The sequence below is a fragment of the Alosa pseudoharengus genome, unplaced genomic scaffold (assembly GCF_046254945.1).
Source record: "Alosa pseudoharengus isolate Yale_2024_CS ecotype anadromous, Long Island Sound unplaced genomic scaffold, YU_APseudo_1.1 YU_APseudo_1.1_scf_10, whole genome shotgun sequence".
Classification (NCBI taxonomy): domain Eukaryota; kingdom Metazoa; phylum Chordata; class Actinopteri; order Clupeiformes; family Clupeidae; genus Alosa; species Alosa pseudoharengus.
In genome coordinates, this window is record NW_027468565.1 from 15,828,985 (window position 1) to 15,971,318 (window position 142,334).

At 42.9% G+C, this 142,334-nt stretch overlaps 7 protein-coding genes across 9 annotated transcripts in view; 5 read left to right on the forward strand and 2 right to left on the reverse strand.

Annotated features, from left to right (window-relative positions):
* The first annotated feature begins 45,839 nt into the window (after window positions 1-45,839).
* On the forward strand, window positions 45,840-66,791 carry cry2 (cryptochrome circadian regulator 2). Its single transcript, XM_076265455.1, has 12 exons — window positions 45,840-46,140; window positions 47,046-47,154; window positions 49,088-49,230; window positions 52,238-52,422; window positions 53,010-53,098; window positions 53,264-53,404; window positions 54,908-55,219; window positions 58,740-58,891; window positions 59,192-59,394; window positions 60,980-61,066; window positions 64,225-64,472; window positions 64,808-66,791. The coding sequence occupies exons 1-11, from the start codon at window positions 45,983-45,985 to the stop codon at window positions 64,464-64,466; spliced, it is 1,821 nt and encodes a 606-aa protein (XP_076121570.1). The 5' UTR covers window positions 45,840-45,982; the 3' UTR covers window positions 64,467-64,472; window positions 64,808-66,791.
* A 129-nt stretch (window positions 66,792-66,920) lies between these two features.
* mapk8ip1a (mitogen-activated protein kinase 8 interacting protein 1a) lies at window positions 66,921-81,850 on the forward strand. Of its 2 annotated transcripts, XM_076265441.1 has the most exons (13): window positions 66,921-69,100; window positions 69,212-69,314; window positions 70,135-70,246; window positions 71,914-72,297; window positions 74,754-74,823; window positions 75,262-76,557; window positions 77,251-77,326; window positions 78,966-79,138; window positions 79,358-79,461; window positions 79,574-79,690; window positions 80,171-80,241; window positions 80,426-80,524; window positions 80,692-81,850. In XM_076265441.1, exons 2-13 carry the CDS (start codon window positions 69,244-69,246, stop codon window positions 80,762-80,764), a joined length of 2,646 nt encoding a protein of 881 aa, XP_076121556.1. In that variant the 5' UTR covers window positions 66,921-69,100; window positions 69,212-69,243; the 3' UTR covers window positions 80,765-81,850. The 2 variants fall into 2 exon arrangements, with proteins under 2 accessions (XP_076121556.1, XP_076121547.1); XM_076265432.1 differs by lacking the exons at window positions 66,921-69,100; window positions 69,212-69,314 and having other exon boundaries at window positions 69,913-70,246.
* Window positions 81,851-82,232: 382 nt separating this feature from the next.
* On the reverse strand, window positions 82,233-86,965 carry cstpp1 (centriolar satellite-associated tubulin polyglutamylase complex regulator 1). Its single transcript, XM_076265467.1, has 9 exons — window positions 86,775-86,965; window positions 86,377-86,479; window positions 85,750-85,880; window positions 84,845-84,929; window positions 84,617-84,702; window positions 83,870-84,065; window positions 83,560-83,669; window positions 83,052-83,115; window positions 82,233-82,739 (listed from the first exon to the last, which is right to left on the reverse strand). Exons 1-9 carry the CDS (start codon window positions 86,962-86,964, stop codon window positions 82,574-82,576), a joined length of 1,131 nt encoding a protein of 376 aa, XP_076121582.1. The 5' UTR covers window position 86,965; the 3' UTR covers window positions 82,233-82,573.
* A 1,206-nt stretch (window positions 86,966-88,171) lies between these two features.
* Window positions 88,172-119,275, forward strand: ckap5 (cytoskeleton associated protein 5). The gene is made up of 44 exons (XM_076265479.1): window positions 88,172-88,278; window positions 89,897-89,988; window positions 90,473-90,666; window positions 91,194-91,400; window positions 91,547-91,718; window positions 92,023-92,155; window positions 92,365-92,465; window positions 92,561-92,674; window positions 92,772-92,876; window positions 92,962-93,051; window positions 93,214-93,378; window positions 93,475-93,603; window positions 93,832-93,987; window positions 94,146-94,244; window positions 94,359-94,469; window positions 95,141-95,233; window positions 95,448-95,633; window positions 96,158-96,252; window positions 96,346-96,403; window positions 96,897-97,022; window positions 98,353-98,495; window positions 98,593-98,767; window positions 98,992-99,105; window positions 99,232-99,360; window positions 99,805-99,999; window positions 100,191-100,314; window positions 100,892-101,007; window positions 101,508-101,633; window positions 101,866-102,015; window positions 102,230-102,433; window positions 102,737-102,872; window positions 103,052-103,245; window positions 103,572-103,747; window positions 104,542-104,715; window positions 105,382-105,502; window positions 105,748-105,927; window positions 106,349-106,536; window positions 106,781-106,856; window positions 106,943-107,131; window positions 107,309-107,446; window positions 107,545-107,628; window positions 107,839-108,001; window positions 108,281-108,432; window positions 118,165-119,275. The coding sequence occupies exons 2-44, from the start codon at window positions 89,932-89,934 to the stop codon at window positions 118,414-118,416; spliced, it is 6,090 nt and encodes a 2,029-aa protein (XP_076121594.1). The 5' UTR covers window positions 88,172-88,278; window positions 89,897-89,931; the 3' UTR covers window positions 118,417-119,275.
* A 2,860-nt stretch (window positions 119,276-122,135) lies between these two features.
* On the forward strand, window positions 122,136-129,455 carry exoc3l1 (exocyst complex component 3-like 1). The gene is made up of 13 exons (XM_076300695.1): window positions 122,136-122,305; window positions 123,002-123,177; window positions 123,525-123,744; window positions 124,025-124,452; window positions 124,883-125,172; window positions 125,730-125,847; window positions 126,520-126,645; window positions 126,763-126,863; window positions 126,990-127,103; window positions 127,296-127,566; window positions 127,745-127,900; window positions 128,240-128,373; window positions 128,552-129,455. The coding sequence occupies exons 1-13, from the start codon at window positions 122,266-122,268 to the stop codon at window positions 128,736-128,738; spliced, it is 2,361 nt and encodes a 786-aa protein (XP_076156810.1). The 5' UTR covers window positions 122,136-122,265; the 3' UTR covers window positions 128,739-129,455.
* Window positions 129,456-134,802: 5,347 nt separating this feature from the next.
* On the forward strand, window positions 134,803-140,103 carry prmt7 (protein arginine methyltransferase 7). The gene is made up of 17 exons (XM_076265490.1): window positions 134,803-135,019; window positions 135,287-135,323; window positions 135,452-135,601; window positions 135,748-135,856; window positions 135,973-136,085; window positions 136,352-136,584; window positions 136,806-136,986; window positions 137,077-137,201; window positions 137,618-137,753; window positions 137,994-138,077; window positions 138,189-138,236; window positions 138,357-138,446; window positions 138,574-138,735; window positions 138,898-138,972; window positions 139,081-139,241; window positions 139,439-139,535; window positions 139,657-140,103. The coding sequence occupies exons 1-17, from the start codon at window positions 134,925-134,927 to the stop codon at window positions 139,813-139,815; spliced, it is 2,055 nt and encodes a 684-aa protein (XP_076121605.1). The 5' UTR covers window positions 134,803-134,924; the 3' UTR covers window positions 139,816-140,103.
* A 55-nt stretch (window positions 140,104-140,158) lies between these two features.
* Window positions 140,159-142,334, reverse strand: part of ciapin1 (cytokine induced apoptosis inhibitor 1) — a 3,337-nt gene continuing 1,161 nt past the window's right edge. For both annotated transcript variants that reach the window (XM_076265513.1, XM_076265522.1), the window contains exons 3-9: window positions 142,236-142,334; window positions 141,764-141,843; window positions 141,503-141,671; window positions 141,333-141,409; window positions 141,125-141,243; window positions 140,926-141,007; window positions 140,159-140,814 (exon numbers count right to left, since the gene is read on the reverse strand). The exon at window positions 142,236-142,334 is cut by the window's right edge and continues 45 nt beyond it. In XM_076265513.1, coding sequence (XP_076121628.1) covers window positions 140,704-140,814; window positions 140,926-141,007; window positions 141,125-141,243; window positions 141,333-141,409; window positions 141,503-141,671; window positions 141,764-141,843; window positions 142,236-142,334 — 737 coding nt within the window. In that variant the 3' untranslated portion in view covers window positions 140,159-140,703. The remainder of the gene's footprint in view (window positions 140,815-140,925; window positions 141,008-141,124; window positions 141,244-141,332; window positions 141,410-141,502; window positions 141,672-141,763; window positions 141,844-142,235) is intronic.

The window sequence follows — 142,334 nt, forward strand, 5'->3', positions numbered from 1 at the left end:
ACAAAACAACAAACAAACAACATAAAAATGAAACTTCAACCCATATGTTTTCTAATGAAATTAAAATATATCAGCAGTTAAGGCAAGCAAACAGACCATCAGAAATTAAACCAATGAGAACAAGGAAAAAAATAAAATTAAAATAAAATAGCAACACAGCCAGAAAAGGCTCAAATGAGGATCATATAAAATTATCCTCCTGTTATCTTAGCACCTATAATGGATTTGGGAAATCTGTAACCATATCATCTGAGCAACAAGTATTCCTAGTCAGGACAAACTGAAAAGGAAATCAAATGAAATAAACCGTAGCATAAAGAAATAAAAGGTGCAATAGAATAACAAAAATAAAATTCAAAGTCAAAGAGAATCAAATCAAAGAAAGTATAGAAATGATATTAGTTACTACCAGCATCTGTACAGCCTAGGTGCTTTAAAGCAACAAAAACTTAGAGTCAAGCAGTGTCCTGTGAATGCAGTGTCACAAGTCAACAAAAGTATGCTAATGTTTTCAGGGCTATTTACCTCCAAACAGCTTTTAAAGAGATTTTGCATTAGAAGTGAGGGTCAGTAAAACAAAACATTAAGCATTTAAAAATGACAATTTAAGGAATAAAACCATTAAACTTAGAAAAGAAAGTATTTCAAGTCAATACCATCTATCTCCCCCTTTTTATAGTTTCTTAACTATAACCAAATAAAAGTAATTTCAAACATAAAGAAACTCAAGTTGTGGGTATGAATCCATTCAATTGAACATTTGCCCACATCAAACAAGGCGTAAACATGTAGCAAACATTTCCCATTGGCATACAAGCAAAAAATAAAAATCTGTCTTAACATGTTAAACCCCAAAAGACAAAATAAAGAAAGACAAATAGTTGAAATCAACAATGGTTTATATCTCCCCAGTGAAGTTCCTTTGTGTCCATGGGGGAGAAGCTGGGGGGTTGGTTATAGAATACAGTGGTGCTAAAACAAAGGCAGTGAGATAAGATAGCAAAAGGTGTGAAAACTTTTGACCCAAGAAAACAGACAAAAGAAAGAACATAATTTCAACAGTTCAAGACTTAAAATAAAGTAGGCCTAAAACATCATAAACAGCAATCCATTTCAGCTGGGAAATAAAAGTTACAGGAAAAGAAAAGGTACTTGATACTAAGTCCTTGATCCTGCTAAGATTATAAACTTGCAACAATTCCTCACCCATACATTTCAAAACAGAAGGACTTGAAACAAAAATGGAAACAGACACATACAAAGAAATAAAAAAATTTCACACACACAGGGCCGGCCCACACGCGCATTCATTCATACTGGACACACACAGCTCCATGGAGCTGGGGACAACTTAAACGGGCTGCAGGAAGAATTTCCTGCTTAAAAAAAACGGAACAAAAGAAGTTTAGTCAAGCCTTTTCAGTTAGCTCATATTAGCTCACAAAGACATCGAGGCGCCTCTAGCGGCAGCTAGTTAGCTCAGGCGTACTTAAAAGAGGCCTAACCATGCTCTCTTGAGGTTATGCTATGTTTGCACACTTGAAAAAGGTTATTACGACATGAATCCTGGTTTGATCATCCATCATAAGTCTCCATAATTTAAAAAGTTATTATTATCAATCCAATTTCAAATTAGTTGTATTTTATCAATTTGAAGAACACAGTATCGTATCCACTCCAATGTTTTTACTTTAAACGGTGGAAAGCGTCATTCGATGCCCCAACTATTACATTACGCTTTCAGTTCAACATCTTCGTACGGCTACTTCAAACTGTGATCTTAGTTACACAATCTAAAGATGGTTTCATACATCTGTTATGACCAGCAACACTCTTATGCAATTTCATTTTCAGGTGAGAGTCTAGGCAAGCAGTCCCCCAATGTAGCCGTAAAAATGGGGACTGGCCAAGAACCCCGGCTACCCCTGAAAAGCTTAGCAGCTAATCCGATAAGCTCCAGATTGTGTCCATAGGACCGAATATGTTTCTGTCTAAAACATACATGGCTATTTCCAGAACTATTGTTCTAACGCCAGTCTCATAGAGACGAAAGTATTCTCAGTGATACTTACGGGCCATTTACAGGAACAAAACAAGCTTGTTACTAACGCCCAACAGAGCTCCCTGCTGGAGCCCGATAGTCTGACAAGAACTATATAGGACTCAACTCCCCAATCTCACCACCAGAAAATATCAATTGCCTTACCTTAAGAGTGTGCCGTCAAAACACGATGTTGAAGATCTCTTTCAGCAAAACGTTGAATCCAATTTAAATCCAAAGTTTTTATCTCACGGTTGGAACCTCCATAACTGATAGTATATTTTTTACTACCATATTTCTCTTGAGACTCAATCAGGACGATGCAAGTCAGTATCCAGGCTTTATTCTTTTCAATGAGGGGCCTAGTGCCCCTCAAGGGAGAAAAGTACATGTTTGTGTCACCCCATCATGGGTTTCACCAGATTCTCAATATTCTCTTCAATAACTTCTCTGACTAACAGAGACCATATTTAAAGTTACACACAAAGAAGGAGTGACCTCTAGGTCCAACCCAGTTTGAATATGCAATAGAAAGGGAGGATGAGGATTAGGCCTTCATCAGGTCTGGTCAGCTTCTATTATCTTTTAATTAAAACTACCCCCTTTCCTGGGAAGTCCTTCAGAGGCTTGGACACATGCTGTTCTACAAACATTCACACCTTGGTGATGGGCAAAAGGCATAAACAATGGATACACTGCATACAGACCAAAGACACACACACAGGGTACACATGGGTACACAATCACAAATGACCATAAGAACTATACAGTCTTCAAGTCATAAAGACTTGAATCATTAAACCATTCACATAAAATATGAATACAAAATATTCCCTTCAGTTTTAATAGGCTAAATGTTTGGGATAAAAAAGCTTTTTTGCAGTGCTTCCATACTTCCTTGAAAAAAGTATTTTGAGTATTTTCTAAATACAAAAATACAGTATTTTATTTTGATACATTAAAAATGAGGGTAGGCCTATTAGGTATTTTATTTTGAAATACATTCTGATGTATTTTTGTCCATCCCTGTCTGTTCCCAGCATTGTGATGGTTAGCTTGTCACCTGTGACGATATATGCTAGGCCTAAGTGACTGACCTATCTGGGTGCGTTTGGAGATGCCTCATGAACGTTGTTGAATAGGCTTAATTATGACCGCCGCTAGCGAAGCTAGCGAAGCGGTCATATAGGGATTGTCAAAGTTTTTTTTTTTTTTTTTTTTCCCGTCATCTACTTCCTGAAATTTTGGTCAACGATACCCGGGGCACCGAAACACCAGGGCACATGAAATTTGGTGGGTATGTAGCCCCACTAGACTTTTACGGAAAAATTTCGTTTGGTCCCCGGGGGCCACTCCCCCTCCGCGCTGGGCCCCCCGAAACCCAAAAAATGCAGTTTTTCCTCAATAACTACCTGAACCGTGGCACCGAGGATGAAGAAATTTTTATGGTATGTTGGTCTCAAGGGCCCACATCAACTTAGCCCATAATCACTCATTTGTGATTTGCACCCCCCCCCCCGGTAAAAAATGAAAATGCAATATCATTCTGCTTTAATCGCCCCTCTCTTCAGTAAAGACGTTCAGAACTGCACCAAATTTTATGTGTATGATTAACCTGACATTCTCTGGGGGTATGCCAAGTTTCGTAGAATTTCATCCATGGGGGGGTCTAAAAAATTAAGTTATGTGTACATTTAGTGACTCTACACTCATTGGCCTGTAGATGGTGGTGCACACATATACACATGCACACACACACACACAGGCACCCACATACTATCGGTATTAGAACGGCCGATACATAATTACAAATTCAGTAGGATTAAAAGAAAGCCAAAATAAATATTCATCATCATCATCATGGCTGCATTTCCAGTATTGGCGATAAGTAGTCGTTTGTCCACTAGATGGCGCATCGTTGCAGTGAGACGTAATTTTGTTGGAAGTTAATCTTAAATGGGTTGGAAAGACACTATGCTTCCTACAAGGACAAGACTGTAGGCTACAGTAGTTTACCGCAGAGAACGTCTAAGGGTAGGATGATTTCTGCATGACATGTAATTCCCATTTCCTCTTGAAGCCGAAATAAATCTGAGAATGTTTATCGGACATGCTTGTTTTTTACTGCAGGTAGGCTACGTTAATCCTATCAATAGCAGAACGTAGGTAAAATAATGTTACCGTTAGCATGGTTGAGTGATGGAGGCCAATTTGATTATTGATGTATTTGTAGAAAACCATAAATGCGTTTATAAGCTACCAAGCAAATCGATAACAGCACTAATTGTATCTTTCGACTGTCATCTCATTTGCTTATGACCATAACCTAGGCTACTAACAGGAGCTAAGTGAGTTAGCCACAACACGTTCGCTACGTGATGGTTTTTTAATGGAAAATATATAGGCTACCTGAAAGATAACCTGTCTATGATCCCGTGATGATCTACAATCTCCATTTAAACCAGATGTTTTAGAGCGCACATTGAGATGTATTCAGGGCAGGGCCCACTTCCCCGAAAGCATCTTAAGCCTAAGAGCGTCGTAAAGTCCCTCTTACGAACGTCTTAAGATTTGCCGACTGTTTCCCGAAACCATCGTAGCTTAAGAGCGTCGTGAAAACACTCGTAGATCTACGAGTGCTCCAGAGTACTCGTTACCGGCTAAGAGCGTCTTAACAGTACTTCTCACTGAGGTCACCAACAGGACATACAGAGGAATTACAACTTAGAATACATAATCCAACTTACGTTCCCATTCTTTATTGTGTTTACCTGTGATGAATCAGATTTTAGCGTGCAAAATAGCCTACATTTAATGGTCATAATAATGTGATGAAAAGCGGACAAAAATGCAATCAAGTTATGAAACGAGACGTTACCAGAATAGTTTGACATTATCTTTGCTAAGTGAATATTTTATTAGGCCTATGAGGTAAAAAGCAGAGAAAGCAACATGTGGTTTAGTCTGTAGCCTACTGCATCAAAAACTAAGCCTACACATTTCCTCTCTTTCTTACTCGACTTCTTTCTTATCTTCAAACGTGTTCTTAAGTGACACCGCGAAAAATTATTGCATGGTGCAACAATCTAATCTTAAAATAATTACAATTATTTATGTCTCTGTGTGGTATATAACCTACTTGGGATGCTTACATGCAGATGTCAAATGTTTCTATTTTCGTATTGATGTGAATGAATGTGTAGATCCGAAGTTTAAATGGTAGGCCTATAGCTGTGACGTGCAGTCACCTGACATCACCGTCAAATCAGAGGATATTTCAGAACTATTAACGTGGACAGCTCCCCTTAAGAGCATCTTAAGAGCAGTGCACGCGCGTTCACGCTACGAGCATGTTCGGGAAACAGTCGGAAAAACCAAACGAATGATCGTAAGATGAATCGTAGAAAACCCTCTTAAGAGCGTGTCTCCGTCGTTATCGGGGAAGTGGGCCCAGGGCTGTACCTACACATATTTGTTGCACGTGCTACAAAAATCATTCTTTGCGATGAATGATTTAGTACCAACGTTACAAGGGTCAGATACAGTTTTGCCTATGGCTATTCCGTGAGACTGAGGCGCTTTTTGTTTGTTCGAAGTGCGTGTTTAGGGTGTGAGAGGGGAGTCGATGTGCTTTGATTCCAGCTTGGTAGTTGTAGTCTATGCGATTAAAAAACACGTGTGTGTGAAGTATCCAAACAATGATAACGCTTTCATTATGGCTGCTTTAGCCACAGACCTTGAGCTACTGTACAGTGGGTTGGGTTCCGTTTAGAAGTGTCCACTTCATTCGCCCTTTCCGTGATTCACAGCTACGTGAAATGTATTACTGATATGCAAAACTATTAACTTTTTCGTCAAGAGGTGGCAGCTTGATACTGTAAGGTGTAAGCCATTGGTTCCAACGGAGATTTTATTTGGGTCGCCAGCATAGCCTAGCGACAATTTGTGTTGTGTAATAGGCCTAGCATAGGGCCTACCTTATATAGCTTATAGTTTGTTAACAGTCACGGTTTTGTCATAACTCCCTCTATGCATTTTTGCATTTAGAATAGCTCTAAAACCGGGGGGCGAACACGTCGCAGGGGGGGCGCCAGTGCGTGGATATCTCAATCGCAAAATTAAACAATATTTCTATCGGGCGCCTACCATGGACTAGGCTGGGTGAAAATCAAAAGATTGCGTCAAAAGATTGAGCTTAACCATTGACCTCATGGTTGCAAAATGCAAGGGAACATGAATCAGCATATTATTTGCACAAACAAGAACGGAGAGTAGCTCTTCAACTTTGCCCGTTAAAATGTGTATGAACAGTCTCGCAACGCATTTCATGAAGGCCCTTTGGACATGTCAGTTATTTGCACCACTGGGAAAAACGGCATTTTGTTTTAGACTACTGGTATTTCATTTGTGCATTGACAATAAAGCTGAATATCATTTGAACTAGATGACTAAACTTATGCATATGTAGAAGAAGAAACATTCACAAAAATCCATGACATGACCTCTCTTCTTGATAGCTGTTGAAAACTGCATGGAACTCACAGGGATTGTTTTGTTTAATAATAAATAAATAAATACATTATGCTGCTACCTTCTGCTTTTCCCAAATACAATGTAGCCTACAAGTGTACCTTTCATCAGTCCAGTTGCAATGGATGGACTGTGATGAACTGCCCTACTTGTGATTGTTTAGAGATTTTAAAGGTTTTATAACAATGTTACAGATTTTTTGGCCCAGAAACAAATCTATTCACCTTTGCAGCGCCAGTAGGCTACTTTGTGTGCAGAATGTGTGCAAACACACATTTCAAACAAGCATACACAAAAGTTTCAAGAGTGGGGAATAGAGTAGAAGATGGAGACAAATTCATTAATATGATTTATTTTCGCGGAATGGATGTGCAGGACTGAGCGGCGGTCATATTTTGTACCGCTACGCGGTACATCTAGTTTATCCTGGTGCCACACACCTTGCATGTCGCTGTTCGCTTATTTCCTCTGTGCATGAAGTTATTGTAACCGAAAATAATAATAATAGGCACAACTCCGGGAGGATTTCTTGTCGCCATGGTCAATGCATTTTTTTATACAGTATATCTGTGAGTGTGCGCACATGCGTTACGTTGCACATTATGGCAAAGGGGCCATGCCGCTCGTTATACGTTTTCCAAAGTATTCTGTATATAGCAATAAAATAAAATAGTAATACATGAATACATTTAGATTTTAAAAAAGCAATAATTGCATGAAATACAGCTTGTTCAGGAGTCTCGAAGCTCGAGTCAGAGTCAAGTCTGAAGTCTTTTGAGTGGAGTCGTAAGTCAAGTCTGAAGTCATTGTTTTTGCGACCTCACTGCTTTTCAGCCAATCAATGACGTTTCTTGTACTGTAGTGCATGGCTGTCGGAAGGATCAGCAGCACAAATAAGTTCGCTAAAATATTGGTGGGGACAATTTTGTCATCTTAAAATTTTGATTAGGACTAGTCCTAGCGTCCCACCCTAAATCTACGCCCACGAGAAAAATCCATTAACAGTTATCTGCCCATGTCAACTTTTCAGTGTCATAATGTTGCACAAAAGAATGTTAACTGTTAGCCTACCTTAAAACCTTGTTGATATCCTATCCACCACCACAGATCTTATAATCCAAGAGTCCACATAAATATAAAAGTCATGTTATGTTGTTTTGGCTGCCAACTAATTATTAACTAAAAAAAACATTACAATGATATATTGAAAGGAAAGGGCCCTTTCCATAAGTGTGTTAATCAAGCACCATGCAGTCTGCATTCATAATCTAGGTGCTTAATTTTATGCACCTGTGTAAAGGGACCTGATGAAACCTATGAATAATCTTGCTAAATTACAAAATTAATATAATTTAGAAACGCCTATGTCAAGATGATAATGCATTCCTTCTAAAATACCCTTGTATCATGATGACTGGCCATACTGTAAAATATATCATAATATTATGTATATTATAGTATAAGATATTCTATATATTTGTCACACAGATGAGATCAGGGAAGAGGAAGAAGGAGAATAGCAGTAAAATAAACAATAATGTCATATCAAACAATAGCCTAATGAAAATAAACAAATACTATAATATACAAACCATAAGAAACGCTTAATTAACTAAGTACATGCTAAACAGATATGAACAGATATTGCCTCTTGAAAGACCCAAAACTATAATTTTACACAGTGTAGTGCCAGTCAGATACCATGTAGACATAAATTATTTTATTGTAAGGCCCCCCATGAACGAAAGTCCACGAAACTTGGCATGCATTCGGAGGGTGTCATAATGATCCTACACTTTCAATTTCGTGCAGTTTTGACCATGTCAGCCAGAGATATTGTGATGAAAACACCTAATGTTTTGCTTTTTAATTTTTAACTAGGTGGCGCTATACATGAAATAAGTGGTAATGGGATAGGTTGACATGCCCCCTTAAGACCAACATACAAAAAAAAGGTGGACCTCCTAGGCCCTACGGTTCTCGAGATATTCACAGAAAACTGTCTCCGGCCACCTACAGGCCAGTTGGTGTATAGTAACATAAATTAATTTATTGTGTGGCCCCCCATATACGGAATTCCACGAAACTTGGCGTGCATTCAGAGGGTGTCATAATGATCCTTCACTTCCAATTTCGTGCAGTTTTGACTATGTTAGGTCACAGATACCTGCGATTACAACACCTCATTTTTACTTTTTTGTGTTTAACTCAGGGGAGGAGCCAGACATTGTAAACATTCGGGGCTTAGCCCATTTTTTTTTTTTTTAATATCCCCTTAAATAATGACTTCTAGTGAATTTTGTGTAAACTAATGGACACATCGAGACTTAAAAAATGTGAAACTAACATTCCTACACACAGGTGTAATGAATAATTGATAATTAGGCAACAATGGTTTATGTTTACCGCAATCAGTTAATGTGAGAACAGCTGTGTTCAACGACACTCCCAGCTTTTCAGTGACGGCTATTGCTGAACCGGCAACCCAGGTTACAAGTCCGAAGCGCTAACCAGTAGGCCACGGCTGCCCTGAAGCACTGGTGTGAAGTCGTACGCAAGTAAAGATGAGCAAGTTTACCTGTGCAACTTCACATAAGGACACCGACAAAGGCAACAATGTCCTATTGGCTCCATGCCTATCTTTAACAGAAAAAATGTCAGATATCTCAATGAACCACAATGACATCAATAGATGGTAAGGTGTTGAGTGTGTTTGAATTCCCTTCCTTGTAGCATACTTATCTGCATTCCACAGTGGGGAGAAGTTCACCTTGTTTAATTAAATAACAATTCTATTTCCTTATTAGCTGCATACTTGAGGTTGGAGATATTAAGGCATGTCAAGTTTCTCACATACTGGAACTTCAAGACACATAGCCTTATGATTTTCTTAGTATATATACTCTTTTGATTCCGAAAATGTAATCTCTGCATTTATCCCAATCCGTGAATTAGTGAAACATACTCAGCACACAGTGAACACACACTTATCCTGGCGCAGTGAGCTGCCAGCAACAACAGCAGCGCTCGGGGAGCAGTGAGGGGTTAGGTGCCTTGCTCAAGGGCACTTCAGCCGTGCCTACTGTCGGCGTTCGAACCGACAACCCTCCGTTACAAGTCCGAAGCGCTAACCAGTAGGTCGTATGGGATAAGCATCAGCTAAATGTAAATGTAAATTCTTGAATTATTTTTAATTCTGATCACACTACATTAACTTGCATACGGTATACTATTTAGTATGACAGGGGCCAAATTGTATTGTTTTTTACTATGTAGTTTTAATAGGCTAAATGTTTGGGATAAAAAAGCTTTTTTGCAGTGCTTCCATACTTCCTTGAAAAAAGTATTTTGAGTATTTTCTAAATACAAAAATACAGTATTTTATTTTGATACATTAAAAATGAGGGTAGGCCTATTAGGTATTTTATTTTGAAATACATTCTGATGTATTTTTGTCCATCCCTGTCTGTTCCCAGCATTGTGATGGTTAGCTTGTCACCTGTGACGATATATGCTAGGCCTAAGTGACTGACCTATCTGGGTGCGTTTGGAGATGCCTCATGAACGTTGTTGAATAGGCTTAATTTATCCTGGTGCCACACACCTTGCATGTCGCTGTTCGCTTATTTCCTCTGTGCATGAAGTTATTGTAACCGAAAATAATAATAATAGGCACAACTCCGGGAGGATTTCTTGTCGCCATGGTCAATGCATTTTTTTATACAGTATATCTGTGAGTGTGCGCACATGCGTTACGTTGCACATTATGGCAAAGGGGCCATGCCGCTCGTTATACGTTTTCCAAAGTATTCTGTATATAGCAATAAAATAAAATAGTAATACATGAATACATTTAGATTTAAAAAAAGCAATAATTGCATGAAATACAGCTTGTTCAGGAGTCTCGAAGCTCGAGTCAGAGTCAAGTCTGAAGTCTTTTGAGTGGAGTCGTAAGTCAAGTCTGAAGTCATTGTTTTTGCGACCTCACTGCTTTTCAGCCAATCAATGACGTTTCTTGTACTGTAGTGCATGGCTGTCGGAAGGATCAGCAGCAAAAATAAGTTCGCTAAAATATTGGTGGGGACAATTTTGTCATCTTAAAATTTTGATTAGGACTAGTCCTAGCGTCCCACCCTAAATCTACGCCCACGAGAAAAATCCATTAACAGTTATCTGCCCATGTCAACTTTTCAGTGTCATAATGTTGCACAAAAGAATGTTAACTGTTAGCCTACCTTAAAACCTTGTTGATATCCTATCCACCACCACAGATCTTATAATCCAAGAGTCCACATAAATATAAAAGTCATGTTATGTTGTTTTGGCTGCCAACTAATTATTAACTAAAAAAAACATTACAATGATATATTGAAAGGAAAGGGCCCTTTCCATAAGTGTGTTAATCAAGCACCATGCAGTCTGCATTCATAATCTAGGTGCTTAATTTTATGCACCTGTGTAAAGGGACCTGATGAAACCTATGAATAATCTTGTTAAATTACAAAATTAATATAATTTAGAAACGCCTATGTCAAGATGATAATGCAGGAGGAGAATAGCAGTAAAATAAACAATAATGTCATATCAAACAATAGCCTAATGAAAATAAACAAATACTATAATATACAAACCATAAGAAACGCTTAATTAACTAAGTACATGCTAAACAGATATGAACAGATATTGCCTCTTGAAAGACCCAAAACTATAATTTTACACAGTGTAGTGCCAGTCAGATACCTTGAATCTGTTGAATGTTAGTTTCACATTTTTTAAGTCTCAATGTGTCCATTAGTTTACACAAAATTCACTAGAAGTCATTATTTAAGGGGATATTAAAAAAAAAAAATGGGCTAAGCCCCGAATGTTTACAATGTCTGGCTCCTCCCCTGAGTTAAACACAAAAAAGTAAAAATGAGGTGTTGTAATCGCAGGTATCTGTGACCTAACATAGTCAAAACTGCACGAAATTGGAAGTGAAGGATCATTATGACGCCCTCTGAATGCACGCCAAGTTTCGTGGAATTCCGTTTATGGGGGGCCACACAATAAATTAATTTATGTTACTATACATCAACTGGCCTGTAGGTGGCCGGAGACAGTTTTCTGTGAATATCTCGAGAACCGTAGGGCCTAGGAGGTCCACCTTTTTTTTGTATGTTGGTCTTAAGGGGGCATGTCAACCTATCCCATTACCACTTATTTCATGTATAGCGCCACCTAGTTAAAAATTAAAAAGCAAAACATTAGGTGTTTTCATCACAATATCTCTGGCTGACATGGTCAAAACTGCACGAAATTGAAAGTGTAGGATCATTATGACACCCTCCGAATGCATGCCAAGTTTCGTGGACTTTCGTTCGTGGGGGGCCTTAAATTAAAATAATTTATGTCTACATTTAGTGACCGTACACCAACAAGGATTCCCGGGACACTGAAAGACCGGGGTACACGAAACTTGGTGGGCATGTAACCCCACATGGATAGCATGGAACCATCGCTTTTCGTTTTGATCTGTAGCCCCCCCGCTGGACTGGACCCCCCGAAAGGAGGGTAGGGCAGACACAGTTTTCTGTGAATATCTTGAGAACCGTAGGGCCTAGGATGACCAATTTTTTGCGTATGTTTGCCTCCAGGGGTCATGTAAACCCATTCCATATGCACACATGTGCATAAACAGATACACACGCACATACATACATTAACAATAATCCTACGTATGACACATACTCACACAGTAGACATATACGCATGCATGCACATGCACACACACATGCACATAAACAGGCAAACACACACATGCACGCACACACACCCACCCACACACACATAAACATAAACATGTACACGCACACATGCACACAATTCAAGAATTTCTCAGAATTATGAACAGGCAAGATGGGGGTGGGGTTGTATAAAATGTATATTACATGTGAAATCTATGAACTAATCATGTTTTGGTACTTGTTGTCTAGCAGATACCAGTGAGAATTGAGTGTGTATAATGCAATTCAGTGAGACAGTTAGAATCATTTATGCATTTCAGCGTGATTATTTTTGTGGAAAACGTGCTGGATTGGGCGGCGGTCATATTTTGTACCGCTCTGCGGTACATCTAGTTCCCATTTCTTCTTGACGCCGAAATAAATCTGAGAATGTTTATCGGACATGCTTGGTTTTTACTGCAGGTAGGCTACGTTAATCTTAAGTTATATCAATAGCCTAGGTAAAATAATGTTACCGTTAGCATTGGTTGAGTGATGGAGGCCAATTTGATTATTGATGTATTTGTAGAAAACCATAAATGCGGTTATAGGCTACCAAGAAAATTGATAACAGCACTAATTGCATCTTTCGACTGTCATTTCATTTGCTTATGACCATAACCTAGGCTACTAACAGGAGCTAAGTGAGTTAGCCACAACACGTTCGCTACGTGATGTTTTCTAATGGAAAATATTTGCTACCTGAAAGATAACCTGTCTATGATGCATCCTATACACCAGGCTGGGACATTTAGCTCAAAGTCTCAAAAAGCATCTGAGTCAACGTTCATTCCCAAACACCCATATAGGCTACTTCAATCCTCTATTTTCAAAGGTGATTCAAGTAGGGAAGAGCATGGCTCAAAGTAAAGTAACTAGGACTGAAACTACATAAATTCGTCAAAGTGAATAATTTCTGTCAACTCGCCGCAATGTAGATTTATTAACGCACCCGTGATACGAGTGTTCTACATCTCCATTTAAACCAAATGTTTTAGAGCGCACGTTGAGAGATGTATCCAGGGCAGGGCTGTAGGCCTACCTACACATATTTGTTGCACGTGCTACAAAAATCATTATTTGCGATGGATGATTTAGTACCAACGTTACACCGGTCCAATACAGTTTTGCCTATGGCTATACCGTGAGACTGAGACGTTTTTTTGTTTGTTCGAAATGCGTGTTTAGGGTGTGAGAGGGGAGTCGATGTGCTTTGATTCCAGCTTGGTAGTAGTAGTCTATGCGATTAAAAAACACGTGTGTGTGAAGTATCCAAACAATGATAACGCTTTCATTATTGCTGCTTTAGCCACAGACCTTGAGCTACTGTACAGTGGGTTGGGTTCCATTTAGAAGTGTCGCTTTCCTTGATTCACACAGCTGCGTGAAATGTATTACTACTGATCTGCAAAACTAATAACTTTTCGCCAAGAGGTGGCAGCTTAAGTCCGCTTGATACTGTAAGCCATTGATTCTCAAAGGAGAATTTATTTGGGTCGCCAGCATAGCCTAGTGACAATACAGTATGTTGTGTAATAGGCCTAGCATAGGGCCTACTTTATATAGCTTATAGTTTGTTAACAGTCACGGTTTTGTCATAACTCCCTCTATGCATTTTTGCATTTAGAATAGGTCTGAAACCGGGGGCGAACACGTTGCAGGGGAGGCGCCAGTGCGTGGATATCTCAATCGCAACAATATTTCTATCGGGCGCCTACCATGGACTAGGCTGGGTGAACTCTGCCGGCGATTCCTTTTCGATTTCTTAAAAGATTGAGCTTGGTCTGGCGAAAGCCAGACTAACCATGGACCTCATAGTTGCAAAATGCAAGGGAACATGAATCAGCATATTATTTGCACAAACAATAACGGACAGTAGCTCTTCAACTTGGCCCGTTAAAATGTGTATGAACAGTCTAGCAACGCATTTCATGAAGGCCCTTTTGGGCATGTCAGTTATTTGCACCACTGGGTAAAACGGCATTTTGTTTTAGACTACTGGTATTTTAGGCCGGGAGCCACGTATACCCCTCAGGATGTTTTTTGCTATGTTTTTTTCACTATGATTTCCTGTTAGCCTATACCCTGGGCCATAACGAGTTGATAGAGACAACTCCCAACTCGGCCCCGTTTGGTCTCAGGGCCCAAAAAACCATCATTTAAGGAAAATCTGCAGGCGAAATTATATAGCTGTAAATATTAAGGTACTGCAACTGCAAAAATGGTCCTAGAACCCTGTAAATTTACATGGATCACCCTGTCACATAGGGGAACCAACCTGAAAAATGTTTCAGGGCTTGGTGCTTTTCTTCTGTCAAATATCATCTTTAACATACCCAAAAAGCCCAAAAAATGCTTGTCCGCCTGACAAATTGCCTTCAAATTCAAATTTGAATTGTCGCTATGCGGTACATCTAGTTAATTCATAGGACATACAATCATTTTACTATTATTATTACTATTTGACATTCTAAATATTAATAGTAGTCTGAGAAAATACATTTTGGTGTTAAAGAAAACAGTAATATTAATGTTGAGTTTAACACTATAAGTAATTGCAACAATTTAATCTGATTATAATGCAGGAAAACTTTTTAAATTATCTGAATAAATTGTTTAATTTGTCTTTTAACAGATATAAAGAGAATAAACTCAAAGGGGAACTAGAAACATTCAGATTGAAGCCCACCATTGAGAAGAGAAAAACTCAGGAAACCCAAGAGCTATAAAATATTTGGTGGCATTCTGTTTTGCATAGTTGTGATTTCTGAAAGTGAACCTTTACATGATATACCTGTCTTAAACTGTCTTTTGTTGCTTGTGAAATACATATAATACACATTTTTGTATTAACAGATTAACAGACTACTAATACAATGTAATTATGACATTAAAGGAACCGTATGTAAGATTGTGGCCAAAACTGTTACTGCAATCACTTTCAAATTACTAGTTATTTGTTAATTACGAGTATTTGAAATGAACATGATTTCTTAATGTCTAGTGACATATCAGGGCTATTTTGTGATTAATTGAAATACATTTCTTACATACGGTTCCTTTAAAAGTTTGAAAATATGAAATATTTAAATTACAAAATATTTTAGGCTACTTCTAATTATGAACTCCAAAACATATTAATTCAATATTTATATATGTTATTTTTATTTATTTTATTTTTTATATATATATATATTCACGGTTGCTGAGTGACACCTACATTTATAACTAGATGTACTGCATAGCGGTACAAAATATGACCGCCGCTCAGTCCTGTACATCCGTTCCGCGAAAATAAAGCACACTTCAATTTGTCTCCATATTTTACTCCATCCCCCACTCTTGAAACTTTTGTGTATGCTTGTTTGGCATGCCTGAGTGTGTGTGTGCGGCTGCACAGAAAGTAGCCTACTGGTGCTGAAAAAGTGAATAGATTGTAGAATAGCCAAAGAAGATGTAGCATTGTTATAAAACCTTTAAAATCTCTAAACAATCACAAGTAGGGCAGTTCATCACAGTTCATCCATTGCAACTGGATTGATGAAAGGTCATTTACACCTGTAGGCTACATTGTATTTGGGAAAAGCAAAAGGTATCAGCATAATGTTATTTATTTATTTATTTGTTTATTTATTTATTTATTTACAAAAACATCTCAGCCGTTTTCAACAGCTATCAAAAACAAAGGTCATTTTTGGATGGATGGATTTTTTTGTGAATGTTCCTTCTTCTACATAAGATTTTAGTCATCTTTAGTTCATGTAATACTTTATTGTCAATGCACAAATTAAGTAACAGTAGTCTGAAACGTTATTGTTAATGCACAAATTAAGTAACAGTAGTCTGAAACGAAATGCTGTTTTACTAGTGGTGCAAATAACTGACATGTCCAAATGGGCCTTGATGAAATGCGTCGCTAGACTGTTCATACACATTTTAACGGGCCAAAGTTGAAGAGCTGTTGTCCGTTATTGTTCGTGCAAATATAGGCTGATTCATGTTCTCTTGCATTGTGTAACTGAGGTCCATGGCTAGTCTGGCTTTCACCAGACCAAGCTCAATCTTTTAAGAAATCAAAAAATAAATAGCGGGCAGATCAGGCTGGGTTCACCAAGCGAGCCTAGTCCATAGGCACCCGATATTGTTCACGCTCTGGCTATTCTAAATGCAAAAATGCATCAGGGAGTTATGACAAAACTGTAACTAACAAACTAGATCCTAATAGAAAGCTGTTAGCTTCCTTAAGCTACAGGTAGGCTTATAAGGTAGGCCTATTTACAACATAAATTGTCAATAAGCTATGCTGGCGACACAAATAAAATCTCCTTTGGAAACCAATGGCTTAAGCCTTACAGTATCAAGCAGACTTAAATTGCCATATCGTGGCGAAAAGTTGTAATAAAATTCACGCAGCTCCATGAGTCAAGGAAAGCGCGAATGAAGTAGCCACCTCTAAATGGGACCCACTAGCCTACACAGTAGCTTATGGTGTGTTGCTAAAGCAGCCATAATGAAATGAAGGTGTCATTGTTTGGATACTTCACACACACGTGCTTTTTAATTTCACAGACTACAACTACCAAGCTGGAATCAAAGCACATCGATTCCCCTCTCACACCCTGCACGCACTTCAAACAAAAGGCGTCTCAGTCTCACGCATGTAGGCAAAACTGTATCAGATCGGTGTAACGTTGGTAAATCTTCCATTGCACAGAATGATTTTTGTAGCACGTGCAACAAATGACAGTCGAAAGATACAATTACAGTGCTGTTATCAATTTTCCTTGGTATAACCGCATTTATAGTTTTCTACAAATGCAATCAATCAAATTGGCCTCCATCACTCAACCAACGCTAACGGTAACATTGCCTAGGTCCTTATTGATATTATAAGATTAACGTACCTGCAGTAAAAACCAAGCATGTCCGATAAACATCCTCAGATTTATTTCGGCTTCAAGAAGAAATGGGAATTACATTTCATGTGAACATCATCCTATCCTTATTAGACATTCTCTGCGGTAAACTATAGTCCTTGTAGGAAGCGGCCATTGTATTCCAACCCACGTTTAACTTCCAACAAAATTACGTCTCACTGCAACGATGCGCCATCTAGTGGACAAACGACTACTTATCGCCAATACTGGAAATGCAGCCATGATGATGATGATGATGAATATTTATTTTGGCTTTCTTTTAATCCTACTGAATTTGTAATTATGTATCAGCCGTTCTAATACCGATAGTATGTGGGTGCCTGTGTGTGTGTGCATGTGTATATGTGTGCACCGCCATCTACAGGCCAATGAGTGTACAGTCACTAAATGTACACATAATCTATTTTTTTAAAGACCCCCCCATGGATGAAATTCTACGAAACTTGGCATACCCCCAGAGAATGCCAGGTCAATCATACACATAAAATTTGGTGCAGTTCTGAACATCTTAACTGAAGATAGGGACGATTAAAGCAGAATAATATTGCATTTTCATTTTTTACCGGGGGGGTGCAAATCACAAATGAGTGATTATGGGCCAGATTGATGTGGGCCCTTGAGACCAACATACCATAAAAGATTCTTCATCCTCGGTGCCACGGTTCAGGTAGTTATTTAGGAAAAACTGCTTTTTTTGCGGTTCGGGGGGCCCAGCACGGGGGGGGAGTGGACCCCGGGGACGAAACGAAATTTTTCCGTAAAAGTCTAGTGGGGCTACATACCCACCAAATTTCATGTGCCCCGGTGGTTCGGTGTCCCGGGTATCGTTGACCAAAAATTCAGGAAGTAGATGACGGGGGAAAAAAAAAAAAAAAAACTTTGACAATCCCTATATGACCGCTTCGCTAGCGGCGGTCATAATGAGTAGCCGATAGCCAGTAGATTGTAGTGTTACAATGTAATCAAAGGAGTCGTATTTGTATGATGATATATTTCCATTTGTTCGAAATTAGCAGGCCTGTATGGGAAATTTTGTGGTTGAAAGATAGGTGGTTAGTAAAGGCAGAAATGAAATTTGTTTACTGTAGAGTGGATTGGTGTGACACTCCTTTGGTATTTATTGATTATCAATTTTTAAGATCATGCTTGCACATAAGTTGGATTGTATTGCAAATTTGCTCAAAATTACAGGAAGAGGTTTAGAAGAATAAGAAAGCAGATTTTACCATTTTTAAGAATACAGTGATAAAATGGACAAAAAATAATTTTCTAAGCTGACAACCTGGCTAGAACACGGGTTAAATATTAATTCTGGATAGGTTGTCAGCTTGTACCCAGAGCTGTCCGACAAAGTCACAATATCAGTTTTGGCCCCCTGACTATCAGTAACAGTCACTGCAGTGACCATGGTTATGTACATGAAGATATGAAGGAAGAGCCCCGCTGTCTGCAACTATTTTTGCCTGGCCACACATGAGCTACCAGTGTGGAAGTGTCACACGAGAGGAGCTGCTGGAGGAGGGATGAGCCCACTGACCCTGCTTAGCACTAAGAGGATGATGAATGGTGCTCCTGACCCAGGGGGTCTGGCTGGACCTGCACTGGGCAGAGGGGCACCACAGAGGGAGAGGGGGGGAGACAGAGGCGCTGCCATCCTTCCTGTCGGCAGATCGCAAATTGGGTTTGATAACACATCAGCCACGACCATGACTGAGTGTGTTGGCACCTCTCCATGCAGGCCTATACCTATTACCGACAGAGGCTAACCGCGGGCCACAGCCAAGGCGTGTTCGTAGTGGTGCTGTCCTTGAAAAGCAGGGACGAGCTTGCTCTCTCCCTCGAGAGGGCAAGTGTCAGTTCCCATCGCGGCTGAGTAGTTAAGGTTACCGTGGTGACTAAAGCCAGCTGCTGCCGTTGAAAAATCACAGAAAATTGGTAGAATTTTGCATTACTTTCAGCTTGCACAGCTTTCCTGTTTTCTCTCTCATGTAATATTTGATAACAGCTCTAAGCACACTTTTGCCTCTGCTTTTCATGTTGTTTCGAGTTGGCTTGTGCACCCTCATCAAATTCCACAGAATAGAATGAATGCGTAGTGTTGACTCATGGTCTTATCTGCCACGGATCACATATTTCTGTCAAACTGTGCCTCTCAAAGTGTGTTTCCATATTTGGATGCATGGCTTGCATGCAGATCCGTTTCCCTGAAGCCCTCAGTAGGAGTCGCTCCCTTCTAGCCATGCAATCTATTAGGCTAATTATAAACAAGCTATTTATTTGTAACATTAAAAAACTGGTGTTACTCTAGCCAAGACCGTGACTATGGAGTCAACATTAGGGAGACAAAATGTGCATGAGTGAGGGTGGGGGTGTCAAATTGTCAAAAAAGTGAAAAAATTAGTTCCCGCCATTATATGTACTCATTTATTAACACATGCTGTGACATCTGATGGGAACATTAACAGATCCCAAAATTACGCAAAAGTCTGTTCGCTGGTTACATAGCCTATAGAATTATTATTAGTAGTAGTATTCTAATTAACAATTGTTAAGTTTAGTTACACATCTGCAAGTGATTATTTCGGACAGCGGTGATAGTGTACTGGGGGTGGGGGTGGGGGGGGGGGTTGTCCCCATCAAAGTATATTATGACTCCGGCCTTGTCGCTAGCCATTTCAACAGGACTGTGTTATAGTTGTGTTATTCCATCCCTGGTTTGAACAGCTGGGCTCAAGATTTGGTGCAACTGCAGTGACAGCCAAGGCATTCTTGGGCAGTAATTATTCAGCAGAGAGAGAGTAATTATTTAGAACTGATACATAGTAACACACACAATACATGGAAGAAATAGGGGTGATTTCCAAAGTGAGAAATGGAGGCTAAATAGTGTATTTTCTGCAAAGGACTTGATGAAGCCAGAAACCTGGAGTTTGATTAGTGAGCCTTTGTTAGGATGCGCTATTAACACTGGTGTGATCAGTCTGCAGGAAATGGGTAGCAATTACTTGATTTTTCCCCTGAATAAAATCCCTCTCCTTTGTGCTTGTTTGTGCAGGGGGGTAATGGAAACACCTGCAATTGCCATATTGATGTAAGTTTGTGTTATACACATTCTTCCTATTTCCTGCCTGGAAAGGCACTAAAAAAACACAGAAGCCTGTTTCCTGTGTATTTTTTGGAATTTGGTGAAGTAATTGCATACACTTTCAAAGTCACAGCCCTATGTTGCAAGGCAGATTTTTTCCTGTCTTTGTTTGAATCCAAATGATTATTTGAAGAGAACGCAAGTTAATTCCTGTCATGGCTGTGCTAATTTGCATTACCCACTGAAGCCAATAAATCTGTATGTTAAACATTTGAGTAGCCATGGAAATGACATGATGATGGAGGCTTGGCTGAGAGGAATGATGGATCATTTACACATTTCTCCTCTAACCTGCTGATTATCCATGGCTTACTCTTCCCCAAAGGTTTCATTCATTTTCTTAATGGACATGTCTTAACTGAAATGTACCTTAATCTTGGCATTTGAAGTGTTTTTTTTTTTCAAAGATTGAGAGCAATTCTAAGCTCAGAGTGAATTATGGTCTCTTAGGAAGAGTAGACCATTTAACATAAAAACATGAATGGACTGCTGAGCCACAAATGAACTGAGTTCTCAGCGGTTTTCTCCTCAGGTGCATGTTTGTAAGTGGAATCCTGGGATTTCCTGAAACAGTTCTGTAAAGCAGACAGTTGCCTTATTAAGAAAGAGCATTTATTGCAGAGGGACTGTAGGAAAAGATCCGTCACAATCAGAGTGTGTGGAATGGTTAACCGCCAGGTTTCAACACCAGACAGCTGGAGGCACTGAGACACTTGGTTGTAAATGATGCATGGAAGTATGGATATTTATAAGAAACAATTTCACTGTGTATACCTATCACTGTGTTTTGTTGTATTTGCTTTTTGCTCCTTCTTTCCTTCTCTGCATGTTGGTCTTTTTTCCTATAAGGCCATCACAGTTTTAAATCTTTCCCAATACATTTATTTTCTTCCAGATAAGTTTTAAAGGAGATAGAACTCCGGTCGATTTCAACACGTAGCTCTGGTGTCACGGGGTGCTGTCAATAGCAAGAAAAATGAAAAAAATCGACGTTAGTTGCTGCTGTCCACACAAGTCGACTGTCGAACTCATACAATCCAATATTCCAAAACGTATTTTTTCAAATTTTCACAAATTGCCGCGGTTATGTCCATAGTAATGACTATGTAGCAACATAGATAGGCCGTAGCCTAAAGGGCCATTCATACCAAGAAGGATAACTATAACGATAACTATAACCATAACGATAAAAGCGTCCACACTGACCAACGATAAGTCTCTCCTTGTGTTAATGAATGCGATGGCTAAAATATGATGGGTTCTGATTGGCTAATAGCTTTTTATCGTTCTCAAAATCGCTCTGTGCGTGATCTTAACAATATCGTTCTTCATGTCATTATCATTATAGTTTATGTGTGAACGTTGTCATTCATATTAACGAGAACGATATTTGTTTATAGTCATCGTTATAGTTATCGTTCTTGGTGTGGACGGCCCTTAACACCACTCTGATGTTGCCGACAGTCTCCACGGTTGCATAGTTACCCATGAGCACACACAAGAACTCAAGTCTTGTTGGAGCTGTGCAGGCTCAGGCTACGTTTATACGGTGACGATGAAAAGAGAAGACGCAGAAGTGGCGTCTCATCTTCATTTTTTTATTCGCATTTAGACGAGCATTCTCAGGGGGAAATCTTTGTTTATATGAAGACGCAAGAGTATGTGATATTCGATTGGATATGCATTCCAGACCGCTGGGTGGTGGTGTGATAGAACCCCGGTACGTCACGCGCAGACATTCTAATTTGACAGTTTAGCCAGAGAGGTAATCAAGGATCTTTGGTTTAGCCGTTTAGACGGAGACGCAACCCGGGTCGTCTTCAAAACTCTACACTCAGGAGTCTTCAGATTTTTGCGTCCTCAAGCCCCGATGGCGGGGTCGCCGTGTAAACGAAAGGCACTTATGATAAAATATTTTGTCGTCTTCCTTCGCAATCGTTCTCGTATAAATGGCCCCTCAGTTGTGATGTCAGGCTACGGCCTATCTATGTTGCTAGATAGTCATTACTACATAACCACGGCAATTCGTGACCATGGTTTTTTGGTGGAAAAAATATGTTTTAGAATATTATACGATATTGCATTAGTTTGACAGTCGACTTGTGTGGACTTAACCGGAATACCGGAACTAAACAGAGGTATGTGCGCTGGCTGAATTAACACATCTTCATGCAGTTCTTTCACATCTACTGCAGTCATATTCACTGTGTTCACTTGGAAGGAATCAGTTCACATGGCTAGGCACTTTTAATGACATGTCGAACATGTTAAGAGGCCAAAAGCACGTTTATAGCCTGCCCCGTTTCAGCCGCCTGGGTGCGAACTCTAGCAGGAGCAACTCTAGCAGAACTTGGTGTAGGCCACACTGACCACAAACAACAGAGCTACGTGTTGAAATCGACCAGAGTTCTCCTTTAAAGGTTTGTGACTACAACAACAACACAAGAATAAGACAGTTTTGATATAGAGAACCCATGCTTGAAAGAAAGTGCAGTGATCCACAAATGGCTGATGATAGAGATAGTGAGAAACTGGTGATGGAGATGGCTTAGGTAAACTCGTAATCATTCCTTTTCTCTCATCTGAGTGGAATTATTGAGGAAATCCCTTAGATATACTCAGGTAAAACAATAAGAGGAGATAAATCCTCAGACAAAAATTGAATAAATGCCAAAGTCAGACAGCACACGGCACTTAGCAAATAAATATTTATGCTCAGGAGGCACAGAGCAGCTCAGGCTTAGCCAAGTCCCCTTCCTCCCTCGTAGACACTCAGCGTGTGTGCACATAAGCAGTGGTTGTGTAGCTATAAACTCTTCATATCCTTAAAGGAGCAGTCAGTGACATTTCTCGCTGACGTCTGTAAATCGTAGCGTAACAGCGTATCAGCCAACCCCCCTCCTGTTTATATATGCTGTACACAGACAGAATAACTAGGGAATAGGGATGTCTTTTTCTTTGGATGTTCCCTGATTTGTTTATACAGCTGCAAGCTGCTGAAACTTTAGTTGGGCATTACTTCTCTCTCAGCGCATCTGTTTTAGCTGATGACGTCCCATCATCATAAAGATAATTGAGGAAAAGTTTCCAAACAAACGACATACATAGCATTTCCTTGAAAGCAGCGTTGCACAGCCCTGCCCTTACTCATGAGCAGAGCCTGCACTTACACTTAGACATAGGCTTAACTTGTAATGGCCAGCTCAATAAACAGCGGCTATCTGATGAGAGGAGCGAGGAAGGAGCAGCCACCTGATAATACTGCCTCTAATCTGCTGACACCAAGCACACAGCTCCAAGTGGCTGAGCAAACACAGCGAGTGCCTGCACCCAGGGGCCCGTGGGTCACGGCTAGCGATCTAAACAGCGAGCGCTACAATGGCTCCGAACAAACATGTAATCGGCAACCTCACACCGAAAAAAACAAAACAGGAATGCCCCAGGGCCAAGAAGATCCAATCTACATGCAGCTCTGCACAGTGGTGAAATGAAGAGTCTGCTGACAAACACAGCCCAGGCACCGAAGGCCCTGGATAAACTCTGGCTAACTCAGGCATCAGGGCCTCCCCAGAGCCAGGCCATTGACAAGCCTTAGAGGGCGAAGAACCTGCCGCTGAGCACTCCGGGGTCACCTCACAGAAGGCAATGGTGGAGGGAATAACGAGAGGCAGTCCACCTGAGGAACATCCTGCATCAGTTGTTTCTCCTTAACCATCTTTGAGTGAACTTCGCATTGTTTAATTAAAGAGTTGTTATAATTATTCTTGTGATCATTAAACAAAGCTTTGCTCGTGATTTTTATTGGATTATAGAGTTGGCGCTGCTGCTTACAATCCCTAGCCTAGCATCGAAGGAATTGCTTTGCATCTGCGACTGTCACAACAGAAGCCAATCTAGTCTGTGCATGTGTAGCTTTGAGACTGATGCTTGTTCACATTTGTGATTAGCCTCAAAATCAATGTTTCATTCCATAAATTACTTACTTATGCAGAAGTAAACTCCGCGCAAAGCAATCCAGTCTGCATGCTAATGGGATTGTAATGATGTTATCAAGGCAAGGCTGGTTTGAAACTGCTCTTCCATGCAGTCCCATTTGACTTGCGTACATAAGCAAACAGGTCCTTGAATTAGCCTAGCAGCTCCCTACACATGCATAAATTGATCTCCCGGTCATGGTTGGCTATGCTTCCAATTACTGCTTTTTGGAAGATTTAATAAAGAGAGGACTGTGAGTGATATAAGTTCCACTAAGGTGAGGCCCAATAAGTTCCACTAAGGTGAGGCCCAATTCAATGTGTGTTTTCCGACAGTGTCACAACAACAGAATCAACTTTGCGCATGAACATGCTGCTGCTTTGACATTTCCAGAATGTTCCCTGTGACGTCCCCTGTGACCTTCTGCTTCATGCACTCATATGTGGCCTGTCCTGCGTCCTGTGGAGAGCTGGAGAGCACCACTACTTGAATGTACCACGACAAACACAGACACACAGACACAAACACACACACACACACACATCAAATAACACCATGTCACATCCCCCACCCTAACCCCCTTCTGCCAGCGAAACATGATGAGGTGTTAATGGGCTGATTACTGTCATGCCTCATTGTTTCTGTGCTTGATCTATGGCACCAAACATCAGAGGAAGCATTTATCACTGGTGGGTATTCTGAACCAGCTCGTCTCAGCTCCAGCATCGGGGCCACAGCACCAGGGGAGCTTGTCAGGTCAACTCTGCTGTCGCGTCGAGATGGCTGCCAGTCGCTCAGCGATGAATAATTGATCTCTTTTTAAATGTCTCATCCTCTGTGGATTTGTGCAAGTCTCTGTTGCCTGTGCTGATCAATAATATTTTTTTCCTGACAAGTAAGTAGCTATTGATTTATTTTGGAGGGTGGGGAGGGTAGGTGTCACATGCTCCGGGGCCTCTCATTCCCACCCTACTGTGGAGTGGAGCTGTCCCCATACTGCACTTTGTCCTCACAAACAGTACACACACAAACACACACACACATACACACTTTTGCCCACAAATACCAATTTACCTGCACCTCAGTCCCTTGGGGAAGAGGTCAGAAGTCAGATTGTGAGGGCGGCTCATGATGAGCACATGGCCTTCTGCACCACACCATTTTAAAGGCCTGATCAGCCTACAGGGAGCTCTTTGGCAGAGCCTTTCTGTAGACAGAGATGAGGTGTACATTAGAGAGGGAATCGCCTGAGTAATCGCATGAGTAGGTTCTCCATTCTCCAGCCTAGTCTGGCTCCCTCTCGTGTGGATTGAATGTGTGGACATCACCCGGCACGTGTCATGACTGAATAAGGATGGGAAACAGGGTGATAATGAGAAAGCAGCGGTTGATTGCTGGCTTCTCGTACAGTATGAGCAGTATCCTGTGTGTCCGTGTGCAGTGGCCAATCACATGACTGCATGCCATTCCCTCCTTTGCTTCTCGGTCCGCAAGCACGTCCCAACCTCCGCTGCCGCCGGTCGATTTATCATCCTCACCTGAAATCGCACCATTTATCATCCTTAGATCCGATCTCCAGTGGACAGGAAATGTTTATTTTCTCTCATTAGACAGCCGCAACTCCCTCCCTATCTCCACTCCACTGGTTCCCCCACCACTTTCTCTCTCTACCTCTCTCTCTCTTTCTCTCTCTCTCTTTCTCTCTCCCTACCTCCACCTCTTTATTTTATACCCGTAGACCGATCTGAGAGCAGCTCAGCTCTGCCACCAATACCGCCATGCTCTGTTGCGTGTCTGAGCCAGGCCCCCATTCACCCTGTAGAGAATTTGCATTTAAATGGCCAAAAAAGAGAGTTGTGAGGGGGAAAAATGCAATGCCACGCTCTATTATTGGATTAGCCCCCTCTCCTCTGATAACTGCTATTAGGGAATATAAAGGTTAAACTGCTATTATTGTTGAGTCATGCCAGGGATAGTATTAGAATGGATGTGATGCATCAGAAATTCATGATGGAGAGCTTGTGCTGGGACAGATAGGGATTAGAGTGCATCAGCTCGCCATACTTCTGAAGCACCACACTGATGTCTGGCTCCCTATACATGTAGAAAAGCGGGCCATCTATAATTGGAAAGCACATATATGCAGTTGCTGAGTTGCTGTGGCCCATTAGATGTGAGTAATCACCCTGACACAAAACTTTATTTCCTTCATGTAGACCAGTGGTCCACAGTAGCCAAATGTAAGACTTAATCGTAATGATGTCTGGTAAAGCACTACATTAATCTTAGAACAAACACTCTATGCATTCATTCATGTAGGCAGTATGGGCTGACGGGACTGAGTTACAATTTTTGACTGTTTTTCAGCAATAATCTCGTTTCTCGGTACATTTCACCTAAAGTGGTGCACAACACATGTAAAGTATGCATTTCATCCATTTTGCAACCTTATCAGTATGTGTATACTTTCTAACTCTAGTCATAGTTGAAAAACACCCCCTTCCCTCTCCCCCTTCTCTCTCTCCCTCTCCCTCTCTCTCTCTCCTACCTTAAGGGAACAAATAAAAGGTTGCTATTGCACCAATCTCAGTTTGGCTCTCTCTCCTCTCCCTCACTGCAATTCTCGGCTTGTGCGGCTACAGCAGGCGCATACCGCCAGCTTCTCCCCCGTCCCTGTTGATGTATCAATTCCACCATCTTCTTTATTGAACCTTGAGAAAACAGATTGGCAAGGCCATTTGTCTGACTGTTTTTTTTCCTGTCATCTCTCCTCTCTCTCTAGACCATTTTTTTTCAGAGGGAAAAAAGTGAGAGATTAAATTGTCAAAAGTGTTGGTACCTCAGCATGAAATGTGAAACAATTCATTTTACACCAGATGACTTCCACCGAGTAACCAGATGCACCTGACAATAACAAAACAAGAGCCAAAAAGATAAAAATAGATTTTATGTCCAGAGTAACAAAAGAAGAGAAATACGAGGGCAGTGGATTATAAAATTCAACTAATCTGAGTCATGAATTATTTGTGGTGGTACAGAAGATGTACCATCATAATATACAACAGTGACCTTTTTATCATAGTCACTTTCATTTGGGGCTACAGTAATAGGTGTACTGTATTTCTGGGAATTAGCACCAAAGTGAGAGACCCCATTTTGACTTCAGTTATTCTATGGGGAGATTTATGGGGAAAACATGCATACACCATGAAGTAATTGCTTTATCAGAAGCCTGCAATACCCGTCAACAGTATCCCATTGCATCTGACCTGGGATTGTTGCCTTGCTATCTATTGACAAGTTGATTTAAGGGGCAGATCTTTCATATGCCTCCTGGGCCCCCATCATAATTAAGGATCTGTCGTCCCAGATTGTGCTTGTTCTCTGGGCTAATTGTAATTTCAAAGAGACATGAGGAACAAGGCAAGAGCCCTCTTGAACCCTAATTACAATAGAGCATTTGACAATGCATGAAGTTGTGCACCACGCAGACGCTTGGTTCATTTACATGAATCAGCACAACAGCTACACTGTGGCCCTGATCTCTTGTTTAATCATCTTCGTGCGTTGGAAGAATCATCATTTGAAATTTGCATGCAACATGTTAGGGAGTTAGAAAACAAAAAGAGCGAGAAAGAAGAGTGGGAATGAATGTGTGTGAGAAAGAAAGGAGTGAGTCAGAGCAACAAAAATTATTGAATTTTACAGATATAGCTAACCATATTGTAGATCTGACTTTGAAACATAACCGCATATCCACATCCACATTACACATGATGCCAACATTTATGATAATATTTTACATTCTATATCACAGTGTGATTATGCATGTTGTTGATTTTTGTGCCCACCACATTTCCATCTTATCTAAACACCACAGTTAGAGCATGATGGCGCTTTAATAAACGACACAGTTAGAGCATGATGGCGCTTTAATAAACGACACAGTTAGAGCATGATGGCGCTTTAATAAACGACACAGTAGAGCATGATGGCGCTTTAATAAACACCACAGTTAGAGCATGATGGCGCTTTAATAAACGACACAGTTAGAGCATGATGGCGCTTTAATAAACGACACAGTTAGAGAATGATGGCGCTTTAATAAACGACACAGTTAGAGCATGATGGCGCTTTAATAAACGACACAGTAGAGCATGATGGCGCTTTAATAAACACCACAGTTAGAGCATGATGGCGCTTTAATAAACGACACAGTTAGAGCATGATGGCGCTTTAATAAACGACACTGTAGAGCATGATGGCGATCTAATAAACGCCATAGTTAGAGCATCAGTTAGAGCATGATGACGCTCTAAAAAATGCCACAGTTAGAGCATGATGACGCTCTAATAAATGCCACAGTTAGAGCATGTTGACGCTCTAATAAATGCCACAGTTAGAGCATGATGACGCTCTAATAAATGCCACAGTTAGAGCATGATGTCGCTCTAGTAAATGCCACAGTTAGAGCATGATGGCGATCTAATAAACGCTCCTGCGTACAGTTGAGTCAGAGAGGTGGCCGGTGGACATGGCCTAGTCACCAGCTGACCGATAGTAAAGCTTCCTCTACTGTATGCCCAGTCTGATTGCTCTTCTGTCTAGAGAATAAACTGAGGAAATTTAGGGCCATTGAGCACTTGCAGAATTGAGGGTTTGGGGGGGGGGGGGGGTGCCCAGCATTGTGCGATGCCCGCATGTTGGAAGTGGGCACCATGGATTAATCACCACCGCCATTATGAGATCCACGGCAGGCTGCAGCGCTGACGGTGAGCATTCATCATGTTCCCCGCCACTGTTTGTTCTGCCCGTGCATCAGCCGATGTTTCTCACATATAAACGCTCCAAGTGATACCATGTGGATCACTCTCTTTCCCTCTCTCTCTCTCTTTCTCTCTCTCTCTCTCTCTCTCTCACACACACACACACACATTGTCCATAAAAATACCAACTTACCTCCATCTCCATTTCCTCAGTTACAGTATGTTTGGTCTCAGCTGCAGGGGGTTTTCCCTGTCAGATCCGAGTCAGCCTTGCCAACGGTGCTCATGCATCTCTCTGAGTCAGAATGAGAGCAGAGAAGCAGTGATGACACAGAAACGCCTGTAAAAGCAGTTTGTGCTTCAGGTCCATGAGGAGACTGAGAACTGTGCAGATGCCAGCAGCAATAAAGAGCTTCTTTATTCTCCTGAAACTACACTAATACTCCATTAGCATGGGAAAGTGACTTTGGAGTGGAGCTTATACAGTATCTCACTGGAGCAACTGGTTTTGGAGCAAACACATTCAGCCATGCACACTGCTGTTGTGTGAGACGTTGGGATTTTTTTAGATGGCGGAGGAGGGAATGCTAAATTTACTAGGAAGAAATAAAAAAATAAATCAATAGAATAACAAAATAGGCCTGCTATTTTCAAAGACCAATCGGTCTTTGAAAAATAAACCAGGACTCCTTTCACATTGCACATGAGATTAGTGGGCCAACTTTTTTCACACTCTCTCTCTCTTTTCAGAAGGGGATTGGTAAGTACCATCATGAATCTTGCTCTCCTTCTCAAATGGGGGGACAACAGAGCACGGAGGATTAATGCTCCTCTCTGATGCCTCTCTTCCACTTCTCTCTTCCAGGACCAGGGCCCCGGCGCACCCCGGGCTAATCCAAATTAATATCCACTCTCCCCGGCAAATGAGTCCTTGGGACTGGCCTTCCGTGTGCCCGTGAGGAAAAAAAAGAGATGCAAAGAGACGAGAGGCACAGAGAGAGGGAGAGAGAAAGCGAGAGAAAAAAGGGGAGGCAGAGGGAGAGACAGAGAAAGAGGGAGACAGAGTTGCATGGCACAAACACTTCATTAGCTATTCCTCTCGGGTCTGATGGGGGTGGAGACGAGGCTTCTCTCCCACCCAGATTGCTTGCTGGATGGTTGTAATCAGCTTTGCACCAAATGATTTATTTGCATACTAGATGCCTTCCTCTAACCCTGTGTCCTAGCATTAATGCTGGAACTACTGGCTTACACTCAATTATGCTACAAAACTAATTTTCTTTCCCAGGTCTTTTTCTTGTTTCTCAGAGGCAAGGCAGGTCAAGGAAGATCCCAGGGGTCACTCTGAGCTCAGAGAAATTGACAGCGAGTGACTCAACGCACACACATTTAATGCCTTGTTTGTCTTGTCAGTGGCATCAATGTCAAACGCGTAGTCAATTCCCTATAAATCCATAACACTTACCACTACTCATCTCCACTGACAATGACTGCTCACTCAGGTGGTCCAGTTGTGAGTGACGACATGGACACATTTACCCTGAGTGTAACTCCACCACTAGCCTTGCCTTGAACAAAGGGAATATGAATAAGGGGGAAATGGCACCCCAGGTGTGCTGGCCATGTGCGCCACAACAAACGCTCAGCGATAACCCTTGTGTACATGAATTTGTCATAGAGACGCCGTGCTGCGTTATCAGTATTCATCCGGCGCCTCTACCCAACAGCTGTGGTAGCATGTTTCATAATTAACAGGGCCGGCTTGAGATGCGTGCGGCACGCTGCCTGAAAAGCTTCCAAGTCACTTCCCCTTTTATGAAACTCGAATCTAATTTCCATACAAATGATGTTTTACCAGGGATGGTGCCTGAGAATAATGAAGACTGCGCTCTGTAAATTATGTATACCTGCGACCTGCTCTTCTTCTTTCGGCTATATCTCGCTCCTCCATACTGACGTGCTCAAACAGCCTCCCTCTCAAAGCAAACCTGGGCTCTTGTCAAAATATTGATAACTCTCTATGAGGCCTGACATGCCACCCAGTGTGCGTGGTGCACATCTAGCGCCCTTCCCTCTGCAATTCACCTTCAAAGTGGAAATCTCATATTTCTCAGGTGTTTATCTTAGGCGGAATCTCCCCTCAAATATGCCAGCCTTCTCAGGGCGCCTCAACTGAAGGCTGGTTTCTGGCAATTTCCCCCTGACCTTCTAATCCCAGGAATCACCACAAACAGCAACATTCAGACTCTCAGCCTGTTTCGGGCATCTTTAAGATTGCATTTCAGTGAGATGTCTGAAGGTCAGACAGAAATAGGTTTAGCACATGTGTATGTATACTCTATCCTTCTCTATACTATACTACTATATCCCATCCTATCCTATCTTATACCCTATCCTATCCTATCATATCATATACCCTATCATGTACCCTATCCTATACCCTATCCTATACCCTATCATATTCCCTATCATATATTCTATCCTATGTCCTATATACTATACCCTATGCTATAACCTATCCTATCATATACCTTATCCCATATCCTATCCTATATCATATCCTATACCCTATCCTATCCTATAGCCAGGGGTAATAAACCATTAAATGGCACTTTCTGGAGAGTTTTGTGCAAAGAAATGGAGAAACCAAATCTTACATGATATGTGCAAAACTGCAACTGCAACTGCAAGAGCCTATACTTTGCATTGTTGTAGTATCAACAGGTATTAGGGCATTTATCATTTACATTACTGTTAATCAGTTATCACTTGATTACACATTGTATTACCTTGTTATGGTATCCTTGTACCCATACAATGTGCCAAACATAATGTGCCACATGTTGTGAAAAAGGTCAAGAAAAGTGAGATGCTTCATCAGTAAATCATACAGAAGAGACAACATATGAGTAGAGGCCCCAACTATCATTTGTGTGCATAGCATGTTTCAATTAAGAAAGTACACAAGCTATTTTTATTGTTGTAATATTTAATGATTTCATGAATAAAGCGTTTAATAAATAATAGCATTTTTTTCAAGGCAGTAAGTCTTCTTGAACTTTCATGCTTCCACATCCCACACAACTAAGGATCTCCCAGGAACATTCATCAAATAAATAAAGCCTAAGCCTACCTAGATAGACCACTTTGTTTTGTCATTATGCAAAGCTGATGATCATAATTCATGGCATTGTATTCGGGCCAGCAGTTTGCAGATGCACCTGGAAAAAAGTTTACGGAAAATGTCCCTGCAACCGGTCTGTGAAATTAGGCTAATTAAAATAAATGGCCCGCCAGCGAACAAATTAGTCTAAAATCATTTTAATATTTTAGCAATTCATTCGAGGGGATACATTCATTGGATGAGGATTCTGTCATTCTGGTTGCCTTTTTGTGGTAGCCTATCTGCTGTTGTGCACTTGCATTCGGAATGCATGCGCGAGCGGTGTACAATGGTCAACGAGATTAAGCAGCTAAACAAGAATACGGCGGTGTTCTGATTGTTCTCATCCCAGCTCCGCCGAGACAAAATAGACATGCCATTTCAAAAATCTTTCATTTATTCTCAGAAATATCATGTTTTCAAAAAATAGACCTGCCATTTCAAAAATCTTTCATTTATTCTCAGAAATATCATGTTTTCAAAAGCATCACTTTCATCAAATTTTATACAGCATAGGCCTATTTCCAGCAGGCAACTGACTGCAAGCAGGCACATCTAGACACAAACGAGCAGGCTTATGTGCCGGGACTGAGCCCCAGAGAGCCCCAGGCCCAATTTAACCACTGCCTATAGCCTATTCTATCGGATCCTATACCCTATCCTATATCCTATCCTATATCCTATCCTAAGCCCTATCCTATATCCTATCCTATACCCTATCCTATCCTAAGCCCTATCCTATACCTTATCCTATATCCTATCCTATACCCTATCCTATACCTTATCCTATATCCTATCCTATATCCTATCCTAAGCCCTATCCTATACCTTATCCTATATCCTATCCTATATCCTATCCTAAGCCCTATCCTATACCTTATCCTATATCCTATACTATCCTATCTTATTCTGTCCTCCTCTGCCTTGCCCCTGTGCCATGCTATAATGTAGTTTTTTTTCTCAATTCAAAAACAATATTTGAGCATTCACACTGATTTATGTCCCATCTGAGAAAGCAAATAGAGCAGTGTAATACGGGCGCTTAAGCCATTAGAAGGTTTGGCAATGTGACATGCAGATTCGTTATGGAAACCTCAATCAGACGCACATCCTCTATTAAAGACCAGCTGTGCTTGGAGCTGCAGTGGGGTCCTGTGTGCAAGACTTTATCTCTCTGCCGTTTTCACTAGGGCTTCCCTTTCTCTTTCTCTTTCATTTTGCCTCCTGATCCTCTGCTTCCTATCCCACCTCCCAGCCCCCAGTCTGTCAAGTGCAAGTTCTTTTGAATGGGACTGTGGTCCTTTTATCAAGGCCCATGAAATTAAATAACTGATGCAGAAAGTGAAATGAATATATTCAGGGTACCATTTCCAGATGTCCTTTCAGGCCCCAACATAATTACAACCTGAATGTTTCCTTATCAGTCCTCTCTCACACAATCTCACACAAATCAGCACTAGATTTGGAAGGTCATACACAATACTTCTCAAACCAGAGAACCAGTTTCTTTTGTTTTGGATTTTGTTAACTCAAAATGCACAAACCTTTTTTTTGTAAAATGTTGCACAAAATATGTTCGCTAATCAATGTGCCCTAGCTGGCACAGAAATACATTATGTATTATATGTTGCAAGGATAATCATAATATGTCATTCAACAGCAGAATAACTTTTAGTTACAGAAGAGTTCTGTTTATGCTACCCCCCAAGAAAATATTTCACTCAATTCATTCCACTCACTTATCTGTAACGATACCATCAGTGACAAAATTGGAAAGAACTTATCTTCAACTTCATTAGCCGGGCTATCTAAATTACAACTCTTATCAAGTTCATTTTCAATTTAATGACCATCCCATTTCTGTATCCCAACACAGAGGAGCGAGGGTTCATTAGATGTTGAAAGCGATGGGTTATTGAATGAAGTTGGACCTAATGTTCAGTTAAGGGTCTCTGGTATACTTCTGGATGGCAAACTGTGTGTGTTTGTTTTTAAAGAGGCTGTGTCTCTCCCCAGTGGATACTTGCATGCTGATTTTAAGTGCCAGTAATAGTGGAGGGGGAGTGCCTGACCTGAGGCGCAGTGTGAGTCCTTGCCTCCCGCGGAGCTGCACATCTAACACGTGCACTGCAGTGACATGGGCCAAACTTCAGCACCAAGGACAGCACCGCAGTGCAGTGCAGTAACCCTGGGAACACTGGGGAACTGGGCATTTTCATGAGCTCACAGTTTTGGCAGGCTGCCCATTTCCCACAAATAGGTCAAATGTCATTATAATTCAAGTTTACACTTGGTTTGTTTTAGACTATTGTGGGTAGGAGACTGGAATGTCGTTGCACTCTCACACATATGGAAACTGGAAACAAATATGCAATAAAACAGCATAGTTTGAAAAACCTCCATTCAGCAATAGCCATGTGTTCTGCTTTGTGTGTGGAAACCTTGGGCTTGATGTATGCTTTAGTATTGATAAAGGAGTTGTGATTTTGACAAAACCATGACAATTTTTAATAAAATGTTCCAAATCATTTGATGTTCATGCAATTTTGAATTAATTTTCTTTGGCCTTTTCACAGCTGAATGTTTTAAATTACAGTCATCTGTTCTTCTTCCTCGTCATTCACCGCTGCCTTCTCTATACAAATCCTGATCTTAAAATAGCCATCCACCCAAGAGAAGTTTAGCACCTTTTGTACAGTAGTCTCTGAATTTGCATTTGAATACTCAAGCGTTCCTAATGAAATCCTTTCATACACTGCCCAAAATGTTCTCATCATTGTGCTTTGCAACACCTGTGCTGCTGTTTAATTAGTTCTGATAGGTTCCTGTGAATGTGAAATAGTCTTTATGGGTATGAGTCTGAGGCTTCACTGCATTTTAACACCCTTTTCCTTCAGCCTCTCTTCACAGTCACACAACCTCTGTACCCCACACAGACACAAACAGACATATAAACACACACACACACACACACACACACACACACACACACACAGTAATCTCCCTACTGAGTTTGTACTTGCGACAATCGGCACAAAGTCAAATAATACGGGCCAGTGCTCCTCAGACAAATGCTCGACATTATCATTTGAATATGCATTGTATTCTAATCTCCTTTTTGGCTCAGGCGAAATTTGAATATAAACCAATTTTCATTTCTGCCTTTTCAGATTAGTCACTTAGCATTTTCATGAAAAGGCCATCTTTAATATTTTATATCAGAGGTTCATATCTTGTAAGTTTCTCTAATAATTTTAACATTAGGCCTGTAATACTTTCTCAGTAAAAGCCATTTAGCAGATATCCCAGCTGACTGAATAGACCATCACTCATTATTCGCAAACACCTGTTTGGAAAGCTGACAATGGCATATTTCAATATTTTAGCATCTTATGAAAAGATCAAAATTCTCCTCATCGCTTCCCCTCTCCATAAACAGGGTCCTCTCCATCCCATAATTTTCCTGCATAGGGTCGGAGCTGCATCTAGACAAAAACTGGACTGTATTTGCATGTAATGAATGAACACTTAATGATATATAATAATGTATTTAAATTTCTGTTACAACAGTAATTGTGCAATGGTGATTTGCATCACAACTCCGTAACATACTTCAGGATTGTTTGAAGTCATTCCTCGTTCTGTGTTAGGATCACAGCCCAGCATTTCTTCATAATGTTCCATTAGAAAATGAATATTGCACAGCACTGCTGAGATTAATGTTGCAGGCGTCTTTGGAGGCCTGCCTCTGCCTTTGCTGACCAAGGCAGTGGCTGTGACAGATACCATGACATCTGAAATGATTTTATCCGTGCATCGATCGCCGCTCTGTTGTTCCAGCAGGAAGCTACTCCAGAGCCTGGGATGTTGCGAACCGGCAAAACTAAATAAAGACGCTGTCTATTTGATATCTGATGTGTTGCCACACCCTGTAGAGCACAATTTGGAGACCCCGCGAGGCACCTGTTGTGCTTTGTCTTCAGCACAGAATGAATGTGTTCATGGTCTCACCACTGTGCAAACCAGATTTTGATCAATGTGAGACTAGAGACTGTTTGAAAGATAGGAAGAACATGTTTGAGTTTGGAGAGCCTTAAAGATAGCCTCATGACTGGCTTTCAAGTTCAAGTTTTTCAGGTACCTGGGCACAGAAATAGACACTTTCCTGTCCTTCACACAACACACAGACACAACATACAAAACAACAACGTCTCCACCTGCTCAGGAAACTCAGAACTTTTCAGGTCAGCAAGGATGTGCTAAACTTGGTTTACCGCTCCCTCATTGAATCAGTTCTCACTTTCAATATCTCATCCTGGTACAACCAACTCACCATTAAACACAAAACAAGACTGTCACGTACAGTGAATCATGCTGCCAAAATTACTGGCTCCCCCCAGCTCCCCCTATCTGAGCTGTACAGCCACTCTGTGATCAGGAAAGCCAACCTGATCACAGAGGACCCCTCTCACCCCCTCCATCACTCCTTCCAGCTACTACCATCAGGCAGGCGTTTTAATGTACCACTGGCCCATAAAAACATCTACAAGAAATCCTTCATCCCCTCTGCAATAGCCATACTGAACAGCAAAAAATGAACACTACAGTCAGTTGATACCTCAACACCCCATGTCCTGTTTGTATACTGTATGTCTGTGTGAATGTTTCTTTGTGACTGGAGCCTTGTCAAAGACAATTTTCTGTAACCTCTGTGTAACAGACAATAAAGTATTATCTTATCTTATCTTTCTTATATTTATGTTGATAATCAATTTCTAATTAGTGTTCAATCAGGTTTTATTCTTTACAATGATGCATTTTTAAGGCAGAGCGAAAGGTTTCACATGCAGAACCACCAACTTCACTAATTATACAGGGAATAGACTAAGTTGAACTATCCCCAAGGCTGTATCTTGGGCACCTAAATATCCCAATTTCCTACCAAAAGAGAGAAGCAAAGATGAAACGTATACCTTGTAAATCTATACACTATCGGTCAAAAGTTTGGGGTCATTTAGATATTTTCATTCTACTCCATTATAGACAGAATACCAGCTGAGATCAGTTGCATTGTTTTTTAATCAGGGCAGCAGTTTTCAGATTACATTATGTGCTTACATAATTGCGAAAGGGTCCTCGACTGAAATGGCTGATCTTTAATGCAATATCTACATTACCCATTATCAGCAACCATTCATCCAGTGTTCCAAAAGCACATTCTGTTTACTAATCTGATATCCTTTCAAAAGGCTAACTGAGAAAACATTGGAGAACCCTTTTGCAATTATGTAAGCACATAATGTAATCTGAAAACTGCTGCCCCGATTACAACTGATCTCAGCTGGTATTCTGTCTATAATGGAGTGGAATGGAAATGACCCCTAACTTTTAACGTCAATTCTGTGACTTACTGGAAGCCAGTGCAAAACTAAACTGATGTCAAACACAAGGTCTTTGGACACATTCCTATCAGTCAGTCTCTTTGAATTAATGTGAACTTAAATTATGCCAGTTAAGCCTCAAACGCTCTCTATCATTGACTGTGTGTGTAGTCTTGTTTGTTTACTGCGTATGAACAAACCTGAACAGGTCTGTGTCAACACCATCTTGTCCTGAGTGTTCATTTGGTTAAGTAGGCTACCTAATGCACATGAAATATGCATGGTTTGTTGCTGAGTGTGAGTTCTTCTCTCACCCTTGATGTCATTTTCACAATCTGCACAGTTACAACTTCAAGTGGCAAGTGGCAAATTTTTTGTTTCAGCCTCTACTGGTCCCAAAACAAGCCTGCACCCCTGATTTCATGTGAGGCTCATAACAGTCATCAAAAGTAGCTATAACTCTCCAGAGGTTCTCAAAGTCCTGCTCTTCAGGAGCAGAAACCAAAGTTAGAGTGCTTAATCTCATGTCTATCCAGCTATCCCAATGAGAGTGCACTGCCATGAATTTCAAGCAGCCCAATTGAACACAACGGCAAAGGTAGTACCACACGGTGAGATGTCTCAGATTGGAGAATGGATACAGTGTCAGCTTTCATTACACCGGGCCTAAGTAGAATTGAGAGCTAATGGAGTCGAAGGCGAAACGAAAAGCAAATCCTGAAAATCAGAAGTGGGTGCCGCATCATCTGTGAGACATGCAATTTGCCCTCATCAACCCCCCGCCCTCTTCCAGACCTGACCTGAAGTCTGTGTGTTTGTTTTCGAAAATAACTTCTAAGGAGGCCAACTGACGACTTAATGGTGAACTCCATTCTCAATTCCTCGTTCTGAAGCCTAATTGGGGACTCTTGACCCTGGATGAAGTACACAAAGACGACTCGAGTCCAGATCATTATGCCTCCATCAGACGTCCTGCTGGGCCTGGCTACTGGAGAAGCTTGATTTGAGGGACTGGCTGCGCCATCAGTATAATCCCTTTTGTGCTCGAAAATCTGCCTTTTCAGCTAGCAGTGGGGGAGCCAGAGCAGGAACATAGTGCAGTGGAGGAACCATGTGGTGCAGAATGCTAATAGGCGTAATTCACTCCCACTGACGCAGAGGTGATGGAAGAGGAGAGGAGTGAATCGAATTTCTGTATTTTTTACCTAAAGAAGTTCGAGCTAATGAAAACAGACCTGAAACACAAAATCACGACAAGGTTTGCACTCAAAGGTAGACACTAATCTGCAGCCCTCTGTGTTAGAGTCTGTAACTCTCAATAGGAGTTGATGTCCATATCACATCAGAACAATATTTTTAGCCAAACCATCTCTAAACATCCACATATTTCAAAGTAGATTGATTCTGGCACAGAATACTGTGAGAAGAGAGCTATTTCAGGGTCAAATATGGCCACCAGTACAATTATCAGTAATGCAATGTACTTTGCTCATTTTCATTGACAACGTAATGTTAACTTGTGTTAGAATCAACATGTCACAAATTGAAAAAGTGAAATAATAAATAGCCACACCTGTATGATCATCATAGTTTGTGTCACTGCTTCAGATTTCAGGTTAATAGACACTGCTTTAGTACTGCATGCTGAAATGAAACAAAACAACAGACAAATAAATGTAAAACTATCAGGAACATCAGGAACATCAGGCATTATACCTTTAAGTGTGTACAATAGAAGGATATGTAAAACAGCACCTTTCACATACTTTCACACATTTTTCAGTAAGTCAAAGTTTGGCAGGAAGTTTGAGCGCATACACAAATTTTATTGTGCACACCACTTATGTTTAAACCACTTAGAATTGAAAAGCTCACCATAAAAACAATGGCATTGTGATTGCTCTGGTGTACTGGCATTTGCCTTTGATTTCCCAACCTATTGAATTATGATTGCTACATAGCTGCTGTAAGCATACTAATCACACCATTTTGCAGACCACGAATACAAATTAGGCATGCCTAGCCCACCCAAATTGCATTTTCTATATTGAGGTGGACTTTGATGGAGGGTCGAGCCTGTGATGGTTTGTTGATGTTCGATGTTATTTGTATTCCCGGTGTCTTAGGGCACATTTTAGAGTAATGATGGCGATAAAAGGCCTGTTTATTTCTGCTGTTTTAAAGAGGCGTCTGTGTGCCCTCATAAATGCCAGCACACAGTCACTACCACCCTTTGTCTACATAATACGGCCACTGCCACACTTCAGTACACATATGTAGGGAGACAGGAAGCATGCTGTGACAATAAACCACCACAGGCAGACAGTAAGACAGGAAGACATGGAGACATAGACATGAAGCGACCCAAGTGAATAAGGCTGTCAATCTGTGAGGCAAACTTGGGCCAGCAGATGTAGTTGTTGCTCTGTCAGTTATTATGTATGTACATGACAACTGATCAGGCCATAAGCTACTTTATCCAGAAGGCTGACAGGCAGTCAGGTAAGCTGGCAGACATGTACACCGGCAGACAAGCAGCGCCTCAGCGGGTGGCCAGTGAAAGGCATCTGGAATGAAATCAGGCAGAAATCTTTAGCCACAGCTAATTGATACATAGCATAGCATGCACAGCGTGTAGCTATCTGATGTTCCCACGATGTGTATAAAACACACACACACACACACACTCACACACACACACACACACACACACCATATGGTCCAAACAAACAATACGAGAACATAAAGCCTGCTGCTGTACCACTGGCCTGGGAGTGACCCCAAGGCCTTCAAGCTCCATTTCCCCTGTCTGACCTCCAGCAGGACCAGCCCTGCACAAGTTCTCATCTGCTCATTAAAATGGTTAATGTCGCCGCGGCACTGCACCCGATAGCCACCGGCCGCAAAGGCCATTTTTATCCGCTGCCAAAAACCTCTCTGCCTGGCGTCAACCGATAGCGGCCGGGTATGCGCCGGACTGAAAGAAAGGGAGACGGGGGCTGTACCTCCATGCTGGTAATAAGGAGAAAAGTCAAGGGGGCCAGGGCACGACTGCTCAGATTCCCCCGAGGGTCTCTGACATGAGGGACCAGATTAAGGCAAACAAGTGGGGAGTTTGTGCTGAGAAATCCCATCTGCTCTCAGGCCAACTTTATTACATTGTGCCGTTACCTGATATAATTTGCTGCACAATACATATCAGTGTTCCGTCTGTCCAAGCCTATGCTTCGAAAGGAGAATAAATAGCCCTTGTTTTCCCTCCTATGTCATCCCTAAATGTCACAAGATATTGAAACTGATTGAATGGCTGTCTCTTTTTCTCCCCTTGCCTCTGAAATAAGTTCATGAAAAGGAGCAAATGCAACTCAACAACATAGTGTGCCAGATATATTGTGCTTGGATAATCTCAATACCGTAGCCAAAGCGAAACATGTTGGTAGTAGAATAGCTTTTCCTAGAACTCTATTAAGCTACTCTCTTTCAAATATACGCTTCATTCTGTGCTATATCAAAGCATTTTACAAAAATCGATCAATTTATTACAACAAACTTAAGAACAGCTATTTGCAAAATCATGTTGCTCAGATGAACTATCAAGCCATTTAAAGCCATTAGCGCTCCCCAAATGATGTACATAAGGACTTGTTATCACCATGCCATTATCAAATCCCACAGCCTAATGCTTGGCCATGGTTTGACAAAGGCTTTCTTGTGACATTCGGGCCCTGTTAAGACAGAATGATCAAGATAAAACATTACGGCATACAAAGACGAGCTCCATTAAGAGAATGAATAGATCACTGGCCGATTACTTGGCCATAAAAAGCCAGGCTGACCAGCCTGAGTGGGCTGGTGGACCATGCACCAGTGTGTTAGTCAGCTGACTTGTTTTGTCTTCAGTGTGCTTTGTACTGTAACATGCAGTCTTTCATTACCTCAAAGCTCAAGGGCTTGCACTGCTGTAAGCAAGGGACCTTCATTTTAGCAAATAGAGCATTTCCAGTATTCTGCACCATTGTTCTGATTCCATAATCTTTAGCCCGCTGTGCAGCAGATTTGATACTGCAGCGTGGCCTTGTTAATTAAAGAGCCACTGACAGGAACAGAACAATCTGTGCTACTCCCTTGCTAAAATCCACCTTATTGGCAGAGCTGTGACAATTGTCTTTGCAACTCATACATGACAAGGACAAATTTGTACCAAGTGCACACTAAATGATCAAGAAAAAGAATGAACATCTAAATATGACAGATTTTACACTTACTTGCTTCTCACATGCTGGGTGAAGTATTCAGTATTCTCAAACATTCTTTTATATTCATGTTTTCTGTGTTGTAGTCTAAACACCAATACACAACTTCTTATTCTATCTGATATTTTTGTGGTCATAGACTAGGCCTACCAGACAGCTATATACAGCCTCAGCGTGTGGTATAGCAGAATTACATTTTACATACTTTATATGTCACATGCATAACAAAAATGAAAGAACAGACTCATACTGAACAGCTGGATCTTAATGAAGTGTAAATATTCCACAAAAGTATATTAATAACTGCTGCAAGATGGAGAAGCAGATGTGCGGTCTCTGGCAAGTGATTTCACTCTCCTCCTCTCCACCCCTGCCTGCTGATGCCTGAGCCTAAATCTGAGTGCCTCTGCCATCGGTCAGTTAGAGGGAGAGCCTGCTGCTGGACAGGCTGAACCAGAGAAGGCCTTGAGATCTCATCCAAGCTGAACAGGACCACAGCTTCCCCAGGAGCGGATGTAGACCTATTACTCTGCCCCTGCTCCAGATGGTTCACCATCCCCACAAAAAAAGCTTCATTAATCAACAGACCATTATCTCAGAGTCACAGAACTGCCGCTTTTCTGAGCGCACTGCTGCAAGTCATCTCAGAGTCTGCACACCATCTGCGCCCCCCTCTTCGTGTGTTTGTGTGTGTGTGTGTGTGTGTGTGTGTGTGTGTGTGTGCGTGTGTGTGTGTGTGTGCATGCGTGTGTGTGTGCGTGTGTGTGTGTGTGTGTCATGTGCTTCAGTTCTTCATACTCTTAGCCCCTGGCTTTTCAAATGCATAAATCATGTTTGGATGAGAAACACTTTGAGCTCAGCCCTCAGTCTAACAAACACTTCAAACCTTGATGTGTCATGCAATCTATTGTACACTCAGCTAAACAAACCAATGATTGTTTCTCCTCTGCTCATGAGGTAGCTTTTGACCGTGATGTGCTCTATCCCTCTTAAACACCTATAGGCAAGGTCTATGCCATATGCCAAAAGGGCTTTCAGTGGGAAAAAGCAACAGACTGCAAGCTCAGGTGACCATAGATATTTGAGGTGATTTCCACGCTTCACTGATGTCCCTCAATGGTCTCCACAGAGCATTTCACTCAATAAAACAGCTCAGTGGCAATGTAATTGAGGTGCCCTGCTGGCATGATTACCAAAAAAGCCCTGAATATCAGCTGGCTGAGTCCAGCAACTGATTACTGCCAGATCGAAAGACGGATAGCTTAGCTTGAGTTCTGCAAGCTTAGATCTGCTCGTGGGAAAAAATTGTCTAAAGTTCGGCTTTAACTCCTGAGACGAACAAAAACTGTGTCAAACATCAATCATTTTAGATATGAGAAGTGTTATTAGAGTGTTGAGAAAAAGTACTGAGAAGTGAGAAAATGTTGTTTCCAGGCAGCATGGTGTTCAAAATGGTGTTAAATGAGACAGTGGCATCCTAACTGTGATTCTGACTTTAAAAGCAACAAGCATAAACTGATGTAGCCTACAAATGCAATGTACTGTACAGATCATGTCAGCATGCTCATGCTTTTAAGGTATATCGTACAACATGTTTGTCACAGAGTTCAGTGCTTCTTTTCCACAGAAGTGCACTTTCCAAGCACTCATGTGGGTGTGTATTGGGGCCCATTGGGAGATGCTGATGGCTTAGCTGTGAGGTAAACATCCAAAGAAAGTAAGAGCAGGGCTATGACATGGACTTCCACTGGTAGGCAGCTTTCATCAGCCAATCAGCCCATAGTCCCCAAGCGTGTTAAATGACCATACAATGGCCCTGAAAGACTTACAGCTGTTCCGCACAACGGTGATATGCTCTGCAATGTTTAATTATTCCAGCTGGACAATAAGCTGTACCATTCGAATTGTGTTAAATACATTTTACTGTATAGCCGAATTCTAAGTTTCAGCCATTCTGCTAGCATTTTTCAGAGCAGGGGTCTCAATAAGTGAGTAGAATGCATTGTGTACTCACTGCAATACTGTCGCTCAGTTATCAAGACCTTTTGTAACCAGATTCATCCGAAACCAAATTGTTTGCAAGTAACAAATTCAGAGAAGAAACATATTCTCATCCTTATCATTTATTATGTTATAAGTGATGTTGAACATACATAATTACTACCAGTATGGGCTGTATAATAATGCTGTGAACACTGTTGGTTATATACAATTCGTCATATTCACCTTACCACTAAATCTATGTCTGCTATAGCCTGGAGTTATAAAAGGAGGCTGCAGAAAACCACTGTCGTATCACATATATCCAGAATATTGGAGTTTAGAATTGCGGGTTTCTGCTTGTCAGCAAGTTCTCCTCAGTTTTGTCAATGATTGATTTTTAAGCTTATAACACCATGTGTTTTATCAAACCATTCATAACAACTGTCTGGAATTTTCCCAAGTTAAGTCAAGGCTTAATATTATTGATCCAAAGCCATATATCCAAAATTGCCTTGGTACTCTAGAAAGCTGTAAAGTATTGGACCCCTTGATGTTCCTTCACGCATGGTTATTGATCTGTGGAGAATGCCCAATATTACAGTCAAAACAATTGTTTATATCAACAATGTTCCCAAAATAGAAAGGTAGACTGTAGGCCTAAAAGGTGTTTGATGTTATTGAATCAAACTCTAAATTATATTACTGTATTACATATTGATTGTAGACATATTCATAAATAGACTACTGGATAGCTCAACGACATAAGCTTTATTAACTAGGATCATTCAGGGTAATTACTTCGTTTAGTGCCTCTCACTGAGGGGCTCAGGGTCTATGAAGGATCAGAATGCAGGCTTATAGCACCCTCTAGTGGTGGCAGCCTGCACCTGAGAGCTGAAAAAAAACAAGTAGGATAACCGCAGATCGTGCAGATTGTGCAAGCTGTAGCAGGGGTTTCTCAAAAAACATGGTTTGGCAGAGACCATTAAAAGTCAGCCTACGTTTGTCATCCGATCCTTCCTATATAATGAGACCACAGAACCAAACAAATGTGTAAATAATTACGACATAAACTACAGAAAGGAAAGTAGCCTAGCCTAATTTATGCAGGGGGGATGTAGGCTATATTTACAAGAGGCATAGGCCTAGTCTATTTTATGTCAAGCAGGCATTCATATAATTGATGCTTACACCTAAAAAAGAACTAAGACACATCACCCTAAATAAGTAGGCTTCCACTGAGGGAGTGGAACTAGGCTACTTTTTAAGTAGCATACCTTTTTTGACTGACAAATGACTCATGAAGACATGTGGACTTGAGACCTGTTCACTGACCCACTGTGTTTTAATTCCATGTGCTTAAATTGCAGGTGAAATTAACAAAATTATCAAGACATGTTTCTAAGTAGCCTAAGCTGTTTCTGGCATGATGCAGTTTTTGCAATGATATCATATAACATTAAACACATGCTATAATCCCTTTACAAACAAATTAGGCCCATTTCAGAAGTGTTTGTAGGAAATGCAGAAATGTAGGTTATGCATTGAAACCATGTGTGTTCAAGTAGCCTAAAGGTGACGGTCACTGAAAAATAAAACCCTCAAGCACACAATGCTTTATTATAGAGTTAGACATTGCCACCACAGATTCCGCCTGTCTAAAGTGTTTGTTGGGTTATATTTTACTGCTGCCTTCCAGTCTATGCTGCCTTCACAGTGAAATTTCACTTTTCTAGTTCTACCGTTTCTTTACAGCCATGGCTACCAAACAAACGTGACTAGGATAAGTCTACACGTGCGGAGGAACCAATCAATGCGAGGCATATCACGTCGCTCATTTTAATACTCTGTACACGTGTCATTCTCTTGACCAATGAAAGAGAAGAGCGGAGGAAAGCCATTACGTCTGGTGTCGACTCTCCGTGACTGGTCGCTCAAACTCCAAGAAGCTTTAGCGTGTCAACGATATCTAAAATGAATACAGTTTGAGTAAAAGCATCTTATAACATCAACTGGATTACTAGCATGGACTAAATCGAAGTCATGGTCGTCAATTCTGTACATTGGTTTCGAAAAGGACTGCGTCTTCACGATAATCCAGCTTTACAGGAAGCCCTAAATGGCGCTGACACTGTACGCTGTGTTTATATTTTGGACCCGTGGTTTGCTGGTTCGGCGAACGTGGGTGTTAACAGATGGAGGTTTGTGAGCTTCTTTTAACGATTTAGGCAGAGCTGACAATTGCAGTCCACGATAGATTAAATCTTAAATATATTTATTGCTTGGAATATAAGTGTAGCTTTGGCAGAAGCCAAATTTTGCATGGGTTGGCCTCCACAAGAAATAACTGGCGCATCCAACTGTTAGCTCCAAGCTAATGCAAATGAGGAGTTAACTATTACAGGATATGCATTTACTGAAATAATTTAAACGTACACGTTTCCTTTTTATTTTCTATTGTACAGTACCAGAGAGTATAGAAGTAACTTCTAACTTCTATACTCTTTGACAGTACAGCTAAACGTACGCTTTCGTTTGACTTGTAGGCCATTATTATCAGCCCCTTAGCTTCAAAGCTAGGCTAATTCTAATATTAGGGCTGCTCTGTTGTGAAACTTGTGAAAGCAGCAGCGAACTTATAAAGATACATCCATGTACCATGTGATCCATGTACAAGAAAATAGTAAGTAGATTGCTGGTCAATACGGCAATGTAATTAATGACTCCTTCAGATGGTGGATTTGTTAAGTAGCATGCTATCATGCGAACGCATTTTGCTCACGCCCACTTGGTTACTTGTGTTTTATGTAACACCTTCAATACACAGTATTTGTGCGTCATTAATTTCAACTTATGCATGCTCACACGATATCATACAGTTGAGTCACACGTTTGTGTCACATAGAATGAATGTGTCAAAAAGTTCTTCTTAATTGGAAATGTAATACACAACGCTATGATGACTGTAGTGACGGATTGTGAGTCTGGGCCACATGAGGTCATCCAAAGGGAATGACTACTAAGTCCATATATATACATTTATGTTTTGGGATCACAAGTCGCCACCATTAGCCGAATAACATGTTTGTCCTGTACATTTCCTCAGGTTTTTGCTGGAATCCCTGGAGGACTTGGACACCAGTCTCAGGAAACTAAATTCAAGGCTTTTTGTGGTGAGAGGCCAACCAACAGATGTGTTTCCACGGCTTTTCAAGGTCAGTATTGTATATAATGTATAGAAATGTAAGGTTTGCTTCTTATTATTATGCAAGGTTATTTGCATACATTGAATAACTTTTAGCTTGTTCACTTTATAGTAGTTTTGATGCTGCTGTAAATAGAATATTATGAAACATTATGTTACATAGTTATGAAATGTTATGAGTGGATAGAGGACTAAGGAAACTCACCTCAGTGGTAAACAACACGTCTCATAAATGGGAACTATATTGGATCATTTATTTTACGGCTGGACACTCAGCCAAAGAGATTGTCCTAAATGGCTGTTCCGTTTTATTCAGAGCCACTGGACACTCATGACCAGAGGTAAGCAGTGGGCGAAATGCTCTGTAACCAGAAGGGTTGATGTAGGGAACATCCTCTACACTGTAGGAAATGGTCTCAGGGACATTATGTTAATATTATTTGCGGTCCCACATGGCAGGAGACATTTAAATAGCTAGAAGCAACATGGCACATCCTGTCACCTTGAGCTTCCAAGCTATTAAACATTTTGTTTTCGTTTGTGTTGTTGTTCTGAGACTTCTTTTTTATTTGTGTTGCAGTGAGATGCACAGACATTTGTTTTTACATGAAAGCATTCACTTGTGAGATTCACTGCCTTTGTTGGTCTGGCCTGTCTCCATTGCCTGTAACTAGGAGAAGTTCTTGTGCTTCTAGAAAAATAATTGGAGTAGCCTTCAAACAGATCCTCATTTGAATTTCAGAGAAGCTGTGAAGGAGAGGACAGGCACTACATTCAAGGGCACTTTCATTTCATCACATAGTTAAGGTGCTTGACATTATTAAAATTTAAATCTAAGAAAGTTATATTATAAGGTCTTGAAAGGACCGAGATAATGATCACCAATTCCTCAGATTTCTGAATTGCTGTCAGGTCCTCACACAACTTTCTGGGCCACAGTTTTTAGCCCCCCGTCAGTAGAATGAGGTTGGACACAACACTGACCTGTTGAGACGTCTGACCAGCTGTATTTCTGGTGTCCACTGCTGGATACATTATTTTGTTGGTTGCATAGTCAGTAACTTTTGATGGTGTTGAGCCTCTTGAGACGGATGACTGACATTATCTATACCTGTCAAGCAACAATGTCTATCAATTTTACTTTAAAGTAACTAAATCAAAAAGCCAACATCAACAAAATCTAATAGGGAAAATGGTGGCTGGGTCATAGTCACTGCTCATCCAGAGCGTCTGGTATTGCACTATTTCACTTTTGTTCAATGAGACAGAAAGGTGACCCTTTTTCATCATAATTGTTTAGCATAATTTGAACACACAAGGCATCCTAGACTCTTATCCAGGGTTATCCAGTATGCTGAAAAGCGACAATAAGGGTAAAATACAAATTCTCACATAATGGCCGACTAATGGCACAGGATGCCTGTTGTGGTTACTTGAGTAATATCCAACTGTAAAATGAACAGCAAAGTAAAAATATTTACTAGATAGACTGTATATGCCAGCAGTACAATGCAAGACCTCACCACCTGCATACCCAAGGAGAAATGGCAGCAGTCTGGGTTGTGACTCAACAATTCCCTTTCTGTCTTGGATCACAGGGCTCAACGTTAACTTTTAAAAGTAGTTGCCAGATTGTCAACCAGGCATGAGGTTTTGGTTACCAAAGCCAACCAAATCTGATTGCCACTTGTAACAAGTTGGTAGCCAAAGGCAACCAGGCAACCATTAATGTGGAGCCCTGAATCATTTCTTCCTTGTATCATTACTATTACACATTTAAAGTGTGTTGGGTCTGAGCTGAATTGCTGGAAGTGGGATGGAGAAGAATAATTATTAAGTTGGAAATTAATGGTTTTACATTTCATCAGTTCCTCTTGATAAAGAAAAGACAACGGAAACAACTAATATGTGAAACCTCTCTGTCCCTCTCCTTCTCCTCTCAGGAATGGAACATCACCCGTCTGACCTTTGAGTATGACTCGGAGCCATATGGGAAGGAGCGGGATGGAGCCATCATCAAGATGGCGCAGGAGTTTGGGGTGGAGACGATGGTGCGGAACTCCCACACGCTCTTCAACTTGGATAAGTAAGTCTGTCAGGAGAGGAGCAGGCGTCCAGTCAGTTCTTCCAGCACTAAGCATGAGTTGAATACTATAGGATATATTCAGGTGGAACAACTGTGGACACACTTCTCCACACTTCATTTTGTCTGTTGTGTATTGCTAACTCTATAGTGGCTGGTTCTGAAGTGTTGTACTTGAGAAAGTCACCTGCATATAGTCCAGTATGCACACACCAGCTAAAACCCTACTACCGTAAGTGCAATACAAAGAAAATTGGAATTTGTAAGGTTTTGTCATGCGACTTGATGGAGGATTCTTCTAGTTGGAGGAATGTAAAGCATGAATGGAAAGGAAAGGGATTTAATCTTCGAAAGTCGTTGGCCTAATTGAAGCATTGTTCCCCAGACGTTGTTTCTCTCTGCACTTAAATGGGGCACCTCACCACTGCCTTAACATTACAAAATCATTTACATATACACAGCTCATCGATGTGGCATATAAAGAAAACTGTGGGAAACAAGGAAAAGGAAGTTGGCATTATGGTATTCATATTCCTATCTATATAAAGAAAATTTCCTGGTCATTTTCTAAAACTTGTTTTGCTAAGGGACATTGTAGAGATTGTCTTACACATTTTGCAGTGTTTTGCATAGACTTTTTGTGAATAGACCATGTATTAGGCTAAGGCTTGTTTAACATTTACACATTAATAGTGTACTACTCAAATAGTTGAATAGTCTTTTACATTAGTTCTGGAGGGTAGTGGAACATTTGTTGATGCATTAATGGGACCCACTGTATGGAAGTAGGCTAAGTAAAATAGAGATGTTTCAAATAAGTAAGGGATAATGTATAGAACGCCGGTCATTATTGGGAAAATAAGTCCCGACAGGGTGAACCGGACCCCGACGCGCAGCCTGAGCGTGTAGACTAGATTTGAAAACAGCCACTGATGGTGCAGATTTGATGTATTAAGGGAGGCTGTTCCAAAGCTTGGGTGCTCTAACTGCAAATGATCGGTCACCCCTAGTTGACAGTTTACTTTCTGGAACAACTAAAAGTCCCAGGCTGGAGGATCTGAGGGGCGAGCCGGACAGTAGGGGGTTAAGATGTGTTTTATGCATCGTGTAACCTGAGATCGCGAATGCTCTTTGGTTACAAAAATCAGTAGGCTTGTCACGCAACTGAAGCTTTAGGCTAATAAATAAATATTTGGCATGGACTGTTAAAAATAGAGATTGTCATTACCAGAAAAGTCATTAGCTTTTAATGGAAGAAAATGGAAGTTAAAACAGCATCTGCTGTGGTATTCAGTGTTTTGATTGTTCTGTGAGTGTGTTGTGCTCTAATGCCTGCGTACTTGTGCATGTGTATGTGTGTTTTCGTGTGGGAGACACAACTGAATGTTTTGCCGTGTTTCTCTGACGTGCCAATCACAATACTTAATTTCCATGAAAAATATGAAGTGTCAGCTGGCCAAGTAGCTTGCAGGCTGCTGCTGAATGTGACATATGGTTAAGATAGATAAGGCTTGGGGTTCCACGAGTCATTAAAAGGCTCAGGCGGGGAAATAAACAACATGACCTGCAGTGTGTAACGTCCAACAGCCATCAGCCGTTCAGCCTGTCAGGCCAGTTTTGTCACTCATATCACGACTTCAGCAGAATTTGAAGTGTTACACAGGCAAGAGGAGGAGTTCAAGAGGAAGTTCAATTAGCCTGTGATGATACACATGAGGAATAGGCCGAAGTGAAAATGGGAGTGTACCTTTTAAAACTGCTGATGGCAGTTCTATCCTTCAATTACACATTGCACACACTCTGTGTAATGCCCTTGCATGGAGGCTTAATCAGGACGCTGACGTGCAGCATGGCCTGTGGGCCTGTGTATGGCTATTGTGCTATTGGCACAGTTGAATGTGGTTCTGCTCTTTGACCTTTGCGGTGCCCCAGCTGCTGGCTGATCAATAATTGACTGTGGGGCTCTACGGGGCTGCTGGAGCTGCCTGGCCTGGTCGCCTGTTTCCAGTGCAGCTCTGGCTCCCCACAGACATGAGTCATTCACAGATGATTACACGCTGTTTGCATAAGTGTGTAAATTGCATCTGCGCGCTCTTGACCTCACATCATCAGGAGAAAAGCGTTCAACTTAAGTCCTGGGACCATGCGTGTGCTCTGTATCTTCATCGTACGCCCCCTGCCACCACCCCCTCTCTCTCTCTCTCGTGCACACTCCTTTTCCTTCTCTCCTTGTGCGTCAGAAGGTGTGCACGCCAGCACAACGTTACATAAAAGCAGGTGCTCACTAGCGGCCCACGCAGTCGCTGTTGTCGTCGCCACCTTCCCGAGAAGAGGCACCTGCGTGTGCATCAGAGAGACGCCTCTCTCGCTCTCAGGCAGTCCGGGCCACTTGCTGTGCACTGGCAGTTGCAGCCACCCAGTGGCCGAGCGCCACCACTGCAGGTCACACTGCCAGACATGTGACGGAGGAAAGGGAGGGGCTGTAAGTAGGCCGAGGAGTCCCAACTACTGACATGTGCTGGCAGGCATGCGCCGCCAGACTGCTGCTGACACATGGGAGCCTCCTGACTCCGGACCAGGGAGCCAATGGGAGGGAGCTGACGCTGGCTCAGTATAGATGCCCGTTGTATAATGTGAAGAAACCTATAAATAAAGATTGAGGGCTGTAACTTTATCGGGGCGGGAGAGCTTACCTGCATTAGCATGCAGTCATGTGGGTCTCCAAAGCATTGAATACGATTTTCACATTTTTAGCCTTGTTCTTTTTTTCCCCCAAAAAGTTTTTTCTCTAGTCTGTTTGAGTGTCGAGCAAGAAGGATTTAATTTGGCCTATTCAGCATCAGTGACCCAAACTATTTAGAATGGGCCAATAATATTAACTGTGCTGTCCTAGTTCAAACTGTACTTGGGCCTGATGCATTTTCAGTAGAGTTTTCATAACCTGCTTGAGTGCGGGGTGGTTTTCAGGCCATGTGGGTCTGTCTCACCTGGGCTGCTTCCTCCCCGACAGGATCATCGAGATGAACAACAACCGGCCGCCGCTTACCTTCAAGCGTTTCCAGGCCATCGTGAGCCGCCTGGAGCTGCCCAAGAAGCCACTGCCCACCATCACGCCCGAACAGATGGACAGCTGCCGCATCAAGATCGCAGACAACCACGACGAACACTACAGCGTGCCCTCTCTAGAGGAGCTAGGTGAGCACATTCAGCCACTCAACCATAACCATAACCAACCATAGCACATTCAGCCACTCAACCATAACCATAACCAACCATAGCACATTCAGACACTCAACCATAACCATAACCAACCATAGCACATTCAGCCACTCAACCATAACCATAACCAACCATAGCACATTCAGACACTCAACCATAACCATAACCAACCATAGCACATTCAGCCACTCCTAAAGGGGTTTAGTAGCCAAGCAACCCCAACCCTAACCAACCACAGCACTTTCAGCCACTCCTGAAGTGGGCAAGCTACCTCAACCTACTGCAGCTCATTCAGCCACGCCTAGTTGGTGCAGCAGCTGTGCCTTTATGTATAAAACTCGTATAGTATTTTATTAGTTATTGGGGAATTGTAGCGCCCACAATGTGTATTATTTTATATATTAAAAAAGCTGGCATACTGATTTCAAGGCTAACAGTAGGCTTATGAAGTGTATACCTTTACTGTTTTATGCAATATCAGAGAAAGAGTTATGAAGTTCATGCTTTACTGATGTTCTACAGATGTAGATTTCACTAAGGGTCTGTGTGTACTGTATTCTCAGGGTTCAAGAATGTAAGTCAGGCTGATGCAGTCTGGAAAGGTGGTGAGACTGAAGCCTTGGAACGACTTAACAAGCATTTAGACCGAAAGGTGAGTGGTCTGGACTGTTACAGATCCTTTGCTGAGCTGACTTAAGTTGTGTTCCTCATGTTGTTTGCTAATACAGTTTGCTAATTGTTTGTCTTTTCCTAAAAACAAATACTGTACCATATCATTAGTGAGTCATGTTTCCTTGTGTTTGATGTGATTCCTCAGGCATGGGTGGCCAACTTTGAGCGACCACGAATAAACATGATGTCGTTGCTGGCAAGCCCCACGGGGCTCAGTCCCTACCTGCGATTCGGCTGCCTGTCCTGTCGAGTGTTCTACTACAACCTACGGGAACTCTACTTGCAGGTAGGGTAACTTTTATGTGTTGACCGTCATTATGGCCTCAAACATCACAAACATAGGTTGTGTTGTACTAAACAATCATGCTACATTATCCCAGGCATGTTTATAACAGTAAAGTTGTAGTGTCAGAGGTGCTTCTTAGTGTAGCTTTTGCACTTCAGTGGACAACAGTCAAACCTCTGTAGAGAGGATAGCATTGCCCTGCAAAAACTTTAAACTAATTGACCAAAGGTCATGCCTTCAGTCATCCCAAGTTCAGTGATGTAATAGTTTCAATGGTATGAATGTTTCCTATTCTCTTGATCTCTTGCCATAGAAATTAGCCAATGTTCCAGTCCAAATACAGATTATGCACACACACACACACACACACACACAAAATGGCAGTCTGACTCTTCTGTTGACTTGTTCAGTCTTAGACCTATGACCAAAAATACTTTCGGGCGAGACACCCAATTTACTCACACATTTATGGCTAGAACATATATATGGATAGAAGGTCAATTAATTTAATCAATTATGGAATGATTTGTACAGTGTTATGAGTGAACTCACTAAATGTGACCTCATGTCAAATGTTCCTTTTGTATCTAATGTAATCTAAAGTCGCACAAAGAAATTGTGTCCAGTTTGTAAAGGTCTTCAGACTTGATTGTTTTTTCTGCATTAATGCAGAAATTGCATTATCCCCAAGGCCTACCTCATGCACTGTATTTTTGCACATATCTAACATTTTGTATAGAATACACATAGTTTACATCCAGTGTGAGTTCAGTTAGATCCATCACTAGCCATGCTATACTGTAAATGCAAAATGTCTTTCATCCTCCCTCTCGTCCTGTAGATTTGTGTGTGGTGATGGTGCTGTCACAGCAGAAGCAGCTCAATGGCTGCAGTTTAAATGCAGTGTTTAGACATATCTCAGTGTTTCCCACAGAATTGAATTCTATTTGTGGTGGTAGGTGACGGGGGTGTTCACAGTTTTTGAACAAATTTGCACGTCGTGGTTATGATGCCAACGGATTTAATCACGATTTAGCCAGTCGTCTTCTCTGCCAACAACAATCCTTGCAGGATTTTTAATGTTTTCTTTAAACGTGCATGCAGGTTTATTGAAGGACAGAGACACAAGGAGAGGCTGTGCAAAGGTGCATATAGCTCTGCAATGAAAGGATTCCATCCAGTTTAAGTAGTACAACATAGAAAATCATTGTGTGGTGGTCAGTGTTGATATTGTGGTGGGCCGCCACAAATAAGTCAATGTATGGGAAACACTGTATCTGTCTTAGTATGTTAGTACTTCACACCACACTGTGGATCTCTGTGAGTTCTGACCAGTCATGGCACCAGCCTTCTGTCGACGGCCATGTTCACCTAGTGGGATGTTGTGCCTGTGCGGTAGACGTGTTGTGCTGCCTGTGTGGTACAGTAGACTTGTTGTGTTGTAGACACCGTGCTCGTGTGCGTGGTGTGATGGTCGTGTTCTTCTCGCTTGTCTTCCCTCAGCTCCGTAAGCGCTGCAGTCCTCCGCTCTCTCTCTACGGCCAGCTGCTGTGGCGGGAGTTCTTCTACACGGCGGCCACCAACAACCCCAACTTTGACCGCATGGAGAGCAACCCCATCTGCGTGCAGATTCCATGGGATCACAACCCGGAGGCGCTGGCCAAGTGGGCCGAGGGCCGGACGGGCTTCCCCTGGATCGACGCCATCATGACCCAGCTGCGGCAGGAGGGCTGGATCCACCACCTGGCCCGGCACGCCGTGGCCTGCTTCCTGACCAGAGGAGACCTGTGGATCAGCTGGGAGTGTGGTATGAAGGTAAGGAATGGGATTTGAAAACCACTGCTGTAGTTTCAAGGAACTCTTAAGGTTGGACTAGGTGTGCTTTGGCAAACAGTTTGGCGACTGGTCTGGAGAATTGCTGAGAGTGAGTAGACTCTATGTGCCCGTCAGCATCTGCCACCATCCCGCCTTTTGTCACCATCTGGAGGTTGGACCTGACCGTTTTATATCACTTTATATCCTGAGTTATGGGTGTTTTACTTGGATGATGCGCTGTGTAAATGCCTTAAGTGATTTGGTATGCATTGGCTTGAGCACTTGTGTGCATTCCCTCAGCTCAGAAGTATTTGAGTGATGAAGTCTTTTCACAGCAGTCCATGGTTGCTTTTGTAGGCAAGCAGTACACTGGCTTGTATTGGATATATGAAATTATTTTAGAAGCTCTGGCTTAGAATGTCCTCTCAACACCATGTTGTTGTAGCTATGCAGTCTCAGTCTGAGGGATATTGCTTTCTGGGCACCTAGATTTCCGTTGCGCAAGTAGGGATGTGAATGGCCACAGAGGCGATGATATAATCATGATATTTGGGCCATGATCTCACAATATCATTGTGATTGTTTGCATCTTTCAAAACAGCAAAACAGGTAAAATGCATTATAAGGAAAAAAATCATTCAATTCACCTGACTTGAATCTTCTCATTTGACTCTGTGAACAAAATGTATGAACACATAGTCAACTCTTGCTCTTATAAACACATACAGTGAGTGCTCTACACAGTGAATGGACTGTTTTTGTGAGTTTCTCTCTTCCACTTTTAAGTGGTAGAATACATAGCAATGATACTCATGTACAAAGTTGATCATTCTGTGCTAACTCAGACAAGGCTTGTGCAGATTTTGTCTATATCATGAATGGGCACCAAAACCAATGTCTGTAGAATATAAACTTGTTTTACCCATTTGGTATCAATCATTATTTTCTACAAAAGTACAATAGTTTATTAATATGAAGTCCTCACAAATAATTGGCATGAATACAGGGGAAGGCAGGTTGTGTTTTTTAGTCATTTTCAAAGGACTAGGTCTACAATTTTATTTCAAATTTAGAATTTTGTCTGCAGGCAGCACAGACATCCACTTGCTGGCTTTATGTTTTGTAAATAAATGCGTGATCAAGTAATGCACTTGTCATATATTACTATGTTGGGTGATTGGGTGATTCCTTACTTAATTTACTTTAAAACTTTAAAAAATGTAACTTGTAAATATACTCATATTTTAGAAATTACGGTCAAATCAGTTTATTTATTATCATCTGTGATTATTTCAACTTTATAAAGTCTTTCAAATGAAATAAGTCATAGTTTGCACAGAATGCTTATTAGATCTGGGAAGTCTGACCATGTCAGGCCCTTAGGCCTAAGTTTGAACTGGCTTGCTTAGAGATTTTGCATTGAACACTTAATGATTCATGTCAGTTCACGTATTGATCACACTGTTTTTTACTTCTGGCTGTGTGTTCAATTAAGCATACCATACTATAGCTACACCCATAATACTATTCTGTTTTCGTTTGAATCCGAAACACGTTTGTTACGTTTTTGCCTCTCATCTACACTATTCCAGCATGAACAATTTGAAAAGGATGTCGGACCCATATTTATTAGAAAAGTCCGGCTTTGCGTTTTAACGTGAACAGAGAATGGTAGAACCTTTCCAAGAAAAAGAAAGCCTAAAAAGGTTGAACAGCTTAACATGCTACTGATTTTTGGGGTCAGCACTGTTGGCTGTAACTAAAAGATTGTTTCGATTTACTGATTCCATCACTTGCTTTTGCTGTGCCAGTGTCACGGTTGCTAGGTACTAGGTAATGCTGTTTCCCTGCCATTATGCCATTGTACTCACTAGGCCTAGCTGTGGAGCTGTCATTATGACCGCCGCGCAGCGAAGCGACGGTCATATAGGTTTAGTCAGAATTTTTTTTTTTTTTTTTTTTTTTTTTTTTTTTCGCATGCCCAAATTTCCATCAATGAGTCCCGGGACACTGAAAGACTGGGGTACACGAAACTTGGTGGGCATGTAACCCCACATTTTTGTTTTGATCTGTAGCCCCCCCCGCTGGACTGGACCCCCCGAAAGGAGGGTAGGGCAGACACAGTTTTCTGTGAATATCTCGAAAACCGTAGGGTTTAGGAAGACCATTTTTTTTTGTATGTTGATCTCAAGGGGCTATGTCAACCCATTCCATAACCAAAAAAAAAAGTAAAAATGAGGTGTTGTAATTGAAGGTATCTGTGACCTAACATAGTCAAAACTGCACGAAATTGGAAGTGTAGGATCATTATGACACCCTCTGTATGCGCGCCAAATTTTGTGGAATTCCGTTCATGGGGGGCCACACAATAAATTAATTTATGTTACTATACACCAACTGGCCTGTAGGTGGCCGGAGACAGTTTTCTGTGAATATCTCGAGAACCGTAGGGCCTAGGAGGTCCACCTTTTTTATGTATGTTGGTCTTAAGGGGGCATGTCAACCCATCCCATTACCACTTATTTCATGTATAGCGCCACCTAGTTAAAAATTAAAAAGCAAAAAAGTAGGTGTTTTCATCACAATATCTCTGGCTGACAAGGTCAAAACTGCACGAAATTAAAAGTGTAGGATCATTATGACACCCTCCGAATGCATGCCAAGTTTTGTGTACTTTCGTTCATGGGGGGCCTTACAATAAAATAATTTATGTGTACATTTAGTGACGTACACCAACAAGGATTCCCGGGACACTGAAAGACCGGGGTACACAAAACTTGGTGGGCATGTACCCCCACATGGATAGCATGGAACCGTCATTTTTCGTTTTGATCTGTAGCCCCCCCGCTGGACTGGACCCCCCGAAAGGAGGGTAGGGCAGACACAGTTCTCTGTGAATATCTTGAGAACTGTAGGGCCTAGGATGACCATTTTTTTCTGTATGTTTGCCTCCAGGGGTCATGTTAACCCATTTCATGTGCACAAACAGATACACACACACACACACACACATACATTCACAGTAATCATACGTATGACACATACTCACACAGTAGACATATGTACGCTTGCATGCACAGGCACACAGCAGGCACACACACAAGCACGCACACACACACACACACCCACACACATAACATAAACATAACACAAACAATCGAGAATTTCTCAGAATTATGAACAGGCAAGATGGAGGTGGGGTTGTATAAAATGTATTTTACATGTGAAATCTATGAACTAATCATGTTTTGGTACTTGTTGTCTAGCAGATACCAGTGAGAATTGAGTGTGGATAATGCAATTTAGTGAGACAGTTAGAATCATATAGGCCTTTCAGCGTGATTTCTTTTTGTGGAAAAAATGTGCTGGACTGGGCGGCGGTCATATTTTGTACCGCTCTGCGGTACATCTAGTTACCTTTGGTGTAATTATTGCCCCCACTTTTCCTCATAAGACCTTGCTGGTGTCTGTTTGAGGTAAAGAGTGGATCTGAATGCACGTGGTTCTGTCTGTTGTTTAGGTGTTTGAGGAGCTGCTGCTGGACTCTGACTGGAGTGTGAACGCGGGCAGCTGGATGTGGCTCTCCTGCAGCTCCTTCTTCCAGCAGTTCTTCCACTGCTACTGCCCCGTGGGCTTCGGCAGGAGAACAGACCCAAGTGGAGACTACATCAGGTACGCAAAGCACAGTCCGGTTTTTGCCAGTAAACCTGCTAACCGTTGTACTCGTAGTATTTGTACATGCCAGTGTGCTGGGGGGACCTTCACATGACCATTTGCCTGGAATATTGAATTTAGGATATAGTTAAAGCTAGCTACCTACTTAAAACAAATCTTTAAAATGTCTTTAAAACTTGTGTAATGTCACTTTATGGTCTTAGTCCAATCCACCAGTTCAAAGTGCCGTCTCCATACTATTCTGTGAAAGGTATATGTGATACTATAAAGCTTAAGAATTACATTTGCCCTGTGCAGGCGCTACATCCCAAAGTTGAAGGACTATCCCAATCGGTACATCTATGAGCCCTGGAATGCACCGGAGTCTGTGCAGAAAGCGGCCAATTGTGTGGTGGGGGTGGACTACCCCAAACCCATGATCAACCATGCTGAGAGCAGTCGCCTCAACATAGAGAGAATGAAGCAGGTCTACCAGCAGCTCTCCCACTACAGAGGCCTGAGTGAGTGTTTCCCTACACGCACACATGCACACCATGAGATTCATCTGATATACTTTAGTGTGTTTGGCAACGTTGTACAGAGGCTATAGATGCTTTCAGATATAACCTCCAGAGTATATGCGGAGCTTTGTCAAACGGAGGTCTGACCCTTTGGGTGATTCAGATATGATGCTAACATGCTGACATTATACGGTCGTATGTGTGAACGACACCGACGCACATGAACAGAATCTCTGTGTGGTTGAACAGGTTGAATGTGGTTGAACATGCATTGCACATGAACAGAATCTCCGCATGTTCTTCGCTTTATTCAGACAGGAGTTATTTACATAATGTCTGTCGGAAATACTAGGAGGGGAGCAGTAGAACAGCCGGCTAAGTTCGGACTTCCAAATGACCGTTTATGTTGTTCAGATAGACGCCCAACCGTTTAACATCCGCAGAACCTCCGGTCTTACACATAGGTCTGAATGCAGCTTATGTGTTTTCTCCAAGCTGCAACTTACAAATACATAACGGCTTTGCTCTGCTTTTTCACAACTGTTCTGAATAAATGGCCTGATGTGAGGCAAAAGGCTATGGCCATGCGTCAGAGGCTAGTTTTTGAAATGATTCTCCGTGTGGCTCTTAGTGAGAGACCCTTTCTGCTGTTCAGAGTGTTTCCATCTCTGCCATTTAGTCTTTGTGTTGTTCAGTTGGAGTTCTGTCAGCACGACCCTATTGAAGTAATTTACACGGCAGGATCCTTTTGATCACAGCAGTGCCATGAGCCGCAAGCATGAGGAACAAAACACACAAGCGTACACACACACCACACACACACACACACACACACACACACACACACACACACTGTTCTGCATGTCCAACGGAAAATTAATTACCGGTACCCATTTTTCATTTAAGCAATAAGCCCTGAGAGACCCTACGTTACACTATTAGACACAATGTGCGAAATCAGTATAACCTACGGACTCGAGTGGCTTATTGCTTTTCTAAAACGATTACTACATATATCTGGCAAGATTTCATCGCAGCAACGAGAATTTATTTTTGGACAATCATTCTTCCGCCAAAAAATATATTTCCTCTATCAGAATGGTTGCTAAGCAACGTCGAGACGCAACAACTTTTGTATCAATTTGTGGAGGTGCAGAAATATAGAACCAAATGCAGTCAATATGTAGGGCTATGCTCGATTTTACAATGGCATAGAATGCGATTCAGCCAATCATAATGAAGGACCGAAACTATCCGTTTTAGAATATATTGTTATAGTCTGTATTGCTGGATTAGTAACAGCTAAAAGACACTGGTTGACTTGAGCTCAAAATTATTTGGATGTAAATATGACTTATTATTATTATTATTATTATTATTATTAGGCAGTCTATGTGCTCATGTAATAATAACTGCAAATCATTCACCTGGTTGTTGCATTAAGAACAGTTGGTAGGCTTGTGGGCAATCTTGTGTCATTGTGGCTAAAAAATGAAGAGCTTTCTTGCGGTCTCATGAGGTCAGACTTACACATTGAGTAAGTTGAGCTTTTTTCTTTTTCTTTGCTTGCATCTCTCTCTCACAGGTCTTTTGGCGTCTGTTCCCACCATCCAAGAAGAGGTAGAGCCCTCGTTATCAGATGACTCTCAGGCCAGTGGCAGCAGCACCACTGGTAAGAACAGGAACACGTGAGGCCCAGTGTTCATCCGTAACACAGCAATTGCACCATTGTACAAAATTGTCATCAGTGTTTAGGGAATTCTGGGAAACTTAGACCAGCAGCCATTAGATTTGATGAACATATTTTTTATATTCTCTTTTAATGTATATTATTTACATCTCTTTGTTTGTATCAACAAGCTGTAATAGCTCTTGAAAGCTCTGTGTATATAAAAACTTCAATTCTGAAAAATGGCATTGTAAAAAAGTAGAGAAGGTCAAATGTTTGAAATCCATTGCTATGCATATGCCATCTGTGCATGCACTGTTTACGGTTACTTATTTTCAAGTGTATATGAATAAAAACACACTGAAAATAAAGATTTGGGATTTTAAGGGTAACCGTGTACCCACATATGTTTGCAATGGTTTTCTAAGGTAAATGATGGCCATGCATGAGTTCAGTCTGGAAACTCTAGCTAGGGCTGCTGATTATGAGAGATCCCATGTCTAGCTCTGCGTAGGTTAATGGGCATCCTTTCACTCATGGCTTTATGATGTTTTTTTTGTGTTCATCAACAGCAGTTATGCAGCAGTCACTGCATTTTCATCTAACAGCAGCAGCATCTTCAGTAGATGTAGTCCGTTTAGCTAAAACAGAACTTACTACCATGTCATGTACATAAAAAAAGCTCATAAGCGTGTTTAGAGAGTTTCCTGACTGAACTACAAGTCAAAGACAGTTTGTGAAGCCAAGGAAGTTAGGATAGACATTCAAGTGATAAGTGAACACTGTGCAAGGGCATCAGATGTATACTGTAACTTACATTCTGTGCATTCAACACCAAACTGAAATCATGTGATGTCATAAACCACTCCCTAACTCCCTTGCGCAAACAATAAAGTAATATTATTGGAAATGGTACAACCTGTCTATATGTCTTAATTGCATAGACATTTCAGGTCATGAGAAATGAGACTAGTCCAAATGGTTGTGTCCGTGGGCCCTGTATTGGATGATTTTCACACACAAGTTTGGCAGCTAGTCAGCAGCACAGTGTTGCACTAACATAGTTTGAGGCTGTATGTGAAATAAATTAGCCAGTAGCACACCATTCTTTAGCCATGAGCACAGCCCTGCTTCCTTTATCCCTTCACCACAGAGGTGAACTAGTGTTTGCTGGGTGAAGATGGCTGGTGGAGGGTATACAGTAAGTCTGCTGATACAGTGACGTTAATAGCAGCTCCATGGTTGAACTCTAGCTCATGGAAATTAAACTGGTGCTTAGAAGTTCAGTAGCACCAGCCCGTATAGCACTTACTTTGCATTGTCGTTCTTCAACATCATGTGCGGGTGTGGTGCTCTTGTTACCTTTGTAAGCCATGTCGAAACGGTGCTGAATTAGCTGTGTTGTGTGTATGGTCTATGGATTCACCCTTCCTCTGAGAGGGCACCAGGGTGTTCAGCAGCCCAGTAGGTGGGACCTCAGATCACTGCCAATTCAATGCCTCTCCAGGGTAGGTCAAGTCAAGTCAAGTCAAGTCAAGTCAAGTCAAGCAGTTAGTATAGTATAGAATAGTATAGTAGTAGTAGTAGTATAGTATATATACTCTTGATCCGTGAGGGAAATTTGGTCTCTGCATTTATCCCAATCTGTGAATTAGTGAAACACACTCGGCACAAAGTGAGGTGAAGCACACACTAATCCCGGCGCAGTGAGCTGCCTGCAACAACAGTGGCGCTCGGGAAGCAGTGAGGGGTTAGGTGCCTTGCTCAAGGGCACTTCAGCCGGGCCTACTGGTCGGGGTTCGAACCGGCAACCCTCCGGTTACAAGTCCGAAGCACTAATCAGTAGCCCACGGCTGCCCCAGGTGCCATGGGATATTAATGAAACTAGGATACCTTGTTCAGGTAATCTATTTTATGTACCACTAGGTGCCATTTTGTTTGAAAACAATCAGTATGGAGTAGCAGTATGGGTACTCGTGGGCCATCCTACCCATGGGTGGAGTAGGTGCAAGTCAGAACTTCTAATTTGAAGGCCGCAGGGAACATTTTTTTTCCAAAGCATGAACTAGCAAGCCGTTTTAGGGCTGCCTGAATTTTTGTGAGTTCAGCCACGGAATATGCACATAGGATCTCCAAGGGCCATTTTCAGAGATAAAATAGGAACCATTTTTCTTAGCGGCTGGGCCGAGGACTGGGCCATTCCTATAAACATTCAATCCACCCCCGCAAGTTCCTGAGTTGAAAGGTGGCCAATGTCTTCCCGACTAGCAAACATGGCAGTTCATCAACCCTACCTTCAAATTGGTATGTAGAGGGCTACAGTGTAGTAGGAAAGTTACTACAGAAGCCAACTCAAGTAGCATGAGAAGTTACTACAGTAGTGCGGAAGTGCCTCTCCGCTGACAACCAAACAACAGTACAGATCGGGTGAAACTGGATGTCTGCGGTATCTCTTGTCACCTGTTTCTCCCAACACTTGCTTCTACATTCCGAGGGTGACTGAAGCAGTATATCCATCCCACCAGAGTGAGGGTTGTCACTTCTCCTGGAGGTGTCTGCTGCTTGGGTACTGTTGCTCTCCTCAGCCTCCACCACAAACCCGTGGAACACCTCTCTTTCCCAGGCTACCACATGGCTGGTCATGGGATGTGCGTGTCCAAAGGGAGACTGGACACTACCAGCATGTCCCCCTGTTTCCCACCGTGGGTAACCATGTGATTGAACCCCTCGTTTTGCCAGTGATCTTCCTTAATCACCTATCCCAGTAGTTTTCAACCTTTCAGGGGAGTTCTCTTTCTGCAGGCCATGGAAAATTGCAGCAACCTACTTTTGGCTGTTGGGTAATTGTCCCGCAGAAGGCCAGTGCTATCTTAGTGGACACAACAATCATCTACCACATCCACCACTTTTTTGTAGAGAAGTGCTCAAGTATGCTGATAAGTCAAGATGGTGGCAGTCATCTCGGTGTTAAACAGTTTTTTATAACACTACTACAAACTTTATTCTCTTTGTTAGGACCCAACAAAGTTGTGTTGAATTTTCTTACCTCTTTATTGCCTCTTGTCCAAACAAATTGCCTGATTAGAAGTAGCTAGCACATATTTTGCATTATATGTCTAATAAGATGCAATGTAGCCGTTTTGTGTTCGTGTGGTTCCCAGGTGCAATGTTAAAATGCCAGAGAACCACCACCACCACAATGGTCACAACAGAAGCTACGCCAGCAGTGGTCACCTCATCAGCAGGAACTACTGCCGTCGCCGCACCTGCAACAGTCATGCGTCCAGCTGTGTCGGCGCAGCCCCAGAGGAAGAGAGGCTGGCCCACGGAGCTGCAGAGTACCCAGGGCTGCTCGCAGTCCAAAGTCCAGCACATCAGCAAGCCCTCCACCAGTCAGGAGTAACCTCCGGTACTGACCTTCAATACTCTGTAATGACTACCACAAATTTACTTTACTTTGCTAAATAATGCATCTAATTATATGATATATGTCTACAGACATCATGATACACCTTATTAACTGTGCTTACTGGACCATTATGATTAATTCTATTATTCTGCCGTCCCGCTTTCTATTAAGCCAAGTTCAATCCTCGGCTGTGTACTTTGGAACCATTCCATTAGAATATCACCACTGGAATATCTACCATGACCTCGTTTACTTAGCTACTTAGTAATCAGTTATATTACTAAGTAATCAGTTGTATGACTTAAAAATGATTTTCCCCCTTGGTCTCTGTTTAGACACATATCAGATGGCGTCCCTGAGAAGAAGCAGGAGGTGTACTGATAGCAGGGGTGGCCTGCGATGAAGGAGGCCTTTATGGGGGCGAAGAGCGGATCCTGTCGTCTTGTGGAGGTGTCCCCTGATTTCTGACACACTGCACATCCCTCAGATGAGACTCGAAGGAGAGATGCCATGCCATGCCTTGCCTTGCCTTGCCTTGCCACTCCACGCAGCTTGTGTTGCATTGCAGAAAAAGATTAGCAGCAAAAGCAGCGCCTGAAGAGATCATATCAGCTGTACCATTGCCAATTGGACTGTATGGGAACAGCTGGCGAGTGAGAGCTGGTGCCTTTCTGGCTCCTCTTCTCTCGGCTGTTACCCTGATCTGCTCCTGTCCTGTAGATTCACCCTGATTATGTGTCTGATGTGTGAATTTGAACTGGAGGGGATTCCACTTATAGCCGTATCAGAACCCCTTTGTGGCTATCGCTGTCTGACTGCAGATTACACTGCCGTTATCATGCTGTACACAACTTCAGCCAGTTAACATGAGGCAATGGGCTTCAGGTCAAGCAGCAGTCGTCAGAGCAGGTTCTTGGAGATGGAGTGATTGTTGAATCAGATTCTGGCAAAACTAAAAGCGGACAATCTGGCAATAGTTTCGTTGTAACCAAAGATTTTTACATTGGACATCTACAACTATAAGTGGAGGTATATGACTAGTCCGAACGTAACGGAACTGAACGGAAATAAATCCCTCCAGGATTTTGCGATGTTGCGTTTTCGCAAATTCAAGGATTTTCCTCAATTTCCTGCGAGTTTCAATTTTCTCTTATTGCCAAAAAGTATTTGAAACACTGCAGTGCAATATTTTTGATTGAATGTATTTTATTTAAAGGGGCCATGTGTAGAATTATGTAGGACTTGAGTTGTCTTGAATGCATCATTAAGTTTGCAATGGTGCTCTTCCATTGACTTGCATTGTATTGCACTGAGGTACAAAGTGGTATTACAACAGTGCGGTCTGAGCAGGGTCTGAAGCTGGCTGTTTAGCATGCTAGCTTTGGTGGATATCTGAGTAACGCAGAGCATAGCTGTTTTTGAAATTGCATTAGAACAGTTGTTTCTTCACATTCTGTTGCTCTAGGTCTTGTTTGAATGTTTTAAAACTACACGTTGCCCATTTAACTCAAAATCCACACAACTGTTGATTTCGTTCATTTTGGCCACGGTGATCTCCACAAATCCTTGCAAAATCCTGAAGGAACTGAAATGTTTTTTTTTTTTTCTTTTTTAAGACGACAGAGGTCCATGTTGAAGAAGAATTTTGATCCTTTTTAATTAGATTTGCAAAAAGACAATTGCATTTAGCTCCTAACTAACGGGGTAATCTAGATGTTTAGTACACATTTGCAGACAATCCTTCAAAAACATGATATCAATGAAATTGCAGTTGTGTTTTGTAGCAAAGTAGTGTTGCACTCTGTCCATGAAGTATGCACTATACAAATAAAATACTTACTTACTTACTTACTTACTTACTTAACCAACATAACCCAACTGCAGTTCAACCGATATTACCTTGAAAGGAAAAATTAAATAATATATATTTATGACAACTCATTGAAGAAATGAGTTTTGCAATCAACCTCTTTATTTATTCTTGACATGTATAGGCTAAATACCATCATTCTTATTGTGAATAATAGTAACATTTTTGTTAGTACATTCAGCAGTCTGCTGGGCTGTAATTGGACCTGATAAGTTGCAATGTTGGAAAGAGGTTGGTTAGCTGAACCCGAATGCAAAATGCACTAATGCCACAGCAATAAGCAGCAGCCAACCCTAGCCATCCACTTTGGCAATGTGTTCGAAGCCAGTCTAAAAGTAAGATATTTCTGCCAAAATGTTTTAAAGAAGCAAATCTAAAATTTTGCCAGGAGTTTGATCAAATAGTGATAAAATAATTTGACCAGCACCTTGTCCAATAGTCACTCCCTCTCAGAAAATTCCAGAACACCTCTGATGTCTTGGAACTCTCCATCAGCCGCTCACCAAAACATGTCATGCCCATTCTAGATTAAATCAATAAAAGCGTACATAGCTAGAGACATACAATCGGATAACTTTAGCTGTACAAATCAAACATGTCAGTTCAAGTGCAGCACTTTCAAGGTTGAATATGTAGTTTCTTTGCTCTGTCTGTAAGTCTGACGTGTCTGAGGTCTTAGTCAGATTAGGGGTGCATGCATTTGCTCCGAAGCTCTATCAAAGAATTCCTCACTCTTTGGCCTCCAAACCCAGCACTGCCCTAGTGGTAGGTTTGGTGTGCACCTGACTCGGAATGAATATCTAGCACACATGCATATGCCTGTCTGTGTCCTTTTTGCATTCTCTAGCCCTCTTGTACATGAGCCCCCTTCAAACTGGGCCTCATCACTCGCACAGCACCTTCCCATAAGAAGCATCGCAGCAGTTTGACAAAGTACATGCAAATGGTATCATTCTCATTGCCATACCACCCCCTCCCTAAATACACCTTGTCCTTGACCATCAATAGCTTTGAAATGGTCATCATTGTACATTCCATGCAGATGTGTACATTCAAAGTCTTTTGTTTCCTTTTAAGCTTTCTAGAATACTTTTTTTTTTTTTTTTGTATTGTACAAAAGAGTTTTATTTTCATTAAAGCGCTGATTGAATTGTGACCTACTTTGTCTATAGGCAGTAATTTATGAGAGCCTTCACACTACATGCATCAATCTGCATCTAAGACCATCTATGGGATATATTATATATTGCATCCAGTATTTTTTTTCTGTAGGATACAATATATCAAATAAATTCCTTAAAATTTGAAAATGTTGTAAAAGAGTTTATTTTTTCTTTCATTCTTTTTCCCCCCATGCCTTTAGGTACTGTGCTATACCACTAGATGGCAGCATTTAATCAGTTTCCTCATTTAGCAGAATGAAATGAGCAGCAAGCATTTTGTTGGTTTCTGTGTTTATTTTGTGAACGCCATTGATGAAGGTGTATTTCTGTTTTCCTTGTCTCTTCTGTGTGTATTTGTATAATTGATGCTTAACAATATAACCTCTTTAATTCATAGACAAATACCATATGTTGATAATATAAGGGAATGCAAACAGCATTAGGATATTCTTCAAGAATTCTCATAGTGTATTAATAGTCTACAATATTACTGTGTGTTATAGACTAGAATGTGTTGGAGGACGATACGCTGCACTTTAGCTTTTTACCTTGTACTTAAGACCTTATACTTGCCTCTAATTTCAACTGCCTGCATTTCATTGTTTCCTAATTCTGCCACACTTGACTGTTCCCATTCTAAAGCCGTTAATGAATTCAGGAAGGTGTGGTGTGCTTATCAGACCCCTAAAAGAACGGGGCGCACTGCAATGGTGCTCGGGATGCAGACCAGCTCTGTGTTTGTCTGCTACCCTGTCGCTCATGTCCAAAGCAGCTCTGTGGGGGACGGGTTCCTTCGGCTGCACGGGTGTGGAGAGCCCAGCAGGACCACTGACCTGATCAGCCCTGTGCATCTCAGCCGTGTCCTCAGATGCCCACCTCCCTGAGATTTATTTCCTCCTTTTCTCTTTAGCTCACACTCTCTTTGGATTACTTGCTGTTTAAGTGCATTCAGAAGACACTGAGCTGTGAATAAATTAAATAAATGTCCTCCATTTCCCCTTTTCTTTTTCTTTCTCTTTTGGTCTAAATGACACCTACAGAAAATCGTGTTCCCCCAGTCATCACTTGGCCTGAAGTGAAAGCTCAGTACTTGCAGCAGCAAATTAAAGGTTGAGAGGCCAGAAACAGAATCCTCCTGTTTCAGCAGAGGTACAATGCTGCTGTTTATTTCCAGCCGGATCAGTGCTCATTGATCAGGGCCACAGCTTCCCTCTGTCGGCTGCTCTGCTCCGCTCTCTGCTGGGTTGGGCTGGGCCCCTCTCCCATGGTGGCGGCAACTTGAGCTGCATCGATTGGGCATATCCATCATAGCAGTGGCAGGCTTTTAACGGGAGTGCCCTGTACAAAGCAGTCTCTCCCTCTCTCTCGCTCTCCCTCCCTCTCTGTCTTTCTCCCTCCCTCTCTCTCTCACCCCTCCTTCTGGTCCCTCCCTTCCGAGCTCGTTTGCCCCCCCGTCGGTGACTTTCCCAGGCACGAGGGAGCAGACAGGAGCGATGGAGAGAAGCCTGCTGCACACTCGCCTCTGAGCATCACCACCACCACCTCGTGCTGCTGGATGAACAGGCGTGCTCCGCTGGTCCACCCTGCGAGAGTGTGTATGTGTGTGTGTGTGCGCTTGTGTGAGAGAGTGTGCATGTGCCTGGGATGCTCCATGCTGAGGAGGGAGGGAAGTGCCCGCTAATTGCCCCTGGTCATTCGATCCCCAGCGCCCCGTGGTCTGCCGCCCGGCCCCAGCTAGATGGTGTTCAGCCTGGCCATGGAGTCCAACGAGGATGGCGAGAGCTGGGTGGAGGAGCAGTGGGAGAAATGGTACAGTAGACCTGTGCAGGCTCACCGCCGGCCTCACCTCAGCCCTGGCTTTACAACATCCATCTATTCACTACATAGAGCAGCTAGTGAAGCACTACATGGTGCTTATTTAGTATATATAGCACACTAGGTAGTGAATGAGTGGATGATTTGAATCACTACATGGTGCTTATTTAGTATATGTAGCACACTAGGTAGTGAATGAGTGGATGATTTGAATCACTACATGGTGGTTATTCAGTATATAGTACACAACGTAGTGAATGAGTGGATGTTTTGAACACAAGGTAATAGTGTTTGCTTTGATGCGGTGAATCTCATGTTTAGGTTAGCGAGATGGTAAACTTGCATGTCTTTAACTGATGTCTTGAGTTGTCAGGGGTTTGTGTTAGGGTTGCTCTGTGTGTGTGTTGTGTTGTTTTCCATCTTGCAGGCAGTAGGGTTTCCTCCTCCTGCTCATAACATGCTGCCTGTGAGCTTTGCATTTCTAACGAGGCAATTAGTCAGAGCAGTAAGAGCCTTCAAGGTCTCCATCACATCGACTATCATTTTTCTTCCTGTAAACAATACTGCAAAACACATGCAAAACTGCTGTATTAGACCAGTTTTCACATAGATTCACTATCTTTATAAACATGCTCTATTGCTTCATGTTTTCTTTAACGAAAATAATAAGTTAAGTCATTGAATATAATTGCAAAACAAGTGCATGGTGGTATATTCTTTGGTGTATTATGCCATGTGCCATTTGCTTCAGATCAAGTTGGAGTTCAGGGGCTGTTCAGAGGACCTGGTCCATCACTGTGTGTTCGTTCCTTAGGTTGACCCATGACATAAGTCTGGAGGAGTACGAGGATGACGACTTGTCCGAGGTCACAGAGATTGGTGATGAGCTTGCGCCCAGTCCTACCTACTGCACCGCGGATGTGAACGTATGTAAGAGGAGAACACTCCCGGGAGAGCCATGCAGAGCTCACACACTCGCACGCTTTAACTGACTGCATTTCAGTGGAATTGACGTGTTGGTATATCTTCACACAGTCAGTTAGTTTCTTGTCTACCCTAATAATGGTAAAGGTACAAAATGTGAGGTGCAGAAAAGACCCCCCCCTAATGTGGGTCAAATGGGGATGACTTTATCTCAGGTTAATCTTTTAATGGCTGACATCCAATCTAAACAACTAGCCATTGTCATGCACATCCACACACACTTCTCTATTACTCTCTCTCTCTCTACCATGTGCAATAATTGGTCCACTGGTAGCTGTCACATCTGTTCACAGTGATCCCAATTCACTCAAGGGGACGGGGAATCTCGTTAAAATACGTCATCGTTGATCACTCTATCGCTAGGACTCAAAGGACTGGAGCCACGCTGGGCTTATCCTAGAAGAAATCAGATCTGTTGCATGTGTGTTTGTATCTGTTTCTCTCTGCGTCAGCCTGGGATTTTTGTTTTAGCGTGTGTGTTTGTCACTCCAGGGTGTGTGCTTGTCGGCTCTCACACAGAGAAAGCCCCCCCTCCCCTCTTTGTCGGCACCCCCCCCCCCCCCCCCACCCACCCCCACCCCACCCCGCCTGTCGTCATGTTGTCACCTAGTAACGTGAGGGATGGAGTCCAGCAGCTCGGCTGGAGGCTGTCGGCAGGCACGAGCATGTGAAGGCTTCCAGAGCCCTCAGACTGACCAGAGCGTTTGGATCCTCATTACAGCGATGGATTAAGCCCGATTTCTTTACATACAATTTATTATGTACTGCATCTGCTGTAGATCCATTTTCATTATGTACTGCATCTTCTCTCCCAGACAGGTCTCCCTCTCTGTCCTCCATGTTTTATTCATATGTCTGAACACATCCAGAGGGGTGTGGGGGGCCAGGTTATTAGGCCAGCCGAGGTTATGGGAGGTGGGGCCGCCGTGTCCGAGCAGCGGAGAGGAGAGGAGAGCGCCCTGTTGATTTAGAGATGGCCAGACTGAGAGAGTAGGAGCAGACACAGCCGTGCTGTCAGTGGGCCAGAGCCATTATGAGATTACTGACAGACATGGGTGGCACACACACGCACGCACGCACAGTACACAGACCACAGCCAAGCAGGTCAGTGGACAGAGACTCAGGGACCAGCTTTGGGTGTAATAGAGACCTTATCGGTCTTGTTGTTTTCCATGTCGAGGGGTGCATTTCCTGTTTTAATCTGAGTGTTTTTGAATGTAGTTCCTCAAAAAAGGAAGATATGGTTTGATGTTCTTATTCTTGTCAGTGAGAGGATGGCCCCTGACAGTGGCACAGATGTGTCTGGTTTATTTGTGCGGTGGTGCCGTTTATTGTTCTCTGATTGAATTAGAGTCACCGGCAGCAGAGGGAGAAGGAAGACGACCAGGCTGATGATGTCATGCCGGGCTGTGATTGGCTCGCTCGCTCTTGCTCTCCCCCACTGCTTCGCTCTCTCCTCTCTGCAGCCACCTCCCTCCCTCCCTCCCTCCTTCACACTCTCTGCCTCTCCCTCTCTCTTCTTCTCTCTCCCTCTCTCTCTCTCTCTCTCTCCCTCTCCCTCTCCCTCCCTCCCTCCTGACTCGAAACGCTGCCTGCCTGATCTTCCCAGGGTCACATGTCTGTGGCAGCCAATGGGGCGGCCAGGCTGGCGGAGAGGAGGAGGGGGGCAGTGGAGCTGCAGTCGGAGATGCTCCACTTGGACCTGATCGATGCAGAGGAGGGTGGGATCCAGGAAGACGACGAGCGGCAGCAGCAGGAGGAAGAGGAGCCGAGGAGGAGGAGGAGGACGACGACGACGACAACGACGCCGAGGAGGAAGGAGCCCGTCCATGCGGCCCGGCAGCCCACACGACAGCGGGAGGGGCCAGGGGGAGCCGCGCCGCCCGACCTCCGACAACCTCTGCTGAGGGAGCCAGCCCCCATCGCCATGGACACGTACCGGCCCAAAAGGCCCACCACCCTCAACCTCTTCCCCCAGGTGCCTCGCACTCAGGTGAGGGTTTGTGGAGGGGAGAGGAGGGGACAGCAGGCCTGCTCCCTTCCCCTTCGGCTGTTTACCTTTGCCTCCATCTGTTGTGAGCAGCTCCGACAGGGAGGGGTGATGATGTGGATGGTGGGCAGAGAAGGTGTCTATGACAGCACCGAGCGGCAGCTCCACCAGCTTCACAGGCTAGGATTTCACCAGGCTCCATACATGATGTCTGTTTCCTGACCTCAATACATACTGAATATGGTTGAATGGGGAGAGTGTCGTGTCTAGCTCATGTGACTTGTACTGTGTCCTGCTGTTTCAGTTCTTTAAGGATGTCCTGTTTATGAATTCTCAGTGTTTCCCTATGCTACGAAAGGCTATGATGGTCTATTGTATTTTCATTACAGTATCCTGACAGGTTTAGAGTGATCAGTGGTGAATCTGCCAAGTACTGGGATCACCATTTTGTGGATTGTTCAGCATTGATTGTATTGTATTTAGAGGTATTAAATTAGGGCAACAAGCCAAGCTGTCCCTGCCCTGCCATAAAGGCCATCTGAGGCTTGTGTCTGCGGCCTGCTGCTGCCTTACCTGCATGATGACTATGAGGCCTTTTGTTATTGTGGAGCCCACAGGCAGTACTCTAAGTTAAGTGCACAGTGAGGAGAGTGCTGTCATTCCACGCAAGGACCAAGGGGATGATTCAAATAATTGCCCCGTACAAAGGCCTCTGTGCCCAGGAGAAAACAGCTCGATCCAGTGCACACTGTAGGGTCTGGAGAGGAGACTTTTTCTCTCTTATTATAATCTATAGTGTGGGTTTTTGCTGTCACGTGTCTTAACTTCTACTCAAGATAATGCAGCGCAAGTAAATGAGCTGCTAACTTCAAAGCAGCTATATCGAGGGCTTGATAGTCCCTCTGAATATATTATGGATATTAAAATGTAATCCTGACTATGACAGTGGGTGTAGATTTGAGGTGAGCTCTCTCACAAATTAATCTCGTTAAGAAGGAGATATCTCTAACATCTCTCAGAAGTATCCACACATTGATCAGTGAGGTTAGGGATCATTATAATGTAGGATTAAAGGACTTTCTATCAGCATTTGTGAACAATCAGTGGCGCTAAATCCATACTTTCCTCTAACAGCAGGATGTACTGTGGGTCTTCCATGATGTTCTCTGGATCTAAGGTTCCACCCATGTTCTCTCCCATGTTCTGCCTGCTCTGGCATGGTTCCTTAGCGTTCAGCACATCCAGGTCAGCAGACCTGTTGTGGCTCCAGGCATGGAAGCAGGGCATCTCCAGTAATCCCTAATCCTGGCTGTGTCAGCTCCACTCGTGCCGGGAGGGTAGGGACGTGGGCGGGCAACCGGGCAGGCTCTCGTGGGCCTCTGCCACAGCCTGTCAGCTCAAAGGGCATGATGGGCATTAGAAGGTCGCTAATTCTCCCTCCCGCTCAATCTGGAGGGCGTTACATCTGAGGCAAACAAATTTACGTCCACAAGAGTGTTGTGGAAAGGGGATGAATTGGGTGGTGCATTTCCATGTGAGCCTGCTGAAAGCCTGCCTGCAGTGGATTGGGTGCTTGTGTGAGCAGCTCTTAGTTTTTGTTTCCCCTCAGATGTCCCTAAACAAAGCCGTACGTTTTTAAAATATTGAGCTTTTTGAAGTGTGAGCCAGATAAAGTCTAGGCTGTGGCCAGATTCGCTCGGACACGTGTGGAATTACACCCTCAGTTTCCCCACCCTGTCACCATCCTCGTCTCCATGACGGCGGAGTCCTGATGAGATGGCAACAGCTGTTATTAGACCCATGAGTCGTGAAAACCCGGCAGAGAGAGGGACAGGCTCCCTCTCTCTTTCCCCCTCCCATTATCACGCTCTCTCTCTCTCTCTCTCTCTCTCTCTCTCTCTCTCTCTCTCTCTCTCTCTCCTAGACTCCCACTTAAGCTCTCCCTAGCTTTCTCTTTCGTTGTCTCTGACAGAAGCGTCTTCCTCTCTTCCTCTCTGTTTCTGTTTCTCTCTCTCCCTCTCTCTCCTACTCCCTCCCTCTCTCCGCTCTGACTTCCCAGAAGACTGTGACGTCAGCACTGCACCCTCTAGGCCTGAGTCACAGCTAGTGCAGACATTGATTGGAGCTGTTTGGCAGCAGATTGGCATCACTTTACTGCCTCCGCACGCCGTGTCTGCATTGTGCCACGCCATGTTACAGGGCAGAGAACCAGAAGGTCAAAGCCCTTTAGAAACACAGAGAAAATGTGAAAACATTTCAGTGCAGAAAATCACAATATGTGCTTGTTTACCCTACATGTACTGTATGTGTGTAAGTCAGAAAAAGGAATTTGTGTGACAGACAAAAACATTTATGTGCGTTTGGGCATAGTGTACTGGGCTCTGTATGTATGGCTATGCTTGAATGTATGTACTATATGTATGTAAAAAAAATTCCGTTGCTTCCCCTATGCATCACAGGACACAATAAACAACAACTCCTTTGGGGACAAGGACAGAAGGAAGGAGAAAGGCAAAGAGAAGGCAACAGGTGAGCTGAACATGATCACTCTAGAGCACGCAACCCTGCAGATCCCTGCTGTTTAGGTTCTAAAGCCTCTTATCAGGCAAATTGTACCGGGCTGCTCTTAATATTGCCACCTCATTTGGAGTGGTAGCTCTATTAGCAGGGGATTTTCACATTCATTCGCTGGGCTTTTTGTGTGAAATGCAGCATATGCAGCCTGGATATTGGCGCCATAATCCCTTCCCCTTGCAGCCTGTTGCCTAATAAATAATCTTGTTTGTGTGTGTGTGTTTGTGTGTGTGTGTGTGTGTGTGTGTGTGTGTGTGTGTGTGTGTGTGTGTGTGTGTGTGTGTGTGTGTGTGTGTGTGTGTGTGTGTGTGTGTGTGTGTGTGTGTGTGTGTGTGTGTGTGTGTGTGTGTGTGTGTGTGTGTGTGTGTGTGTGTGTGTGTGTGTGTGTAACAGGGGAACAGGGTAGCGATGGAGGCAAAGTGCAGAGGGTTGACCGGACTTGCTCCAAGCGCACCAGTTGCCCCACCTCCACGTCCTCTCTCAAGGCTGCCGGGGAATCCAAGCCTCAGAAGAAGCCCTCGACCACTCAGCACCAGAAACCCTCCGCAGCCAAGTCCAACGCAGCAAAGTCCGGCACAGGGAAGTCCGGCACAGGGAAGTCCGGCGCAGTGAAGTCCGGAGCAGGGAAGTCCAACACCACCACCACTACCACTGCCCAGCCAGCCATGAGGGAGACGACCGGGGAGCCCATCCAGGAGCAGGTGCATAGCTGTCGAGCCTCGGTGGCCAGTGCGGAGGGCAGTGTGGAGAAGGTCCACTACAACAAGGTCAACAGCAGCCGGGAGACGGTGCGCTACCCGACACAGAATGGGGAACGCATCTGCAGGGAACAGGAGCGTTACCCACGCTACTTTGGCGGTGTGGAAATGAACTTTGCTGATGGAGATGACCAGCCAGAGGAAGAGGAGGAGGAGGAGGAAGAGGAGGTGATCAGGCGGCAACGCAACGGCGATAGCAGCAGCAGCAGCGGGCGCCAGTCCCTATCACAGAGCAGCGACAGCAGCAACCGCATGTCCCTGAGCTCGGACAGTGAGGCCCCGCCACCGTGTCCACAGCACCACCACCCGCACCACAACAACCACGTCCAGACCAAGCCCTCCATCAGCGAGGAGGACGAGGATGATGACGGGGTCTACCCCCCCACGCCGCCCCGCCGGACAGTCAGCCTCAGTGAGGCCGTGGGCAGGGAGACGGCCTGGAGAACGATAGCGGAGGTGGACGAGGAGGAGGAGGACGACGTGGTAGTGGCTGCGGTGGCTGCTGGGGCCGGAGGGGCATCAGTGACCGCAGCTGCAGCCGTAGGAGCAGCAGCGACAGCAGCAGTGGAGGCGGAGGGGAAGCCTGCGGCCGCAGAGCCGGCGGTCAGCAGCTCGGACGCCAGCGGCCTGTCTTACGACTCCGTCAAGTACACGCTGGTGGTGGACGAGCACGCGCAGCTGGAGCTGGTCAGCCTCAAGCAGTGCTACAAGGTCTACCAGGACAGCGACAGCGACGACAACACCGTCTACGAGTCGGCGCTGGAGGAGGAGGAGGAGGAGGAGGGGGGCAGGGAGAGGCCGCAGAGGCGATTAAAGAGAGAGCAGTCCTCGGGCCTCTCAATGGCCACCACCACCGACTCCAGCTCGGACGCTCCGCGCTCCCGCAAGTTCCGCAACGTGTTTGTCAACAGGCGTGGCTCTCGCTTGTCAGGTCAGTGGCTCAGGCATCCAGCCATCCAGTACACCTACATCAGAGAAAACAAACATAAATAATAAAAAAAAAATGGGTTATTCTGTACATTTAGTTCATAACTCATTGTTACTTTTCATTCAAGTGGTACCATTAATGATTCAAATCAATTGGCTTAGTCCATAAGGTGGTCAGATCCCTTGCCAGATCCTGAAAATTGCAACCTTTGTTACATAATCAATGTTTCACTGGATGTAAATTCAAGGCTGTTTAATTGCAGTTACTTTGTAAATGGACTCCTAATACTGGTAATGTGGACACATAATACTGGTAATGTAACTTTGGTACAGTGTTTTGGTTTTCTGAGACTATCACTGAATGGTAATTTTCAGTGCTGCTAAAATAAGAAATATAAAGAGTAAGCATATCAATACATGAGAAAGCTCTGTACTGGGAAAGTGCAAGGACATCAGAGAAGAGAAAATGGCAGCGGCCCAGGAACGGAGCCATGTGGCAGAGCTAACACAATGCTAACACAATGGCAGCTTTCTTAAGAACTCCCCTCATTCCCTGGAGCATCAACTAATGTTTGCACCCTCAAAGCGAATTGAGAAGAACTTAACCCAACCAGCATGTTTGCTATAGGAGTAAGGAAGCATTGTTAAGGAAATGTGAGCTGAACTCAAAGAGCCTGTGCTGATGTGTTGGTTCCAGGTGCGGAGACGTTTGGTTTGTTCTCCTGTGTCATTGCTGGGGAGGAGCGGGAGCAGAGCCACAGAGCAGTGTTCAAGTAGGATCAGTCAGCACTCACGACACCATACTATATCATACATTTTGTGTACACGGCTCTATCTGGAATACATGTAGCCTATACTTACGTATTGTATGTTCCCATATTTCTTTCTGTATACATGTTGTATGTGCAATGTATATTGTACACGTGTGTGTCTAATCTGTATGTCTCTTTCCATCTACCTGCCTGTCTGTCTCTCTGTCTGTATGCTTGCCTGTCTCTCTCTCTGTCTGTCTGCCTGTCTGTGTCTCTGTCTGTCTGTCTGTCTACCTGCCTGTCTGTCACTCTGTCTGTCTGTCTGCCTGCCTGTCTGTCACTCTGTCTGTCTGTCTGCCTGCCTGCCTGTCTGTCTGGCCTTCTGGCTGCGTGTTTGTTTGTCTATCAGTGCTGACTATAAGTAATTCACACTTACATAAAATGTACACAATATTGATTTAGTGCCTCACTTTATGATTGATTACAGTGTTTCCAGGTTTTAGTGTTTTAGCTTAACAGCTTTTTCTGCTTAGGGTTAATTTTGGTTAGTTACAAATAGTATTACAGCAGTTTTTACTTTACAGTTTTTCTCAGTTGCTTTGGTGCTTTTCTCAAATCACTATTAACAATTGCACAGCAGTTAGTGCATTTCTCAAAACAATTAGTGCAAACTGCAAAGCCTAGTGGATAACCTGCAAAAGCATGTCACTTGCTCAAAATGGATAGTCCATTTCTCAAAAGCAAGTATTTATGTCAATGAAACTGTCAGTGTCATCAAAATAAGAAGTCTTGACACGTTTGTTTTCATGTTTTCATTATGGCATTCTCTCAGTGTTTTCCCATGCAAAAAAACATGCATGCACCTGAACATGCTCAAGACAGCACTATACAGTACTTGTACAGCCATTTGAAAACTACAGTAAAGTTAGAAATTGCTGTAGTTAGGAGAGTAAGTGAGTACAAGACACTGAATATATGTTTCACATTTTTACTGTGCTCTTTGCTATTATACAGCATTGGGACAGAATTTAATAACTAGTTCACCAATTTTGTATGTAATGACTCAAGCAATGAAATGAAGACTAGTTTTATTGGGAACGACTATTCAGCATCCATAAGTTAATTTTGACTGACATGACAAAGCAACTGATACATGTCCAAAAGCATTTGCAATTCGTTCAGAGGAAGGAGAAATTGATACTATGATGTGCACCAATGACACATCATAGTAGCAATGTGGAGGTTGAACTAATAGAATTTTCACTCTGATCTGAGAAAAGCACCAAAGCGACTGAGAAAAACTGTAACACGTTTTCAGGTTCTCAAATTGTGTGCCTAGCGTTCCATTCTTATGTGGTATGCAGGATCAAATGTTTTCATTCTGTTACTAAACCATGAGGGTAAACTGCCTGTGAGTGACACATGCTTGTAAAGGTTGTGTTGAATTGTGTATGTAAATCAAATCCAAAAGATGTGGCCGGTATCCAATTGGAATATACAAATGTTGTGTAGTCATTGATGAATCATGTGGGTAGCGTACCCCCAGGAGCCACCTGCTTTATGGGCATGGGTTTGTGGGCATGCTTTTATGGGCATGGGTTTATGGGTGCGGGTGTAGCTGGGCTGTGGCGCTGAGGTCTGTGTTTGCTGGCCCGGGCAGGTTTGTCCCGCGTCACGAGGACGAGCTGGAGCTGGAGGCCGATGATCCACTCCTGCTGGAGGCCGAGTCGGAGGACCTGTGGTGCGAGGCCTACAACATGCGCACCGGCGCCCGTGGCATATTCCCCGCCTTCTATGCGGTCAAGGTTGCTAAGGAAACCGTGCAAGCCAAAGGTTCAGGACCATTTGACTTTTAAAGTGAATTCATGGCATTTTAAACCCAATAAATGGTGATATATAGTGGTCAGATAGTAAATAGGCAAAAGCCACTTTATGAAGTTTGAGTTCTCTTTTTCTCTTTGTATGGATTTAATGACAATTTGCATTGTTACATTGAAGTTTAATTCAATTACATTTTAATTCTTTGTAACTGTTTTTTTGTCTTTAAATCAGAGGAGAAAAGTGACTGGGTGGATACCTTCTGGGTGAAATTCCTTGGCTCTGTTCAGGTGCCATATCATAAAGGAAATGATGTTCTTTGTGCAGCTATGCATAAGGTATACATCATGCTAAAGTTCTTTTTCAATATTCACATTGAAAATATCCTGTTTTTGGAACATTACAATCATGATAATAACCATGATTTGTGTAACTATCACATGTGAACAGATTGCTACAAACAGAAGATTGCAAATGCAATTCAGTCCTCCTTCAATGTGCGTAGTGGAGATCAACATGAGGGGCGTGAAGATCATTGTTCAAGACGACTGCCGGACTGCTGACAGAGTATGTTGAATTCTCCCTCACTGTTGTGCACGTGGCCTGGCGTGAGTGTGCGCTGGACCTTGTAGTAATCTCACAATAGCAGCCCAAATCAATCCCAGTGTTTTTAATCAGATTTCAGTGCAGCCTTACACAATATGGCCAATGTCTTGGAAAGCAGGCAGCCTTTCTTAATGAAACACACTTAATGTGTCCTTTTAACGGGGCCTCTTGAGGTCAGTGTTGCCGCCAGGAGGACAGTGTACAGCACTGCAGCCATTTATTGGCAGTAATCCTCTTGTATAACCAACTTCCTTGAGATTTGCTGGAGTTATAGCACAACTCGTGATGTTTGAGGGTCCCTTGTCCTCTGTTCAGAGAGAAAACCTGTCCTCAGCAGCTAGTCTCAGACCACAGACATTTGCTCTGAGTTGCCCTCAACGTCACACCGATTTGGGGAAATGCTGAAGAAAAACACTAAGCGCATGTGTTCTTTCTTCACAGGGCGATAAGTGTTGTCATTTCTTCCAGCTGAAGAACATTTCATTTTGTGGATGCCATCCAAAAAACAAAAAGTAAGTTCAGAAAGTTTTGCCTCAAGCAAGCACACAGTTGTTTACAGTGACAAGTTAGCAACAGTTCAGTGATTTTTAAAAGTGTCCTTAAAATCTTTTTTTTAAAGTATCTTTCAAAGTGTCCTCTCTCACACAGTGTTGTGTTCATGATTTCAGATTGACCGAATCTGTGTTTTCTTTGTAGGTATTTCGGGTTGATTACCAAACACCCAGCCTATCAGAGGTTTGCCTGTCATGTCTTCTTCTCAGAGGAGTCTACCACAGCCCTAGCCACGTCTGTGGGGTGAGTCTGTCTGTTCGAGTCTGTACATCTCCACTCCTGCTGCTCTTTCCAGGAAGAACAATAGCAATATTATTAACACTTTAGGAAATACTGTTTATAAGAATGGTCCCCCATATTAGTTCTGTCGATAACTATAATGATACAACTCATCTGTTTCTCTTTAACAGGAAAGCATTCCAGCAGTACTACAAAGAACACATGGCGTACTCTTGTCCAACAGAAGATATCTTCCTTGAATAACACTGCACCTACTTAATGTTTTGCATCACGATAGATCATTTATAAAGTGTTGCATGATGGATAATAGAAACCCATTTAATGGTTGTTTTTACTTTGGGGTCTGGTGTAGACAAACATATAGGTTCACATCCATCTTAAGTGTCATGACATCGGCTTCCGTACTACTGGAATCGCCATTTCTAACTGAGTCTACCTACCTACCTACCTACCAGCTTTATGGAAAGACCCATATCTTTATATTGCTATATTCCAGGTCTGACGTTGAGAGAACTTGAGAGGCAATGTTGTATAAAACATGAACAAGCAGGTTATAATGTGCAGTTCCTATTTATGGACTTAAAGCACAAGACCATACAGATGACACGGACCTCTCTCAGAGCTAGACCAGACTTCCAGGAGCCACCTGCTCCAGCCACCCACACATGTAATTCATTGTATCTCACAGCATAGATGGTCTCGAGATCAGTGCAAAACACATCTCCACGTCTGTTTGTAAGGCTAAGTGTTTGTCGGCACAAGCAGTGTAACACAGCCAAAAGTAAACTGGGTTTCTCTCTCTCTCTCTCTCACTGAATGTTGACGTCCCGTTGTGTTTTCTTCCTTGGCTCACGGCATGGAGCTGCTGTTCAAAGCGAGTGCTAGTTTTCCCTCACTGTTAAGAGTGGGGCCTCATCGGACTGCTACTATACTCCAAGCTCTTGTGTAGCCTATTAATACCAAATATATTGAATTTATTCAACTGCTCAAAAACTATTATTAAAGAAATTTTAAGTTGCTAAAATTAAATGGTGAGGAGTTGAAGGTTGAACAAACTGAACGATGTTTAGGGTCAGATAACTTCAAATGAATACATGGAAGCTGAATTGAACTGATGTGTTTGGTGTCATATGCTCATCAGCTACATCTCTGGCATTGTGTGTATATAAATATTTCATCTGAATCTTGACAAAACCAGTGGATGTGATTGGAGAGAGATGTGTGAATAAGCCTAATGCTGAATGTCCAGTTTTAATGTGACTGTGTCTCTTTCAGTGAAGCAGAATTCTGAACAATTGCAGATTATATTAATTATTTACTACTACGTTCAAAAAGACCAAACGTTATCAGCCTTGTGTCTGTGGGTGGTAGAAGTGAGGCCATGCGTGTCTTCATATCAATCATGCAAAATCACAGATTGTGCCTATTTTATTTTATTTTTGGTTGTGATTATACATTGTATATTGTCTTTTTTATTTTGAATGATTCTGTGAGCACTGTGGAACTCCTATTAAATGCTATTTGTAAAAGAATGGTAGTTTATTTGTTTTGTAACAAAATCAGATGTTTTCAAGGTTAATGAAGTTAAGCTTGTGAAAATCTGAAAGGTCATCTCAGGTACATCAGCTGTTCAGTTTTAATCAGATAAACTCTATCTAGCTCAATTAAACAAGCAATATAAGCTAAGTTACTGAAAACAAGGAGACAGGTGGTAAGTGTTATTCTTTTCAATGCAATGATATTCCAGTGGTGATGTAATCATACAATAAATAGTTACGATAACAGAATAAATAGTTAACTCTCATAAAATTAAAAATAAAAATAGAACTTTGCACAGTACAATATGCAATACACAGAATAATTTCCGGAATGCAAGGAGTAGGACGATTAGCTCAAATTCTAGGTAGACATTCTGGCTTGTTCTCCAAAAGCTGAGCTCTCTCATGCCATTTGCAGAATATCATATTGCGTCTACGGATATGAATGCGGAGATCTGCTGATGGATTGGTGTGGTCATGTGTCTGTGTAACAGGGACAATGCGGAGTGGGGCACTAGTTCTCGGAGGAATCGGTCTCCTCTGTCGAGCCGTCACTCTCCATCTCGATCCTCTTGCGGTGGTGGAGGGATTTGCGCGGCGAGGCCTTCTTGGGCAGCTCCTTCAGGCCAGTGGCGCTGCCGCTGCTGTTGGAGGTGGGGCTGATGGAGATCTGGGCGATGCTGGAGGCAGGAAGGAGACCGTGTGTAGGCAGCACATGAGAGTGCATTTATTTCACCTCACCACACTAATCTAAATGAGTTATCTACACAATTCCACAGCCAAGCTTTCAGTTGCAACAAAGCACAATTACTATCCCCCAGCACTCCATTGCCCTAAAGGGTTCTCAAATGTGGGCTATAATTACCTGTGACATGTGAAGCACCATTTAAAATCAAAACTCTTATTTAATTTTTATAACATTTGAATAAATACAGTGGATAAATGATCGAGATTTTTTTATTGCAAGAACATGTGTGTTTGGGTTCACTCACAGTCTCTCCAACTCTCGGTCCATCTCTGGGTCCAACAGAAGTTCAGACTTATTTGGTAAGGCTCCTTTAAAAAGTAAATGTATGGTTGCCTTTACTTGTCAGTTGATACACTTCTGCAGATCACCTCTTGTAATAATGCAAGTACCCATGTATAACTAAAACACCCAAAATTGTATGTTACATGTAGATAGAAAAGGATCTTTTTAATATAACTGCTGACTCGTTAGCCAATGATTAAAGCTGCAAATCTTTTGCTGCAAAGTATGAACATAACTTTGATACAATATAGAGGGAATGCACCGACAGCAGTCTGTAGAAAGAGATCTCCAAATTCCTGTAGCATAGCAGCTTTTCCATTTTGATTTCGGAGAGGGGGGGGGGTGCGGAAACAACGTAATGTTAAGGTAAAAAAGCTCTTAAGGGTGCCTTTAATACAATAACTCTGGCCTTCTAAATAGGGCAGTGACCAAAAGTATGATTTATTGCTTGCACAGTGTGCCACTCTTACCAATATCCTGATTGATATTTTCACTTTTTGCCATGGCCATCAGGAAGCCGTAGAAAGACACCCGCTGAGAATTCTCCAGTATCTCTCGGACTGCCGAGGAGGAGGGGTGGCTGGAAAACAAAAACTAGATCAATAATCTAATCACACATAATAAGCATTTGTGTCCGAAGCATTGTTTGTCCAAAGAGGCACAGACATGCTGAGGGAATACTAAATCAACTGTGCGTACTAAAGCTCACTATAGACTGAATGACTAATACAATTTGTATCCAACACCATTATTCAGCACTGCTGTATGACTTTGTCTCACCTGTGCTTGAACCTCTCACACAGGGCCTCAATGCATTCTGCAAAGATGGCCGAGTCCACCGCCTCCTGAACCTCCAGCTCATCTTCAGCCAGGCTGCTCAGCTGCTCCACTGAAGATGAGGTGGGGACGATCACAGTGTTGGGACTTTTCCCCGAGAGAAGGTCCTGATAAATCACCGACACACTGTCAAGGAACTCTGAGAGAAAGAGAGAGAGAAAGAGAGAGAGAGAGTTGGAGAGAGAAATAGAAGCAGAGCAGAGTGTTTAAAGAGTGCCTGCTCAGAAGTCAGAACAGCCTGTTTGTTCATGGGCCTGGTGATCTCATCTATTTGTCTAGTCTCATGAGTGAGTGAGTCCCTTGGGGACACAAGCAGAGGAAATCTTTCAGCTGAAGCTTCTAAAAATATGTGCGCAATGCCACATGCATGGAGGTTAAGATCATTCCAACTCTACTTCAAAACAACTATTTTACTCCATTTGATGATTTAGTATTGCACAGGTTTCGTTGTTGTGTGTGATGCTTCCCAGGCATTTCTGGGTTGAGTATAATTAAACTGCAAATTCTATCTACACTTCCGCATTGAGACTAGTCTTACCTGGTCTCTAGCCTTACTAGCCCCATGAATACAAAGGATTGAAGCCAATTCATGTTTACATAATATTCACATTCAGCATATTACAATGGTGTAACAAATGACATGTAAATGGAGGTACATGAAATGTGATATATTCAAATTAAGTGTCATACCCTCAAAGTAAAATTTAATTTGGAAAGAATACAAGAAGTCTGAGAAGGACATCGGACTGTCCACTGCATCATCAATCAGCACAATCCTGCAGAAGAACATGTTTTGTTAAATGATAACATGGTCGCAATGAAAAGACTGTGATAAACAGAGATCAAGAGGGGAAAAAATCCTATAATGGACAGCATCCTTTATAAAAAAAAACACTATTAAATGATCTTGTCTCTAACCTGGCTGTGTTTTGTACCATCTCTGTTGGAAAGTCAGGACATAAAAGTTGCAGGAGTGAGATGTACTCGATTGCTGCCAATAGGTCTGCCAAGCAAAACAAAGACAAGCATGGCTTAATTGTAATTTAATTGTAATTGCAGCCCAATTACTTTCACTTTCCGCTGCCCTCGTAGTCGGCATGCCGGTAGCCTAATAACGTGGGATGCACAGCCTATGAGGTTACAGACTGAGATGACTGCCGCGATATAGCAAGTAGCTTCTTTGCTAGGCCCATCGAAGGCTGGCAATGTGGAATATTCCGCTGGTTGGTGCACAAGTGTTCAGATTGGCTGTCCATCCATCTTTTATGAGGATTAGGAGCAGATCTTCCACACAACTTCGATAGCCTATCAGGTCTCTTAGCTGTCCACTTCCATCAGGCCATATATAGCCTAGGCTACATGATATTTTATATTGTTTATGTAGAAAATTATACATTTATTTCTGTAATTATACATTTACCCCCCCCCCAAGCAGAATGGGGGAAAAAAAACATTAAATATACTGCTCAAAAAAATTAAGGGAACACTTCAATTATACACTGGATCAGTACTCTGACACTGTTTGGTTCTGAGCATAAGTAAAATTTTTGAGGCGAGTGTTTTATTTTGCAAGAACTGTCAGACATTCTGTGAATGTAGTTTGAGAATGGAGAAAAGGGTGGAAGGTTTCAAAAATGTGTGGAAAACCTTTTTTGAGCAGTATATTTAAATATCGCAAATTATATCGTTATCGCAGTACTCAATAATATTATCGCATATCGCATGTTTTCCTAATATCGTGCAGCCCTAATAGATAGATAGATAGATTAAACACATATTGGGTCTGTCTTCTCACAGGTACATGTTTTACAGACATAGCCTACCTCCATTTTTTCCGATTTGTCTGAAAGATCTCCAGAATATCCTAATGAAAGACGCACGGTTGTGTGGAGTTGCTTTTATGTAGTTGAACTCTCTGAAAAGGACATGGTTGCCATTCTTCACGCTGTTAAAACTGTAGACCAAAAGACAAGCCATTTTCAGACAGTTCAAAAATGGCAGTTTTCAGCATATCTGGTATTTGCACCGTGCAACAGTTATCGTGAAGAATAGGCCTACTTGTTCTGCATGTTCATTTAGCGCCCAACCTTGTACCCAGACAAAAGTCTGGTCACTTTTTTCATTTAGACTATTTTGTACTTTTAAATTAACAGTGAAAGAATGCCAACAAGTGCTATGTAGGCTATGGTAACCATGTTGGGAGAAAGAAATGTGCAGTCATCAAAACAAAATGTTTAACTTTTACATTTTTGCTTACTATACAATTCCACGTGTTATTTCAATTTCACAGTCTTCCAGTCCATATGTTTTCTAATGTAAAAAATAGTCAACAGAAATAAAGAAACACCATAAAGAAAAATCCATAAATGCGTGTGTGTGTGTGTGTGTTTGTTTGTTTGTTTTAGCACAAAGCAACACAGCTATGTCAGGAGTTGCACATTATAACTTACTATTCAGCAAAATAACGTCCAACTCCAAACTGAGTGTATTCCTCCTTATGTTCAAGAAGTTGTGTAACCGCATCATTCAGATAGAGGAGAACATTCGTCTCAGCTGCTAAAAACAGTCCAAAACAGCGACGTTCATCAACGACACTTATATCTGCATACAGTTGTGCACTGGATATTCAATAAGAACTGCATACTCAACAGCACTATAGGCTACTGCACATTATGAACAGCTGTGCATTTATCACCAATTTATTAACCAATTGACATGAGATTGAAGAAACCATAAAGCAATATAAACTAACGCCAAGTGCTCCAGCTGGATGCATAGCCTATCATTCCATTCCTAACGGTACGTAGCTTCTAGTAGTAGTAGTAGGCCTAGGCTAGGCTAAACTCACCCAGATAGTCATCAACTGAGAGTGCGAACCGATCAGAATTCATTTCGCGGTGGATGACAAAAAATGTGTTCCAGTCTGTGGAAAGCCTGACATTTAATATTGGATCTATGTCAAACTCTGGTAAACGTATCGAGGATTTATCCACATCTGCCGTTTCTTGGGCAACCACAACAAAAATGGCAGTGCACATACAAAAAGGGCACCCACTGAAACAAGAAATAAACTATATGTTCCCAGGTATAAAAAAACAAAACAAAAAACAGTGTGACTTTCTAAATTATGATGGCGTGTCACCACAATTAATTATTTTACAGTCTATGTGTAATTAACAGGGTCAATCATTGTGATTATTGGTTATTGTGACTATTATTATTTATCAGATTGGCTTAAAGTGGGCTTTCTTCATAAAACTAGGCTCTGTTCATTCACAAATGAATAGGCCTATTTTGAATGTAGTGTTTTATGCTGGTTTTGTAAATCCATTTTTAAATTAGAAGCATTTCTTGATGGATTATGTCATTGTCATTTGATATATATATAATTTCTCTTTTTATTACCATTTACGAATTAATAAAATCTTGTATTACCCTTTCCATACTCCCACGGGGTGATTAGGCTAGCTATGCTCATGTTACTTATGATCTCTTTTCAGGCGCTTCTTGTCCACATTACACACCTGTTCTTCGCCTTTCTTTTATTGTCTGGCCCATAATACAGGGATTTTTTTTTTTTGATAGACATTATAGCCTATTACAAGGCTAGACCCCAGAACCTCTCGGTTGTCTATTTAATATTTCATTATGAAGAGCTATAAAGCAGCCTACAAAAAGTTGATTGTGTTCAGCTTGTCATTTAAGTCCAAGAAAAAAACAGGCCTACAAAACCGACATTGCAATCTCACAGAGTAGTAACACTTACAGTTTTTTCATTGAATTTTTAATCTTAACTTCCTGTTGACAAGTTTGCTTGCACACCAATAGGCAAGTCCATGTTCAACATTGAAATTAGCCTAGTCAATTTCAACATTAGCCCTACTTTAGAGGTCATCTTGGTCAAATAAAATGCCTACATACAACTATTTGTAAAATGATTTGTGTAAAAAAAGTAGGCTAAATTAGTTTGTTTGTTAGAATTAAAAAAAAAGTAATTATAGCCTTTTCTAATTTGACTGATGGAGAGCGTTTTTTGTTGATAGCCTCGTGTCAGTATATCAGTATATTTAATAACGTTTTCGTCATTTGTAAATAAAACATAGCCTACTAATGATGCGTTGTTGCTGTCAAACTTCTTTCCCAGTCAATCTCTCAAGACAGGGTGGGCATTGGTTGGAGTTAGCCGAATGTATGCGTCACCGTGTATAAACGGCTGCTTGAAGCACGCTCTGTTCATTTGGGTCCCTCCTTCTGACTCTCCGCCCTTGGAGGCGTTTCAAAGCCCGAAGAGTAATGATTGAGTATCAGCTCCATCTGCATAAAATCACCCTGCCTTCTCTGTCGGAACACAGGTAATGTAACTAAGTGAATTCTATATCAAAATGTCCTTTTGCGTTGCTGTAAAGACAACCAGCGTTTTAACGATTAACGAGTCATTTATTGCACCCACCATTGCGTTGTCGGGGCCTGGTTGTGTATGAAATAACAAGCGCTTGTGTCAAACAATAGTGAGTCGGTTTATTTTGTGCTCATGTTGTATGGTTACTGCATTGTCATGCCAACCATTTTATGCCCATATATTATCAGGGGGTCGTGTAGCGATGGATTTGTTGTAAACATTTTAAATGGCGAGGTGGTGGACGTGTTCGCCGTTTCGAGTGTAGCTGATGCTAGCCAGCCTGGCTAGGCCCTCCCAGTTCATGTGCTAACTAGTTACCCTAGCCAGCCAACGTTAACTTGGTAGCTTGGCTGTTTTCGCTGGTAACTGAAGCTAAATTAGCCAACACAGCCATGGTTGACAAGCTGAGCTGAGCTGTAAATCTGTCCCCTGCGGATGTGGCTGGCATCCAAAAGATGTTGCCATCTGAGATATACACATTTTTTTGTCTTCTGAGGAATTTGTTTGAACTAATGAATGTGCATGCAGCTCAAGTGTTGATGCCCCACGCCTAGTCAGTTAGTAATAACGTTACACTGTAGAAAATCTATCCCGTACTTAGCTTAAGTCAAAAGGTGGGCGAGGCAAAGATAGAATCTAAACATCAGTTGCTTCATCTTGCTTAGAATCTTCTCTGCAGATGATTTCTTCAGATGTGACCTAGCAATCCGTTAGTGTTTCAATCAACAGTAGTTTATGGTTAACTGTTATTATGTAGCCAGCTGAACAAACATAGCTAGCTACATTGCTAACATTAACGTTAGCATAATGTCAACCAAGCTGTGCGCATTTAGATGTAAACAGCAGTTCATTTGTCACCATCACTGTTGTGCTTGAAACTAGCAAGAAGATATTTCTGTGTGACGCAGAGTTAAATGACCATAATGTTGGTGGTTTGTAATAATTCATTTAGACTATGGGAGCTGACCTTTTCCCAAACAGTTGATTTTGTAATGAACGTCACAACAGTCGCCTCCACTTCGGTATGCGCATGGATTATGTTCACCTGGCCTGGCTAGGAATATCGTGATTCATAGCTGTTGAACGGAGTTTTATGGATCCGCATGACATTTGAAACCCCATTCTGCTCCATTAGCTATGGCATTAGTAGGCTCTCAATGGTGGTGCATCTGTAGTATGGAATATTGCTCTGGATAGCATGGAAAGCTATTTCCCATCATCCTCATGGTCTTCTGTTGTAGATGGCCTGCATGCATGTAACGTTCTTAGCCTTGCTCTCATCAATGACGTGTTAGCAGCTTGTGACCGACCAGAATATATTTTTATATGTTTCATATAACTTGTTCTTGCATACAAGTGGTTGTGTTTTTCAACGTTCATATGGTATTCTTTTAGCTTGCTGGTCTGTGTAAACCTAATCATGAATGCTTTTCAGATTGTTTGTCATGCATTCAGTATTGTTGTGGGAAGGTTGTTAAAAGTAGTAGCCTATTAGAACTAATATGCTTGTACGTTTTTGTCCCACTGTAATATGCAATGCTACCTTTCCTGATGTTTCCCCCTCCATGTAGTTAAACAGATAAGGCACACCCATACAGAAGCCACCATGGGGGACGACAGTGAATGGATGAAGTTGCCTATTGATCAGAAATGTGAACACAAGGTGATTTTAACTAACCAATTTCACTCAAGTAGGTGTGTTGCTTGCAGTTTCAAGAAATCCAATATCTTAAGATTATTTTATAAATCAAGGGAGTCAATCCTGAGAATAGGCTGGTATTGCTGTTTTTGTAACATTTGACCTCAGACATCATTTTGGAAGGAAAGAGCTTAAATTGCAATTTAGTCCATGTGCTGTGCATTCCTGAGAAGCTAACAACGAAGGAGCAATTGATGCTAAGCCCCCTGAGCTTCTAGTAGCCTGTGTAGCCTTTTGCTTTTCGACTTAAAGAGCAAAACAGAAACTTAATGAGCAAAAATAATCTGGCTCTCAGACCCAGGCAAGCCATCCCTAAATGTAGGTTTGACAGACTGCTCTCTATTACAGGTATTCAGATTCTCACAGAAAACTGGGTCAGTTCTCTCAGTCATGAACTCATTTAGTTTTGTTCCCTCTCTGTCTTTTAAATGTCTGGCTCGGCCTCAAGGTATGGAAAGCAAGAGTAAATGGATATGAGGAAGCACTGAAGCTCTTCCAGAGGATAACGGACGAGAAGAGCCCAGAATGGGCAAAATACTTGGGACTCATAAAAAGATTTGTAACAGACTCCAACGCTGTAGCTCAGCTCAAAGGCCTGGAGGCAGCACTTGTGTATATAGAGAATGCCCATGTGGCTGGCAAGTAAGTACAGTTTTTTTTTATTTATTTATTATGTTTTTGCACTACCAGGCTTATTTAGGTCCCTAGTTGATGTGTTTAATTTCTGCAGATATTTTCATGTTCTTCACTTAAGAAGAATTATCCTTCTGTTTTCCTTGAGTAAAAACACTGTACTATAGGGAAGTTATTCTCACACCGTTATCATAGCCGTTAGATATGTGACACTGGCATTCACCTCACATGGACTGTTCAACACACACAAATGCAAGCTGTGTTCTAGCTGTGAGTGGTTTTTGGTTTTCTGTTGTCATAACATGTCGCTTTTACCATAACACCACTCCCTAAGTTGTTGGGTGTGTGATATTGTTTGGTAGGCCTGTGAAGTATATCGTCAGTAGGTCCTCAGTGTTGGCCTAGATGTTGACCGAACAAAAGAACCATATGCTTATCTTTTGTGCACAGCCGCTGATGGGGAAACTTTTGAGGCTGCTGTTAGTGTTCAGCACATGGGTTTATTGATTTATTTATTTATTTATTTATTTTTTCAGAACGACTGGAGAGGTAGTGTCTGGAGTGGTCAACAAAGTTTTCAACCAGCCCAAAGCACGGGCCAAAGAGCTGGGCTCCGATATCTGCCTCATGTATGTAGAAATAGAGAAAGCTGAGGTGGTCCAGGAAGAGCTGATTAAGGGGCTGGACAACAAGAACCCCAAGATTGTTGTAGCAAGCGTAGAGACACTAAGGAGAGCCCTCAGGTTTGTACTAGATTTCACCTCCTCCTTTCTTTTCAGTCATAAATCTATTCACTAATTGAAAATTTGACTTTGAGTGGTCTATATATTTGGCCTGATTTGGTCAATTTATTCAGTTATTCATGTTCAGTTTTTATTTTTATTTGCAGTGAATTTGGTTCCAAGATTATCACCCTAAAGCCAGTAGTCAAACTGTTGCCAAAACTGTTTGAGTCTCGAGAAAAGGCAGTTCGAGATGAGGCCAAATTGCTAGCTGTAGAGATTTACAAGTGGATCCGAGATGCACTTCGTGCCCCTCTTCAGAACATCAACTCTGTGCAGGTAAGTTAAGGGCCATCTCACTAACAATGACGTAAGAGAAAAAGACAGCTCAAAAGTTTGTTTTCCACCATATTCAATTCTGACTGTTTAAAAATCACAACCACTAGCTTTTATGAAAGGCAGTGCTTCATAAAGCTTCCATTCATGAAGAGGCACCAAGAAAGCATCCTCCTGGGGGGTGACTTTGTTTATATGTCAGAGCACAGCACTTCATCAGGCTTTTTCAAGGATGTCTGTGGTGTTTGTCTGAGCTGGCCTGTAAGATGCTTAATGGCCCGTCTGGCCTCTGTCTCCTGGTGTGCAGCTGAAAGAGTTGGAGGAGGAGTGGGTGAAGCTGCCCACATCGCCCCCCAGACAGTCCCGCTTCCTGCGATCCCAGCAGGACCTCAAGGCCAAGTTTGAGCAGCATCAAGCTTCAGGAGGAGACCAGGTGGACGGTAAGCCTGGCTGTCACACCCCTCTCCCTCTACACTCTGCTGTTTGGCTGAATAATATCTTAATAATGTTTTTTTTTTTTTTTTTTTTTTTAAGTGACCCTTTGCAGAATTTAGAATTGAGTTCTTTGTATTGTTCTCGGCAATTTAGCGACATATTTAGTTGTAATTTGAGTATCTGTACGAAAGGTATAATTTTAATTTATTTGTAGGAGATGACGATGATGAATGTGAAGAACCTGCTGATCCATACGAGCTCCTGGAGCCTGTGGAAATCCTGTCCAAGTTGCCTAAAGATTTCTATGACAAAATTGTGAGTGCTCGTACAGTTCACAAAAGTCTTCAAGATTGTGTTTTTAGTGACTGTGTTTGATGCTCACCTTCCATCTTCCTTGCAACCCGATATAGGAAGCAAAGAAATGGCAGGAAAGGAAGGAGGCTCTGGAGGCGGTAGAAACTTTGACCAAAATTCCGAAGTTGGAGAATGGAGACTATGGTGACCTGACTCGCGCCCTGAAAAAGGTGACTAAGTTATTTGAGCAGCAGACAGATGTCTGGCAGGTGAGATCTTTGGGTAAAGTAGGTCTGTGTGTTAAATCCCCTGAAATCTCTTCTGCAGGTTGTTGGCAAAGATACCAATGTGATGCTGGTGGCGCTGGCAGCCAAATGCTTAACCGGATTAGCGGCGGGTCTTCGGAAGAAGTTTGGGACCTATGCGGGCCATGTGAGCTTTTGCGATTTCAAGTCTAAATTTATGCTCCTGTTGTTAACAAACTTAACTGACATGCTCTCTTCTGGGTTCTTTGAAGGTGGTGCCAACCATCTTAGAGAAGTTCAAAGAGAAGAAACCCCAAGTGGTTCAGGCCTTGCAGGAGGCCATTGATGCAATCTTCCTAACTGTGAGTGCTTGAAATAACACAGAAAACGACAGCTTTTTGTTGTTTGACCAGCGTAGAGCTATGTACTTTATTATGATAATAATAATAATAATAATAATAATCATCATCATCATCAAGTGGGCCTCACTCATATTGTGGATTTCTTTGTGTTTCTGTCTATAGACAACTTTACAAAATCTGAGTGAGGATATTTTGTCTGTGATGGACAACAAGAATCCCTCCATCAAGCAGCAGGCCTCCCTGTTCCTGGCTAGAAGTTTCCGTCACTGCACTCCATCCACGTTGCCAAAAAGTGTTCTGAAGCCTTTCTGTGCTGCTTTTCTGAAGGTACACACAGCTCAAACAAACGAGTTGATAAATGGCAGCAGAGTTTGGATTGTATCTGATGCTTGGATTCTAACCCCCCCATCTTCTAACCTACAGCAAGTGAATGACTCCGCTGCGGAGGTGCGCGACGCTGCTTTTGAAGCTCTGGGCACTGCCATGAAGGTGTTGGGGGAGAAGGCAGTGAACCCATTCCTGGCAGACCTGGATAAACTCAAGCTTGATAGGGTAACAACCACATCATCCTAATATGTATCATAAACATGTTACACACAAAGGTTCATTCCTATCATGCATTCTAATATGTAGGAAGTGGTTTGATTTTTGCAAAAGATTCTTTGCATATGAAGAGTTTATTGGGTCAAACTGTTACAACTCTTTTTTTATTTTTTTTATTTCATGATTAGCAAGACACACATTATGCTAATTCTTCTTCTGTCTTTGCTGCTGCAACAGATAAAAGAATGTGCAGATAAAGTGGAGCTAGCTGGAGGAAAGAAAGGTGCTGCAGGAGCAGCTGAGAAGAAGGAGAAACCTGCAGCCAAGGCCGCGCCCGCAGCAGAGCCTCCACCCAAGGCCTCGGGGCCTCCTAAGAAGGCCCTAGCTGCCAAGGTGAGGAGCATCCCTCCCTCAAGCCTCTAGGCAGTACCCTACTAATGTAGTCTCCTGTCCTCCACAAGTCTCTCCAACGGGGAAGGGGTTTGTAAGATGCATGGATGGATATACTAATGAGATTTTTTTTCTTTCTATATTTTTCCTATTATGTTCAGTCGGCTGGTCCCCTGAAAAAGAGCAAGCCTTCCAGTACACCCAGTGGAAAATCAAAGAAGGCTCCAGAAAGCAAAGAGATTGTAGAGACTGAACTCTCAGTAAGCAAACATTAAACATGTCATTTCTTGTCATCTATTTGTTGAAATTTCAATGGAAAATCTGGCATGTAGGGCGACTCCCTCAAAACTGTGTGTGTGTGTGTGACCGACCAGCTGGAGGTGTGTGAGGAGAAGGCTGCTGCCGTGTTGCCCGCTTCCTGTATGCAGCAGCTGGACAGTGGCAATTGGAAGGAGCGTCTGGCCAGCATGGAGGAATTTCAGAAGGTGACCTTTCTACTCTTACACAGCTTGTCCTACTGTAACTACGTCCGGGTGTCGCGTAGCATTGAATGCTCTCTGTCCATATTGAATCTGTTGAATATGCCGTTCTATTGCATCGTATTTGTTGTTCGAAATAGCAGAGCAACACGAGTGACCGAAAGAAAATAGAAACGGGGCATCCGACAAAAAGTTCTGCTCAAAATGTCGCGCAACATCACGCTGTACAGCACTGTGTCGTCACATCCAGTTCAGTGTTTCCCACAAAATTGAATTGTGGTGGTTGGTTTGCAGAATTAACTTGAATACAACAGTTTTTAACTAATAAGCACAGCGTGGTTATGATGTTAACCAGATTTAAGCACAATTTAGTACAACCTGGAAAATCATTGTGTGGTGGTCAATGTTGATATTGTGGTGGGCCGCCACAAATAAGTCAATGTATGGGAAACACTGCAGTTACTGTAACACATTCCAATTGGAAAAATAAATCAAACTGATTTCTGTCTCTAACGCCCGCTAGCATCGCTTGCAGTTAGGATACCAAGTAGCAGACCGCCTGGTCACACTGCAGTCTTTTTTGGCCAGTTTTCTGGTCAGACTGCTTAGTCGAATAAAACAATGGCGTACTTGTGGATGACCACACTCATTTGTGCTGCGGGCTGTCTCACTTCCAGGCTGTGGAGCAGATGGACCGCAGCGAGATGCCGTGCCAGGCACTGGTCCGGATGCTGGCCAAGAAGCCGGGCTGGAAGGAGACGAATTTCCAGGTATGTTTGTCATCATTAGCAACTCTCAAACTCACCAGACCTCTGGCCAGGTCAAGCACTCGCAAGATGTTCTCTGCCTGATTTGCATGACCTCGTGATGTACTAACACAAATACCATGTTTGGTTTACACAAGTTGAGGAACCAAGGTGATGGAGGTGACCAATAGATCTATGAGCTGTTGTTCAAAATGCCCTTTGTCCTGCTGTCTCCTAGGTGATGCAGATGAAGCTGCACATCGTGGGCCTGATCGCCCAGAAGGGCGTCTTCTCCAAGACATCTGCCCTGGTGGTGCTGGACGGGCTGGTGGACAAGATTGGCGACGTGAAATGTGGCGGCAAGGCCAAGGAAGCGCTGACGGCCATCGGCGAGGCCTGCTCCCTGCCCTGGACCGCCGAACAGGTCTGTGCCGTCCCTGCAAAGGAGGACTAACCTTGTACAAGGGGCTCCACAAATTGGCTCATGTATTTATTTCTGTACATTTGTATTGCACACTACTATGAACTGTCAGTGGATAAATCTTTGGAATATTGTAATATCATATTTAATTGAAATGGTCCTCTGAAGGAAGCTGTTGTTGAAGCGTTTGTTTGGTGACTGACGATGTGAGTGGCGAAGTGGCTAAATGCTGAGCGCTAATAGCTGTGACCCATGCCCCAGAGACACCTGTGGAATTGGCAATAGACCCATGCCATTGTAGCTTCACTTTTAGCTTCACTCTGTTGTCACTGATCCAGAGAGAAGTGCGACACGAACATGCACCTGCTCACTCCATATGCGTGCATGTGTGCAAGCATGCACACACACAACATAATGTGAACCATGAAGTTTAGATATTTTTAACAAAGGAGGTTTAAGTCATGTTTAAAGACAATGTTATAACAAGCTAATTAACTGAACTCTTATGTGCTTGATTTTGACTTCAGGTGGTGTCCCTGGCTTTTGCACAGAAGAACCCCAAGAATCAGGCTGAAACTTTAAACTGGTTGGCAAACGCCATGAAGGAGTTTGGGTTCACAGGGTATGTTTCCACATGCTAATTAGATTAGTCATTTATGATTTCATGGGTTTGTGTCTGGAGATCCATTGAACATTGTATTTCTGTTTCCTGCAGGATCAATGTGAAGGCATTTATCAATAATGTTAAGACTGCTTTGGGTGCCACCAATCCGGTGAGTGTTTTGTTTATTTTATGTCGACTAGGCTGCCAGTGTTCTGTCTCATTTAGGCTATGAAATGCCCATTAGCTACATACTAAACCGATGAAGCCACCTATTCTTACACCTGTTGCAAGTTGCTAAGCATATTATATGGAAATAATATTCAAATGTGTTGAAATACTACACTCACATAACACCATATCTCAAAGCCACAGCCACATTTCCTTTGTGTGAAACTGAATCTATTATGCCAGAGAGATAAAGTAAAGCTTCTACCCGTGTGTGTGTGTGTGTGTGTGTGTGTGTGTGTGTGTGTGTGTGTGTGTGTGTGTGTGTGTGTGTGTGTGTGTGTGTGTGTGTGTGTGTGTGTGTGTGTGTGTGTGTGTGTGTGTGTGTGTGTGTGTGTGTGTGTGTGTGTGTGTGTGTGTGTGTGTGTGTGTGTGTGTGTGTGTGTGTGTGTGTGTGTGTGTGTGTGTGTGTGTGTGTGTGTGTGTGTGTGTCTCAGGCGGTGCGCACATCTGCCATCGCCTTGCTTGGCGTGATGTATCTCTACATGGGAGCTCCACTGCGCATGTTCTTTGAGGATGAGAAAACCGCCTTGCTCTCACAGATCGACGCCGAGTTTGAGAAGGTACATTTCTGCTGACGGTGTTTGTTCTATAGCGTCAATGTGTGTGTGCTTGGGAGGGGAAGGTAAACTTAAGCCCTGAAGCGGTGTAAGCCATAACCAGCTCTGCATTCTGGAAAACCACAGCTGTGAATGTGCTAAGAGCACAGCATTATTGAACATGCTGATATCATCAAAAGGAAAGCATTAGCAAAAGTATGAGAGAGAACCTAATTATACAAGATGGCACCACTCAGAACCTTGTTATTGGCAAGTGGTGCTTTAATGCCATACACAAACACATTTATGTTTCACTTCACAAAATATCAAGTTTTGGTAATGCTAAGGAACACAAGTTGGCCATTAATACATAACTAATATGTGTATTAGTGCTCAATAAAATCTCTTAACGTTCGATTAAAAAAAAAAATCGAATTAATTACATACTCTGTGATTTTATTAATCTAAATTAATCGATATACATCCATTTTTGCTATGAACATATCTTAAAAACAAGTTGCAGATGAGTGAATCAATGAAGAGCCAAACCAACGTCTCTCTTATATAATTTCCCCTTTGGCTCAGACATCAGCAGATTTTTAGCATGATGAATGCAAATGACTGAAGTTACCACTTACTGTCAATGACATGTGCAGAGTAGGCTACCCTAACCAAGGTAATGTGTGGAATTTTTTGGCTATTCAAACATGTAGATTTTTATTCACACATAAAATAGTTTGTTGCCCTTTCTATCCAGTAGGTGGCAGTCCAGGATAAGAAATAGAGAAGTTCAAGAAATTAAACTAAACAGTAGGAAAACGAGTGCAACGGAAATGTAGTGTGTGAAGTTATGGAAATGGAAATAATTGTAACCTCCTTCAGCATACTTTTGAAGACCTTTTGTTTGTGCAACAAATGTAGACAATTTATTAAAGGACTTTGTCGGTTAGTTAGTCAGTCGGTAATAGGGTAGGCTCAGCAAAACGTTAGCAAAGTTAACTTTGACAAGGCTGGCGGCTAGCATTATTTTATTTATTTTTTTAAGAATTTTATTTTAAAGATTTTCTGTATTACAGTCACAAAGGGAGTATGAACAGACAAACACCAAACAGGCAGGACGAAACCTTACTGCAGAAATAGTAAATTGATGCTCCTGTATTGGTCTGGGCGTTCTTTTTAAAACGTAGGCTAAATGTTATTTTGACAGCCCTAGTAATTACACAACATTCATTATGTCTATTGAAAATTTATCCCAGCATTCATTTCACCCACTACTGCAGGCTAACGTGTGTGTGTGTGTGTGTGTGTGTGTGCGTGCGCGTGCGTGCGTGCGTGCGCCTGTGTGTGCGTGTAGATGCAGGGCCAGTCTGCCCCGGCTCCCTTTAGAGGTGCCACTAAGAAGGGCGGTGCTGAGGAGAACGGAGAGGATGCTGACGAGCAGGAGGATGAGGGAGGAGCGGGAGATGTCATGGACCTGCTGCCCAGAACAGACATCAGGTAACACAGACAAACCACACACACCCATTCAACATGCAGCTAGTTTGTTTTCTGGCCTGTTATTGTGCATCTTTAACCTGCGTGATTTTGCCTCCAGTGATAAGATCACATCTGAGATGGTGTCCAAGATCGAGGACAAGAACTGGAAGATCCGTAAGGAGGGTCTGGACGAAGTGGCTGCGGTCATCTCTGAGGCCAAGTTCATCCAGTCCAACATCGGGGAGCTGCCCCTGGCCCTCAAGGGCCGTCTCAATGACTCCAACAAACTACTGGTGAGGAGTCCAACTCTGTGTGTCTGTATGATCCTGTGTGATGTTATCCTCCTTGTGAACTTCTGTTTGCCTTTGAAAATAAATGATTGGGCTTGGGGTTTTTTTTGTTTGTTTTTTTCTTCACCAGCAGAGGGCAGTAAATCATGTCATGTCTCATAATGTGTGTGTGTGTGTCTGTGTCTGTGTCTGTGTCTGTGTCTGTGTCTGTGTCTGTGGGCCCACAGGTTCAGCAGACACTAAATATCCTACAGCAGCTGGCCATAGCAATGGGCCCTGGCCTCAAGCAGCATGTCAAGCATCTGGGAGTTCCCATTATCACTGTGCTTGGAGACAGCAAGGTAGAGATTATAACACACACTCATGCTCACGCTCACACTCACATACTCACACATACTCTATCAGCGGTCACTGACTGTTTGGTAGTGACCGTATGGCCCTGGGCTTGACTCTCTCCCCCTCCCCAGGCGAATGTGCGGACCTCTGCCATGACGACGCTGAATGCCTGGGTGGAGCAGACAGGCATGAAGGAGTGGCTGGAGGGAGAGGACATGTCAGAGGAGCTGAAGAGGGAGAACCCCTTCCTCAGACAGGAGGTACCCAGACCCCCTCCCACCTCTACTAACCACACGCCAACAACCCCCTTAAGGCTGTCAGCTGCACATACAGTATTTCAGCACCTTATGAACTGTGGCCTTGCCCCTGTCGGCAGGGTGTTTGCTGTAGTCCTGCAGTGAAATAATTGTTAGTGGTATTTAATCAAATATCAATCAATTCAATAAATCAAGATAAATGGACATATCTATGAATTAATTATAGATAGATAGATAGATAGATATACTTTATTGATCCCGAGAGGAAATTCAAGACCTGTCCCAACAGTGATTTCATGGGTTGGTTCATTAGTGACCCTTTAAAAAGTCTTCTGTGAAAGTTGTACCAACCCATCAAACAAGTGAAGATCCTTGTACTGGGGAAAATGAAATGGAAAGAGAATGTGTGTGTCTGACCTCCGTGACCCCTGTGCTCCTCGTCTGCAGTTGCTGGGCTGGCTGGCCGAGAGGCTGCCCAGTCTGCGGGCGGCGTCCCCAGACCTGATGCTCTGTGTGCCCCAACTCTACTGCTGCCTGGAGGACCGCAGCGGAGACGTGCGCAAGAAGGCCCAGGACGCGTTGCCCACCTTCATGATGCACCTGGGCTACGAGAAGATGACCAAGGCCACCAGCAAGCTAAAGGTACGGTGTGTCCTCGTGACCTTGGCCTGTGTAAGAAGACCTCTTTGCTTCCGTGGTTTCTGAATGAATGAGATGGAGGATGTTTAAAAGGATTTACTCAACTCCCCTTTTGTTGTGCACTGGCCTCTGTCCCACCTACTGCTTCCCTCGGTTCATCTCATGATGTAATTTCCTCTCTGTCTGCTCTGTAGCCGGCGTCCAAGGACCAGGTGGTCGGCATGCTGGAGAAGGCACGAGCGGTGATGCCGGCCAAGCTCGGTCCTCCGGCCAAAGCCGCCCCAACCAAGGCAGCCTCCTCTGGGAGACCCACCACAGGTACCACAGTGGATCTGACCTTCTACGGAGGAATTAGTAGAACTCTTTGTTCTGTTCAGTTTGCTACAGCAGCCTGTCCACAGTCCCCTCACTACTTCTCATAAGATCAACATTTGAAGTGGGCAGCAATGAAGCTAAATTAACCTCTTGGATGCTAGTTCAGCATCCATAAAGGATCACCCATATGATGCTCTTTGTATATACTGTTCCTAATGATGTATGTAGTGTATATACTGTACCTAATGAGGTATGTAGTATGTATATACTATTCCTAATGAAGTATGTTGTATGTATACTGTATACTGTTCCTAATGAAGTATGTTGTATGTGTATACTGTACCTAATGAGGTATGTAGTATGTATATACTATTCCTAATGAAGTATGTTGTATGTATACTGTATACTGTTCCTAATGAAGTATGTTGTATGTGTATACTGTTCCTAATAAGGTATGTAGTATGTATATACTGTTCCTAATGAAGTATGTAGTGTGTAGTATACTGTACCTAATGAAGTATGTAGAGTGTGTATACTATAGCTACTGAGGTATCCTCTCTTGATCTTGTCATTCCTTCAGCTCCAGCCAGTGCCCAGAGTGCCGCAGATGACACTGCTCCCAGTGAACGTGAGCGGGAACGAGAATCCAAACCTGACACCAAGAGAGCAAAGTCAGCTGGCCCAGCTGCTAAAAAGGTTCATTTCCCCCCCATGTCGTCATTTGTTTGAACACATTGTTCCATTTTAGTACTGTTTACACTAATCGTTTGGAAAAGGACTGGTGAAACAATACTGTCTTAGTAAGACTTTACCCTTCTGGAAAGCCAGTATTTTCTAAGAAGCTGATCTGTGTTCATTAAATATAGAGAGCCAGTGTGGAACTCAACTCTGGCATGGACAGAGCTAGTAATATCAGTAATCCCAAACGGCTTTCAGACCACAGTCTTGACGACAAGCAGGTACCTTTGTAAGAATGTTGGTGTCCTTTGTCATGAGTCACAGTCACAGCAATCACTAGTGCACTTGGGGCTGGTGGGTTTACACAGCAAAGCACTCACCCGGTTTCTCTTTATACCAGGGAGGTGTTGAAGAGGTTTTAATGGTCCGTCCGTCTATCTGTCTGTCTGTCTGTCTGTCTGTCTGTCTGTCTCTGAGTATATATGTAATGGCTCTTATGTTCACGTTTTCCTGGGTAGGGTGTGGTGGGGAAGAAGACTGTGGTCAAGGCCAATGCCAAGGATGAGGAGGATAAGTCCGGCCCTATCTTCATCCTGGTGCCCAACGCTAAGGAGCAGCGTGTGAAGGAGGAGAAGTCACTCAAGGTTGGTACCTTAATAGCCCAGATCATGAGGGCATGAGTTAGAATATTAATATACAGGTGATTTTAATTAGACTCAGATTAAAATCAAATTAAATGATCCTAATTTTTAATGTTCAATAATAAATTATGGCTTCCAAACTTTTAGGTTCTTTGCTCAAAGCTGCAACTTCATTTCCTGTTTTGCCTGATGTGTGACTGTCTGCCATGTTAAAGCTGGTGTTCTTGCCCTGCAGATCCTGAAGTGGAACTTCAACACTCCGAGGGATGAGTACATCGAGCAGCTCAAGACCCAGATGTCTACCTGCCTGGCCAAGTGGCTCCAGGACGAGCTCTTCCACTTTGACTTCCAGCGCCACGTCAAAGCTATCGGCTCCATGATCGAGGTACAACCGACTCTGACAGCCTTGGTGTCCCCAAACGTGTTTTATTTTGTATTGATCTCATTTTCTGAGGAGGCCACTCGTAGGCCTTTTTCACATGCCAAGTCACGGGAGATGTCATCTGTTGTCTTCTCCTTGAGTGAATTCACCACCTCCATTCATGTCATTTAGTTTCACTTTGTTGTCCACTCTTTCTTGCTCTGGGGGAAATCACCAGCACATGGAGGACGAGCGCGACGCGGTGATCGGCTGTCTGGACCTGGTGCTGAAGTGGTTCACGCTGCGCTTCTTTGACACCAACACCACCGTTCTGATGAAGGCACTGGAGTTCCTCAAGCTGCTCTTCACCATGCTGAAGCGCGAAGACTACCACCTCAGCGACTACGAGGCCTCCTCCTTCATCCCCTACCTCATCCTCAAGGTGTGTGTGTGTGTGTGTGTGTGTGTGTGTGTGTGTGTGTGTGTGTGTGTGTGTGTGTGTGTGTGTGTGTGTGTGTGTGTGTGTGTGTGTGTGTGTGTGTGTGTGTGTGTGTGTGTGTGTGTGTGTGTGTGTGTGTGTGTGTGTGTGTGTGTGTGTGTGTGTGTGTGTGTGTGTGTGTGTGTGAGAGATGAAGAAATGTGGTATGTACAGCAGTTTTTTTTTTTTTTTAATTATTCTTATAAAATGAAACCCCTACATTGGAATGGTTAAAAACTCTTGATTCCCCTTGTGCCCTTTGAGCAGGTAGGGGAGTCGAAAGACGTGGTGCGCAAGGACGTGCGTGCCATCCTCTCCATCCTGTCTAAGGTGTACCCCGCCAGCAAGCTTTTTCCCTTCCTCATGGAGGGCACCAAGTCCAAGAACTCAAAGCAGAGATGTGGTGAGGAAGCCCAAACACTCCACCATAACAAAGCCCATCATCTACTCATGTAGATGAAGTTTACATGCTGTACTGCAATACTGTTGCAGTACTAAAGAATATGGTTATCACTAATAGTGTTATCATGATTTGTTTGTAATCTTTGCTTTTCCTTTTATGGTTCATTTTGCTAAACCCAGAATGTTTGGAGGAGCTAGGGTGCTTGATTGAGGGCTTCGGAATGAATGTTTGCCAGCCAACTCCGGCTAAATGCCTGAAGGACATCGCTGTCCACATTGGTGACCGTGACACAACTGTCCGGAATGCTGCTCTCAACACTGTGGTGGTGGTGTACAATGTCTGTGGGGACCAGGTCTTCAAACTCATTGGCAATGTGAGTGTTTGTTGTTTGTGCAAAATATTTTCCTAAACAGTAGTATTTACATAAACAATAAGTATACACTTTTACAGGCACTATTACAGCAGCATATACAGAGTATTTCAGCCCTCTTTAACCCTGGTGCCTAATGGGGAGCAGTTTGATTTAAGCACCCATCTGGCTCTATTATAAACATTGTGAAGGTTCTTCACTGCCTAAACTGCATCAATTGCTCAGAAAGGCCTACACATCACTAGAGTCACATAACTAGAGCAATCAGATTGAGAGAATTTACCTTTGCCTTAGAGAATTGGGCTAAGCAATGTCGCTGTCTCTTGCAGCTCTCTGAGAAGGACCTGAGTATGCTGGAAGAGCGCATCAAGCGTTCGGCAAAGAAGACTCCCCCAGCTCCCGCCAAGCCGGCCGAGCGGGCGCAGCGCGAGCACCCCACCAACCCCAGCGCCACCTTCATGCGCAAGCCTGCCGCTGCCCAGGAGGACATGCCCAACAAGCTCAAGTACGTCCCCCAAACACCAGGAGGCCCTTTTCCCAAACACTCCATGAACACTCTTTTTCAGAGGCCGGTTTTTGCCATGTTCTTAAGAGAGGCCATATTGACTCATGTAGTACTAGATCCATACTGGCTTTGTTTTATAAGATGTGGTAAGGTCTTTTAAAAAAAGGCCCTCCCTATTAACCCTTTCTGTTTTCCGCTCACCTGACCAGCGCATGGAATGGATTGCATGTTCTGAGACTCCTAGTGTGCCTGTAACCGGACTAATCTCTTTGCTATGATGACTCTGCCATTCTTCTCTCCTGTTTCCCCTCTCCTGTTTCCTTTCCTCTGGCGGACTGCATGTGGTCTCTCTTAATCCTGTGCCTGTATCTCTTTCTCTCCTCTCTTTGTATAACTCCCTACTCTCACGCGTGTGTGCCGCTCACCGTGGACAGAATAATGTATCGCACGTATAGGATGTAAGTATGGTCTTTCCTGCCGCCCTCTCCTCCTTCTCCTCCTCCTCCAGTAGCCCCTCTCCGCAGCCACGCACGTAGGGTAGAGGCAGGAGCCTTGAGGGGCTTTCTCAGTTAGCAGGAGCATCACATGCTTGTGAGTGAGGGCGTCAGAGGCAGTCTGAGGCAAAGCTGAATCACGCGACACCATAACCCAGTCACCCCAATGGCAAAAACCCTGTTGACCTGTTTGTATAAAATCCTTAACGTTACATTGTAGAAATGTATGAACAGATTCAGACATTTCTATAAGAGGTTGACTGTTTTTTTTCCGTTTTTTTTTCTTCTTCCTATCCACAGCCAAGCGCGCCAGCACAACGCTCACTCCGAGTATTCGGCGCCCTCTATCCCACGGGAGTTCCAGCTTGACCTGGACATGATCGAGAATGACCACACGAATGTGTGCGAGCTGCCCGACCTGGTGCAGCACAAGCTGGACGAGCTGCTGGAGCCGGTCATGATCCCAGAGCCCAAGTGAGTCCTCTGCTGACCACTACAGTCCAGTGGGGCTGAACAGGCATGACAGGGCTCTATGGGCTCTGCTGCTGCTGCAGCCAGAGGTCTTTAAAGCAACACCAAAGAACTTTTCCTCTCTCTCGCACGCACGCTATTTGTTTATCACTAGCTTTGCAAATAACAATGTCCACAGACAAGGTAGAATATGTTGCATGATTTTATGAAAGTACGATGTATTGCGAAATTAGATTCAAGTCAAATTTGTAGTTTCTTATGTCTCATTCCATCGAACTACAGATGCGCTACCCGATCTGGCAAACTTACATAGTGCATTTGTAGCCGATAGAGGGCCGCAAAGCGAATGCAGAACTGCCGTTCACCCTGTTACGAGTTGATGAACCACTGAAATGAATTTGGAAACATTATTTTAAGGTACAAAAAACTCTTTGGTATTGCTTTAATGTGAACGCCTATCTTCACTTCAGTGGTCAGATGTCATTGGTGCTCATTTTTCATGTTTATATTAATTAGATTGCACAGAATGTTAGCCACTGTTGCTATATATAAAGGTGAATGTTTACAAATACGCTGTCAATACAATCTACATTGTGTTCTGTAGTGTACATGGTGCATTTTTCTCTCGAGTAATATTTTCTCGTTCTCTCTCAATGTTTTGTCTCTTAGGATCCGTTCGGTGTCTCCGCACTTTGATGACCTCCGCAACAGCACAGCCTCCACTATCAACTTCGTCATCTCCCAGGTGGCCAGTGGAGACATCAACACCAGTATCCAGGCCCTAGCACAGGTGGGACACGAAGCAAGCCTGGCAACTGCAGGAGTTTTGTTTTTATTTGGTTCTATGTATTCAACATTCCAAAATTTAACTCTTCTGTTCTGCACCGAAATCCTTGTTCAGTAGACACAACATGGCTGCGTTTGTGTTTTGTATCAATTGAACCGTTGAAGAATTGAATATCCCTGCATAGCTATTGATAAAGGTATTTGTATAGCTCTGTTGCTGAGTGTGTGTGTGTGTACTGACTTGTTTAGATCGATGAGGTGTTGCGGCAGGAGGACAAGGCGGAGGCCATGTCGGGCCACATTGACCAGTTCCTCATCGCCACACTCATGCAGCTGCGGCTCATCTACAACACCCACATGGCCGACGACCGGCTGGACAAGAAGGACATCTTCAAGCTCTACAGCTGCATCATCGGCAACATGCTCTCTGTGAGCAAAAACAATCCTCCTCCTCTCTTTACCAATTGTGCAACTAGTCTGTCGCAAGGAAGCAAATGTTTTCCAATGAATAGCCAAAATGTCTCATTTGATTTATGTTATGAATTTTTTTTGAACACAAATGCCATTTAGTAATTAAAGTACTTTAAACATGTTAGCAGGCACTTTCTAAGCTGTTGCAACATCCTCAAATTCCACATCTTCTAGATAAGATGTTTCGTAAATGTCCTGTCATCATAGCCTTAGACTTATTAGTTTGGTTTGATTAGTTGGTTTGTTTGTGAGTACAGCATCATGCCAAGTGTGTGTGTGTGTGTGTGTGTGTGTGTGTGGTGGGGGGTGGTTTGTGTGTATTGAAGTGTTGGACCATTCTTTCTCACTGTGCGATTCCTCGTTTGTGGTCCCCTCCCAGTTGTTTTCTGTGGAAAGTCTGGCCCGTGAGGCGTCCATGGGGGTGCTGAAGGACCTGATGCATGGCCTCATCACGCTAATGCTGGACGCGCGGGTGGAGGACATCGAGGACGGCCAGCAGCTCATCCGCTCGGTCAACCTGTTGGTGGTTCGCGTGCTGGAGAAGTCAGACCAGACCAACATCCTCAGGTCGGCTTCCTCGCGTGTGTGTCTGTCTCGTGTGTGTGTGTGTGTGTGTGTGTGTGTGTGTGTGTGTGTGTGTGTGTGTGTGTGTGTGTGTGTGTGTGTGTGTGTGTGTGTTTGTGTCTGTCTCTGTGTGTGCCTGTGTGCGTCTGTCTGTGTGCGTCTGTCTGTGTGCATCTGTCTGTGTGTGTGTGTCATTGGGTCAGTGTCTGATCGGGTGTACTAATAATGGCTTCTGTTCTTCCATTAGTGCTCTCTTGGTGCTGCTACAAGACAGTCTACTCACTACAGCAGGGTCTCCGATGTTCTCAGAATTGGTCATGAAGGTATAAATCACAGTTGTGCTAATGTCCGTGTATGAGATCTTGTCCTCATGGATGTGTGTTCATGAGTGGAACCGTCTTCTCTTTAGTGTCTGTGGAGGATGATCCGGTTCCTTCCAGAGACTATCAACAGCATCAACCTGGACCGCATCCTCCTGGACGTCCACAACTTCATGAAGGTGTTCCCCAAAGAGAAGCTGAAGCAGCTCAAGAGCGACGTCCCCCACCGGACACTCAAGACCCTCCTGCACACCCTGTGCAAGCTCAAAGGTGCCAAGGTATGACCACCACAGATGCCCACCTAGAGCACATTGTTCAAAAGACTCCAAGGCCAAATGGAAAGCTGTCCATATTGACCTTGTACTGGGGGCAGGAAAACCCCTGTGTGTGGTTAGTTGATGTAGTGGCGCTTTTTACAGTATGTGTTAACCAGTTGTTGGCTCACATGTCCACAGATCCTGGATCACCTGTCGATGATCGAGAACCGCAATGAGTCGGAGCTGGAGGCACACCTGCGGCGAGTGGTCAAGCATGCGGGCAACCTGTCGGGTCACAAATCCGACAAGGGGTCTGAGAAGGGAGCGATCCGGACGGTATGGAAGAGTTGTGTTTATTTTTTGAGCACTGGGCTTGTTCAGTGTGGTGGTTGAGTTGGAAATGAATTAATGATGTATATTTATGTTACTCATAGGATGAAAAGATGTCCAAGTCCAAAGTGAGTGAAATTCTTTCAGAGATTTTCAAGAAGATTGGCTCCAAGGAGAACACTAAAGAGGTACATTTTTAATTTGGTTCACATCTCACTTGGTTAAACCATTCTTGAATTTCCCCTGGGGATCAATAAAGTATCTATCTATCTATCTATCTATCTATCTATCCATGGTTTGTGGAAAATGACTAAAACTGTTTTTTTTTGTGTGTGTGTGTGTGTGTGTGTGTGTGTGTGTGTGTGTGTGTGTGTGTGTGTGTGTGTGTGTGTGTACAGGGTCTGACAGAGCTGTATGAGTATAAGCTGAAGTATTCGGATGCTGATGTTGAGCCTTTCCTGAGCAACACATCCCAGTTCTTCCAGAGCTACGTGGAGCGAGGCCTGCGCATGATCGAGTCTGAGCGCGAGGGCAAAGGTCGCATCCAGTCCTCCAGCACTGGTACATACACACATACAATGCTGACGCATACACACAGACTAACACACAAACATTCTATACCCCTGTAGATTCTGCTGACTTGAGGACTAATCCTAGATTTATTTTCAGGGTATATTGTAATTGTAAATTGATCTATGGCCCTGTTAATTCATCATTATATACTTAAAGCAACTTGATGCAATAGTTTGCCCGTTCTGCTCATAATGAGGCTATGCATTTTATAGTTCTTTTCCCATATTGTGTGTGTGTGTGTGTGTGTGTGTGTGTGTGTGTGTGCAGTGATTCCCCAGCATGTTGGTGATCCCTCCATGTACATGCCCAGCTCCAGCAGTGTCCCAATCAACAGCAACGGGGAGGAACTGAAACCAGCCGTCTACTACGAGAGGCTCAAGATCCTCAGACAAAGACACGGTCTAGAGAACAACTCCAAGGTCAGCCTCGGCCTCAACACTCCCAGCCTGTAGCACTGCTACCTATTTAATCAATTCATGAATGTATATTTGGGCCAGTTTCCCATACATGGATTAAGCCTAGTCTTAGAGTAAAAAAGAATTAAGATGATGAAGATAAACTGTAGTCTTGGATTAGGCTTAATCCATGTTCTGGTAACTGACCCTAAATGTTTACTTTTATTAAAGGAACACGCCACCCAATGTCAGTAGTAATATATGTTCTTACCTTAACTTTCACGAGTTGAGTCATACCTCTCCCGTGTCGGTACGTGCACTCAAACGCTCTGGTGCGCGGTGCAAATGTGTTAGCATGTTGCTATGCTAGCGGGCTCAGACGTAGCCATAGAGGGAGGAAGATAGCAGTAATCAAAAACATCCACGTTTTCCAAGGATTAAAGTTCTCCGTCGTAGGACTGATTTCCGTCAATTTGATTTTAGAAATGTCATATTTGAGATCGATGCAGATCCGATGAGAAAAAAAAATAGCCCCCCCCCCTCCTATCACCTTTTCTTTTCCTTTTTTTAAGGCAACTACAAATATTAGGTCCGATGAATTAATGTGTGTGATGATAAATGTTTAAAGACTTAATAGTGTTCTTGAGAACTTTCTGTGTCTCAATCAGTGACGGCTCAAGAAGATAGCCTAGCCTACCTCAGCCATGAGTTCCGCTTTGTTTATGTTGTAGCTACACGCTTGTCTCATTGGCCTGGGGCGTTTGCTTAAAAAAAAGAACACATATGGAGGACTAACGGTCTAAAAGTTGGATTATAGTGACAATCGAGACAGCTGATGAGGTTGGCAAATCCATTTAACTTTTTTGGATATGATATTGTGAGCTCTGTGCGAATTCGGAGAAGAAGCGTAGGCTGTGTTCTTTCCGTGCATCAATGTAGACAATTTCTTACTATCGCGAACTCTTGTCAGGGGAGGTCATTCATTTTGGGTGTCACCTATGACTTGAACAGATAGCCTGCTATGCCACCCCATGTAGGCTACTATTATTGTTACAGTTTTTAATCAATGCAACTAACATTATGTGTAAAGCGACGCAATATAAACCGTATGCAATGTATTATCCCGTCTGTTATGACATGTACAACAATGTTTTTCACAATTTGCAACGGAAGGTTTTGACTGAGCGTGTTAACATAAAATAATAATAATATTGTCATCATCGCGAACTGTTTAGTAAGGGGGTCGTGTTTGTGACGCACAGACAGCCTTGTAGCCTATTTTGCTTTAGGCCTCACTTTTAACGACAGTATTGTGAGTGTATGTTGACAAAAAATAACCATGCAATCAAAATAGTCAAGTTAAAACTTTGCTATAAAATATTATTAATTTATAGCACAAAACCATAACCAGTATGCCTACCAGAACCTCGCATATTAGCGTAATTTGTGTGCGTCTATTTGGCAAGGCCACTAGCCGTCATGGATGCGTTGTTGCTAAAGGAAGGCAGGTGTCAAAAGTTAAAAAATAAATGGAGATGGGCAGCTGTTGGAAATGGGGGAGAACTAACAAGCCATGGTGTAAAGAAATGAAAGTGCCAGGGGCAGTGTTTGGCAAGTTACTTCAAAATCGTAATGTATTATGTATTACTTATTACTGTCATTTCAAAGTAATTTGTTACATTATAATATTACTGTCTTTGAATTGTAAGGCATTACACTACTATTGTATTACTTTGAAGTTACTTTTACCAAAATATCTAGAAATATGGATTTGGAATTCTAAATGCAGTTTATTATGCTCAATGCAGCTCATTCCTTCTAATGGAGGGCGATGGGGTATAACATAATGACTGAGCTAGGCTTAAGGCTAACAGTAGAATGCAATAGGCGCAGTGATGGCTCATGATGCAATACAAGGAACAATCATAACCAGAATTTTGTTAAAAGCAGACAAAAGGTCGAAGTCTGGTCAATTGTGATAGAAATGCTGTAACTTTAGGCTTAGGCCTACTCATTAAAATCAACAGAGAGCCCACTACCTGTATATTGTAACCCACAGTGCCGCTGCTGGCCATTTTGGTGCCCTAACTGGTGAAATACAGTATTAACCTAAGTATGTCATCATATGGTCAACTATAAAGATGTAGGCTAATCTGCCTGTTCCCAGGGATGGGTAGTATTTCTGAAACATGTAATATGTATTTCAAATACAAAATAGTATTTTGTCATTTGTATTTTATTTGGTTGAAGGAAATGGCTCTGTATTTTGTATCAAAATACTTTATTGGTGTGTATTTTTGTATTTTAGAAATACTGCAAAATACTATATGTGAAACACACTAAAAAAAGTAGATACTACACACAGGTGTAATGAATAATTGGTAATTAGGCAACAATGGTTTATTTTTATCGCAATCAGCTAATGTGAGAACAGCTGTGTTCAAAGACACTAACAGCTTTTCAGTGACGGCTATTGTTGAAGCATCAGCTCTGGTCTGAAGCACTGGTGTGAAGTCGTACGCAAGTAAAGATGAGCAAGTTTACCTGTGCAAGTTCACATAAGGACACCGACAAAGGCAACCATGTCCTATTGTCTCCATGCCAATCTTTAACAGAAAAAATGTCAGATATCTCAATGAACCACAATGACATCAACAGATGGTAAGGTGTTGAGTGTGTTTGAATTCCCTTCCTTGTAGCATCCATTTCTGCATTCTACAGTTGGGACAAGTTCACCTTGTTTAATTAAATAACAATTCTATTTCCTTATTAGCTGCATACTTGAGGTTGGATATATTAAGGCATATCAAGTTTCTCACATACTGGAACTTCAAGATACATAGCCTTATGATTTTCTTATTCAGTTCTGCACTGGACTTGAATTACGACACGCTAACCATCGCAAAGTGTTCTGATGCTGGGAACAGGCAGGGATGGGCAAAAATACATCAGAATGTATTTCAAAATAAAATACCTAATACCCTCATTTTTAATGTATCAAAATAAACTACAAAATACAGTAACCATATTTATGTATCAAAATAAAATACTGTATTTTTGTATTTAGAAAATACTCAAAATACTTTTTTCAAGGAAGTATGAAAGCACTGCAAAAAAAGCTTTTTAATATCCCAAACATTTAGCCTATTAAAACTATATAGTAAAAAACAATACAATTTGGCCCGTCATACCAAATAGCATACCGTATGCAAGTTCATGTAGTGTGATCAGAAGAATAATTCAAGAATTTACATTTACATTTAGTCAACTAGCTGATGCTTATCCAAAACGACTGACAGAGCTTTCAATTAACCACATTATAATCAATAGGCCAAAATCATAATTGTGTATCTGTGCCGAATTTCGTAATTCAAGTCCAGTGCAGAACTGAATAAGAAAATCATAAGGCTAAGTTCCAGTATGTGAGAAACTTGATATGCCTTAATATCTCCAACCTCAAGTATGCAGCTAATAAGGAAATAGAATTGTTATTTAATTAAACAAGGTGAACTTGTCCCCACTGTAGAATGCAGAAATGGATGCTACAAGGAAGGGAATTCAAACACACTCAACACCTTACCATCTATTGATGTCATTGTGGTTCATTGAGATATCTTTTCTGTTAATGATTGGCATGGAGACAAATGGCGTTTTACAAACGGAAGTTCGGGAGGAGCGTGACGGAATTTGCCATGCCTCCTTCAATCAGTCAGGTTATTTATTTGCATTCTACCTGCCGAAGTTACAGCATCGGTGTTACTCCGCTCGCAACCCACCACCTCCCCTTACGCCTCCCGTCTTACATGTTTAAAGGATAAGGGGGTGTATGGCGGAATCCTGCCCGACTCCTGCCTGCGCAGTCGACTCCGGCACGATTCCGTGAAGCCCTTCAGGACCATGGCCAGAGACCTCGCCAAACATGCTTTTCTATCATGCTTTTATGTATTATGCTTTTGTCTTAATGCAAATTCAGGAATGTGAACTAGTGAATAGGACATGGTTGCCTTTGTCGGTGTCCTTATGTGAACTTGCACAGGTAAACTTGCTCATCTTTACTTGCGTACGACTTCACACCAGTGCTTCAGACCAGAGCTGATGCTTCAACAATAGCCGTCACTGAAAAGCTGTTAGTGTCTTTGAACACAGCTGTTCTCACATCAGCTGATTGCGATAAAAATAAACCATTGTTGCCTAATTACCAATTATTCATTACACCTGTGTGTAGTATCTACTTTTTTTAGTGTGTTTCACATATAGTATTTTGCAGTATTTCTAAAATACAAAAATACACACCAATAAAGTATTTTGATACAAAATACAGAGCCATTTCCTTCAACCCAATAAAATACAAATGATAAAATACTATTTTGTATTTGAAATACAAATTATACATACTAGAAATGCAATTCCGAGGAATTACACGAGGGGATGCAGTCTGCTGGTTAGGGTGTTGGTGGGGCTGTTGGTAGGGTAATTGTGATACCTGCAAAGGTGCTTTTGGAGTAACCAAATTTGAATCTTGTGTGACATGGCATTATTCAGATATCACACTCAAGGTGTTTTTGACCTTGACATTTGACCTTCAACCTTCAACTCACTTCATCTTTGAGTCCATAAAAACACTCGTACCAAATTTGAAGCATGGACGTCAAGCCGTTCTGGAGATATAATGCTGAATGCATGATATATGGCTGGGACTTTTATTTTGACACACAGGAAACACTTTAACAGGATGTGTAGTTCAGGTAGAGCTAGATTGTATGCTTAGAGGCTGAGACAGTTGAATTCCTCACAGGTGACACCTGTGCCAGTATTATGACATCACAGCCCCCATTCAAGTCTATGGGGGAAAAATACACTTTTAATTACAAATATCTCAAAAAGTATAAACTTCTCAAAAATGAAAAACGGATAGGACGGTAAAGCCTTGGAAGATCTACGGAACGGTGTTTGAACCAAATTTGTACGTTAAGCGGTTTGGGCTGAATAGCGCGCACAAAGAGGTAAAAAGAAGTTTTCAGATTTCAATATGCATCCCCTCTAATTACATGTTTCAGAAATACTACCCATCCCTGGGAACAGTCAGATTAGCCTACATCTTTATAGTTGACCATATGATGACCTACTTAGGTTAATACTGTATTTCACCAGTTAGGGCACCAAAATGGCCAGCAGCGGCACTGTGTAGCCTATCTTGACAAGTTTTGGGTTACAATATACAGGTAGTGGGCTCTCTGTTGATTTTAATGAGTAGGCCTAAGCCTAAAGTTACAGCATTTCTATCACAATTGACCAGACTTCGACCTTTTGTCTGCTTTTAACAAAATTCTGGCTATGATTGTTCCTTGTATTGCATCATGAGCCATCACTGCGCCTATTGCATTCTACTGTTGTTAGCCTTAAGCCTAGCTTAGTCATTATGTTATACCACATCGCCCTCCATTAGAAGTGCAATGAGCTGCATTGAGCATAATAAACAGCATTTAGAATTCCAAATCCATATTTCTAGATATTTTGGTAAAAGTAACTTCAAAGTAATACAATAGTAGTGTAATGCCTTACAATTCAGAGACAGTAATATTATAATGTAACAAATTGCTTTGATGATTTTGAAGTAACTTGCCCAACACTGCCTGTAGGTGGCATTAATTATATAGTAAGTGTACCCTGTAGCCTCGTTTTGGTTTAAACAATGGCCGCCGTGTGAATAAGGCGAATACTCCATTTACTTTGCTGTTTGCATCTTTTTGTACATTAAAAACCAATAGGTCGCGACCGCAAAAGGGGTGCTATCTCTATAGGTAGATATGAAGAACGTATGACTTATGGCCTGAAAAAAGTTCAGTCAAACGATTTTTTTTCACTTTAATCCCTGCGTTTTCCCTACTTAAATACAGTTGCACGAGTAGCTGATAAAAATGTGTAAGGTCACGCAACATGAAACGTGGCGATTTTCCAAGCGAATAAACAGGAGAACTACAATGTGTGGCGCAATAGCACTTGGGAGTACTTCGACCTAGCGTAGTAATATTAATTAACACCTAATTGTAGTTCCTATCCACCACAGAGTTCAGCCTCCCCCTCCCCCTCCCCCCCCCCGAGGCACACACACAGTCATTTCCGTAAATAGAGACAACCTGCCCTGCTGGCGTTAGTTTGAGCTGACTTCGCAAAGTAGCAGGTAGTGGTAAAGTAGATTGTGAACGATCATGGTTATAACATGCATTGTGAAGGGTTGTGATGACAAGTAGAAGTGATTCATGTTTCATAGAATTCCACTTTGCTGCAAACGGCGGAAAGCATGGCTGGGATCTACAATTAGGTGTTAATTAATATTACTACACTAGGTCGAAGTACTCCCAAGTGCTATTGCGCCACACATTGTAGTTCTCCTGTTTATTCGCTTGGAAAATCGCCACGTTTCATGTTGTGTGACCTTACACATTTTTATCAACTACTCGTGCAACTGTATTTAAGTAGGGAAAACGTGGATGTTTTTGATTACTGCTATCTTCCTCCCTCTATGGCTACGTCTGAGCCCGCTAGCATAGCAACATGCTAACACATTCGCGCTGCGCACCAGAGCGTTTGAGTGCACGTACCGACACAGGAGAGGTATGTCTCAACTCGTGAAAGTTAAGGTAAGAACATATATTACTACTGAAATTGGGTGGCGTGTTCCTTTAAGCAGGCATGCAAACTCCTCAAACTCCTAACGCTCGCGCAGGTATAGCCTCCTTTTGTGAGCGCAGATAGGCCTAGATGCGTCTGAAATAGGGTTGCAAAGGGGCGGAAAATTTCCGGTAAATTTCCGGAAACTTACCGGAAACTTTCCATGGGAAGTTAAGCTGGGGAATTTTGGGAATATTCCAAATTGGAAACTTTCATGGAATTAAAGGAAATTATGGGAATTATTGGGAATTTACAGGAATTAACTGGAAATTTTTGGTAATTCATACTGTTTCATATACAAACATTAACATTTTGTTTCGTAATAAGCAATATAATTTGTTTGTTCGTATTTTCGCTTATCTTAGCATACAAAGCTAGCTACCATGCTAGCGGGAATCCCATTCTCTGCCTATGGTTTACTAGTGTGCTAAGCTAGCAACACTGAAACCACTGAACTGCCCAAGATACACCACGCCAACACAACAACAAAATTTGATTGGTTGGAACATTAACTGACTCGTTTGTTCAGTTAATGTTTGTTCAGTTAGAATCCCAGAAAATGGTAAAACAAATAATAAATATATGTAATGACACAACATACCACCCCAACCAAACCTTATAAATTATTTAAATGATATATAAATTGTCAAGCTTAATTAGGCAGATTAATTGTCCTATTACAGTTTATGCAAAATTATGTACACCCATTTGAATGAGGACAAAAGTGACGACAAGCCCATAACTGGGCAACTCTGTTCGCAAACTTCCCCCAGTTTCCCACCAGTTATTCCCACATGAGATGACATTTTCACTGGGAATTTATTTTCCCCATGCACATGAACACACCATAGGTTTCCTTTATGTCTAGTAGCCTATGCTGATTGCTGTGTGCATGGGATTGACGTATGTGCAGGGTAGAAATTTGACTGTAATTGCATTAAATCAGGTTGTTTTGACTAATATTATGCTGCAAGATGGGGTTTTGTCCACTACATTTAAGTTCCCTGTTATAGACTAACTTGCCATATTAAAAATTCCCAGTTTATTCCCATTATTTCCCGTTTATTCCCGTTAATTCCCATGGAAAGTTTCCAACTTTGAAAATTCCCAGAATTTTGCAACCCTAGTCTGAAATGTCAGCTGGAATGTGAGCACGGCGAGGAGATGTGCCTAGAGATGTCACAGGTGGGCTAGTTGAAACTTTCAACTTCTGTTAGCAAAAGACGTTGAGATTAGTGTAGCAACGTAGCATTGCCGGTTTTGTTTTAATGTTGTTAAAGTTAGCGATATGAGACAGAAATATAGACACAACAAGTTAATTTGATGAATAGGTTACGTGCTGGACTTGGGTCTAGATCGGCAAAAGGTGAAGCAAATACACAGACCTTATCAGAGCAAAGGCTAATGTGAATAACCTAAAGAGTTAAATGTCTCCTAAACTGGGCTGTGCAAAACGGTTAACTCTTTAATTATTCACATTTAACTCTTTAATTATTCACATTAGCCTTTGCTATACTGATCTTTGCTATACTGATCTTGCTCAGAGACAAAATCAGTGTTGATTGACATGTCTTTAAGAAACGTTCAGTGACCTGATCTGAAGTAGCCTGTGCCTAGGGTAGGCTACAGTTTAACATGTAGTGTGAACACTATTCACACAACACAACTTTATTGGTTGGTTAAACAAACTAGCTAGCACAATGCCACAATCTGTAAGTAACCTAGACTGCAGGATAACACTTGTTATGAAACAGTGTGCCCTCCACAACACACCCACCCCCCTCTCCCCCAACATTATAAATCATTTGCACCATATTGCTATGTAGCATAGTAATGTTATACACCATTTGAAAGCTTGGACACTTCATGTACAAGCTGTATAGTGCTTTACATTGTCAGATTAATCTTACTATGTCTCAATTAAATTGTATCAAATTGCCCTCCTCCCCCTCCGGTGCTTCCCTACCTTCTAGCTGCAGTGTGTATCCTTATCAATAAAATAGATGCAGCAAATTGGGTATTGAAATAGTCACAGGAATCCATATTTATATCCATTGTTTTATCCAATATTTGTTGTGCAGATGTATAATCCATCTTATCCACACCCATTGAACCAACAAAGAAAATGCAAAGACATTTCTGTAATTATTCCATAGTGTAGTCATTCCATCAGAACCTCTGACAAACAATCCAAATAGTCCAGAAACCACACAGTAAGGCTTTTATTGTCAGTATGCATTTTGGGTAACCAAAAGTCCTATGGGGAGTTTCCATTGGGCATTTTACAAAACGCATGAGCATACCTTAGCAAATAATGGTCTAAATGACTCATTTTTCATTTTATTTTGATCTACTTTTGCACACGGCTTCACAAGACCTGGTCTAGACACAAAAATGCCCATTCCATAGGAAGTTAAAACATTTCAAATCGATTTTACAAATTAGTCTAGTCTACCCTATTTTATATAATGTTAGTCTGAAATGTGTGTGTCTCAAGCAAGTTTCACTTGGTTTGGTTCAACAAATATTCAAACTTATCATCTTTATTCTAATACTATGCCTACTATGTCTTCATGTCCAATAGGCCTGAAATCTTCAGAAATGTCTGAACTTCAGGAACAGAGAAAAAAGAAAGAAAGAAAACTCATGTAGATTGCTTAGGAGGAGAGGAGGGCCATGCTGAAGCATGCTGCCAAACAGTGCAACGGGCCCCTCACACTTAAGGAGAAATAGGAGAAGACGACAATTTTTTTTATATTCACTTATTTTTATCATACATATGATATTTTTGGCCACAACAAATTTTTTAGTGATTTTATAGTTTGTTTTCTTTGTAAATCTCTGGTTTTGGGCCATTTCATACTCCGTGGAAGCTATGCACTATTGTCACTTCGCGTGCCCTTCTCACCTTTTTCACCCCTGACCAGTTTGCATGCCTGTTTAAGGTCTTTGATCTAAGAGGGTGACCTAGATTACCCTTTTTGTCATAACACTCCATTCCTGAGAACAGTATGATCTGCTCTGGCTTCGTCTCTCTGTCTAAGCCGTGTTTTGTTCTTTCTGTTTTCTCTCTGCTCTTCACAGCTGCAGCAGCAGCAGCAGCAGCAGCAGCAGTCGTCTGCGGACGAGCGGCCGCCCCTCACCTCCCTGCTGTCCAAGCCCACGGTGGCCTCGTCCACTGACATGTTGCACAGCAAGCTGTCGCAGCTGAAGGAGTCCCGCGAGTCGCACTTCCAGCAGGAGCACTCGCACAGCCCCACGCGCTCCTCCTCGCCCGCCGCCAACCTCGACGACCTCAAGAAGAGGCTGGAGCGCATCAAGAGCAACCGCCAGTGAGCGCTGCGTAGATTAGCGCTAGCTCTGGCTGCTAACGTCACCCCAACAACCACCTCTACAACACCACACCCGCCACCGGGCTAGTCAGGCTAGGCCCTTGCTTGTACTCCCACACATAAGACATGCATCCATAGTTGACCCTGGGTCTTATTTTCAGTCAGGGCCACCCATACACTCCTGTGTATAAAAATATAATAATTAATTCAACATAAAAACCAAGCTTCCCATCTCCTTGTATTATATAATATTTAATTATTGAATTACTTTTTTGTTTGTTTTTTGTTTTTAGTATTGTGCAGTTTGTTTGTATGTGTATATACTCATGAACGCTAACCACTGGCTTTTAAGTGTCATTTTAGGAGTTTTCAGCGTATGGTTTCCTTGTGCAGAATGCTTTTATTATGCGTCACATAAAGCTGTCCCTGTTTTCTAGACGTCTGAGCAGAACCATGTCTCTTCTCTTCATCTTCTCCAGGGCCTCCGTAACCATGTCTTTTAACCACTCTGCTGAAGTTTTACTTTTACTTTCTCTTCTTTTACTTGCTTTTCCATACTAGAGGTTCCTGTACAATTTGAAGGATTTTTGATTGTGTCCTTGAAATAAGGAGCATGGCATGAAGTACTTTAAACTATTTTATTTTGTAAATAATGTTTGCATTACTAAATGCTGTTTGAGATTTAAATAATTGGTTTGATTATTTTTTTCTCCCCTGGCTTTCTGACGTGTTTGTTAGAATGCTGGTCATCCTGATGCATTGTTTTGTATTTCATCCAGTTGGAAGTAGTCTTAAACTGTTGCTATTGAGTTTTACGTGTATAATCTATAGTGAAATGGCAATAAAGGTCCATTGTTTTTTTTAACAAACTACTTATGTGTTTGTGTGTATTGAAATGACTGTGTGTGTGTGTGTGCGTACAGGTACATTCACAAGTGTACGTACACACGTGTACCTGCACATTCAATTTATAATTAGTATGCATTCTAATGCATTCTTAAGTGTTTTCACTTGGGTGTTTTTTTTTTGTGGAGAACACGCACAGAAAGTCTTCAGTATGTAAGAAAAACACAAGGTGTTCATAGGAAAAAGGATGATTCTTCGGTTAATACAGCTTCAATCTTAATTCCAATAAAAAGCAATCACAGAAACACGTGGGACGTATTTCCGGGCACCAATCTTGAAGACTGAACCTAGAGCTTGTTAAACTCTTGTTCAATATCCTATTTCAAAGTCCCTCCTGCCCTCTAAATGTTAATGAGTTAGGTTGCTAATACCATCAGGTCTGGCCACCTTATTGTTCTTTAATGAAATAACACCTTGACTTGGCTGGTTCTCAGAGGTCTTCCCCTATACTGATTCTACAGATGTTCGTGTTTCTCACACCTCAGTTCCTTCCTGGGCCCAGGTGAGGCCATAGCATGGAGCTTTGAGAGTTGTATTGATAAGAACACCATGTGGGACATAAAGTACAGTAAATATGAAGTTCTTAGACAGGGTAGACTGTAAATTCTTACAAGTATCCCTAGGATTAAAAACAGCATTGCCACGCTTTTCAACTGTGACATGCTCAGGGCCTACCGCAGCTCGTGTATTGTCACTGGACTGAGCCATTGTTGAGCAGTCCTTAAACACTTGTTCATGAATGTTTCATTTTGTCCAATAGACATACATTTGAAATAAAAAATACTTCGACAATAGATTTATGATGGCTTACAGCATTGCTGTGCATTAAGTATGGTGTGTGCATCAGTTCATTGCCTCAGTCAGAAGACAAAAATCAAGACAAATCATGATGACAGCGAGGAAAGATTCCTCAAAATACCTGATTTCTCTCAATGCCAAAATATGGTGGGTGTTCAGTGTTTCCTCTTGGTCATCTACATGCCTATATACTTGCACTCATTGCCCTCCACTTCCCTGTATTTGAGTGTTCATTTCCTCCATTTCCAACTGATTTTTAGCCGCGCAGGGCCACGGTGTGTATGTGAGAAATAACAATGAACACTTCACACACACACGTGTGTGCTCGAGCGGCGCGCACATGTCTGTCTGAGTGCGACAGGAACCCAGCCCAGGTCAGGAATGTCAGACAGGAAGTCCTCCCTGGATTTGGTGGGCCGCTTCAGAAATAGCTCTTCCTATTTCCTCGCTGCCCCCTCTGGGTGCTGGTGGAGCCGCTGCCTCCTGGGCAGAGCCGGGTGATGACAGTGTGTGCCGGGGCGTGACGTTACAGCGGCACGGCCGTGCTCACACACTTCCCTACCCAAAGGTGGCACGGGTCCCATTAACAAGGCCCGAGTGTGTGTGTGTGTGTGTGTGTGTGTGTGTGTGTGTGCTCTATTTCATTCTCCGCTGGCACTGCCACTGATTGTGAAACGCATGCTAAGCAGGATGGGACCGATGGAGCAATCAATACTCAAGGCCTACTCTCTTCAGCAGTCCCTCTGGAGCACGGCGAGAACAATAGGTCAGTGGCCTTGGAGAAGAGGGAGGGGGCAAGGCAGGGGGGCGGGGGGGGGGGGGCTCTAGCCAGAGAGCACCCATTAGGACATTCTCTTCACCACTAAAAGCTCATCTCAGTAAACGCCAATCCCCAGCCTCCCTAAGCCCAAGCTTGGGACAAACATCACCTCATAAGTGCTTTCTGTCTGCAGCTCCTCTGAAAGGGACTGTTAGTGTGATCTCTATGGACACCATAGGGGTCTGTTGGTTATGGAGAACAGATTCCCCCCCCCAAGCTGAAGACACGTGACTGTATGCTGTGAAGGGCAGGTTACAGTTGAAAACATGAGTATTGTTGACTGTATCACATCCTGTTAGGCACTGATAGATAAGTCATATCTAACAATTGTTTTAGCTCGGAGCAGGAAAAAATAGACCATTTTATTTGACAGTGATGACGTTCCAAGGTGAGTAAGTTTGTGTGTGTGTGTGCGTGTGTGTGTTTGCGCGCACGCGAGTGTGTTCGAGAACAACTCTGGGGAAGTGGGGAAGATGTAAACACAGACATGGAGGGAGGTCAGGCCCTGCTGACCACCACACAAATAAACAGAGCCCGTGTCTGTGCGACGGCCACATTCCTGGTGTTTGTCCCACAGGCAGCAGCTGCTCGGGATCACAGGAGCCCCGGTCGCACGCCGCCCCCCCAGGCCGCCCAGCCCGTCGGCCCCCAGCACACCCAGGGTCAGCGTCAGACCATCCTCACAACACCGACGGCCACAGAGCCTACAGCACCACACGGCTGACAGGTTCCCAGAGAAATAAGGAAAAATATGTCTTCTCAAGAAGGGCAGGAGAATAAACTACTATTGCTAGAATAAAATTGATATCAAACTATTTACGATACTATATATAGTGTGGTGTCTTGAATGGTTGAAATGACATAAGGAGAGCCCTGTGACGTGATGTGATGTCCACCCCTCTGTCACCTGTCTCCACCCTTTCATCCATCTTCATTGTTTCCCCTCCCCTGTGCCCTCCCCTCACAGTCTCTCCCACCCTCTTTCTCTCTCTCACTCACTCTCTCTCTCGCTCTCTCGCTCTCTCTCTCCCATTTTCTATACCCCCCCACCCCCCTCCTTCCTCCATCCCTTCCTGCCGGCCTGTGCGGAGAGGATGTTGTCTGGGAGTGTGGGAGAGGAAGGGCTGTCAGGCGAGTGTGGATGTGTGCCCCCCCTTCTCACTCTCTCTCTCTCTCTCTCTCTCTCTCTCTCTCTCTCTCTCTGTCCCTCAGTCATTCTCCTCGATCACTGTTTGCCTCTTTGCATGTGTGCGCAGCCCCTGGGGCAGGGCAGAGGCTCGGCTGGACAGTGGTTGGACGGACGGACCGACGGCTGAAATTGAAGCGTAAATGTCCGACGGAGCGAAGAATGGCAGCGACAGTCTTAAAGGTATGGGGCTCGAGTGAAGGACAGCCAGGCAAAGCATGTAAGAGTCATGTCAACAGGCCTGGCTGACTGACTGACTGACTGGACAAACAGCTGGTCAGTGCTTGACATCTAGTCTGTTCTATATGATTAGGAGGCAGATCAGGACTATTTGTGGATGGTTATGTGTGTATGTGTGACAGGAGACAGGATATGTTTATGTTTGTGTGTGTGTAGGCTTTTTTGTTTGTCATAGTCACACTGCTGACCGGAGGGTTGGTGAACTTTTCACTGCCACTTAAGTGTGCACAGCTGACTCATTTTCACAAACAGCTATTGTGTTTGTGTGTGTATTGTGTGTGTGTGTGTGTGTGTGTGTGTGTGTGTGTGTGTGTGTGTGTGTGTGTGTGTGTGTGCGCGTGTGTGTGTGCGCGTGCGCGCGTCTGTGTGTGTGCGCGCGCGTGTTTGTGTGTTTGTCGTCCTGTGGGATTTTCCCTTTGGCCGAGCCACTCACAAGTCACAAGCAAAGGCAGAGATCATGATCTTATGACAGAGGGGAGACAATGCTCAGGTTGTAGTCTGTGTCCCAGAAATGTTGGCTCAAGCATTTGACTACATAATAAACACTGGAGTCAGTATTCCTGGATTCTTGGATAGAATAGGTCATTGACATGTGCGTTTTGGTCAGTGCTGAGTCACAGCCCTCTGTGTGATTGACAGATGCCCCGCTCCCTGTGGAGATCTGGCCAGAGCTCGAGAGGGCGGAGAGTCTCGCCCGGGGTGCGGCCTTGAAATGGGCGTCAGGTGTGTTCTGTCGCCCCGAGCAACTGGAGAGACTGGGACAATACAAGAAGAGAGAGACCCAAAGGACATCCTCGATTCACTCAAGACTAAAGGTACCGTAAAATCAATAATCAATAGTCAGCCAATAGTCCATCTGTTTGGGACAGACACTACCACTGCTTTATCTCAAGCACTTGCAGCTCCAGCAGTAATCAGATTTGTCCAGCCTTGAAATCCTAGCTGCTGGATTCAAGGCTGCTGCCTCTGCCAGCAATAAGCAATAAAAATCAGTCATGCTTTGACTGTCCTCCACACCACATCTACAAAGATGCTCGCTGAAATGCCCGGCTCACGGGCCACTGCTAATGGTGTCTAATGGAGAGCTAAAGCACTGTAATGGCCCAGGCAGATGATTGACCCCTGCTCTCGTTCTGTCCTCTGTCCCCTGGCGCTGCTGCAGTCGGTGGTGCAGTCCTACCTGGAGGGCGTGGGCTGGGGCCTGGAGCAGCTGAGAGACGCGCGGGAGGAGCTGAGGGAGGTGTCGCACACCATGCAGAAGGTCAGCGCCGAGGCCCAAAAGGCCGTCAGCGGAGCCTCCGCCCTGCAGGAGCTGCAGGAGGTCGCCGACAACCACTGCCAACTGCTGGCCGCCGTTAGCAACCTCCCCCGCCTCTACTTAGGTACTCCATATAGAGTGGTGCCAACACTGAACTCACTTTCTTCAGCCATGTTCAGTTATGTTCAGATATGTACTGTATGCTGATATTCATTAATAGTAGTCCAGGTAACATCAGTGTGTAGTTAATTAGTAGCACTAGTACTTATCTATAGTAGCACTAGTTACCATACTATATATCTACGTTTTCCTTGTCTCCCATTCCTAATTCTCCTTTCCCCTTTGCTCCATCTTATGAAACCCCTTTTGTCGTACCCCGCCTTTACCCATCTACCTGACCCCAGTGAAGAGTAAGGTGTTGGAGACGGAGCGGCTGGTGGAGTCTCGCCGGCTGCTGGAGGCTCACGCACGGCTGATGGAGCTGGAGCGCTGGCAGGACGAGGTGCTGCTCCAGCTGTGTGCTCCGGGCGGGTGCGGGGGCCCGAGCCTGGCGCCCGAGGACGAGCTGATGGTGCGGGACTACTTCTCGGGCGTGGGCCGGCTGGTGGACGCGCTGGGCAAGGAGCTGTGGACGGTGGTCGGGAGCAGCCTGGCGCAGGCACGCCAGAACCCCACGCTTCTGGTGTCGGCCGTGAGGATCATCGAGCGCGAGGAGGCGCTGGACCAGGCCCTGCTGGAGGAGAGGGGCAGCGTGGGGGGGTGGGCCGGGATGGCCAACTCCAAACCTCTGCCTCCGGGCAGACCGCGCTGCTGGAGGGAACGCTTCTTCAAGGTCAGGAGAACCTTCATGGGCGACTGCAGCACCGTGTCCTCTTACAATTAGATTGATGTGTTTTCTTGTTCATCAAATCTTGGCCTTTTGACATTGGCCTGAGTAATCAGAGTCCTATTTCCTGATGCTGCCTTTTGTGGAATGCAATCCATCTATCAGTGACATTTTGTTTTTCAACTCAAGAAGAGCGGAACTGATGACAGCTATGAAATGCTGTAAGGGCATTTAGATTTACTCTCAAACTACAATTGTTTGTCCTTTAGTGCTCAGAATCCGATTTGCTGATACTGCATTTTGTGGACTGAGTGCCATTATTGTCTTTTCATTCATGTATCATAAGTGCTTTTCATCTAATCATAATCATTTTTGAGCAAAAATATTTCCTTTTACTGCACAAAACTGAACTGATAAAAAGTCATTCTGTGTCCAGGTGATGGAAGAGGCGGTGTCGGCACGTTTCCGTAGCGTCTCCTACCTCCACACACGGGGGCCGGGGCTGGCCGGCCACCTGTCCGCTCTGCAGCACACCGTCATGGCGGACCTGGCCACGGTGCGGCACCTGTTGGAGCAGTGCGTGCCGCCGCACTACCGCCTGACGCAGGCCTACCTGCGCGCCTGCCACCGCTGCCTGCAGAGCCACCTGGGCCAGGTGAGCAGCTGGGACCTGGAGAGTGGAGAGATATTCGCCGTGCTCAACTGGGTGCTGCACATCTACAGCAGGTAGGTTTGCAGATGTAGATGAACATGTGAGTGTATGACACAGTGTGTGTGTGTGTGTGTGTGTGTGTGTGTGTGTGTGTGTGTGTGTGTGTGTGTGAGAGAGAGAGAGAGAGATTTGTAGATCAAAGTTTGCCTTTGTGTGTGGGTGTGTTGTTTCAACTCCTTTTGTTTATGCATGAAAGATGAAAGATGTCGTGTGGGGAACATTTTCAAGAAATGCAAGGTATCCATGTCATTTGCATGCATGTCATAGAGGGTAGAGATGGGAGCGAGTGGCTACTTATCATATCTGACCCTCAGAGGACCAGATGTGTAACACTTTCCATATGTCTGCAGTGGGCAGGCACTGAACAAGGAGGGGGACAAAGGAAATCTTCAGCCCGCCTTCCTGACTCAGGGGCGCCCCAGCTAGAGTGCCACGAGCACACACACACACACACACACACACACACACACACACACACACACACACACACACACACACACACACACACACCTTACCCAAGCACTGTACTATACACTGACCGTGCCCCGTCCCTTCTGTGTGTCCATTGCAGTGTGGAGATGATGGGTCAGCCGGACCTGGTGGCTGAGATGGCGCAGGAGGAGCTGGGGCCGCTCATCACACAGGAGGGCCTGGAGCAGCTGCAGAACAAATATGTGCAGAGCGTACGGGTGAGACCTCCACCGCACTCTGGCGCTTGCACGCTGCTCTGGCGCTGATCTGTTCTGGCGCTGTTCTGGCACTGCTCTGGCCCTGCTCTGGCTCTGTTCTGGCCCTGCTCTGGCTCTGTTCTGGCCCTGCTCTGGCTCTGCTCTGGCGCTGTTCTGGCGCCAGATCCAGCTGCTGCCTGGGCTGTCTTTTTCACAGTGGTTTCCTGTCAGACGAGGCTGTAATAATATCCACCCCCAGACCTCGAGCCACGTCAGAGGTTGCAAAGTGTTTGAAAGGGATCTTTTATTTGTACTGTGACACAATAGACAATGTTTCATTCTTACCTTTTCCTGCAGTACAGTCCCATTAGCCTTTTTTTGCAACTGCAGCAGTTCCTGTCAACCCTGGTTAAAAGAATGACAGCATGTTATAAATATGTCACCTCTTAAGTGATTTGACATTAAACTTCTGCTGAGTGGTGCTTCACAGTGTGTGACCTTAGCCACTCTTGCTCGATTTCATGTGCTTATTCAGAATTTAGTCTGAAATGTACCTTGCCTACCTCTTGGTGGTGCTGTTTGGACCTTTGTCATTTTTTCTTCAGTATAGTCTGCTTATTTTTTCTGGATATTCAAATCTCAGCAGGTATTTCTGAAGTGATTGTTTTTTGCTCTTGGGTTGCTCTTTCATAGAGAAGTGTGTCAGAGTGGATGCACAAAGCTCTGGAGGTAGAGCTCACTGACTGGCAAAGAGACCAGGAACCGGACACTGACCATGAAGGCTACTACCACACAAGCTTGCCCACTATTCTCGCCCAGGTATTCCCTCATCCTGTTCCACTGAAAGAGTGCTTGTTAGCATGCTATCATTGTTCATTTCCATTTTCATTGTGAGCTGATTAGCATGTGCCGTTATGTTGTGCCAACACCTGTTAGATGCTAGAGGAGAATGCCAGAGTGGCCTTGATGATCAGTGAAAGTCTCCGAGATCAGACCATTCAGATGGGGCTCTACGAAATGGAGAATCTCCTTAACAGGTCTGTCTGTGTGTGTGTGTGTGTCATGTTTGTGTGCATGGTGTGTGTATGATGTGTGTAGCATATAGAAAGGCATCATGCTCTTCTCCACTGACTCTAAGACTGCCTCCCTTTCCTTGACCGCAGATTCAGAGAAGCTCTTGTCGGATTTGGAAAGGAGCATCGCAAGGAACCCAACAGCGACAACAAGTTCTACCTCCACTACCTGCTGGCATCTATCAGCAACTGTATCATCCTCAAGTGAGATGGTGTACAAGTCTCTTTTTACAGTATGTGTGTTTGTTTGTGTATGCAGACAAATAGTGCTTGCAGTCGCAAGTACAACTTTTTAAGTGTGTGTATGTGAGTCTGTGATGTTGATGCATGTATGCATGTATAACATGTATCTGAGTTTGCATTTCTCAAACACTTTGTGACTCTGTGTGTGTCCAGACACTCCACGGAGAGTCTTCAGAGGCAGTTGAGGCCTCCTGCCCCGGGCCGGTTCTCCCGGGCTCTCCCTGGGACCCTGGCTGCTCTGGAGCGAGCAGTGAAGAAGGCCTGTCGCCTGGTCATGGACCAGCTGCTCCTGGACATCCAGCCGTACCTGCAGGGCATCCTGACCCGCTCCTGGCTGACCCAGGGCAACATCACCCCGAAGCTCTGCAGCGTCCTCGAGCACCACTGGGAGCTCTACGGCCGAGTCAGACCGCCCTGTCGAGAGGTGAGCCTCCTTCCTCCCTCCCTCTCAAACAACAAAAACAAAAAAATGCATCCTTCCCTTTATAGTTTGTTCCCAATTCACTGATTGCACTTGTTATAATTCATCTATGAGAACAGATGAAGCTTTTAGCCACAGATCCCAGGTCAGCTCATGCTCTAACCCCACCTGTTTACTACAGCGCTTGCAGGAGGAGAGCCAGTGGCTGACAGTGATGGAGTACGTGCGCGCATTCATGCAGAAGAGATTAGTTTGCCGGAACACAGAGGAGCGTCAACAACTTGCAGAGCGGATGTCACAGGATGCTCAACAATTTAGGGATGTGTTTCAAAGCCCAGTGAGTAGAATTTACAGATTACATGAGGTTCTGTGACAAATATCATCTCTAATAGCCATTCATCATGCAGCAATGTAGATGAAGTTAAGCCATTATAATATGCCAAACGTCAGCTAACATCAAATAGTTTATCAGGTTATCCTCTGCCCGGTTATCATCACTTTATGCATAAGGAACTAGTTATATTTGCTTATTAGACAGTACTGAAGAAAGCTACGCTGTATATATATACCTAAAGCACTGAATTACAAATCTGTCTAATCTGTCACAGTGACAGTGTTGGAAAAGATGGCGAGTGGAGCTGGATTAATGTGACTTCTCTTTGGGCTATATCTGTAGGAGGCCGAGGGGACAGACAGTGAGATTAATCATATCGCTCTGCTGAGTGTGCTGGCTGACTTTATCCAGCTGAGGGACCCCAGCATGTTGTCTCTGGAAGTCTCGGGACTGGTCGCCAAGTATCCTGATATCAGGTGGGAGTCTGATATATAATGCATAACATCACATCACATGTTTTCAGGGACTGGAGGTGGAGTGAATGTTAAGATGGCTTAACTTTCAAAAACATAGGTTTCTAGGTAGAAAATGATTTAATCCTTTATTATTGCTAAATTGATGATTTCCTTGTTGATTTCCCTCCCTTTCCTGTAGTGAGGAACATGTGCTGGTGTTACTGGAAGTGAGGGGGGATGTCTCCAGGGAGATTCGAGGGACAGTATTGGACTTATTGGAAAGCACTGCTCCAAAACTGCCGCCAGGATATCGGCCATTGTTTTCTGATATTCTGGTGCCAGCTCCTAGCATGTCATTTTGCTTGCCTACGCCCAAGTGTGCTTGACCGAAGCATCTTACTCTCCTAGGACTTCAGCCCGCCAACCGTACTGGAGAGTCACACAAGTGTGTCCTCTCTCCCTCGCTGCAACCCTGACCTGTTTCTGGACTCTTCTGACCAGTGCCTTCAGTATACTTTCATTCAACTAATCTTTGTGACTCTACACACACGGAACAGTGTACCAAAAACATTCAACTGAGAAAAAATTGGTTGTTGTCAGTGTCACATACACAGATATCTCTCTTGTGAATTGTGGCTGACTGCAGGACAGTGGACCACTTCAGAGATGGACATCAGAGACAAAGCTACAGGTTGCAGAACTCATCTGCACATAGGCTACCGTTTGAAAGAATACTTCTGAGTTGCCTTGTGGACTAAAAGTGGCAACCCTCTTCATCCTCTTTCTATATTGTGACTGCATGGAGAAATAAATGTAATTGTAATTGTAATGTAATTCATATTTGAATGAAGCTCCGCTAATTAGGCATTGATAATAAACACTGAATTGTAAAATGCTGTCAATTATAATTGTCCAAAGATGTGTTGATGGGAGAGCATAGGCCTATTATCATCCAACTATGTTCATGAACAAAATGTGCATTATCATGAGAAAAACCTAATCCAGTACAGGTTTATACACAGCACATTAGCCTACTCTATTTTGAAAATAGCTAGCAAACTAACGTTTTCAGCCATCGAAAAAATAAACCGTTCTGTGCGTCATACATTGTTTATGTGTTATTTGTTTCTGGTTTTACATTAAATTACACAAATGTTGTGCACTTGTTGGAACGTTCACCTGCAGTCCGTGATTTATGACGCCTCAAAAGCGTTACGAAAGGCCACCAGGGAATTCGAATCTTGGAACATTACTGTCCCGAATCATTTGCAAAGAGCAACAACTCAAGGTCACACTGACGATGTAAGTAGGCTAGGCTACACTGCAATATTATTTATTCCAAGGTTGTTTAGCCTGGGCCTACCTGTTCATAATCTCTTATCGTAGCCTAAACATAGTGAAGAGTAGGTTATTGTTTCTTCACTTAATGAGGAGTAATAGCCCTTACTGTAGTTTAAATAAATAGGCTAGGTCTACTTTTTAAAATGTAGGCCTACAACCAATACGGTGGGCTTAATGGTTGGCCCTCGACATGCTATGGTTATGGTTATGCGATATGCGAGGTTTAAAAAATAATATTTTGGAGATTAGCCCTATTCTTATTTTCACTGATACTTTGTGAGCCTTGCCAATAAAACAGGTCTTAGTCTTCTCCTAATGTCTAGGATGGAGAATACAAACCTCTTTACCGAATCTCTCCAGGTCATCCAATATTTTTAAGGTGAGTAGCCTAGGCTACTTTCTGATAGCCAGGCCTGACTTACAGAGCTCAACATACTTCCCTTGAATTTAAATTGTGTATTCTCTTGTCTTTGCATATTTATGAATAACTAGGGCATCTTTGAACTCTGTGTCATCTTATTTTTATGACTTAGTGAATCATGAAGTCATGAGTTGTTGCTTAAAAGCTCATAGACACTCTGATTAACTTCAATAATTTAAATATATAAAAGGAAAATCGCTATATTTACATTTTGTTATGTAGTATGGCACAACAAGGCTTAACATGGCAAGAGATCTTGGACATCAAGCTTTTGCAGGAGAGAGTTTGGCTAGAGGAGAGAATGGAACAGGTGAGAGAAATGTTAATATTTCCATTGAATTATACCCATAATTTGCATTTAATTAAGGAGTGGAATTTTATATAGCCTAGACTGTGAAGAATGTTTTCACAGTGTGTTGGTAACCTAATGTCTCCTCGCTGTTAGGTACGCTGCCTCATAGCTAAAGAGGTGGAGTGGAGGATGATGACTTTTCATGAGCAGTGGAAACCAGAGGAGAAGAAGAAGATGGTAGCAATAAATAAGGCTCTTGGAGAGGAAAGGGAAAGCATAGAAAAAGAGAGAATGAAACTGACAGAGGAGAAGAGGCAGGTAGAAGAAATCAATGCTCAAGTTGACCAAGCTAGACTGGAACTAGAAGCACTAAAACTGGCTGAGGCTGAACAAAGAGAGAGAGAATATGTGAACAGCAAGAAAGAGCTTGAGGATGAGAAAAGAAAGACTGATGCAGAAAGAGAGAGAGTGAGGGAAGATATTGAAAAAGGCCTGAAAGAGTTTGAGGCTCAGAGAGAGAAACTTGAAGAAAAGGAGTTGAGGCTCAGGGAGAAGGTGGCAAAGAAAAAAGAGATGCTTCTCGTGAGAAAGAAGGAGTTGGAGGCTGAGTGCCAAAAACTTGAAACAAAGAGAAAGACAGTGGAACAGGAAGTGAAGCTGATGCAGGGGAAAGTGTTTCACCTGAAAGCACAGCTGCTGAATGAAGAGAAAAGAATGGAGATGCAGAGAAAAGAAGACAGAATGAGCAAGTCCAGGCTTGAGCAGGAGTGGAAGATGCTCGAGTTGGAGAAAAAGAGATGGGGGGACCAAATAGAGGTGGAGAAAAAGAGACTAGAGGAAACCATGGAGATGGAGAAAATGAAACTGGAAGACAGTGTAAAGTTGGAGAAGAGGAGATTATGGGAGAACATCAAGATGGAGAAAAAAAGATTGGAGGATGACATGGAGATGGAGAAAAAGAGACTGGAGATGGAGAGGAAAGAAGTGGAGGCTCAAAGACTGCACCTGATAGAGAGGGAGAGAAAGTTGAGGGAGAAGGTGACAATGAAGAGAGAAAAGACTGCTTCAAAGATGAAAGAGGTTGAGGAAGAATGGAAAAAGATTGAGGCAGAGCGAAAAGCCATGATCGACAGCATAGAAACTCAGAGGATGGCATTAAGAAGGAAGCAGATCGAGGATGAGTGGAAAAAAATAGAAAGTGACAGGAAGACAATGGAGGAAAGAATACAGAGTGAAACAAAAAAAGTGGAGAATCAGAGACAGAGACTGATGAAGATCGAGAAAGAGCATTGGGAGGAACTGGACAAGCAAGAGGAGCAACTTCTGGACAAGTTAGACGCTGAAAAAAGAAAACTTGAGAGAAGGAGGAAATGGCTTGAGAGAGAGCGAAGAGAACTGGATGAGAAGATAGAGGTTGAGCAAAGGGAGGTGGAGATTCAGAAAGAAAAGCTGCAGGAAAAAGAGAGGAGACTGCGGCACAAAGACGCCATAAAACGGGAAAAGGAAGCCCTGAGAGAGATTAAGATGGAGGAGGAGTTGAATGAGATGAAAAGGATAATGGCGGAGAAATGTGAAACTGAGAAAAAAACCTACCCAAAGAAAGCTGTCATTGTGGAACATGTCAATGCCAATGGCAATAATAATTTGGATTATAGTCAGAAATTACCACAGGATATTCCAAACAAATGCAAAACCTCCTCAAAAAACCCAAAGGCTGAGACTAAGGTCACTGATGAGAAGAAAAATGACAATGATGAAGATTCTCCCTGGGACAGTGACGAGGGGGAATTATTCCCACAACCCAAAAAGCCAACGTGTAACATCTCCTTCAAGCATCTTATTGCACAACGTCTGAAAGAGGACAAAAAAGAGCCAAAGCTTGATGCCTGTATTGGAGAACTGGAGACCAGAATCGCACCCAAAGCACAAGTTGGGGGGAGAGTGACTGCAAAGGACACCGATGATTCTCCATGGGACAGTGATGAGGGGGAGTTAGGACACACCCATCTGAAGGAGACCACACTAAAGAAAAACACACCAGGGAAGAACGAGGTTATCGTCAAGGACAATACTATCAAACATGATGAAAGTCTCCAGGCAAAGAACGGGCGCGGAATAGAAGGTGAAAGGAAGGGAGATGCAGAGGAACAGGATGGTGATGATTCTCCCTGGGACAGCGATGAGGATGACTGCAAGGCCGCCACAGACAAGGAAGTGGCTAAATTGATCCAAAAAAATGAGGAAAAGGAAAAGATGCAAAACAAGGGCCGTGGCCTAAATAACAAAGACAACACACAAATGACGAGAGGAAATGTGAGCAACATGCCAACTGATGTGAAAGTGACAGCAAAGAAAAATTTTCAACCTTTGGATGTGGATGACGTGTTTGAGCTAAAGGCAAAATCTCCAAAGAATAGTCCAAAAATATCAACAAAGCCTCCAAAGAAAGAAACTGATGATCAGTTGTGTGACCAGGAGCTTGAGGTTCTGATGAGGGAGTTTGAGATTGACAGTAATGCACAGAAAAGAGAAATGCATGTCTCGGCTCCAAAGGCAATGGTTGGAAAACCATTAGAGACATCCAAAGCAAATTTGTCAGCTCCAAAAGTGATGGGTGGAAACTCATTAGAATCACCCAAAGCCAATCTGTCATCTCCTAACGGGATGACTGGGAAGCAGGCGGAATCATCCAAAGCAGATCTGCCATCTCTAAAAGCGGCAGTTGGGAAACCTTTGGCGCCACTGAAAGTAAATGCTGGTAAAGTGTCTGAATTGTCACAACCTCCCAAAAGCCAACTAGAGACTGCAAAAGCAAATGTGTCATCTCCAAATGTGAAGAATGGAAAACAGCTGGTGCCACCAATAGAGGAGGGGAAGAAGCATGAGGATGAGGATGACCTCGACTATGATGAGATGTGGAGGGAGATCGAGGAGACAGAGAAAAGAATGAAGCAAAATAAGAACACAAAATAGTGATACAGCAATCATGGTCATAGTGGCCATGGCCAATTGTTCTGTCTTTTCATATGACACTTTTTATCACAACCATGTTACCTCCTGTCACTAATACATTTAAACTGCATCCATACACAACACCTTTCTCAGACACTGGTTGTTGTGGGACAGTGCTTGTTCCTGGTCTATTGCACACCATCACTTTTCACTGCTGCACCACCTGCAATGTGAACATCATTTACAACATTTCAAGTTACATTAATAAAATGGTATTATGTTTGGAATGTATGTTTGGATTATTTACTAGTCAGTGTGTTATGTTTAAATGATTTAACCACCACCACGATTGGCACTTTCAAATGAATGAATCATGTTCACATGACTGGCCTTGCTTCTCAGTCTGTAGGTATACAAATTCACCGGGGCGCTGCTAGAAGATGTGGTCCCTATGACAGACAATAGTTCTATACAATAATACTATATATTATCGGGGGGCTCTTTGGGGGCCCCCTGTCAGTGCTGGGCCTTTAGAATCATCCTAACTCTCCCCCTCTAGCTGCACCCCTGCACCATACATCTAATAATGAAGGATTACAACATGCATTCAGCTATGGTGAAAAATGACAACATCCAAGAGTAGGCCAAGCCTATATCTTGTGAGCATCTGAGCATCTACCCAACACACAGTAGCCTAGCCAATTTGAAAATACTGTTACGGCTATGTGTGTTCCCAGTGCTGTTTGTCCCTGTTCTCTCTTCTCTACCTCTGCTCAGGTGCGCTGCATTGCCTTAATTGGGAGCACCTGACCAGCTGACTGATCAGGAGTTAAAAGGACTTGACGATCCTGTTCCTGAAGAGAGGCTTTTGGCATGGGGACTGCTGGCTGTCTTGCTGCCTCCCAGCCTCCCAGCCTGGGATTTTGTATTGTCTTTTGATTTGGACTTTGTAGTGTCTTGTCATGGTATGTTTTGATGTACTAAATCCCACTGGGGCATTTTAAAAGGTGTTATTATTTATGAGGATTTTGGGTCAGTAGTGGGATTTTGTTCATAGGGCCACGTAACGGTGGGGTATAACAATACACAGAAGAGGATGACATTGTCTTTGTGTGAAATTCTCAAAAGGTCTACCTCACATGTCATCCTTAACTAAAGAAAATAATTATAGTGCAGTAGATGCATCAGCTTAATGCCATCTTGCTGTCTATGAACTGAAATGCTAAATTAAACTATATCCAGATAGTGGTCTATCTTACTTTAAGTTAAATAATAGGCTTCCTTTTTAGAGAAACACAATAATCCACTATATGCACCACTACATCCTTGTGCTAGAGACTACTGTCTCCTATATATAAAAAAATGTGGACAAACAAAATCGCTCTTTCAATCCTCGCGATACCTGGTCGAGACTTCACTTGAGTCACGTGGTCGTATGGGTGTCTGAAGCATGTCTGCCTCCATGAATGCAATGCTGCTGTAATCTTCATCACAGATTATCATTTTGTGTGGATTTTCGGAAATATTCAGGAACATATTTTATGAAAGCACGGAAGATTTGGTATCATGAAGACATTTTGCGGCCGCGCAAATCCTACCACAGGCGCTCTTGACTGGGTGGAGGAAAGTGAAGAATATGATTATCATCAAGAGATTGCGAGGTAACGTAGACTACATTTACGCCTTAGCCTATGTGAATATCAGTTTTTTTAAATGTATGTAAAACCCCAGGATTGACATGACACCAAACGCCATTCTTAAATCGTTTGTCTAATGTTGTCAATGTCTTGAGATCATTTACTAACATGATGAAATAATGTTTGAAGAGTGCATTTTCTAGTGCTTACTAACTCAACTGTATTGGCGATTTGTATTGGAGAAAAAGTTAGGGTAAACCTCGATCTTACAACTGGATTTTCATTGAACAGGTCCTGTTATGCTGACATGTTACATGACCGGGACAGAGTGAGTATCTGCTGAAACAATGGATGAGTAGAGGATCTGTGCTCTGACTGCTGATGTGTTCATTTGTGTTTGTTGTAATTTACATGGTAATCAAATAATTTCTGAACTAAGATATGTGTCTGTATTAGAACGTGAAGTACTACCAAGGCATCAAAGCTGCAGTTGAGAGGGTAAAGGCTCGTGGGGAGAAGGTTATTGTCCTCGACATTGGCACTGGAACTGGTCTGTTGTCCATGATGGCTGTCACTGCTGGAGCGGATTACTGCTATTCAGTGGAGGTTAGAAGTGAACTTGATGTTCCCATTCGGTCCTTTCACTGAGCACTCACTGTAGATGCTGTAACCAGGCACAACAATAACAACAACAGATGGCCGCCAAGCTGAGCTGTAATTAAACGTAGGTGAATTTGTTTTGCCACCTGTAGGTCTTCAAGCCCATGGCTGATGCTGCAATCTCAATTGTAAAGAAAAATGGATTTGCTGACAAAATCAAGGTTATCAATAAACATTCCACAGAAGTCACAGTGGGTCCAGGTGAGACTTGCCATCCCACTTCTCTTCTCTACTTTAGAGAGCACACTATCTCATGTGAGTTATGTTGAGAGTGCATTTGACTTGTAAGAGGTTAATTCAAGGTTTCTTTTTCGCAGATGGAGACATGCTCACAAGAGCTAATGTCCTTGTCACTGAGCTATTTGACACAGAGTTGATTGGAGAAGGAGCCTTGCCCAGCTATGAACATGCCCATATGCACCTAGTCCAGGTACAGAGCTATGAACATGCCCATATACACCTAGTCCAGGTAAAGAGGGGTTTGGGGTAGAATGTAAGATACAGAGATGTCATCTTGTGAACTGGAGATAAGCTTTGTTCGTTATTTGAATGCTTAACCATGCGGATCACCATCATTTTGTGGGGTCACTAAAAAAAATGAGATTCAGTAACTTACACAATGACATTAAAGCAACCTGTTTAAGCATAACCCCTTCATGGCTCACACAAGTCCTGACCCCTCCATGTCCTACTCAGAGAGGCTGTGAGGCGGTGCCCCACCGCGGCACCGTATACGCCCAGCTGGTGGAGTCCGAAAGGCTGTGGAGCTGGACACAGCTGCAGCCCGTCGAGGTTGACGATGACAAGCGTCTGATGCCGCCCTCAGCCGTGGGTTGCTGCGCTGGAGCGCCCTCCGTCTGCGACATTCAGCTCAGCCAGGTGCCTCCGCACTCTTTCACGCCACTCGGACCCCTCTGCACCATGTTCAGGTGAGTGACGGCATGTAGCAGAGAACCATTTGAATAATTTGTAAATATTTTAACTTCATATTAAGTAGGGAAATGTAAGGAGGACCGATTTCTAGGCTAGTATCTTTTGCTGGAAAGTATAAAATGTCTACTGTAGCTATTTTCATGGAATCCACACCTTTTCAGTATGTTATGAAGTGTCTTCGTTCATTCTCCTCCCCATCCCTACTTATTTTATACAGTGTGGACTTCAGCCAGCCTGTCAGCAGTGCCTCACAGTCCTATTCATGCAAGTTCCAAGCCCAGGCCAGCGGACAAGCTCAGGTCATCTTGTCCTGGTGGGACATAGACATGGACCCAGAGGGGAGCATCGTGTGCTCCATGGCCCCTAGCTGGACCTATTCAGACCCTCAGGAGTGTCCTGTGAGTATATGGAGAGAACGTTTTTACAGTGACCTATGAGGCATCGGTCTGGTTATTTGTTTAGGTCTTATCATTGTGTTGTGTGCACAGTGGCGGGATCACTGGATGCAGAGTGTCTACTTCCTCCCATCTGAGATGACCGTGAGAGAAGGGGAGGAGGTTAGTCTCATTGTGAACCATGATGACTACAGCCTCTGGTATAACCTCTCCTGCAGGTAAACTTACACAACAAATACCCACAAATATCTGCAAACATGCAGTGTTTCCACTAGCTCATATTTCATATCTGGTATCCTGCTGATGGCTTTCAGCATTGCTTTCAGTTGTGAGTGTTGCATCTAAGCCAACCGCTATCTATTTGTTTTGTAAATCTCAGTATTTAGTTGATATTTTTAGTATGTCAATAGATGACATTTTTTGCCATTCAATTATAAATCTCATTTGAATCAGCTTGCTAACTTCATTAAAGTGTGACGCTCTCTGATAAACACATTCATGAAAATTCAGTGTGCATTGTTGTAAGACCAAGAAGGGTTTTGGTAAAACTGTATGGAAAGCATCTCAGATTACAGATGAATGAAAAATGCATTTATTTTTTCATATAATCCAATCAAAATGTAAAATATACCAGCCAACAGAGCAGTGTGGAGAGGTCATTGGATCGGCCCATGTGTACCTGTCAGGCCCACTTAGTGTGGACACGACCTCGCTTTGGAGAACTGAATGACCGACACAGAAACGAGAGCTACATCAGTGCTCTACGTAGTGTGAGTTACACTAAATACACTTTGCTGTTAGTCTGTGCAGGTTTGCTTGGTTTGATCACACATACACATGAATTGGCATTGAAATATGCCGTGAGTGGCTATATGACTTTGAAACTGTCCTCCTAGCTTGTATCTTAAAATATATAATATAATATATTGTATTCTTGAATTTCCCCTTGGGGATCAATAAAGTATCTATCTATCTATCTATAATGAAATATTTTATTTTATTTTTGACAGGTGTTAAAACCTGACAGCATTTGTCTCGGTGTGAGTGATGGAAGTTTGCTTCCACTTTTTGCTTCCATGCTTGGTGCTCAAAAGGTAAATCTCACTCTTTTGACCCACACATTATAATCTGGTTAAAAACAGCACACACGTCCAATGTTTCACTTTATATTTAATCTATAATGACCACTCTCTACTCAACTACAGGTGTTCACTATTGAAAACTCTGGCATGTCCCGTCAAGTGATTGAACAGGTAATACTTCACTTATTTTATTCTCTACAAAAAATAAACAAGGTATCCTTGATAGCTATAGATTGATAGATAGATTTTGTCAACAGAGATTAACATGGATGGGGTCTTTCCTCTTCTCAGATCCTCGAGTTCAACTCCCTGAAGGGCAAGGTCCAGGTGTTAGGGATGCGACCTGAACAGGTCACATCTGCAGACCTAGACGGCCAACAGGTACTCCCTACCTCAAGTCAACTCTTATCGACTACATACTGTTTCTTGGGTGATGGACAGGTGTGTGCAGACTCGGGGCCGAGACTTGTCCGCTGACCTGCCCTTTGTTCTCTGGGACTGTTCTCAGGTGTCAGTGCTCGTAGGAGAGCCGTACTTCAGCACCACCCTGCTGCCCTGGCACTCTCTGTTCTTCTGGTACTGCCGCACTGCTTTAGCCCAGCTGCTCCAACCCAACGCCACCATCCTGCCCAGGTCTGCCACACTCTACATGATGGGAGTCGAGTTTCGGGTAAAGAAGCCTCTGTATACTCCCTCTTCTGTCTTACTTACCCCTTTGTGGACATTCTGTTTGACAATAAATACAAGTTATTGGCATGTCTGTTTTATTTTTTTAAAATATTTGTTTATTTCTTGTTTATGTTTATTTATTTTCTTTGTATTCCTCTCCCAGGACCTGTGGAGAATAAGAGCTCCCTGTGGCACGTGTGAAGGCTTTGATGTGGGACCTATGGATGAGATGGTCCAGGTGGGATGCATTCTCACTGCCTTACTTGGCCTTTCATTGGAGTACAGAATAATGAAAAGTAAAACAAAACAATGTCAATAGATGTTAATGGAGTTGTATTCCACTCAGCAATCTTTGGACTTCCGTGAGTCACGCGAGGCAGAACCACAACCCCTGTGGGAGTACCCTTGTCGCGCCCTGACTGAGCCTCGCCCCGTCATGACCTTTGACTTCCAGCAGTGTGTTCCCGAGCAACCGGTCAGCAGCCAGGGGTCAGTGCCACTCCTGAGGTAAGACAACTAGGTTCTTCTCTCATTAGAAAACTCCCCATCTCAGAATATGGACCCTTGGATACAGGCTATTTAGAAAATGTGGTACTCTCTTTGGCCCGTCTTACAGCCACATTTTAACACTAATGTGAGGATACTCAAGGAGTTTTTGGAAAACCCAAACACTGTCATTGCAATGAGTAGTTTATTATGTGCAGGAGAGGATGCTGCCACGGAGTTGCTCTATGGATGGAATTCCAACTGACAGACGATGTCACCCTGAGCATGGGCTTAGTGGAACCTGTCAGTGAAGAGGTGCGTGAAAACAAATCCTGCAAGTTGACACCACACCTTTTTGCACCAACTACTTAGAGCAAGTTTACAAGATGGTTCTGTTAAACAGTTAAGTGGTCTCTGCATTTGACTCTCCCTGCAGGGTGCCTGTGAATGGAGTCCCCACAGAAAGCAGGGTGTGTACTTTCTGAGGTCAGCATGGGAGAGCTCAGGAGACGAGAGAGCTGCGGTGTCCTACAATCTGACCTTTGACCCCAGCATTGGTGACATCAAGATGGACTTTTCTGTTGCTTTGCCTTAATAGCCTTCAGCGCACAGCCTTGAAGTGCATGAACTGCAAAGTCTTATGGTGGGAAAAACAAATGGATAACTCTACCAAAGATCAAGATCTTACATTCAGATTTTTTAAGTATTTATTTCAGTCTCTGTACTTTTCTCTCCAGTCTCATGTTGAAAACCTCTTTAATAATCCATTTTTTTTCTCTGAAAATATTGACTTACCTATAACATTTTTGTACCAATTCAAGTTGGCTATGACGCTGTGGTTTTGACAAAGATGAACAAATATTAAAATAGGTTGTGTTTTGTAGTGGAAAGAGTGGCGTGTGAATTGATTATGCAAAATACATAAAAGGTAGAAATAGTACCTGTAATTACATTTTTATTCTTAAATATTACACTTTATACAGACACATCAGTATACAATTCAGAACTTTGTGCGCATAATTTGTGAATCGGGGATTCGGGGGAGATCAACAAAAAAAATGAACAAATCACGGGAATTTTCTACTTCGATTGGTAGAGTATGAAGTGCACATGTGAAAGGTCAGCATTAAAACCTGCTGGTATACTGATTGTGAATATTGATATAGAAAGCAGTTTACATACTGTACAGTGTTTACCATTAAGTCCACCTTGACTTTAGCCATGTACGTTATGGGAACAGATAGCACACTTTGGAAACCTTTACTATATGGCAATTCAGTGATGGGGAACAGATACTGTTGCGGTCACAGAATCGCTCTTTTACTCTCAGTGCCATGAGAGCAAAGCCAGCTCAAAACTGAAATGTGCAGCTTAATGGTGGCTCTGACCTTTCTACCTATGCTGAGATTCAAAATCAAAGGCTGACGGGATGGGAGGGAGGAATGTAGACTGCCAACGAACTGGACAAGTGTCTATGAAACATCTATGCATCAGTGAGCTGCATGTTGTCCAACAGCACTTTCTCTCCTGGCTTAAAAGCAGGCATCCCAAGGTACGGACAGCTGGCACATCGGAAGGCATCGCCCAAATAACACTGCAAAAAAAAAAAAATCTTGAATTAATATCGCTGAAGTTCAACACACACACAAGAGAACAATAGTCTCAGTAAGTAGTAAGATGACTATGGTTGAGTGTGGAAACCTACACTTCCACAGGCAGATTTGGGCTGGCTGGCTTTCTGAGCTCCTTTACTCTCCTGCTCCAACTCTTCAGCTAGTCCACAAGTACTAGGGTGAGATGAAGAATTCAATGATGAGGGACCTTACCATTTTGGATATTCAAGTTTACATTTAATGGCTAAAAGTTTTATGTCCTTATAAGATGCAAGACTGCATTTCCCCTACCAGTTCTTGCAAGCTTTTTTCTTTTTTGCACCTTCACCACATGTGGGGGCTTTCAGAGAGGCTGGGTCAGGTTTCTTCAAGTCGTCTGCGTCAAGAAGAGCATCTGAGTCGATCAGATCCTGCAGACAAAGCAAGACAAGGTCAGCTATCAGATAATGAATTAAATGAGCAGTGAATTTCAAAGAAACTGGTCTAGACAGTCACTCACCACATCATCATCATCTATGTCATTAGCAGACAGAGTCCACATTTTGGCTGCACTTGGGTCGAGGGCTGGTTTCTCCGCTAAAATACAAAGAAGTGCAGCGCACAATCTCAGAGGAAAATAAAATCAACTACTGGTACTTACAGTGGCCTATGAAGACCATAGAAACCCACCTGGTTTAGGGGTTTTCTTGGCGAAGCTGAGCTTTAGCTGGCTGGTGGCGCCTGCCTCATAATTAGGCTTGGCTGCTGATAGGCGCACACGTGACAGAGTGTTCCCCTGGAACCCTGTGGCTGTTCTCAGAGCTGAAGTGGCCTCTGTGCTCAGAGGTTCTTTCTTAACCTGAAAGCAGTGCAGGCTTCAGTTGTTGTCTGCAAGCCAAACAGTGTCTAAAAAAACTACCAGAACTCAACCTCATGTGTCTATCTGCTTACCTCAGTGACTGATATCAGACCTGATAGCTTCAGGACTGACATTAGCTTCTCTGCTGTCCTCACACCATTGCTTTCAGAGCCTGGTGGAAAAAATATGTTAGATATACATTTTCACCAAGGAAATTATTATATTTTGCACCAACTATTTGGGGTATCAGTCCAAGTAGCAACTGCAGCATCCCTCCTCCAATGAATATCATCAACCTAACTCCTTTATGGTTAGTTGCCAATGACAACAAAGCCCACTTAGCCAACAATTATGAAGGAGAGTCACTGATTGCGGGTTCTACCCCATCTCATTTTTGAAAATCTTGATAACACGTCAAAGTTTTGGATTTTAAATCATCATAAAAGGTAGAGATACATGTGGAACTGAATTGCTAACCAATACTGACAACAATTGGGCCAATCACTAATCCTTTTTCTTGTGGCGAGTCTTTTGTTCAGCTGAATCACAATTGGCACTTCTCACCAGTAACTGCCTCCTCTAGAACAAGCTTCCCTCCAGGTTTCATGATTCTAGCAATCTCCTCCAGTAGCTCAGAGTTGTGGATGGGCGAGCCATCAGGCA

What these genes read in the sequence shown, in the direction of transcription:
- cry2 (XM_076265455.1), top strand. Translation starts at nt 45,983, where the DNA reads ATGGTCGTCAATTCTGTACATTGGTTTCGAAAAGGACTGCGTCTTCAC. An exon ending in GCCCTCTCTAGAGGAGCTAG is followed by an intron (nt 52,423 to 53,009) that starts GTGAGCACATTC and finishes CTGTATTCTCAG; the next exon opens with GGTTCAAGAATGTAAGTCAG. An exon ending in ACAAGCATTTAGACCGAAAG is followed by an intron (nt 53,099 to 53,263) that starts GTGAGTGGTCTG and finishes GTGATTCCTCAG; the next exon opens with GCATGGGTGGCCAACTTTGA.
- mapk8ip1a (XM_076265432.1), top strand. Translation starts at nt 70,049, where the DNA reads ATGCCATGTGCCATTTGCTTCAGATCAAGTTGGAGTTCAGGGGCTGTT. An exon ending in ACTGCACCGCGGATGTGAAC is followed by an intron (nt 70,247 to 71,913) that starts GTATGTAAGAGG and finishes TGATCTTCCCAG; the next exon opens with GGTCACATGTCTGTGGCAGC. An exon ending in ACTGCCGGACTGCTGACAGA is followed by an intron (nt 79,691 to 80,170) that starts GTATGTTGAATT and finishes CTTTCTTCACAG; the next exon opens with GGCGATAAGTGTTGTCATTT.
- cstpp1 (XM_076265467.1), bottom strand. Translation starts at nt 86,964, where the DNA reads ATGTGCACTGCCATTTTTGTTGTGGTTGCCCAAGAAACGGCAGATGTG. An exon ending in CTCAGTTGATGACTATCTGG is followed by an intron (nt 86,480 to 86,774) that starts GTGAGTTTAGCC and finishes TGTTTTTAGCAG; the next exon opens with CTGAGACGAATGTTCTCCTC. An exon ending in AATTAAATTTTACTTTGAGG is followed by an intron (nt 84,066 to 84,616) that starts GTATGACACTTA and finishes TCTTTCTCTCAG; the next exon opens with AGTTCCTTGACAGTGTGTCG.
- ckap5 (XM_076265479.1), top strand. Translation starts at nt 89,932, where the DNA reads ATGGGGGACGACAGTGAATGGATGAAGTTGCCTATTGATCAGAAATGT. An exon ending in AATGCCCATGTGGCTGGCAA is followed by an intron (nt 90,667 to 91,193) that starts GTAAGTACAGTT and finishes TTATTTTTTCAG; the next exon opens with AACGACTGGAGAGGTAGTGT. An exon ending in GTATCCAGGCCCTAGCACAG is followed by an intron (nt 105,503 to 105,747) that starts GTGGGACACGAA and finishes TGACTTGTTTAG; the next exon opens with ATCGATGAGGTGTTGCGGCA.
- exoc3l1 (XM_076300695.1), top strand. Translation starts at nt 122,266, where the DNA reads ATGTCCGACGGAGCGAAGAATGGCAGCGACAGTCTTAAAG. An exon ending in TCAGACCGCCCTGTCGAGAG is followed by an intron (nt 127,567 to 127,744) that starts GTGAGCCTCCTT and finishes TGTTTACTACAG; the next exon opens with CGCTTGCAGGAGGAGAGCCA. An exon ending in GGGATGTGTTTCAAAGCCCA is followed by an intron (nt 127,901 to 128,239) that starts GTGAGTAGAATT and finishes CTATATCTGTAG; the next exon opens with GAGGCCGAGGGGACAGACAG.
- prmt7 (XM_076265490.1), top strand. Translation starts at nt 134,925, where the DNA reads ATGAAGACATTTTGCGGCCGCGCAAATCCTACCACAGGCGCTCTTGAC. An exon ending in CCCCTCTGCACCATGTTCAG is followed by an intron (nt 136,585 to 136,805) that starts GTGAGTGACGGC and finishes TATTTTATACAG; the next exon opens with TGTGGACTTCAGCCAGCCTG. An exon ending in TGATGGGAGTCGAGTTTCGG is followed by an intron (nt 138,736 to 138,897) that starts GTAAAGAAGCCT and finishes TTCCTCTCCCAG; the next exon opens with GACCTGTGGAGAATAAGAGC.